General features: G+C 41.3%; 3 protein-coding genes across 5 annotated transcripts; 2 read left to right on the top strand and 1 right to left on the bottom strand.

Moving 5' to 3' along the window:
* Positions 1-14,158: 14,158 nt before the first annotated feature.
* On the top strand, positions 14,159-25,666 carry acp5b (acid phosphatase 5b, tartrate resistant). Of its 2 annotated transcripts, none has more exons than XM_060922107.1 (6): positions 14,159-14,332; positions 14,527-14,717; positions 21,044-21,207; positions 21,335-21,526; positions 24,001-24,148; positions 24,229-25,666. In XM_060922107.1, exons 1-6 carry the CDS (start codon positions 14,236-14,238, stop codon positions 24,466-24,468), a joined length of 1,032 nt encoding a protein of 343 aa, XP_060778090.1. In that variant the 5' UTR covers positions 14,159-14,235; the 3' UTR covers positions 24,469-25,666. The 2 variants fall into 2 exon arrangements, with proteins under 2 accessions (XP_060778090.1, XP_060778091.1); XM_060922108.1 differs by having other exon boundaries at positions 21,080-21,207; positions 24,229-25,664.
* A 1-nt stretch (position 25,667) lies between these two features.
* Positions 25,668-33,127, bottom strand: f3a (coagulation factor IIIa). The gene is made up of 6 exons (XM_060922109.1): positions 32,874-33,127; positions 32,593-32,701; positions 29,868-30,061; positions 27,962-28,146; positions 26,868-27,036; positions 25,668-26,381 (listed from the first exon to the last, which is right to left on the bottom strand). Exons 1-6 carry the CDS (start codon positions 32,956-32,958, stop codon positions 26,236-26,238), a joined length of 888 nt encoding a protein of 295 aa, XP_060778092.1. The 5' UTR covers positions 32,959-33,127; the 3' UTR covers positions 25,668-26,235.
* A 41,151-nt stretch (positions 33,128-74,278) lies between these two features.
* On the top strand, positions 74,279-115,588 carry alg14 (ALG14 UDP-N-acetylglucosaminyltransferase subunit). 2 transcript variants are annotated; one of them, XM_060922105.1, is made up of 4 exons: positions 74,279-74,845; positions 81,526-81,677; positions 92,733-92,855; positions 114,043-115,587. In XM_060922105.1, the coding sequence occupies exons 1-4, from the start codon at positions 74,695-74,697 to the stop codon at positions 114,271-114,273; spliced, it is 657 nt and encodes a 218-aa protein (XP_060778088.1). In that variant the 5' UTR covers positions 74,279-74,694; the 3' UTR covers positions 114,274-115,587. The 2 variants fall into 2 exon arrangements, with proteins under 2 accessions (XP_060778088.1, XP_060778089.1); XM_060922106.1 differs by lacking the exon at positions 92,733-92,855 and having other exon boundaries at positions 114,043-115,588.
* The last annotated feature ends 2,603 nt before the right edge of the window (positions 115,589-118,191 follow it).

The following is a 118,191-nucleotide window of genomic DNA, read 5'->3' as shown; positions in this document are numbered from 1 at the left end:
AGAGACACTACCCCCAAACATTCGCGATAGTTATTCGAAACTTCGCAATTACATGAGGGAAGAATATGCGCCATACACGGACGAAACCTCCGCGATATTGTGTGCATTACAAGTCAAACAAAAACGGTCTGAGGCGCCTCGTGAATATTACAGACGGCTACGTACTGCCTATTTCCAAGGTAGTAGTGCACCAGGGTTGGAAGAAGATAGAGGTTTCATATCTCTCTTCTTGCATAACCTCCACCCAAGCGTGCGGACCCATGTCACACTGACGTGTCGACAAGGTCGCTATTCGATGAGGGAAATTAGGCGACTAGCCCAAATGACCTGGGAGACCATTGTCAAAACCGCAAACGGAAATGATGATGAACCCAGAGTCCTTAGTCTCCTGGGTGAGGACAAGCCCCCGCTAACCTTAGGAGGTGAAGCACCGAAAGGGGGACCCACCTGGAAAAATTCCGGTCCAGCCCGATCCTTGCCGAGCCATCACAAGGGTGAGTGGAAAAATCGACAAGGTAAGGCCAGGAGGGACCGAGGGCGAGTCCACAGTGACGATGGCAATCGCCCATCACATGAAAAGGGTCGTAGGGAACAAAACGGTTGGCAGCAAAACCGTCATCCCCGCTCTGACCAGAAACGGCAGAAGCGTTCCGACCGTAGCTCTAAACGTAAGGGTAGAGACGACCAACACAGTGACTCAGACCAACCTGGTGAGTTCCACTCAGAGCTGGACTCTTTAAAAGCCCAGTTGGCTGAGATTAAAGAACTGTTACAGGAGACGTCAGACCCCTCAACAGATAAAACAAAGGAGCCCAAGAAAAATGACAAACCATTTGCTGGCATGACTAGGCCAGGAACCACGGGTATATCTCGTAAAAGGGGGAAGGAGATCTCTCTGAAACAGCAGGCGAGGGTCAGGATGTAGGGCCCCCCCTGGTGGCGAAGGCAAACACACAAGACGCACCTCTCATGTGCGCTAAAGTCTTCACCACCATTTCTCAGACACACGGCTCTCACAAGGCGACCCAATCCCAACCAAGCCCTGCGACATAAACTTAGTCAACTTCACACAAAACAAAACCCCACAGTCGTTGAATCCCACAAAATATGCACAAACCCGTTGCGACGAGATCAGTGCGAACACCGATCAACCGAGCGCCACGCGAGATCAAATTTCTGAAGAACTTCAGTTCATGTCTTTGCACACCGAGTCCGGTGTCGAAACACCCGACATCGCGATTCCCCCTAGTGGCAAAAATCTCCCTCTGTCCATCGACTCAGACACCCATTTCACCGCTGGTGTAATGGCTGCGCTGTGGAACATGTTAGGCGTCGAGGTGAAATTCCATATCGCGTACCACCCTCAATTCTCTGGTCAGGCTGAACGAGCCATTCAAACCATTGTGAGCATGCTGCAAAAGTACATCACAAACCATGGTAAAATTTGTGATGTGAAACTTCCCTTGGTGCTAAGGGCCATTCGGTCCACCCCTCATTGCGCCACTGAAGTCACACCCTATGGGATGATGACTGGGCGAGAGTCGGTTCTTCCCCCGCATCTCCTATACAAACCAGAGGCCATAAGCGTCGCGATTGCATACACCGCACATCAACATGTTGCCGACCTACAATGCCACCTGCCGTCAACCTTTACAGGTGCCCAAAAGAATCTTGATTCGAGAGTAGAAGGACACAAAGCCTACTACGCCCGAATCTCAGAGAAGTTCCTACCACCCTGGTCGAGACCTTTTGATCGTGGGAAAACCGTTCCCCGTCGCGTATCGCATTAGGACATCTAAGCCTAATTAAACGCTTTCATATCGATTTCCGTAATCGAATCAAACCTTTTGAACAGTTCTCACTCCAAAAGGGGGTGGACGACAGCTAGGCCCATCCTGTCCACCTAGTTTGTACGCATCGCTCAACCATAAGCGTACACTAACATTCCCGGTCAGACTTCACCAACCCAATGAAGTAATAACCCGTCAGTATAACATGGTAGATAAAATACTAAAATCCGCTATTACTAGTGTGTATTCATCGCAAATACACCTGGCATATAGTCTTGGCAGTGCTATCCTCACTTTTGTGAATCCACAAAACTTAGAGATGTGCACCTTCACTAAAGACATCCACTGGGTCTGCCCAGGCAACCCATACATAACACTACACACCTAGCTAGATAAGATGGTCTGTGTCCCCGACAGCTAGCCGCAGTAGCGCACGCTTTCTAGCCAGACCCCCCCACTGCTATCACCTTCCCAGAAGATTAGGTTTGCCAACCCAAACACTAATACTTCTTTCCTTCCTTCATTTCTTCTCTTTTCTTGTTTTTTTATGCCTAAGAAATTGAACACTACATGTTTCATGTTCCATGTTTAATTTTTTTGATGTGGTTTTGATCTAGTTAGTTAGATAGTGATTATATGCCCAAAATGCCCATAGTGATTATATTATGCCCAAAATGCCTCTGTCTCCAACTGTCTTACTGGAACTCACAAGTTTACAGTCTTCACAGGACACCATGGACTGCACAGGACAAGTCTACCTCAAGGACTATGGACACGGCGATGATACGATACGGTGCTCTCAGTGCTACGACTCCGTCATACCCCTGAGACCAAAAGGGGGACTGTAGGTATCATACCGCCATCTTGTGTCAGAACTACAATTCCCAGTCCACTTCCGTGTGACTTACGTCACGCGTGGGCGGGATCATCTACGTCATCATACAAGGAAACATAAAACAATGGGACAACGCTTCCATCTTTGCTCTCTCACGTCTGGCTTCCGATGGATCTGGATGTATAAAGAGGCGCGCTCTCCACCCCAAAAAGACGTCTTCTTTCTTGCAAGATCCATCACTCAGCGCGATTTTCCTTCTTACCCTTGGCAAAGGTAAACTCTAGAGTCGCGCGATCTTTAAACTCAACCTGAGTTACAACCGGTTTACTTGCATTAGAAGTGACGTCACGACTGCAGCCCAGGCAGTTAAAAGTTAAGAAGCGATTGAATCCTTTTTAACTCAAAGCGCTGTGCATCTTATTCTGATCAGAGACTTTTCCTCACGATCGCTGAAACTTTCGGACCAAGAACCCTCTGTTTTCCACGGGAACCACCCAAGTGCTCCGCTGGACCCGAAAGTTTTCTGCGCCTTCATCACGAGCAGCTCACGTGCTCCCACGGCGAGGCCTGAAGCTACACCGGCGAATAGTTCTTCATATCTTGCTAAAGGCAGGATTAAGTAAGATTTTGGCATTTGGGCATAATTAGGATAGTCTTAGGAATTTGCTTTTATTTGAAATAGTGTGAATTTAAACCCAGGTTTATTGTTACACTGTTGAACACGCAGCGTGTTGATTTATTTTGGTTCTATGTTCTCTCAATTGTTTAATAGATAGGCTGCGCATGCTTCTCTCTTTTATTCTTTACTACTAACATATAGTTCTCATTATTATACATCTTGATGTCATTAAGATTTCAGTGGATTCAGTATGGTTATGAGCTAGTGGGTTAGCTACAGCTTCGCTTTTGTCTGCTTAGCAACACAAAGCTAATCAAGGCCTACCATGTGCTCAGCAAGCCATCAGGCCTAACAAACACACTTTAGCTAGGCTATAGGGCCTTTCACAAACACATACTAGCAACACAAGGCTAATCTAGGCCTCCACCCCGTGTAGTTAGCTACACGAGGCTAAACACAGAGCTAATCCTTTGTTCTGTTTAGATAACATTCTTTTGTTTAGCTACCAACAAGCTAGGCCTCCACCACGTGTAGTTAGCTACACGAGGCTAAACACATGGTCAAGTCCTTCACACTCTCTCTCTCTCTCTCTCACACACACACACACACACACACACACACTTCACTGCTTGTATATATTGATTTATCTTTTTATCTTTGTATAATAAATTCATTTATTAAACAAACTGTGTTTATTTGTGTGAACAACATCTGAAGTCCCCAATTTTCTCAAAGAATTCAAAAAGGGTGCAAATGTTATATAATATGGTAAGTGATCTTAATAATTTGGAAATGTACCATAATTTAGCTGTTTGGTAATTTATTATTAAGCACCAGGATTAATGGTATGATTCACTAAATGATTCCCTAAATGATTCATTGAACAATTCCCTAAATGATTCACTAAATGATTCATTGAACGATTCACTGAACGATTCACTTCAAATGAGAGTGATTCTATGGTATGATTCAATTCAAACGAGTCAAATTAAATGATTCAATGGGATTGATTCATTTTAATTATTGACCTTCAAAATTTAATGAGACTGATTTAACGAGATTGATCACTTAATATCAATAATTAACTGATTGCACCCACAGTCCCTCCTCCCAATTTTCCCACAGCACATCTAGGATGCCACGCGGCTTACGCCCATATAATAACTCGAATGGGGAGAACCCCGTGGAGGCTTGTGGGACCTCTCGCACTGCGAAAAGCAGGGGCTCGAGGCATTTATCCCAGTTACATAGTCCACCAGAACTAAAATAAAGCAATACCCTCGTGTTGACCGATCTAATGGCCCGACGAGATCCATCCCAATTCTTTCGAACGGGGTCTCAATTAATGGTAGAGGGCGCAAAGGCGCTTTTGGGATGGCCGCTGGATTTACCAACTGGCATTCACGGCATGCCGTACACCACCTACGGGCATCGCCACGAATCCCTGGCCAATAGAACTGGGCCATTATTCGGGCTAGTGTCTTATCCTGCCCTAAGTGTTCAGCCATGGGATTAAAGTGAGCTGCCTGGAATACCAATTCCTGGCGGCTCTTTGGGATCAAAAGTTGGGTTATTTGTTCCTTAGTCTGAGTGTCCTGCGTCACTCGGTATAACCTATCCTTAATGATGGAAAAATAAAGGAAGGACGGGGTGGTGTTTGGCTGGAGCGTTTGACCATCGATTACTCTCACTTGGTCAAACGCATGCCGCAGAGACTCGTCTCGCAATTGCTCTAACGGGAAATCTGCGAGGGATTCCCCCAGAGAGGGAGGAGGAGCCTGCTGCTCCTCACTCTGACGTGGTGATGACATAGACGGCTCTGTGACAGCTGCTCCTGCCAATGCCACACCGGGACCTCCCCCCGCTGAACTACGGCAGGACCCACTCTTCACTAAGTGCGTCATTAAATCCCGAAATCCCGGCCAATCAGTCCCCAAAATTAGAGAGTGGGTAAGGCGAGGATTAACCGCTGCCTGTACTCTAAATTTCTCCCCTCGAAACAGAATATGGATCGACACTAAAGGGTAGTTGTGAACATCCCCGTGCACACACAACACCTTCACCAACTGTGCTCTTCCCAATGCCTCGTCTTGCACCAGGCTTTGGTGGATTGAGGTCTGATTACAGCCAGAGTCCACCAAAGCCTGATACGTATCCCCTTGCGATAAGCTCCGGCCCGATCGAGGGCGGTTCCTGGCGCGTCGGGGATCCGGACCACCGCGCCCACCTCCATCGCCGAGCACTGATGCTGGAGGTGCCCCGGCTCCCCGCAGCGCCAGCACACCAGCCCAGGCTCTCTCTCTGCACCGGTGTTCCGGATATCACTCCCCTGAGGGGGGGAGACACAGACACGGAAGTAGGAAACGGTAGGACACTGCGGGTGCGGCGGCCCGGCTGGGGTGGAGCCAGCCCCCGCCTCCACAGTGGGGGAATGGTGCGAGGGCAAGGAACAGAAGGGGGGAGAGAGAGAAAGAGAGAGAGAGGGGAGGAGAGGAGGGGAGACACGCTATCCTGCCGTTGGAACGGCTGCCATATGGTCCTCCGCCAGCTCAATGGCCTGATCCAGCGATGCCGGGTGATGGCACTAGACCCACTCCGCAGTTCCTTACGGAAGTCGAGCGACGAACTGCTCCAGTGCCACCAAATCGATGATTTACTCGGCGTCGCGGTTGTCGGCCCTCAGCCACCGGCAGCAGGTGTCCTGGAGTTGCTGGCCAAACGCAAACAGCCAGCCGACCTCCTGCAGGCGCAGTGCGCGGAAGCGCTGCCGCTGCTGCTCTGGAGTGCGACCCACGCGCTGGAGGACGGCCCTGCGGAGGTCCGCGTAGACCAGCCGGCTGTCGGCAGGGAGCTGTAGCGCGGCCAGCTGCGCCTCGCCCGTGAGCAGGGGGAGGAGGCGCGCCATGCGCTGTTCCACCGGCCAACCCCACGCCTCTGCTGCCTGCTCAAAGAGAGCGAGGAAGGTCTCGGGGTCGTCGTGTGGGCCCATCTTCATTAGGATGAGGTGGGGAGGGCCCGCGTCGGTGGACCCCACCCGCGTCGGTGGACCCCACCCGCGTCGGTGGACCCCACCCGCGTCGGTGGACCCCACCGACGCGAGTAGGTGCCGGAACGCCTGGCGATCTTCCTGCTGCGCCAGCACCAGGGCCTCGAACCTTTGCTCCTGTTCCTTCCGGAGGGCGACCAGCGCCTGGTGCTGGCTCTATTGGGCCGTGGCAAGGGCATGGATCAGGTCTTTGAAGGGGGAGGACTCCATGGGGCTGTTCTCTCCTGCGCTCCATCCCAGGTTTCGGCACCACTGTAACAAGTGTTCTAGGTGGGTGGGTGGAGCACAGAAGCACGGCAGGCCAGAACGGAGTTCTCAAAAAACTTTTATTACAGCTTTTCAGCTTTACACTATACACACACGCACGCACACACACAAGTCCAGATTGGGGAGAAGCTCCCTTCCTCCGCTCTCCCTCTCCTCTTATAGGGCGCGGTCACTGGGGAAGACACACAAACACAGGTTAATTCCCGTCAGGTGCAGTGATTCCGCTGCTTACCTTCCCTGACTCCGCCCTCCATTCACAGACCGACGCTTGACCGTGCCCCCACTGCCACAGTGATCTTTAGTAAACTGCAGATGAGCAGCAATGTTCTTTTTGGAGAGCAGTGGCTTTATCCTTGCAACCCTGCCATGCACACCATTGTTGTTCAGTGTTCTCCTGATGGTGGACTCATGAACATGAACATTAGCTAATGTGAGAGAGGCCTTCAGTTGCTTAGAAGTTACCCTGGGGTCCTTTGTGACCTCACCGACTATTACACACCTTGCTCTTGGAGCGATCTTTGTTGGTCCACCACTCATGGGGAGGGTAACAATGGTCTTGAATTTCCTCCATTTGTACACAATCTGTCTGACTGTGGATTGGTGGAGTCCAAACTCTTTAGAGATGGTTTTGTAACCTTTTCCAGCCTGGTGAGCATCAACAACGCTTTTTCTGAGGTCCTCAGAAATCTCCTTTGTTTGTGCCATGATACACGTCCAAACGTGTTGTGAAGATCAGACTTTGATAGATCCCTGTTCTTTAAATAAAACAGGATGTCCACTCACACCTGATTGTCATCCCATTGATTGAAAACACCTGACTCTAATTTCACCTTCAAATTAACCGCTAATCCTAGAAGTTCACATACTTTTGCCACTCACAGATATGTAATATTGGATCATTTTCCTCAATAAATAAATGACCAAGTATAATATTTTTGTCTCATTTGTTTAACTGGGTTCTCTTTATCTATTTTTAGGACTTGTGTGAAAATCTGATGATGTTTTAGGCCATATTTATGCAGAAATATAGAAAATTCTAAAGGGTTCACAAACTTTCAAGCACCACTGTATGTATTAGTGAATTTTTTTTTTATGTATTTTTTTTTTCTGGTGTGGCAGTAATATGCAGGGTTCCTGCTGGCACTCATTATTGACGAACATCATCCATCAGTGACGAACAGAAAATTACTAGCAGTCATCACAGTGACAAATATTTTTGTCATCATTGTCATAAGTCATATTTTCTAGAAATCCTTCCATTTGCTGAGTGTAAACAATGAGCACACGCTTGTGACTAATAAAAATCAACCACACACAATGAGCACCAAGCTTTTGACCAATCGCTATGAGCCTTAATCGGCCTGGTGTGGTGATGTAATTCTCTCTGTGTGAACCAAACAATGGTGCAGTTGAAGCGTGCAAAGTTTTTAGCTGGTCTTCTTCAAGCATTGAAGAACAGCCATGGGGGAGTCACACTCAGAGCCCCAACCATCCCTGAGCAGTGTCAGTAATACAGGGGTCGGTTAAAAAAAAAAAAGGCTCCAATTGAAAGTGCTGTCAGCCGGAAAACGACTGAAGGGCCTTGTTTCAGGTGGTATGGCGCGTCGAGTCCCTGTGGTGAACACTGTGGCGTCGTTAGACCCCATCACTCAGGGCTATAGCTCTGGGGTATTTTCACCCTCAAAAAAAGTCAGCGATTAATAGAAAACAACTGACTTGCATGTTATCTGGGATTTTGAATGTTATAATAATTTAGCTTCAAACTGGTGTCTTTGTGGTCCTAAAGGAGAGATACAGTACGTAAATGAGATGTTTATTAAACTGATGATAAATTTTACTAGTCTAGTGATATTTAATAGTCAATTGGCACATGCCTCAGTTTCCTGAGACATTATGGGTGTTGATCATAATAAGGAGACAGAAACTGAGAGCAGTGCAAAAATCACTAATAAAGATGTCAAAACTTTTGAATGTGTGTGGATAATATTATCTTGTACAGTTAAATATCGCCTCCCCAACCTATCGATGCCAATCTCCTTTAAAAAATGCAAGCCCCAGGAAAACCTGACTGAACCCCTGGTCTTTTCAGTAGCTAGAACAGAAATGGCTCTGGTCTAACTAACGGATGATGAAAATCGTGGTGTCATTCTGTGTTCAGTTCATAAATTGACGGGAAATTCAGATTCCTTCCCTGTTGATACGCAGAGTCCTAATATCTCTTTTGAATAATTCACAGTTAAAATATCCTTATATTTCAACCTAAAGAGGTTTATTTTAGCTTGATGGCGCACATGGTGCCCAAAACCAAGTCTTTCTTATTAGATGCTGGAATGGAGCCCAGATTTTATATGTAATGGAGAGGCCTAGCTGTATCTGTACACATATTTGAAGACTTTCATTGCAAAACGCGATAAGCGCCATATTCGAAATTTTGGAACCAATATACATAGGAGATTGTCAATAGTAAGTTCTATTCATATCTCAAATCATTTTTTGTCAAAACGCGGCACATAAGATAAGATATACTTTAGTGATCCTTTGCAGGAAATTAGATTGTTACAGCAGCAAAGTCCAACATGCACACACAGAGTCCACATTACATAAACACATATTACTGATAGAGTCTATATTGCATAAACAGACATTTTGCTGAAAAAGTGTGCTGGCAGTATATCTACGTCTAAAACAATGGCAAAATTTAATTAGATAGATAGATAGATAGATAGATAGATAGATAGATAGATAGATAGATAGATAGATAGATAGATAGATAGATAGATAGATAGATTAAAGCTAAGAGCATGTGGATAAAAGGACAGAAGCAGTTATTGCACATTAAACAGTCACAGTAGGCAGGAAAGACTTCCTGAACCTCTCAGTCCTACAGTTTGGAAGGACGAACCTGTGACTGAAAGAGCTGTGTTGGAAGGCCCCAAGGGCATAGAGAGGGTGAGTGTGATGATCAGGGATTGAGTTCAGTTTTGAGAAAACTCTCTCAAACACCCCATTGCTTTTACTGCATGAAGTTCCACTTTTGGCGGCACGGTGGTGTAGTGGTTAGCGCTGTCGCTTCACAGCAAGAAGGTTCTGGGTTCGAGCCCAGTGGCCAACAAGGGCCTTTCTGTGTGGAGTTTACATGTTCTCCCCGTGTCTGCATGGGTTTCCTCTGGGTGCTCCGGTTTCCCCCACAGTCCAAAGACATGCAGGTTAGATTAATTGGTGACACTAAATTGACCGGCGGTGTGAATGGTTGTCTGTGTCTATATGTCAGCCCTGCAATGACCTGGCGACTTGTCCAGGGTGTACCCCGCCTTTCGCCCGTAGTCAGCTGGGATAGGCTCCAGCTTGCCCACGACCCTGTAGAACAGGATAAGCAGCTACAGATAATGGATGGATGGATGAAGTTTCACTTTATCAAACCACAATATCTGCCATTCTAATTTTCTTCCAAATCGCACTATATCCGCTCAGCCAATCAGCGCTCTTGATTTGTCCAACATGGCGGCGCCTATGATTGTTTGAAGTGACGCTGAATCGAGAACTATTCTCTGCTAAAAATGAATGATTTAGACAGATTAGAGGATAAAATTCTGGTTTCACTGAAACCAAGAAAAAGAGGGAGGACTGTAGAATATCATGAGCGTGAAATAAAAAAGCAAATAAGGTATTCTACTGGTGGAAAGGTGCAACAAATTGGGTGTACTCACAATGCACGGGACAATCGTTCTCTCTGTCATGTGGACAAACTTTCCAATGATGATTTAGCTTTTAATGCTGGAGAGAAGCAGGTCAGGACATAAAATGGGACAAAAGATTAAAAGAACAAACTATTATTTTATATGAGGCATGCAGGGTTTTCTTGTAAACTGATTTGTGCACATCTGTATTTTAGTCCTTTTGCTAGCTTTAAAAAATTTTGAGCATAGGGGTGAAACCATCATAGTGCTTTTACCACAAAACTCTTCAGAGCATTGTGGGTGGTAGAAATGGGCAACTGGACTTGCTTGAAGATTCTTGAAAACGTTTCACCTCTCGTCCGAAAGGCTTCCTCAGTTCTGTCTGACTAATAGGGAGTATCAGATATTTATCCTCTCCTGAATCAGAATCAGAATTCTGATGACCAGCTCATCTAAGATGTCATTGAGGCATCATGTTGGTGTGGGCCACTGGAGGCTGGGTGTGAACGGCGAGTCATTAGCAACATCAACTTCACTCGGGAGGATGTCAGTGGGAATAATCTAGCCTTCTTGGATTGTGATGTACACATTAGACAAGACAGAAGCCTTAGTATCGAGGTCTACCGGAAACCCACACACACAGACCAGTACCTACTTTTCGACTCTCACCACCCACTGAAACATAAATTGGGGGTCATTAGGACCTTGCAACACAGGGCTCAGAACATTCCTACAACGTTAGAGGGAAAAGAGAAGGAGCAGAATCATATCAAGAAAGCACTTCAGAATTGCGGTTATCCCAACTGGGCTTTCCTAAAGAGCATAAAAAGGAACATAATTGACAAGGATGATAACAGGAACAAACGCAAGAACATTGTCATTCCCTACATTTCTGGTATATCTGAGAAACTCAGGAGGATCTTCTACAAACACAACATTCCGGTACATTTCAGACCCAGTAACACCCTGAAGCAGAAACTGGTCCACCCTAAGGACAGAATACCCAGACACAAACAGGACAACGTAGTGTATGCAATTCAGTGCAGTGAGGTTTGCACGTATATTGGGGAAACAAAACAACCGCTATAGAGATCTTGCAGTCACGTGACCGGAAAGTACACAGCCGCCATCTTGTCGGTAAAAAACACTGCTGAATACTGCTGCACTCGTGTACAAAATGGATAAATTTCAACCGACAGACTACACGGCTCATTTTTCTAATGAACAGATAACTAGATATATGTCTAAAATAAACGACCTACAGATTAGTGACCCTTATCAATTACCGGACGTAGTTTTCACGACCGTGTCAGTGGATATTGAACTGCCAGAGGTGGGATACCCAGATGTGTATAATTACCTCATTAACTTTCCCTCGCTGTTCAGTGGTGAAGCACTGCGTGCTTATAAATCTCTGGACAGTTATCTTTACAGAAATCCAGGATTTGTCAGCTGCCCTGAGATGTGGCATCTTGTAAACAAGAAAATAACAATCCTCATTGGATGGGTAAGTCACTTAAGTATTACTAGTACTGATACTAGATATATCAGTAGTATCTAGTATAACACTGACCAGCCGATTATAGAATAGAATAAGGTAATTCCAGCTGTAATTCCAAATCGTCCATCTTGTTTACCATGGATCTGGCATTGGAGAGATAGAGGCTTGGCAGTGGAGATTTGAGTGGCTGTTTTCTGAGCTTAGTCAACAGGCCAGCTCTGCCTGCAGCCTCGCTTTTGCTTCCTCTCCCGACGCTGCCTCCTTCGCCTGCCAGACCCAAAAACAATCCACGGAGATCCCGCTGGTCTCGCTATCTCGTCCGGAATGTTGTGCATGCGATGGAAATCGCTACAAACCGTCATTTTCTGCTGGAAACCAATGTCCAGTAAGTCCATACGGTTGTAGTGGATATTGAAGTCCGGTACAGACGAACAACACGCAAAAATACACACAAAAAACAAAAAACGTGCACAGGTAGGGAGAGCTTGTAGCCGCAGCCATTGTAGTAGAATTGTATATAGTAGGGTTTTCCAGAAGAAAAGGTAGAAGTAGAAGCAGAAGTAGAACCAGAAGTAGAAGTAGAAGGCGGAAATATGGCTTTTGACCCACAAGATGGCGTCTGTTACAATCTGGATCAGCTGTGACGTCACATGCAAGATCTCTATACAGGCGCTTGGCTCAACACAGGAGAGCCAGCTCCTCAGGCCAGGACTCGGCTGTCTACATTCATCTTAACAACAAAGGACACTCATTTCAGGATTGTAACGTACGCATTTTAGCCAGAGAGGATCATTGGTATGAGCGAGGAGTTAAAGAAGCCATTTTTGTCAACCTGGAACGGCCATCACTGAACAGAGGTGGGGGTCTAAGACTTCATTTATCAACCATCTACAATGCGGTCTTGGACACTCTTTCCAGACGGCTGGGTGTACGCCAGGACCCAGCTGTTTTCGGTGACTCACAGGAGGTACAGAGAGAGTCAGTTTGCCATTGATCACCCTAACGGGCAATCCTTTGATCACCCTAATGACTCGCTGTTCACACCCAGCCTCCAGTGACCCACACCAACATGATGCCTCAATGACACCTTAGATGAGCTGGTCATCAGAATTCTGATTCTGATCCAGGAGAGGTGAAACGTTTTCAAGAATCTTTAAGCAAGTCCAGTTGCCCATTTCTACCACCCACAGTTTACTATGACCTGGATGATTGAGAATCTTCACAGACATCTTCAGAGCATTCTTGTAACAAAGGGTAAATGCTATAATTAAGTGTAAAGTTACACATTTATTATGCTTGGGAGGGCTTTTTTTTATTTAAGAAACCATATTGTGACAGTTTACTGCGTGCAAAACTTACAGATTTTGATAATTATTAATTAACTTGGATGTATAGCATTTCGTGAAAAAAATGGTCGAATGGATTTATAGCATTTTGAGGGAAAAAAACAAAATCATATATATTTTTTTCATTTTGCATGAGTTAAGGATTTTATCAAAACGTCATATGATGCAGAGTAGTTTATAATAAAGTTTTCAAATAACATTATCAGTTTCATTTTTCAATAATGCACAATAAAAAATGGCTTTTTCTCAAACTAGCAAAACTGGATATATAGCATTTTGAGATGAAAGTCTTCATGCATTTTGAGATGAAAGTCTTCATTTGAATTGTGTCAGTTTGGTTGGTATAAACCTGTATTAAGTCCACTTTGATGAGTTGGTAACTAAGAAAAAATACAGACAAAGACAAAGTGAAGAATACTTATTTGACTTTATTTTTCAAGGAAAAAAGTGGAGAATATTTTTCAGAACCCAGGGGGAACCTTGAATACACTTCCGTAGTATGGCCCGATAGTTTGGTTTTTTTTCTACTTAGGGTCATATTTGGGTAATGATTTCTTTTTGAACCCTGTTGGTTTAGTGAAGTCTGCAGCACTTTATCAAGTCTCAGCCCCCACCCTGTTCTTACTAGGTTAAAGGCTGCTCTGTCAGGCTACAGTCAGTTTTATTGGTGCTGCTGTAATGGTGTAACTACAAGCTGCTGTTCCAGTTTCATTAATTGTTAATGAAGAAGCCAGTGAGGTGCCTCAACTCAGTCCTTCTGTAAGAAAATAACATACCATATAGTTTTATTACAATGGATTGGCATTATAATCATTTAATATCAACACCAGCATAAACAGTTTGAGAATGAATAAATCTTATTAGGTATTATGTTTGTTTCTGTCACTGCTGTTATAGCAGTAACATTCAATTGTCTAAACATACACTGGTTGGATTGTTGGTGATTTAGATTACTGCAATGTTGAATTTACTGCCTGAATATGGTGTGATGCACATGTGCACTGCATGACAGTTGTTCCCCTTTGAAGCTGACACAGGAAAGTTTTAAACCACTACCTACTTCCTCATTGTAGTAGAAGAGAAAGCAGATTTCATAACATGAGGCTTCAGTTCTGTTGTTCTGTTTTGCTGTTGTGTTGATAGCGTTATTTGGCATGGACCTCAACCTCAAACACGCCATGGCCTGCCTGACTGCATTACTCCTGTTCATTCTTCAGACCATCCACGGACCATGTCAAGCTCAGGAACAAAGTACACAGTTTATCTCTTTCTAAATACTAGCTCTGTATAGTTTTACATAATCCGACTTAACATAATTTCAAATGTTTGATTAAACAATTGTCTATGTAGCAGGTCTCCATATTTTTATCTATCTATCTATCTATCTATCTATCTATCTATCTATCTATCTATCTATCTATCTATCTATCCTGTTGTCTCCTAAGGTTCTCTGCGTTTTGTTGGTATTGGAGACTGGGGTGGCATTCCCTTCTTTCCCTTCTACACAGCTCATGAAAAGGAGATAGCTCAGGAACTGGGTCGAGTGGCTGAAAGTGTGGGCTTGGATTTTGTCTTGAGTTTGGGAGATCACTTTTATTACACTGGAGTCAAGGACATTGATGATATACGCTTCAAGGTCTGTCATCATTTATGACTGGAGATATCATGGAAACATGTTCCATTTTGTGATTTTGATTGTAAACATGGTCTGATAGATGCAGTTGTAGCTCAGTGATTTAAGGTTCTGACTGGAAGGTTATAAGGTCATATCCTCAGACTGCCTGGCAGAGATTGATGCTTGAGCAAGACCCTTGACCATCAGCTATATCCTTATATTTAAATTTATTCTGTTGGCAAAAGTTTTATCCAGAATGAATTACAGCTGAGCCAATGAGGGTTAAAGTGCTGATGACACGTTTTTGACATCTTTGGCGATGTTTTATAACATAAAAAGTAATTCCCGATGATCCATATATTAATTCACGAAGGCGCCTATTTTACAAGTTATGATAAAAAACGCGGCTATTTGGGCAAATTTGACGGGGCTGCAGCATCCAGGAGACGAAGGAGGAGGAGGAGCTATATGACGTCAGCGAAAGAACCTTCCTCCTAACTTACCAGTTTGTTGTTGATGCGACAGGTGTTCAGTTTATCATTATTAGTATTTTTATTATACATTATTATACATTTATATATATATATATATATATATATATATATATATATATATATATATATTATGCTTTCGCGTTGTGTTGCCGGCTTTTGCTCCAAAACCCACAAGGATGGGGTAAGTTTATTCAAGTTTCCCAGAGATCCCGAGCTGCATGCGAAGTGGGTGAAGCAAGTCAGGCGCACTTGTGACAAGTGGGAGCCCTCACCAACATCCGTCCTGTGCTCTGAACACTTCGATTTGGATTGTTTTGACACCCTTCCCAGCTTAAAGGAATCTCTTGGGTGTGCAGTTCAGCACAAACGTGTGTTACTACCATCAGCAGTGCCTACACAGTGTTGCCAGATTGGGAGGTTTCCCACCCAGTTGGGCGGTTTCAAGTGCATTTTGGTGGGTTTTGAACATATTTTGGGCTGGAAAACGTCAGCAGTATCTAGCAGATACTGCTGACGTTTTCCAGCCCAAAATATGTTCAAAACCCACCAAAATGCACTTGAAACTGCCCAACTGGGCGGGAAACCTCCCAATCTGGCAACACTGCCAGTATTCCGGAGGGGGTCTACTCGTAGCTATGCCGGATCCAAAGACAGTCCTCCTGTCAGAACATGCGTTGTGAACAGGGCTTTGAACCGGTTCAAGGAACGAAAACGAAAACCGGGAACTTTTTCTATTTCACATGGAACAGAAACAAAACCAGAAACTTTATTATTTTTTATGTTCCGGAACAGAAACGCTTATTAAAAATAATGGTAACCGGTTAATACCGGTTTTTATTTCGTTCCTCAAAGTTTCTGTAGCCTACAAATAAAAGTCATTCTTCTCCTGCGCAAGTTTCTATGACCCGCTGGGGTTCACTTCCTGTGTGACGTTCGCTGATTGAATGGAGAGAGCGGGAAGGTGGACTACTAGTGAGTAAGTGCATTACTGAGTGTCTGAGCAAAGAAGAGCCTGAACGTTGCAACCTCCCTATTGGCTGTTTGTAAAAATGTATCAGTTGTTGCCCTTCCCACGGGAATCATCGCGGGCTCGAGAGACAAGACCTGACGAGTTAGTTCGTTGGTAGCAGAACAAAATGTCTGGACACAAATCGGGTTTTCAGAAAAGGAAAGAAAATAAACGGAGGGTCGAAAATACAAAAAAGGAGGCAGAAAATGCAAAACGAGTTTTAAGGTAGGACAAATGGTTACTAACTTTTTAAGGCAGCCCGCCGTGGCTGCAGGCTTTCAGTTGTGTCATTGAATGGTTACTTTTCTGAGGCAGCCCGCCGTGGCTGCCTGCAGGCTTATTTATTATAGCCCATTTAGTTGAAATAGTTGATATAAAATGTTTATAGTTATGTGATGGTTGTCCTGATTTAGACTGGTGTTTTTTTGGGGGTTTTTTTTTTTTTGGGGGGGGGGGGGGGGGGGGGGCGCGCGATGTTGCACCCGGGTCCAGATTAGGGCAGAACCGGCCCTGGCTACATTTCAGGTGTAGTTTGTTTTATGTATGTATGTACTTGCATAGATGTGTACTTGGTCTTCCAATATGGCGCCTAACAAAATCTCGCGGCGCGGTGACGTCATGCGGTAGCCCTCTATAGGGCCTGACTAGCCTTTGGTAACACACTAAACGAATTATCTTTCATTTTTGGCACTTTTTCTGTTTGTGTAGATGGGAAGACATACTGAGAATCCAAATCGCCAACATTTGAAATAATAATTGTTTTGAATTATTTCTTGTCTTATTTAATGAAGGTTGTAATAGAATTAGCCTACATTTGGCTTAAGCTGGATGAGACAGAGACATAATTTTATAGCCATTTGTTAAACAGCTGACAGAGAACGTAATTAACCGTTCCGGGAACGAAATGTTTTTGTTCTAACCGGTTCGGGAACGTCTATTTAATGGTGGAACCCAAAACCAGAAACGTTAAAATTCCGTTTCTGTTCGGAACAAACCAATAGGAAAAAAATTCTGGTTCAAAGCCCTGGTTGTGAAACGACATAAGATAAAGGTACATAGAGCTATAGATTCTACATGATAATCATAAATGTAATCATAAAGTCGGCGTGATATCAGTCATGTATTTGCTTGTGAAAGCTTGCGGCTTTCATGTAACTGCCGCCTAGCAACGAGAGGCAAAGGGTAAAGAGGGTAGGCTATCATAGATTCTATTCGGAAGAGATCAACACAATTCTAGACTCCCAGAAGAGGAAGAGCTAGCACTAGAGAGTTCACCAGCGTTTTCATGCGCCATTTCCATTGAGTAGAACCAGAGTAGAACAGCCAGTGAACCGCAGCGTGTTCTTCCGCTGACGTCACAACATGGCCGCGAGCCACGGACCCAGTTTTCTTGCGCTGTGCAATTAAAAGTTGGATATTCACGTAACAACAGCTTCTTTTCACATAATTATAACAGAAATCTAACATGTTTGCCGTGTTGTATAGTTTATTTAAGAAATTGCATAGAGTCATGTTCGTGTCATCAGCCCTTTAAGGGCCTTCCTCAAGCTCCAACAGTGACAGCTTGGTGGTGCTGGGATTTGAAATGACAGTCTTTCCAGTCATGTATGATGTTAATAAGAGTTTGTAGAGGCGGGATAGCACTCAGATGGCAGTTAACACTATATGGCCTTTCGATTTCGTAAAATCGGTGAAATGTATTTCCCTCTGAAATTTGGTCATTGCGATATATTGTTATTTCTGTAATATCTAAAAAAAAATACCCAGACCATTCTGTGGCTGGGAAGTTATTTAATTTGAGGGGATTCCCGAGCAAATAATGTGCATGAAATCACTCGCTTCATGCAGTCAAGCAGACAGAAGAAGTCCCTCTGCGCATGCGAAGGTTTACCTTCTTCTTTTCTTTCTTCTGTTGGGTTTTCCATCATGCGGCATCCAGTGTTGCATTACTGCCATCTACAGGTTTACCTTGACCATGCACTGACAGTTACATCATTCTGTCGCTAAACGAACAGCTGATCACACCGAGATGTTCGCTGACTGCCGATATTTATTAGTTTGGTCCTGCGTTTCCTCTCCTTTGCAACATAATGTCTTTTCTTCTCGATTTCCATTACTGTAGTTCGTCTTTCACATTTCATTCACACACTCACGTCTTCCATTTTTCTCTCCTGTTTCAAATTTGTATCCCACAATGCCTTGCGCAAACTGGGAAAGCCCACCACGTGATGCATGACATAGTATCTTGAATTGGGTCATGTTGAAGCAGGAAAAAATTGCGGAGAATTTAGGGCCATGTGGCCCTAAATTCATTAATTGTTCTATTTAAAAAATCTAATAAAATTGGAAGTCTGTGATTCAATTTCAGTAGCTTTCGGTCCACTAAACAAAAATAATTGGGTGTCAGGGAAAATTCTTTTTATGACCTACACTTGAAAAATCTGAAAGGCAGTCTAGCTTTAAAAGTAGATGGCCTTTTGATTTCATAAAATCTGTGAAATTTAGTTCCCTCTGAAATTTGGTCATTGTAATATATTCTCATCTCATCTCATTATCTGTAGCCGCTTTATCCTGTTCTACAGGGTCGCAGGCAAACTGGAGCCTATCCCAGCTGACTACGGGCAAAACGCGGGGTACACCCTGGACAAGTCGCCAGGTCATCACAGGGCTGTAATATATTGTTATTTCTGTAATATCTAAAAAAAAAATACCCAGACCATTCTGTGGCTGGGAATTTATTTAATTTGAGGGGATTCCCGAGCAAATAATGTGCATGAAATCGCTCACTTTACGCAGTCCAGCAGACAGAGGAAGTCCCTGTGCGCATGCGCAGGTTTACTTGCCTCTTTGTTTTCTTTCTTCTGTTGGGTTTTCCATCATGTGGCATCCATGGTGTTGCATTACTGCCATCTACAGGTTTACCTTGACCGTGCACTGACAGTTACATCATTTTGTCGCTAAACAAACAGCTGATCACACCGAGGCGCTCGCTGACTGTCGACATTTATTAGTTTGGTCCTGCGTTTCCTTTCCTTCGCAACATAACATCTTTTCTTCTCGATTTCTGTTACTATAGTTGGTCTTTCACGTTTCATTCGCACACTCACGTCCTCCATTTTTCTCTCCTGTTTCAAATTTGTATCCCACAATGTCTTGCGCGAGCGGGGAAAGCCCACCACGTGATGCATGATGTAGTATCTTGGTTTGGGTTGAGGTGAAGCAAGAAAAAATAGCAGAGACTTTAGGGCCACGTGGCCCTAAATTAATTAATTGTTCTATTTTTTTTTTTTTAAAACCTAATAAAATTGGAAGTCTGTGATTCTAATTCAGCAGCTTTCGGTCCACTAAACAAAAATAATTGGGTGTCAGGGAGAATTCTTTTTATCACCTACGCTTGAAAAATCTTAAAGGCAGTCTACCTTTAAAGGGCTGATGACACGAACATGACTCTATGCAATTTCTTAAATAAACTATACAACATGGCAAACATGTTAGATTTCTGTTATAATTACGTGAAAAGAAGCTGTTGTTACGCGAATATCCAACTTTTAATTGCACAGCGCAAGAAAACTGGGTCCGTGGCTCGCGGCCATGCTGTGACGTCAGCGGAAGAACACGCTGCGGTTCACTGGCTGTTCTACTCTGGTTCTACTCAATGGAAATGGTGCATGAAAACGCCGGTGAACTCTCTAGTGCTAGCTCTTCCTCTTCTGGGAGTCTAGAATTGTGTTGATCTCTTCCGAATAGAATCTATGATAGCCTACCCTCTTTACCCTTTGCCTCTTGTTGCTAGGCGGCAGTTACATGAAAGCCGCAAGCTTTCACAAGCAAATACATGACTGATATCACGCTGACGTTATGATTACATTTATGATTATCATGTAGAATCTTTAGCTCTACGTACCTTTATCTTATGTCGTTTCACAACACATGTTCTGACAGGAGGACTGTCTTTGGATCCGGCATAGCTACTAGTAGACCCCCTCCGGAATACTGGCAGTGTTGCCAGATTGGGATTTTTCCCGCCCAGTTGGGCGGTTTCAAGTGCATTTTGGTGGGTTTTGAACATATTTTGGGCTGGAAAACGTCAGCAGTCCCTCCAAAATGCACTTGAAACCGCCCAACTGGGCGGGAAACCTCCCAATCTGGCAACACTGTGTAGGCACTGCTGATGGTAGTAACACACGTTTGTGCTGAACTGAACACCCAAGAGATTCCTTTAAGCTGGGAAGGGTGTCAAAACAATCCAAATCAAAGTGTTCAGAGCACAGGACGGATGTTGGTGAGGGCTCCCACTTGTCACGAGTGCGCCTGACTTGCTTCACCCACTTCGCATGCAGCTCGGGATCTCTGGGAAACTTGAATAAACTTACCCCATCCTTGTGGGTTTTGGAGCAAAAGCCGGCAACACAACGCGAAGGCATAATAACTATAATATAAAATGTCTAATAAAAATACTAATAACGATAAACTGAACACCTGTCGCATCAACAACAAACTGGTAAGTTAGGAGGAAGGTTCTTTCGCTGACGTCATATAGCTCCTCCTCCTCCTTCGTCTCCTGGGTGCTGCAGCCCCGTCAAATTTGCCCAAATAGCCGCGTTTTTAATCATAACTTGTAAAATAGGCGCCTTCGTGAATTAATATATGGATCATCGGGAATTACTTTTTATGTTATAAAACATCGCCAAAGATGTCAAAAACGTGTCATCAGCACTTTAATATTAAACACACTACTGCTGCTAACAAATGTATGATAAATGTGCCATCTGGTGGAATTAATATTACATGCAAGAATTTCACTATTTCAAAGTCACTATTTAGTTTTTCTCTATTTGTTCCAGAGTCTTGGATTTGAATTTCACTCGTTCTGTTTTCAGGCTACATTTGAGCATGTGTTCTCTCATCCAGCTCTTATTGGTGTTCCATGGTATTTAGTGGCAGGAAATCATGATCACTTGGGAAACGTATCTGCTGAGATCGCCTATTCAACCAGATCAGAGAGGTGGTAAGTGTGTGCCAACAATTATACTTTCTCAGCTGTGGTATCACAACATGTTGCGCTCTGTATGAATTTCTCATAAGAGTTGGCCAACAAAATGTATACTACAAAGTGACATTTCATCAATCCATAGGCATTTCCCTGAGCTCTATTATGAGTTGCAATTTAAGATTCCTCACACCAACATCTCCATGACGGTCCTGATGATAGACACAGTGGTTCTGTGTGGGAACACTTATGAAGGAGACCAGCCCCAAGGACCAGAGGACCTTAATCATGCAGAACAGCATTTTGAGTGGATCAAAAGGACACTGCAAAATACCAAGTAAGATTTGCCAGTTCAGAATGAAAGCAGACACATACATTTAACTGAACAAACACAAGTTGAAGCACAATTCACAAGACAAAATCAAGTCAGCTTAAGTAAAGTGGTGCTTGAAAGTTTGTGAACCCTTTAGAATTTTCTATATTTCTGCATAAATATGACCTAAAACATCATCAGATTTTCACACAAGTCCTAAAAGTAGATAAAGAGAACCCAGTTAAACAAATGAGACAAAAATATTATACTTGGTCATTTATTTATTGAGGGAAATGATCCAATATTACATATCTGTGAGTGGCAAAAGTATGTGAACCTTTGTTTTCAGTATCTGGTGTGACCCCCTTGTGCAGCGATAACTGCAGCTAAACGTTTCCAGTAACTGTTGATCAGTCCTGCACACCGGCTTGGAGGAATTTTAGCCCATTCCTCCATACAGAACAACTTCAACTCTGGGATGTTGGTGGGTTTCCTCACATGAACTGCTCGCTTCAGGTCCTTCCACAACATTTTGATTGGATTAAGGTCAGGACTTTGACTTGGCCATTCCAAAACATAACTTTATTCTTCTTTAACTATTCTTTGGTAGAACGACTTGTGTGCTTAGGATCATTGTCTTGCTGCATAACCCACCTTCTCTTGAGATTCACTTCATGAACAGATGTCCTGACATTTTCCTTTAGAATTCGCTGGTATAATTCAGAATTCATTGTTCCATTGACGATGGCAAACCGTCCTGGCCCAGATGCAGCAAAACAGGCCCAAGCCATGATACTACCACCACCATGTTTCACAGATGGGATAAGGTTCTTATGCTGGAATGCAGTGTTTTCCTTTCTCCAAACATAACGCTTCTCATTTAAACCAAAAAGTTCTATTTTGGTCTCATCCATCCACAAAACATTTTTCCAATAGCCTTCTGGCTTGTCCACATGATCTTTAGCAAACTGCAGATGAGCAGCAATGTTCTTTTTGGAGAGCAGTGGCTTTCTCCTTGCAACCCTGCCATGCACACCATTGTTGTTCAGTGTTCTCCTGACGGTGGACTCATGAACATGAACATTAGCCAATGTGAGAGAGGCCTTCAGTTGCTTAGAAGTTACCCTGGGGTCCTTTGTGACCTCGCCGATTATTACACACCTTGCTCTTGGAGCGATCTTTGTTGGTCCACCACTCATGGGGAGGGTAACAATGGTCTTGAATTTCCTCCATTTGTACACAATCTGTCTGACTGTGGATTGGTGGAGTCCAAACTCTTTAGAGATGGTTTTGTAACCTTTTCCAGCCTGGTGAGCATCAACAATGCTTTTTCTGAGGTCCTCAGAAATCTCCTTTGTTTGTGCCATGATACACTTCCACAAACGTGTCATGAAGATCAGACTTTGATAGATCCCTGTTCTTTAAATAAAACAGGGTGCCCACTCACACCTGATTGTCATCCCATTGATTGAAAACACCTGACTCTAATTTCACCTTCAAATTAACTGCTAATCCTAGAGGTTCACATACTTTTGCCACTCACAGATATGTAATATTGGATCAATTTCCTCAATTAATATATGACCAAGCATAATATTTTTGTCTCATTTGTTTAACTGGGTTCTCTTTATCTACTTTTAGGACTTGTGTGAAAATCTGCCGATGTTTATGCAGAAATATAGAAAATTCTAAAGGGTTCACAAACTTTCAAGCACCACTGTACCTGAGAGTAAACCACAGACTGGTAGGAAGTGTAATGACTAAGCTAAAAAAAAGGGTATTTTTCCTTCACAAAAGTTGTATGAATCCTTTAAAAGGAATGTTAGGATGTTGAAGCATGTTTTTAGAAGGCCTGACCTGCCACACTTCTCTGTGTACACATATCCATAAGCACATATCCCTAAAAATGGATAGTATTCAACATTACCATCACACCCAACAAATTCTTATTCATGCTTGAATAGATATGAGTAAATATTATGGAAGCAAAGAATCCAAATTAGACAGGCACACCCTGTCTTCATGTTAAAACTATTAATATTATAGTCATGTTGTCTGTTGTTGCCCAAATGAGGATGGGTTCCCTTTTGAGTCTGGTTCCTCTCGAGGTTTCTTCCTCATGTCGTCTGAGGGAGTTTTTCCTTGCCACAGGCGTGCTCATTGGGGATAGATTAGGGATAAAATTAGCTCATGTTTTAAGTCGTTCAAATTCTGTAAAGCTGCTTTGCGACAATGTTTATTGTTAAAAGCGCTATACAAATAAACTTGACTTGACACCCCACACCATAGTAAAGCATGATCTCTTGTGTAAAATGTCTTGCATAACTCAGTTTTACTTGGTATATCTTGAAGACTTCACCAGTTTGCCTTCAGATGTAAGAATAAACTTGACCTACTAGTGCAACATAATTAAAATACCTGGATGACAGAACTTTAAAAAATTGCAGAATTGTTTAAAAAAAAAAAAAACTTCGTTCTGACCTGTTATTCCCTCTTAGGTCTGAGTATGTGGTGGTGGCTGGCCACTACCCTGTGTGGTCCATCGGTCACCATGGTCCTACTCACTGTCTGGTAAAGGAACTGAGACCACTGCTGAAGAAGTACAACGTCACTTTATATCTGAGTGGTCATGACCATAATTTGCAGGTGAACACCTTTTTTAATCAAATTTAATTCACATTGACATGGAACACTATTTTAAAATACTTTCTTTCATCTTCCATTAGTTTATTAGAGAAGAGGATGGAAGTGCATTTGTTGTCAGTGGGAGCGGATTTGTCCTTTCCAACTCCACTCATCACAAGAAGAGCCTCCCGTCATCTTGGCAAGTGTTTTCTAGCGCTGTGAATCACACATTAGGTGGTTTTGCATACTTTGAGGTGACCGAGAACAAGATGTCAATTAATTACGTGCAGTTAGATGGGAAGTGTGTGTATCAGACCTCTTTGCCTAAACGCACCATATGACAGACTGAAGGAGGCTTATTAATGAAGTGGCTCTGAATGAACTGAGCAAAACTGAGTTTCATTTATTTTAACTAGCCTCATTGTACCTGATCTGATAATACAACCCCAGTTCCAAAATAATTGAGATGCTGTGTAAACTGTAAATAAAAACAGAATTAATGATTTACAAGTCATGGAAACCCTATATTTCATTGAAAATAGTACAAAGACAACATATCAAATATTGACACTAAGAATTATTTTTAAATATATGCTCGTTTTGAATTTGATGCCAGTAACACATTTAAAAAAAGTTGGGACAGGGGTATTTTGTTTTATCAGATCATAGAACACAATTCCAGTCAAAGTTGTAGTAGAGTTTCGCAAACTTCACTTACAGGTCTGCTTAACTGACAGGAAAAGCTTTTTTTTTTTTTTCTAGCATGCCTTCCAAACAATCTGTTAGCATTGAGGTGGTGTCTGATTGTGATTTTGGAGATTTGGAAACCCCAAGATTTTACTTTTTCTTGAAATTCACCAAGAGTGATTTTTCCCCCTCTTTTCCCATCCTCCTCACTGTACACGGGGGCAAAATAAACTTGGGACCTCTTCCAGGCAAGTTTGTAACAGTTCCAATTGGTGTCCACATTATTATTATTATTTTTTTTTGCCCTAATGGATATTTTCAGGCGAGTAGCTTTTTTTTTTTTAAATAACCATTCCTTGACTTATGAAGGTCAACACAGCTCTCCCTCATTTGGTTTTTACGTTCTCTTATCTGTCCCATGTTGATGGATGACTAAGGGAATTTGGTCTCTGTGTCGCCTCATATTTGAACCCCGGTTAATCAGGAAGCCATGGATTACAGCTTGAAAGTTCCTACACGCTCCATTCAACTCAGAAATGTACAATTTAAATGGGAAACATGCTTCAGTTACATTGTGTTCACTATAATTTCCAAGGGTGCCAATAATAGTGGCACGTGTTTTTGTTGAAAATAATTATTTCTTGATGAGTGATTTGTTTTTGTTTTTTCCTCTGAATAAATTTTTAAATTAAATTTTCTATTAAAATTTCTCATTTTTTCAGTGTGAGATGAAGCTACTTCACCAGAAGGTGGATTTTTTCTAACCATTTTTTACTAATCCTTACAAGGGGGGCCAATAATCATGGAGGGCACTGTATGTCTGAAACAGTATAAACAGCAATAAACACACAAATTTACATGAACTGAGAGAATTTATTTGAAGTTCAAAATGTAATGAAAAAGAAAGCCTTTTCCCATAGATTTCACGTTTCTATAAAGTCATGACTTTCGTGACCATGGATATTCTCTCTAGTTTTCCGACTAAAGATGTATGTATACATTTTAAAATTTATGTATGTTAAATTTTACATCTATTAAATTAGCAAACTCCAAAACAATAAATATGATTTTGCTATAAACTATCACTTTTTTAAAACTATAAAAATAAAACATCTAGTATAAAAGTAGTACTGTTGTTTCAGAAAGGTAGTGCTTATGAAATACTTAAAACAAAAAAAAATACAGTAGATAATCCCAGTGAATGAACATACTGATTTAACAAAAGAGCAAGAACATCTGCAGACATCTGTCGGAGAGTAAATCCTACTGTAATTTCTACCTTGTTTAGTTTCACAGAAACTAAATGAATTACAGAGTTTTACACTGTAATGTTGCCACAAGGATGATTCGAAAGACTGAGTCCTGTTTTGTACAGTACCGTGTATTCCCATGAGCATCACATTCTGTGTTCAGAGAGGTTCTCACACGCCCTTTAATGGTACTCCCTCTTTTTCTCTGTTCTTTGCTTCCTTTTGTCGTTTGGAGACAATAACTATGGCAGCAATCACTGCTGATATTATGATAATGACGACCAGGATACCTCCAGCAATCACTGCAAAGTTATAATCTAAAAGAAAGGAAATGAAGAGGATTGGTAACTTGTGTATTTAGAGGATACTGATGATAACATGCCAATACATGTATTTTTGTACAAAAAAAATGCTTAAAACTCGGATTGGTTTGGTTCTCTGTCTGACAGACCTATTCAACATGCTGATGAGATCAGTGTTACTGTCGATTGGGTTAAAATTACATGTTACCTGTAGTAATACCTCTGTAACATTTATTTTAATGTACCTGTGATATAAACCATTATTAATGATAAATGTAAATATCTTTTTCCACAAACAGAGCATCAAGCTTAAACCACAATGCCAACCTTTAAAAATGTGAGGCAAACTTTCTGAGAATTTCTCACTTTATTTCTCTGCTACAATAGAGTAGTGTAATGAATATGCCTTCAACTCTGGGAAAAGGTTTACACTGGAGAATGCATGTTAACTGCCACCAAATACATTGAGAGGTACACACTGGAGCTCTGTTAAAATCTTACCATCATAAAAAGGCCTGTCTTCCGCTGGAAAGCACTGAACCTGGCTCAACTCTCCAAGCTGTTTGTTAATTTTCCGGGTGGGAATGTAGACTTGCACATTGAAGCAGTAACTCTTTCCTCTATCCAGACCTGTCACCTCTATACGTCTGCTCACGCTTGTCTTCTCTTTCTGAGCGGGAAAACACATTGCAATTTTTATACAGTATATTTTATATCTTATTTTATCTTACAGCAAATGTAGCAGATGACACTTTCAGGCTCCTTTTCAAATTACACTGCATATCAAAATAGATAAAGGTCAAAATAGGTCCATATATAAACTTCCTACACGGCTGCAAGTTTGACATAGACCAGGCAAAAACAACCAGGCTCCTGATGTTTAACTCGGCTGTTTCCCCATGTTAAATATGCCACTAGCAAATACATCTCTCTATCTGTCTTTTCCAGTGTATATAAAAAAGCTCTCTTATTGATGCAGAACATGTATCCCCCCCCAACAATTCAAATATTAGGATCCTATCCAAGCTGACTACAGGCGAGAGGTGGGGTACACCCTGAACAAGTCGCCAGGTCGTCACAGGGCTGACACAGAGACAAACAACCATTCACACTCACATTCACACCTATGGTCAATTTAGAGTCACCAGTTAACCTAACCTGCATGTCTTTGGACTGTGGGGGAAACCGGAGCACCCGGAGGAAACCCACGCGGACACGGGGAGAACATGCAAACTCCGCACAGAAAGGCACTCGCCGGCCACGGGGCTTGCTGTGAGGCGACAGCGCTAACCACTACACCACTGTGCCACCCTATATATATATATATATATATATATATATATATATATATATATAGATATAGATATAAACAAACATCACTAGTCATAGAAAACTGGTCAGTTTTATCTTAGAATGAACAATAATATCCATAAGAATCTGCTGACAATTTAATACAATGTGGTATAGATTTATTATGTAATTTTGTAATAAGCTCATATGTGTGCCTGAAATGGTTCACTGCTCTTGCACAACACAGTTACATTATCAGATATCAGAAAGAATGTTGTAATGTTGTAAAGGTAATCATCCCTTACCTTTCCAGAGCTCCTGGCTTTACTGTAAATGACCTTGTATTGCAGATCATTTTTAAAGATATCCTGAATCGTTCGCTGCTTGTTCTGTGCGTCAAAGAGTGCTGTTGGGATATCTTCTATGTAGAGGTTCATCGTCCGTTCATCCTCACTCAGCGTAATGTTAAAATTAGGGCTGCCTATGACAGCTAGACAAAAATAGAGCACAAATGAGAATTTAAAAATGGGTCGTTCATTTTTGCTATTAAAGCCAAACAGAACTCAAAAAATAAATGCCATTTTCCGATAACCCAAGTGCCCTGCATTTTAATTAAAAATAAAACTTTATAGCAACAATTTATCTATTTTAAAAGTTGTGATATTGCTAAGAATAGGCTTCCCTGGACACAGTCATTTGCACTGAAACTTGATATTCACTTGTGACATAGCTTAGTCACTAGTACACCGTTTACCTTCGTAACACAGAGCCATCAAATAAAAACTTCTAATTTAAAAAAAAAATCCCCTGGCACGCCGCTGCTCACTGCTCTGGATATGTGTGTGCTCACTGCTCACTTGTGTGTGTGTGTGTGTGTGTGTGTGTGTGTGTGTGTGTGTGTGTGTGTGTGTGTGTGTGTGTTTTCACTGCATCAGATGGGTTAAATGCAGAGAAAGAACTTCACTGTGCTGTAATGTGTATGTGACAAAGGTTTCTAATTCTAAAAGTCTAATCAGAAATTTTCTGTATCCATGAGATTTTTACTGCCAACAAAATACGCGAATCAACAGACTTCACTTTTATCAAGTTTAAATCTCACTCGGCTAGATAACGCACACGCAGTACTAATACAGATACTAGTAAACAGTGGACATTGTCATAGGAATGTGATACTTGACATTTAAAAAGATCACTTTTCTCAGTGAAGAAAAACAAACAAAAGCACGTCACATAAAAATACAAGGAAAAATTAATTAAAAAAAAAAATGTGAGTAGTTGGCGATGGAGCGTTTATAAGCGGCAAAGCAGCTGCCCACTGCCCTGGGTATGTGTGTGCTCATTGCTCATTTGTGTGTGTGTGTGTGTGTGTGTGTGTGTGTGTGTGTGTGTGTGTGTGTGTGTGTGTGTTCCCTGCTTCAGATGGGTTAAAGCAGAGCCTAAATTCCCCTCGGGGATTAATAAAGTATACAAATTAAAAAAAAAAATTGCTGGCTGCCGGCGGTTATTGACAGCGCTGCTATGTCTGGGATTTAAATATCTTATGCATGTAAGCTTGGCCAAGTGCATTTGATAGATTGCATTATGGTTATGAACAAGTCTGAATTATCACTCATTACTGCTCCTGTCTCTGTAATCTTTTCCCACGTGACGCATTCCACTGTTAAGTGGTCCTTGCAAATCACCTTGTGCTTGCCGAAATGAAATGAATCCACAGTGTGACCAGTGCCAATAAAATGCAGCCATTTTGCTGCTTGCGCCTTCAAAGTAATATCTTTTATAGGATTGGGGAGAGCAAGCAACGATTTCCCTTTGCGACATTCGGGTTTATTTTTTACATCCAAACACTTGACACTCGGGCATCTTCAGAGTTGTTTACAACAATTTAGAAGCGATGTATCCACTAGATCTAAGCCTAGGTAAGTCATGTGGTGAGTAAGATACGTCACTATCCCAGATTCCCTTGTGTAATTTGCACTCACTGGGCAATATCTGAACCACAGATAGAGTAAAATGGCAGTGTCCAAGGAAACTTTACTTTAAAAGAAAAACAATTTGTGCACAGTATACAGGTACAAATATGAGCGAATGAATATCTGAACATGTCTTGTATGGATATTATCTGTCAGTATAAAGGAGTTTGTTTTTGGGTTTTGTTTGGCTTCAAACAACATAAACCATATGGAATTAAACACATATTTTACATAAACTTACTGTCAGTATAAGGGCAGAACTGAGCAGATTCTGTGCGGGGGAACTCGATGAGACTAGAGGACATGCCCTTCAGAGGTGTTGACAGAACATCTGCGCTGTACTTGATTTTCAGATCTGTGAGTTGGTTTGTGAGGTCACATTCGGTTTTGTTCATCTGAATGCAGTGAGTGGCTCTATGATTGTCCCCACCCAATCTGGAAGCATTATATTGAGCCAGGTTATAAACCCATCACACAAAAGCTTTCAAGTAACTGAAGCATGCTGGAACATGCAAAGGGTGTGGATTTTTGCAGTACACCAAGCACTAATGCTGAAAATGATCAAAATCCTAATATAACATGTATATTGCTTAATCTTCATCCTTAGCTTGTATGGTGTTAATTACCCCGTCTTATTATTTATTGATTCATCATAAATCATATTCAGTAACAACTATGCATTATGCAGTAACTACAGTGAAAAGAAGGAAAATTGATTAAAGGACTGTGGAATGTTATTGCTTACCACTGGCTCTTGGAAGTTTAAAGAGTTAATTTAACACGTAAAGTAACAGTACCAAAAAGTTATATTTAAAACATGTAAAGCTAGTCCTTCTTAAAAAGACTTTATCTAGCAGTAACAGGTTTGCTATATGAAGCCAGCCAGGTTTGTCCCCAGTAAGCACAAAGACTTTTCAAAGACGTGAAAATGGCACCTTTGGCATTGTTAACAGTATGACTCCATTTCAGCCAAAATAAAAGATTTTTACATTTCAATCTTAATTCATTCATATTGAGTAACCACTTTATCCAGGTCAGGGTTTCGGTGGATCAGGAACCATCCCAGGAGCACTGAGCATACATTTCGGACACACCCTGACTAAGAAGCCAGTCCATCACAGGACACCACACACACACAGACAGAGTCTAGGAGCAATTAAACACAGTCAGTCCACCTACTAGTATGTTTTTAGCAGGTGGAACAAAACCCCATAAACATGAGGAGAACATGTACAGCAAGCCCACACAGAGAGTTACATAAGCTCAGGATCAAACCACGGACGCTGGAGCTGTGAGACTACAACACTACCTGCTCTGCAACAAATACCACCACCCCCTCACACTTAATTTCATCGTTTTAATGGTAATTCTTAATACATACAAGCCATCAAACTTAAAAAGATCAAAGAAGATGTATATTTAAGGACCAAAATAAGGTGGACCAGGAACAACATACAACAAACTAATAATAAAATGAACTAATATCGGTGTTTTGAAATGGGTCCATTTAAGTCAAGAGAGAGACTGGTCCAGTAATGAACATCTATGTGCTTACTGGGTCCTTAAATGGCCTGCAATCATAAACTTGATGGGGGAATTATCTTGTTTTAGACGACTGGTTGTTGTGGTCTTGTGCAGTGGTCTCCCAGAACCCCAATCCCCCGCTTGAGTTTTAGTTTTGGCGGCACTTAAATAGTCCATGGTATATCAGGAAAATATATGAGACATATATCGCACATATTCAAAATGTCTTTACAAGCCTGCACTAGGAGAAAATGTGAATTTAATTGCATTTAATCTAAACCTTAAAGGAACCTTAAATTTAGTAGCGTATTTAAGTTCAGTTTAAGACCAGCTCTTAAATTTAGTAGTAAATTTACTGAATGTTTTAAATTCATTAAATACACTAGTGACCTGGCGGCATGGTGGTGTAGTGGTTAGCGCTGTCGCCTCACAGCAAAAAGGTCCGGGTTCGAGCCCCATGGCCGGCGAGGGCCTTTCTGTGCGGAGTTTGCATGTTCTCCCCGTGTCCGCGTGGGTTTCCTCCGGGTGCTCCGGTTTCTCCCACAGTCCAAAGACATGCAGGTTAGGTTAACTGGTGACTCTAAATTGACCGTAGGTGTGAATGTGAGTGTGAATGGTTGTCTGTGTCTATGTGTCAGCCCTGTGATGACCTGGCGACTTGTCCAGGGTGTACCCCGCCTTTCGCCCGTAGTCAGCTGGGATAGGCTCCAGCTTGCCCTGTAGAACAGGATAAAGCGGCTAGAGATAATGAGATGAGATGAGATATTCAAAATGTCTTTACAAGCCTGCACTAGGAGAAAATGTGAATTTAATTGCATTTAATCTAAACCTTAAAGGAACCTTAAATTTAGTAGCACATTTAAGTTCAGTTTAAGACCAGCCCTTAAATTTAGTAGTAAATTTACTGAACGTTTTAAATTCATTAAATACACTAGTAACCTTAAGACCCTTTATTGGCGTTCTTAAAAGCAACAGTGCATTTAAATGTTAAATTTAGTAACTTTAAGTGACAAACGTTCTTTTTAACAACATTCCGTTATCTTTACGGAAAGTCACTTAAAGTAATACTATAAGAATTCTTCAAGTTATAAGTAAATAATGTGTTAAAATGACCAAAAGTTCTGTTGTCCCAATCTGGACATAGAGATGTGTTAAAAAACAACGCAAGTTGTGTTATTTTCAACACATGTGTTTTAAGAGTGTGTGTTAATCCATGTTCACATCTGATCTGTTTAGAAAATAATGCCTACCACATGGAAGATGGCTATTTTATTAATAAAAATCAGTTTTTACTAAAAGTGTTCATTTCCCCTATGTATGGTCCACTCTGTGTTTTTGTCAGCCATCCAGACAGTCAGGATATATACAGGTTTTAAAAATAAATCAGTAGGTAGGCAACCCTTCAGACAATGTGTGTGTGTGTGTGTGTGTGTGTTTCTTACTTTGAGTATTCCACAGTGTAGGAATAGTTAATAGGGTGAAGTTTCCATGTTAATAACGTCTTGAAATTGAAAGAATCCCAAGTGACATTCTGAGCTGTTGGGAAACTTCCTGCACACACAAACGGAAAGGATACAAAACCACACCGGACATTACCATGATGACTGACCGAGTGAAGTGGTCAAACCAGACAGATCCGAAACACTGAGTAATTATACTAATAATGACAAATAAAAAGGGGGGAGAAGAAGAAGCAGAAGAGACGTATCTAATGAGGACTCACCTGAAACTGAAGTGTTCAGTAAGAGCAGCAAACCCACACCCGCACTCACAAAGCGCCAGTGTTTCTCTGCTCCACTCTTCTTCATTTTAGTCTCACAAGGTTATTAAAGTTATAAAAGCGCTACTGTGGATCAAGTCCCACTTTTGTAAGCAGGTTAAACTCCTGCCTGGACGGTTTACTGAGTTCAGTAGTAAATGCGGCTGTAGTCACCGGCGCGCAACATACATCTGGGACTGAAGCGCAAGCACTTATGGGCTGCAATAAAGAACGGACGGGTTGCCCATATAAGGGTGTTCCGTTTCGGGTACGTGCTTTGATGAGAGACTTTATTTGCGGAAATTTTCCAGATAATCAGCGACCTCACTACCTTTAATCCAGTGATTAATACTGCACATGATTATACACATCTATTTTTAAATTAATAACCTACCAGGTCATTATTTCACAAAAAGATGGCGGTGGAGTAAGCCATTCATAGACTGTTACCCCATTGAAATGTTATTAAAACTAATTTTCGAACATTTTTCCAGCTATAGGCTAAAATGATGACCTACAGTGCTCAGCGTAAATGAGTACACCCTCTTTGAAAAGTAACATTTTAAACAATATCTCAATGAACACAAACAAAATATGTTTTTGATTGATTGAAGTGTTTATTTTCGAATATGAAAAGCAAAATAATAAAAAGAAAAATAAAACAAACATTTAAACATAATCCATAGAAATACATATTCGAAAAGGAGTGAGAAGAAGTATAACTTATAAACTCCCACCCCTTCTCCTTAAATAATCAATAACAAGCTTCCTTGTTACCTGTCTAGATGCTCATGCCTGATACTTATAGATAAATAAAATGTATTTCTGACTTTGTATTTAGAAAACCCTAAATGTAATTTACATACATACATACATACATACATACATACATACATACATACATACATACATATACACTACCGTTCAAAAGTTTGGGGTCACTTTGAAATGTCCTTATTTTTGAAAGAAAAGCACTGTTCTTTTCAATGAAGATCACTTTAAACTAATCAGAAATCCACTCTATACATTGCTAATGTGGTAAATGACTATTCTAGCTGCAAATGTCTGGTTTTGGGTGCAATATCTCCATAGGTGTATAGAGGCCCATTTCCAGCAACTCTCACTCCAGTGTTCTAATGGTACAATGTGTTTGCTCATTGCCTCAGAAGGCTAATGGATGATTAGAAAACCCTTGTACAATCATGTTAGCACAGCTGAAAACAGTTGAGCTCTTTAGAGAAGCTATAAAACTGACCTTCGTTTGAGCAGATTGAGTTTCTGGAGCATCACATTTGTGGGGTCGATTAAATGCTCAAAATGGCCAGAAAAATGTCTTGACTATATTTTCTATTCATTTTACAACTTATGGTGGTAAATAAAAGTGTGACTTTTCATGGAAAACACAAAATTGTCTGGGTGACCCCAAACTTTTGAATGGTAGTATATCTATATACATATACACATATATACACACACCTCCCCATACATACATACATACATACATACATACATACATACATACACGTTGACAAGACAAAGTTTAATATAACATCTGTTTAACTTAGAATGTGAAAGTAAGGTTAATAATATAACTTAGATTACACATTTTTTCAGTTTTATAAATTAGGGTGGTGCAAAAATGAGTACACACCACAACAAAAACTACTACATCTAGTACTTTGTATGGCCTCCATGATTTTCAATGACAGCACCAAGTCTTCTAGGCATGGAATGAACAAGTTGGCGACAAGATGAGCATCCCTCTCCATCCAGCATCCAGTCACTAAAAGAGGTCATTGTTGAAGAATGGAAAAAGATTGATGTTACAAAATGTCGCCAACTTGTTCATTCCATGCCTAGAAGACTTGGTGCTGTCATTAAAAATCATGGAGGCCATACAAAGTACTAGATGTAGTAGTTTTTGTTGTGGGGTGTACTCATTTTTGCACCACCCTAATTTGAGTAAAACTGAAAAAATGTGTAATCTAAGTTATATTATTAACCTTACTTTCATGTTCTAAGTTAAACAGATGTTATATTAAACTTTGCCTTGTCAACATTTTGGAAATTGTTTGTGTTCATTGAGATATTGTTTAAAATGTTACTTTTCAAAGAGGTGTACTTATTTACACTGAGCACTGTATGTCTTGTGTTCAAAGTACCCAAAGTCAAAGTACAGATCCCACTGGTCACTCCGATACAAGTCAAAGTTCATCTCATCTCATTATCTCTAGCCGCTTTATCCTGTTCTACAGGGTCACAGGCAAGCTGGAGCCTATCCCAGCTGACTACGGGCGAAAGGCGGGGTACACCCTGGACAAGTCGCCAGGTCATCACAGGGCTGACACATAGACACAGACAACCATTCACACTCACATTCACACCTACGGTCAATTTAGAGCCACCAGTTAACCTAACCTGCATGTCTTTGGACTGTGGGGGAAACCGGAGCACCCGGAGGAAACCCACGCGGACACGGGGAGAACATGCAAACTCCACACAGAAAGGCCCTCGCCGGCCATGAGGCTCGAACCCGGACCTTCTTGCTGTGAGGCGACAGCGCTAACCACTACACCACCGTGCCGCCCACAAGTCAAAATTGTCCAGTCAAATTTTTACTTAAGTACTGAAGTACTTGCTTTTAAAAATACTTAAGTATTAAAAATACATTTTCTGTCAACGCATCGTTGTATTACCACAGCGCTTACAAAACCGAATGCCGTTATACCAAAGACAGAAATGTGAATTTAAAAAAAAATTGAATGCATGCTGTGCTATCATGGTGGTTTAACGTTAAGCTAGCTAGTCAGTGACGCGCTACCTGACTTGCTAGCAAACGCTTTTCAAACTCAAAATCATGTTGGGTAGCTAACACAACTAGAAAAGAAAGATTTCTACATTCTGTTTATTTGGCCAGATTATGCTAAAACATATTTCTTTTTTTTAACTTATTTTTTATTAATCAAAAGCAGTCGATATAGACAATCAGCAACCATACATACTTGAAAGACAGTAATATGATGAAAACATATAGACCATAAAAGCAAAACAAAAACCAAACAACAACAAACAACACGGGGGGGGGGGGGGGGGGGGGGGGGGGGGGGGGCTTTGCTCTCTGTTCTCAAAACATCATAAGCAATACAGGAGTCCATCTCTTCAGGAGTTTCTCTTTCTGGAACCTTAGGTTGTGAGTTATCTCCTCCATCCTATATAGTTCCCATACTCGATCTTTCCAAGACTGAAACGTTGGAACAGTGGGTTTCAACCAATTTACAGTGATCCCTTTAACAGCTACTCTAAAACATATTTCTGAAAGGACTTCAGATAAGTTAACGTTATTCATGTTAGCATACCTCCGTTTTTACTGTACATGCTAGCTAACAGTGTTCAAGTTAACTAGCTATGTGTTAACATTAGCCGTGGACAAGTCGATGGCAGCTTGGTGGGCAAATCCATAGAAAGTCATTTGACTAACCAGACTGCATAGCTATTCCAACGTTATCACTAGCTCTAAAAGCACAGACAACTTCGTTGCAAGCTTTCTCTTGGAATAAAACTTTTCATACCTCAATATGCTTCCGCAGGTTGGATGGCGAGTTTTTGTAGGCCGTGATGTGGTTTGTTTTCGGCAAACAAAGCAAACATTTAAAACGAAATGAATCGTTAATCTCATCTCATCTCATTATCTCTAGCCACTTTATCCTTCTACAGGGTCGCAGGCAAGCTGGAGCCTATCCCAGCTGACTACAGGTGAAAGGCGGGGTACACCCTGGACAAGTCGCCAGGTCATCACAGGGCTGACACATAGACACAGACAACCATTCACACTCACATTCACACCTACGGTCAATTTAGAGTCACCAGTTAACCTAACCTGCATGTCTTTGGACTGTGGGGGAAACCGGAGCACCCGGAGGAAACCTACGCGGGCACGGGGAGAACATGCAAACTCCGCACAGAAAGGCCTGAATCGTTAATCATTTCAGAAAACTGAAACATGGGTTCTAGATATGGCCATGAGTGCGTGCATTCCCCAGAACAACCGTCTCCTTCCATCCTGCCATCAACTGATTGCGTTCAAGTAATGCTGCTGAGAAGTAATCGATCTTGATTTGGACATGACGTGACTCTAGTGATTACTGATAGTCTGTCTCAGTGTCACCTGCGAAAAAACCATCACGTTTTAGAAAAGAAAATAAAAAACATCCTCTTTCAAAGCTGCTTCATAGTAATGAGGTCCTTGATAGAAATGCAGTGGAGTGAAAAGTACTATATTTGTATTTCAAATGTAGTGAAGTTAAAGTCATAAGTTGCCAAAAAAATTAATACTCAAGTAAAGTACAGTTACTCAAAAAGTGTATTTAAGTACAGTACTCAAGTAAATGTACTTCGTTACTGTCCACCTCTGCTTGTTTGTCAGTTGTTGCATCAAAATAATATCAAAATATCTGCTGATTATATGAAAAAGGTATCCTACATGATGCAGTAAAGCCTTAGTAGGCATAATAATAAAAAAGGATATTTTGCATTAATGTGCACAACAGTTAATTATTCTCTGTACTGTAAAGTTTTTAAATCCATAAAACAGTGAGAAACTGTGTTGCATCTTCATTACTAATTATACTAAGGTGTGACTTCTGTCTAATTATAATATACCAGAACAAAAGAATTTCGATGTTAATAAATAAATAGTTTGGTTTTTTAAGTCTATTTTGTTGTTGTTGTTGTGTTATTTTGGTAATAACATTCTCTACCAAGTCCATTCTTGGACTATTTTTCTGCTTTGTTTGAGCTCCACTTTCACAAAAAAACAGTGACTCTAGATTAATACACTGTAATAGGCGTGAAGACCAAACAAACATTTCCCAGCAGTTACCAAGTTAGACGATGGCAGACTGTAGTGTAGCTAGACTTGTAATAACCTGATAATCTCATAAAACTATCTTTACAGTGACACTTGTCTAGATTGCATTAAAAACAAAAACCCAAGGCATAAGTAAGTGCCATGAAGCAGTGCTTGCATCTGCATTGTAAACCATGGATTGAGGTGATTTATCAATAGATTGTCTAGACCAGCGTTTCTCAATCTTTTTTCAGTCACAGCACCCTTCAGAAGTATGCAAATTCTCAAGGCACCCCCATATAAAATATACGCAGTCACGCTGACCATACACTGACCCCGGCAGTGACGTTGTGACATGGGAAAGGGGGCCGTGAGACAAATTTTGATGATGCATGAGGCAGCGATGATCTGCATTAGTGTAACTATTGTTTTTTGGAATTTTAATTCATTTTATTTATTTCAGTGTTAGAATATATACTTTTTTGACGGCACCCCTAACAAAGCCAGACGGTGCCCCAGGGTGCCACGGCACCCTGGTTGAAAAAGGCTGGTCTAGACAGTGTTATTGAACCTTTCAAGTAAAAACGCCGTGGGGAGATAGATTCATGTTGGTGTGTTTGTCATGTACCTTTATTTGCTGGTAGTACAGGTTATGCCAGAGTCAGTTCCAGCATTTTGACACAATGCTGGATTATATTTGAAACAAAACTCCTTTGAACCTCCTCTTATCCTTTTCCCATCATATGGTCTCATTCATTAAACTGGGAATTAGAAGTTGAACCAGCAGGATAAGGACTACAGTTATCCTTTTAAAATTACAGTCAACCAAATATATTGATTAAAATGATATCTATTCTGACCAAGCAGCTCCATGTATTAATTCACTATGTTTTTATTTTGTTTACACAATGCTCATTTTTACGAATTCTTTCCTGTAAAGTCTTTTACAAGAGAATGTGGCTGACTCATTGGCACTGTGCACAGCTCTATGTGCCAATAAAAGTCTTTCCCTATTCAGAAGCTTATGCTAATTAGAGATGGGGTGCATCTTACTTGCTGTTTTGCATGCTCAAGTTGTTCCTGCACACAACAGCCCAATGAACAGAGAAGCTTTTTATATTTCTTAACTATTTCTGTGTATTTTTTAAACATTAGTACCTTAAATCTAATTGGAATACAAAAATATCTATTCATCATGCCAAAAGAGTTAAAAAGGAATGTTCTGAGTTAGAAAAAGAAGGATTTGATTGTGGCTTTACTGGCAGAGGGATATAGTGAACGTCAGGTTGCTTCCATCCTCAACATTTCAAAGACAGCAATTCATAAGATCACGGTTCAAGCAGCAGACCTTCTTCTTCTTCTTCTTTAGTGTTCTGCCTGATGGCAGGTCCAATTCTAGGGAAGAATTACAGTAGTGGTTTCCTGTTGCCAGGAAACATTGGGGACAACAAAAAGTTACAGACTGGTAGAGGATGAGAACAACTCCATTGACTGGGATGATCATCAACTCCTTCAAATGTTACTCAACAACTGTATGATGACATCAAGTGACTTACAAAAAGAATGGCAAATGGCAGCTGGGGTTAAGTGCACAGCAAGGACGGTTCAAAACAAGCTCTTCCAGGTGGGGTTGAAGCCATACAAAGCTTGAAAAAAGCCCTTCATCAGTGAGAAGCAAAGAAGAGCCAGGCTGAGGTTTGCTAAAGCCCATAAGGATTGGACTGTAGAGGACTGGAATAAGGTCATCTTCTCTTGTTCTTCTTTTGGCTGCTCCCGATTAGGGGTCGCCACAGCGGATCTTTCGTCTCCATTGCTCCCTGTCTTCCGCATCCTTCTCTACCATACCTGCCCCTTTCATGTCCTCTCTCGCCACATCCATGTACAACCCCGATTCCAAAAAAGTTGGGACAAAGTACAAATTGTAAATAAAAACGGAATGCAATAATTTACAAATCTCAAAAACTGATATTGTATTCACAATAGAACATAGACAGCATATCAAATGTCGAAAGTGAGACATTTTGAAATTTCATGCCAAATATTGTCTCATTTGAAATTTCATGACAGCAACACATCTCAAAAAAGTTGGGACAGGGGCAATAAGAGGCTGGAAAAGTTAAAGGTACAAAAAAGGAACAGCTGGAGGACCAAATTGCAACTCCTTAGGTCAATTGGCAATAGGTGATTAACATGACTGGGTATAAAAAGAGCATCTTGGAGTGGCAGCGGCTCTCAGAAGTAAAGATGGGAAGAGGATCACCAATCCCCCTAATTCTGCGCCGACAAATAGTGGAGCAATATCAGAAAGGAGTTCGACAGTGTAAAATTGCAAAGAGTTTGAACATATCATCATCTACAGTGCATAATATCATCAAAAGATTCAGAGAATCTGGAAGAATCTCTGTGCGTAAGGGTCAAGGCCGGAAAACCATACTGGGTGCCCGTGATCTTCGGGCCCTTAGACGGCACTGCATCACATACAGGTATACTTCTGTATTGGAAATCACAAAATGGGCTCAGGAATATTTCCAAAGAACATTATCTGTGAACACACTTCACTGTGCCATCCGCCATTGCCAGCTAAAACTCTATAGTTCAAAGAAGAAGCCGTATCTAAACATGATCCAGAAGCGCAGATGTCTTCTCTGGGCCAAGGCTCATTTAAAATGGACTGTGGCAAAGTGGAAAACTGTTCTGTGGTCAGACGAATCAAAATTTGAAGTTCTTTATGGAAATCAGGGACGCCGTGTCATTCGGACTAAAGAGGAGAAGGACGACCCAAGTAGTTATCAGCGCTCAGTTCAGAAGCCTGCATCTCTGATGGTATGGGGTTGGATTAGTGTGTGTGGCATGGGCAGCTTACACATCTGGAAAGACACCATCAATGCTGAAAGGTATATCCAGGTTCTAGAGCAACATATGCTCCCATCCAGACGATGTCTCTTTCAGGGAAGACCTTGCATTTTCCAACATGACAATGCCAAACCACATACTGCATCAATTACAGCATCATGGCTGCATAGAAGAAGGGTCCGGGTACTGAACTAGCCAGCCTGCAGTCCAGATCTTTCACCCATAGAAAACATTTGGCGCATCATAAAATGGAAGATACGACAAAAAAGACCTAAGACAGTTGAGCAACTAGAATCCTACATTAGACAAGAATGGGTTAACATTCCTATCCCTAAACTTGAGCAACTTGTCTCCTCAGTCCCCAGACATTTACAGACTGTTGTAAAGAGAAAAGGGGATGTCTCACAGTGGTAAACATGACCTTGTCCCAACTTTTTTGAGATGTGTTGTTGTCATGAAATTTAAAATCACCTAATTTTCTCTTTAAATGATACATTTTCTCAGTTTAAACATTTGATATGTCATCTATGCTCTATTCTGAATAAAATATGGAATTTTGAAACTTCCACATCATTGCATTCCGTTTTTATTTACAATTTGTACTTTGTCCCAACTTTTTTGGAATCAGGGTTGTATCTCCTCTTTGGCCTTACTCATTTTCGTGTGCCTGGCAGCTCCATCTCAAACATTCTCCTTCCAACATGCTTTGCACCTCTTCTCAGGATGTGCCTGTACCATCTCAGTCTCATCTCTCTTAGCTTAATTCCCAAGCTCTCTACATGTGCTGTCCCTCTGATGTGCTCGTTCCTTATCCTGTCCAACCTTGTCACTCCCATCGCAAACCTTAACATCCTCAACTCCGCCACCTCCAACTTTGCCTCCTGTCTCTTCGTTAAGGGTACGGTCTGCAATCCATACATCACAGCTGGTCTCACTACTGTCTTATACATCTTACCTTTCACTTTTGCTGGGACTTTCCTATCACAAATGACTCCCAAAATCCTTCTCCAACTGCTCCACCCTGCCTGCACTCTTTCTCACCTCACTATCACAGCCCCCATTTTCCTGCACAGTTGACCCCAGGTACTTGAATTCACCAACTTTCTTTATGTCTACTTCTTGCATCTTCACTCTCATCCCCATTCTCACTGATGCATATGTATTCTGTTTCGCTACTGCTCACCTTCATTCCTCTTCGTTCAATAAGGTCAGCTTCTCTGATGAGTCCAATTTTCAGCTTTTCCCATCATCCAATCATCTAATGGTTAGACAGAGACCTGGAGAGGCCTACAAGCCACAGTGTCTCGCACCCATTGTGAAATTTGGTGGAGGATCAGTGATGATCTGGGGGTGCTTCAGCAAGACTGGAATGGGGCAGATTTTTGTTTGTGAAGGACACATTAATCAAGCCATGTACAAGGTTAACCTGGAAGAAAACTTGCTTCTTTCTGCTCTGGCAATGTTCTCTAACTCTGAGGATTGGGTTTTCCAGAAGAACAATGCTCCATGCCACACAGCCAGGTCAATCAAACTGTGGATGGAGGACCACAAGCTCAAGACTCTGTCATGGCCAGCCCAATCTCCAGACCTGAACCCCACTGAAAACCTCTGGATTGTGATCAAGAAGAAGATGGATGGTCACAAGCCATCAAGCAAAGCTGAGCTGATTGATTTTTTGCTCTGGGAGTGGCATAAAGTCACCCAAGAGCAACGTGAAAGACTGGTGGAGAGTATGCCAAGACACACGAAAGCTGTGATTAAATGTCAGCGTTATTCCACCAAATATTGATTTCTGAACTCGTTCTAAGTTCAAACATTAGTATTGTGTTGTTTAAAATTGAATATGATCTTGATTTTCATGCATTGTTCAAGGTCTGAAAACACTTCATCTTTTTTGTTTTTTAACCAGTTGTCATTTTCTGCAATTAGATGCTCTAAGTGACAATATTTTTATGTGGAATTTGGGAGGAATGTTGTCAGTAGTTTATGGAATGAAACCTCTGAAATGTTCATGTTCCTCAAACACATACCTATAAATAGTAAAATCAAAGAAACTGATAATTTTGCAGTGGTCTCTTAATTTTTTCCAGAGCAGTATTTAGCTATGTAATGATGTTTGACTTCTCCCACCAATTATAATATCAAATCCTTGGGAGATCTGCACTAGCTACTCCCTAGATGAAACATGAAACGCATTGAACATGAAAAGCTGAACTGTTAGTCCTCCAGACTTGTCATGGATCAACAGAGGTATTTTATGTCCAACGCTGAATCTGAACTCTCTAACTCAGACAGTCTACACCATATTTCCCACATTACTAATCTTAAACTTTGCTTCACACTAAAATCGGGTCATATGTTTTCAATTAGTCCTGATGCTGTCTAAATATAGAGTACAGTGACTCAGCCCTCTCCTTAATGTATTAGCCATTCTCTGTTCCGTTACACAATCCCATGTGGTGTACTATACACATTTTAGCAGTCTAGCATGTGAGAATACTTGGTGTAATGCATTACTTAAAAATCAGTTTCATTCTTTATAATGTCTTTGCATGACATACGGATTGCCAGTCAATAGATATAATCCATATAACATAATACTATAGAATATAGCAATGGTCAATAAATAATATTTATACTGTAAATAATATTTATAGTACAAATGCTCTGTACTAAACTTAAGATGCCACATTAATGTTTGGTAGCAATCACCTGTTGTGTTAACTCTATCTAAGTGGTGCTACAGCCTATAGGTAACACTCAGGACAATGTGTCAGGGCATCTTCACTCGAGAGCTAACTACACTACGGTTCAAAAGTTTGGGGTCACTTTGAAATGTCCTTATTTTTGAAAGAAAAGCACTGTTCTTTTCAATGAAGATCACTTTAAACTAATCAGAAATCCACTCTATACATTGCTAATGTGGTAAATGACTATTCTAGCTGCAAATGTCTGGTTTTTGGTGCAATATCTCCATAGGTGTATAGAGGCCCATTTCCAGCAACTCTCACTCCAGTGTTCTAATGGTACAACGTGTTTGCTCATTGCCTCAGAAGGCTAATGGATGATTAGAAAACCCTTGTACAATCATGTTAGCACAGCTGAAAACAGTTTAGCTCTTTAGAGAAGCTATAAAACTGACCTTCCTTTGAGCAGATTGAGTTTCTGGAGCATCACATTTGTGGGGTCGATTAAATGCTCAAAATGGCCAGAAAAATGTCTTGACTATATTTTCTATTCATTTTACAACTTATGGTGGTAAATAAAAGTGTGACTTTTCATGGAAAACACAAAATTGTCTGGGTGACCCCAAACTTTTGAACGGTAGTGTATGTAGCTAGAAATAGATATGACATAACATAAGCTAACTAGCTAATAAACCTAGCAAACTACTAAATCCCACACAGCATTAAGCCAGCTAACATTGCCTTTCTTCTGCGTTTATACTGTTGATAATCAAGGTGGTGTTCACACCAGGATAGCTCGTTTGGTTTGTTAATTGTTCAAACATGCTTTTCTTGAATGTTTAACATTTTTTTTTATTCATTGTGTCAATCGGAGACATGTTAAAAAGTAAACTGTGAAGTAAATACTCAAGTGGTATTTATTCTTACTTGAGTTATTTTCATAATCACTGCTTTTACTTAAGTACAGTAAATGATTACGATATAATTAGTACTTTTACACTGGTCAGTGAATTTTTGTTAATTGGCTTGATGGTCTATAGAAAATTAGACAGATTTCAGTCTAGGAAAAATAATTATTTACAATTTATGATTTGTTCCAGTAACTAAATGATGATTTCCCTTGCCCTTATTACCTCATACATACATACACTCAATGGTCACTTTAATAGGAACTTGTTCTTGATTCTAAGACTCCTGTTCTTGGCTGGCAGGAGTGGAATCCCATGTGGTCTTCTGTTGTTAAGATGCCTTTCTGCTCAACATGGTTGTAAAGGGTGATTATATGAGTTACTATATCCTTCCTGGCAGCTCAAACCAATCTGACCATTTTCCTGTGACCTCTCTCATCAACAAGACGTTTCCACCCACAGAACTTTCGCTAACAGTGTTTTTTTGTTTTTCGCACCATTCTGTGTAAACTCTACAGACTGCTGTGTGTGAAAACCCCAGGGGATCAGCAGTTTCTGAAATACTCAAACCAGTCCATCTGGCATCAACGCCCATGCCACAGTACAAGTCACAGAAATCACTATTTTTCCCATTCTGATGTTTGAAGTGAACATTAACTGAAGCTCTTGATTTGTATCTGCATGATTTTATGCATTGTGCTGCTGTCAAGGGATTGGCTGATTAGATAACTGCATAAAACTGCAGGTGTATCTAATAAAGTGGCCAGTAAGTGTACATACATACATACATACATACATACATATTTTATTGCAATCATTAGAATGTTAAGTTTGCGTATCAGCTTGTTCGTGGTATACATAAAAGGGTATAAATTATATTGAATTTACTTTCTAATGCTATTTACATTTTAATTTGCAAAATTTCAGGATAAGCATTATTATTATTATTATTAACAGTATGACTGAAATGTGCCCACTCGTGTTCTGTAGTCTTGATGTGTGAACAAAAGAAAAGCATGCAGAGAAACATGTTAGAGAAATTTCCTCAACCTTTGTTTGCGCCATTGTTGTCTTCCACACAATTTCTTTTCCATATTGCTCCACTCTGAACCCTGTATGACTGAATTTTCCTAAACCTTTCTAAAGACATGATATGGCCTGGATGGGATGGGTGTGAACTGCAAAAACATCCTGTTATGCTGTGTAAGTATTCTAAGTATCTCCACTGAAAATACATTATCAAATCCATTTTTCCCAACTTTGCAGTACATGTCAAAATTTTTATTCTTTGTGTTTGCACTTTGGAAATAGGGTTTGTGGTTTGTTAATCTGTCATTTTGTGAGAACTGTAGAATAGGCAGGTTTTTTCCTGTCAGGATTACAGGTGAAAACTTGTTTACAGTTTTGCAATTCTGGCTCAAGTTCTGTGACTAATTTTGAAAGAGAACAGATGGGTGTATTACTCAGCAGTCATTCTAAGATGTCATCCTTCCTGGTATGCAATTGTTCACACAGTCCTTTTTCTCCAAACATTCACATGAATAGGCCTGGAAGCATATCCGTGCCACCTGCAAAGTGTAACAAGAAGACAGAGTCGTCTATATGCCTCTCCCTATATACTAACTATATGGCAAGTTTCAAGATATCATTTGTCACATTTTTCAAGTTGTGCTGCAGGAAACCAACCCTGCCTCTTTACACTGACCTCAGCAGCCCATGGCATAAACCCACCAGACCTTTGGTCCAGGTGAGATAAAAATTTAAATTTCTCATATTTCTTAGTATCAAAAGGCACATATACATTACTTAATCAACACATATACCAATTTTCAAGACCATACCACTCATAGTTTAAGTTCTGCTCCGGAAGCTAAACCTACTCCGAAGACTAACCTGAGAGACTAAGTCTGACATTGTTTCCATGGAAATGTGAAAAATTAAAATTTCTCAAATTTCTTAGTATGAAAAGGCACATCTACATCACCTTGTTAACATGTATACCAAGTTTCAAATCCGTATCATGGATAGTTTTGGATATATGCTCTGGAAATGAACATCGCTCTTAGAAACTAAGTCAAAATCTATTTTTTATGTAAAAATTAGAAAAATCCTTTTTTTTTTTCAAAAATCCAAAATAGCAAAAGACACCAGTTCACATGTTGCTTGATATGCATACAAAGTCTCATGAAGATCTCTTCAGTAGTTTTAAAGATATGGACCGGAAATGAAAACGTAACCGGACAGATGGCCGGACAGCCGGACAGAAGGAACCTGTTTCTATATCCCCCGCCAAATTTTGTTTGGGCAGGGGATAACCATGGCATTACTTTTCAGTTACCACACTTTCCTGTTAGAGAGCTGTGCTAGGCATTTACTTGGCCAACGCTTCCGAACACCTCTGAAGCTACAGTGTCACATAACATGCTGTGGACTTAAAGGTGCATTTATCATTGAGCTGAGAACAGATGCCTGATAAGCAGAGTAAATTCCTCCCGTTCAAGTGAAAGCATTCGTTATCTCTAACTTCTAAGTGCAGTACTGTTTTCAGGCTTGTGGCAGTAAGCTAGCCTGTGACTTAAGCTTCATGTATAACAACAACATGCTGCTTTTCAAAAAGAATTATTGTTTCTGATCAGTTTCCTGTATCTCTGTATAGTAGCTAATAATGTTTGAATTTCAAACGAATAAAAATGATGTCTCGGTTAAGCCTTGAACAAGATGTGCTGCATTCACCACAGTGAAGCCTAATAAATAGAATAAACAGTGAGACTGTGGTAGAACAGCCCAGATGTACAGCAAGAAAACAGTGTAGATGTGTTACATGCTCCCATTGCCCTTAAGATTTAAGCATTTAAGATTTCCCCTTTCATGGATTGGTGGTAGAACAAAACCCATCACGCAGCCGAATACATTGTTATTATTTTCAAAAGTTATTTGGCAACTCTGTAGGGAAGAAATATCTATACCCAGCTGTGTCCATTCACATGTGGTTCCAGTTTGGAATTTGTGCATTCAGGAGACGTCATCTTATCACACCATTTGTACCAACACCAACAAGTTCATATAAGGTATTAAGGAATGGCTATTTGAGGAGGGAAAAAAACTTTCCCATACCCAAGTTATCTCATTTAAAGACATCACAAGAAATGAAAATAAAATAGAATGCAATCCGAACACTGAAAGAGTAAAACTAAAAGGCTTATTTGAGTGTTTACTTTTTATACTTCCTTCGCTCCTCTGGTGTACATCCTGAAATGAAGTAAAGCTCAGGAATTCAGCCTTCTCTCACTAGGATGGTTAACTAAATGTTTGTCCAAATATAAACTCAACTGCTTGCTCAAGCACTATTTTGTGCAGGAGTATTGTCTAGTCACTGATGCCCTAAAGGAGTAAACCGCTCTGGGATGACAATTCATCCATTATTCAATGTCCCACCTTCAACAACTTCTCCCTAAACCTGTTAAACTAAGGCATATAATGTAAGTGTCACAAAATTACATTAACACATTGAACAGTGCCACAGGTGAACATACAGATATAGAGATAGTTTAAACTTTACAAAGTGCATAGAAAATACATGTGCATAGTATGACTGAAAATCTCGCTAGGTACATTCCTTTGAGGTAGATCATGCATTTGTGTGTTCAGTGCAGGATATCATTATTACATTTTTTTTTTGTAGTCCAGCTATATTGATATTGATGTACCTGTTAATGACCAATACATGATAAACTGCACAGCTTGTATGAGTCAAGATCTGAGAAAAAACCCCTGTAGGTCTTGATTGCTATGACTGATAGCACACAGGAAGAAGTGTTTATGGTCACAAGTTTTATTGGTCAATATTGTAGTTTCTGCCTGATGGTAACATCAGTAACAGTTAGTTTCCAAGATGTGTGAAGTCATTAGCAATAGTCTGATCCTGTGTCCTTGCTCTGGCAGTGAACAGTTCACTGATGAGTGTCAGCAGGCATCCGCTAATCTTCTCAACAGTATGGGTTAGTTACTGTAATAAATTGCAATAAATAATAAATAATTTTTTTTGGGGAGGGGGCTGAGAAGAGGGTGAGGGCATTCACATGGTAATGAAGGGAAAGTGCACCATTGCTATTTGAGATATATTGAGTTTCCTCACGGGCGGCACGGTGGTGTAGTGGTTAGCGCTGTTTCCTCACAGCAAGAAGGTCCTGGGTTCGAGCCCCGGGGCCGGCGAGGGCCTTTCTGTGTGGAGTTTGCATGTTCTCCCCGTGTCCGCGTGGGTTTCCTCCGGGTGCTCCGGTTTCCCCCACAGTCCAAAGACATGCAGGTTAGGTTAACTGGTGACTCTAAATTGAGCGTAGGTGTGAATGTGAGTGTGAATGGTTGTCTGTGTCTATGTGTCAGCCCTGTGATGACCTGGCGACTTGTCCAGGGTGTACCCCGCCTTTCGCCCGTAGTCAGCTGGGATAGGCTCCAGCTTGTCTGCGACCCTGTAGAAGGATAAAGCGGCTAGAGATAATGAGATGAGATGAGTTTCCTCACCTGTCTCAAAATAATACCTTTTGGTGTGCCTTGACCACACCAGAAGATGTGATGTTCTCATCCCACAGAGGCTGTCCTTAATAGAATCCAGGGGGCTCATTTATCAACAGTGCGTAGAAAACATCCTAAATTCTGTCGTACGAGTGGAATTTAGAATGTTCGTAAGTACAAAAATATCGGCATTTATCAAACGTTCCTAGGCTGGTTTTACGCACACCCGTAAGTAATCTGCAATCCCACACCTGCCAAATCACCTTGCGCGGGCACGATGACTGTAATTTGCATTATGAAACGCCCCCAATTAACCATATATGGCATTAACATCCCCTTTAAAAGCCATGCAAATGAGTAATTGAGTCCTTGGTGGAATAATGGAGAAGCGCGCAAAAAAGAGGAATTTCTCTGAGACGGAGATCGACGTTTTAGTCGCGGAGGTTGAGGCCAATCAGAAGATATTGTTTTGTGGTTTAGAAGCCGGCGTTACTAGTAAAAAAAGAATACTGTGTGGGAGAAGGGGTCACACTCTGTAAATGCCGTCGGATCTGAGCCACGGACTGTGGCAGAAATTAAAAAAAAAAAAAAAAAGTGGTTTGATATTAAATTAAATGCAAAAAAGCGCGTGGCCGCTTACAGGCGCGCTACAATGGTGACAGGGGGAGGGCAAAACCTTAAATTGTCTGCCTTGGATGAACGGGTTGCTGGCATGATTGGGGACGCTGCGTGTTCCGGAGTGGTGTGACTGACGGTGACCTCGTGGTGGAACCCCCAGAAACAGAAACAAACGTCCAAGATGAAGGTAAGTGGTCACACATTTAATGCAGAATTTAAATCTAAACATTTTTTACTGAATCGATAAAAATTTTTGGTTTAAACAGAAGTAGCTTATTAATGCATCTGCTCTTTCAATTATACAGACACGTCCGCTCCTGCCGCGATGGTGCAGGAGGAGGCAAGGTCGTCCTCTGTGCGTGAGTTTCGGGCACCAAGGGTATTAACTGATGAGGTCCTGCAGAACCAAGAGCACATTGCCCAGGCAGTTAGTGACATCAAGGGGCAGCTAAGCAACCTCACTGATGTGCTCACTGAAATCAGTGAGTCACTGCTTGTGCAACTCAAATCGCAAATAAAAACTATTGAATCGTAAAAGTCTGCGTTCTGTCATTATGCAACACACACACACAGTGAGTAAATAATATGCATAATATGGGTAAACTTGCCTAAAATCTCTGTATGATCCCCGCTCTGATCCGCATCGCAAAAGCATTAGCAGGTGCAAGGCCCTCTTCGCAACGCTCTTCGTCATGCATGGGGTCATCAGGTCTAGGGGGATCCTGCAGGGGGACTCCTCTTCTGATGGCCAAATTGTGGAGCACACAACAAGCCATAACCATGCTGCACACCTTTTCAGGTCGGTACTGCAGCGTTCCCCCCGCCCTTGACAAACACAGCCATCGGCCCTTCAGCAAACCAATTGCGCGCTCTGTTGTAACTCTGGTGCACGCGTGGGCCCGGTTGTAGGCTTGTTCCTGCTGTGTCTGGGAGTTGGTTAGTAGTGTTGTGCATGAACGCGTTCATTGAACACGCTCGTTTTTCCATGAACTTTGAACTGAACGCAACAACTTTGTAATGAAAGAACTTGAACGTGAATTCGTTCAAATTATGCGACATGAACGAAACACGAAACCTGATGAATCGAGTGGCACGTCTACTTGCAAGATATTTTACGTTCTACTACTTCACTGTCAGTCTGATGTTGTTGTCACTCACTGCCCTGAGGTGCCGCGTGTGTGCAATGCATCATGGATAACGTAGTGTGAAGCCGGAGATAGTGGATGGCTCTATGATTTGGCTCCATACTACGTTACCCATGATGCAGCAGAGCAGAGTAGGCGTAACCCAGCGTTCCCTAGCTACAGGCAGCAGACTGGCGTTTTCCAGCCCAAAACATGTTCAAATCCGCTAAAATGCACTTAAAACCCCCAATCTGGCAACACTACAGACAGCGCGCACACCACAGCCGGCGCACACTCACAGCAACACGGCCAGTAAAAGTTCAAGTAGCGGCACGGAGAACACAGATGAGACGGATTCTCCTCATGGTTATTTACAGCAATTTTACACAATTTCACACAAAGACTCAGACGGTAAAAACCTTACCTTTCTGTGTAAGCTGTGTCCACCTTTCCTGAAAAAAACAAGTAAGAACATCGACAACGTCGTTCTCAAATTTGAAACGACACATTGAGTTGAAGCATCTGTCCAGTTTCAAAGCATATATGCAAGTCCTCGAGGATCAGAAGGGAAAGGGCAAGAAGATCCCCTGCCAAAATCCCAAAATCCAAGTCACACTGCCTGCAGCCTTCAAGAGTACCACTGTCTCCCAGCAGCAGGTAGATAAACTGATTATTGACTACATTGACAGGGGCGTGTTTAGCCTATTTTGGGGGGTGCTCAAGCACCCCCAAAAATGAGCTCAGCACCCCCTAGCTCAGCACCCTCAAAGACACTGCTTTTGGACGTAATTTTCAGAAATAAGTGCCCTTGCGCACTGCGCAATGAATGTGTGTGTGTTCTTGAATTCACCTGTTACGTGATAGTTCTATGAGCAGTAAAATCCCTCTCCTCCTTGCGTCCCCTCTGATTGGGTTGCCTGTCCGCGTGGGTGCTTGCTACGACATGGTGTTTTTTTAACTGGATTCCACGCCGATGAGGAACTCGAAGTAGCACCTGAGTATTACTGACATAGCGAGATGTGAAGGTACGGACTGGAGTTACAATTGTTAAACACAACACAATAATATGCATAATGCAATATTGATGTTCCCTGGTCTATGAACAGAATGATAAAAACAACATTTATCATCCATATCGAGATACTTTTGTGCAGAGCTGTACAAGTGCTAAGGTGCTAGACCACCGTGTGCTAGTCAATTTTATTTAATGTAACATAGCGTTTACTAATGTAAACTAATGTAAAATCATAATAATACACACTATTATTACACAATGCACAATAATACATTAATTAATAATTACCACTGTTCAAAATGAATAGCTCCAACATTACAAATGCAGTAGTAGGTCTTGTTTAGTTAAAAATATAATGTAAATATTTGTGTCAGTGGTTGTAAATGTGTAGATATCATAGTTTATTGGGTCAGCTTCTGTTAAAACATTGCATAAGTCTAGTCTTGTCTTCTTGTCTAGTTAAGTCTAGTCTAAATGCGGAATAAACGTGGAAACACTGTCGTTCAAGCCAGGTGCCTCTGTCAGCTCTGGGGGCTAAGCACCCCCAAAGATCAGATGCTAGAATCGCCCCTGTTGTGGAAGATTTACAACCACTAAGCAAAGTTGAGAAATCCTCGTTCATCAGACTAGTTTATTAGAAGTTACTGTTAGTTGAAACTGAAAGCATTTGTTTGAAGTCACGTGTAACGTTTCGGTGCAGTGGTTGAGTCAGTGAAGAAATCAAAATATTTTGTCCTTTTTCCATATATAGTATGTACAATAACTTCCATTTTGTGTGATAGAATATAATATCTATAATATGTGAGTAGTTTTGAGCTAGAATGTAGCATATGATTTTAGTCTTTATTTTCATATCCCACCTAAAAATAAAATGAACTGAACTTTGAACTAGTTCAGAATTAAAACTGTGAACTATGAACGTGACCAGTTCACTTTTAACATGTTTGAACTGAACTTGAACTAGTTCAAAAAAAGTGTGAACTTGCACAACGCTGTAGGTTAGTGGGGTCATGAGCCACGGTTTGAGTGGATATCCTTGATCACCTACAGTATGCGAACAAGTTGCATACATGACATTGCCATATTGCAGTTTACCATTGCGGAACACTGCTCAATGGACATACCCATGTTATACTATGACAAGTTGCGCGATACTCGCCAATAAGCCATCCGTCTTCAACAGCTCTTTCTTGCACTCTTAAAACACGTGTTGAAAATAACACAACTTGCGTTGTTTTTTAACACATCTCTATGTCCAGATTGGGACAACAGAACTTTTGTTCATTTTAACACATTATGTGTATTACCATATTCAACACAACTTTTGTGGTGTTAAACATTTCTGAAATATAACACAACTCTTGTTGAAATTAAACTTGCACAAACGATGTGTTGATTTCCAACACATTCGTTTTAAGAGTGTGTAAACGAATGCCCACTGAGCTGTTCTGCACAATAAACGAGTCGTGCGTTCCCCCAGGCCATCGAGCAACAACGTTTAAAAGCATCAAATCGGCATCACATATGAGCTGCACATTGATGGAGTGAAACCCCTTCCTATTCACGAAATTGTATTCGTGCTGTGATGGTGCTTTTAGCGCTATGTGTGTGCAATCTATTGCCCCAATAACATTGGGGAACCCCGCGATTGCATGAAATCCTCGCTTAACTTCAGCTTTATGTGGAAGTAAATAAGGGAACCGAATATAATTTGGCACCAAAGAAACTATTGCAGGGTGGCACGGTGGTGTAGTGGTTAGCGCTGTCGCCTCACAGCAAGAAGGTCCTGGGTTCGAGCCCCAGGGCCGGCGAGGGCCTTTCTGTGCGGAGTTTGCATGTTCTCCCCGTGTCCGCGTGGGTTTCCTCCGGGTGCTCCGGTTTCCCCCACAGTCCAAAGACATGCAGGTTAGGTTAACTGGTGACTCTAAATTGACCGTAGGTGTGAATGTGAGTGTGAATGGTTGTCTGTGTCTATGTGTCAGCCCTGTGATGACCTGGCGACTTGTCCAGGGTGTACCCCGCCTTTCGCCCGTAGTCAGCTGGGATAGGCTCCAGCTTGCCTGCGACCCTGTAGAAGGATAAAGCGGCTAGAGATAATGAGATGAGATGAGAAACTATTGCATCCAAAACTGTTGGCAAAATTCTGCTCAGTGACGGCTGAGAAATACCCACTCTATCCCCAAGTTCACGTTGAAACGTGCCTGTAGCCAAAAATCCTAGGGTAGACAGAACTTGGATATGGACAGGTAGTATGGCTTTCGTGCGCTTTGTTTCGTGCTCTAGCATAGGACCCAATTCATGACATAAATCAAGTAATATATGCTTTGGAAAACGATACCTGCTCAAAAGCCACTCTGAACTTTCCGCAAATAAATCGGCTCTCTCTCTGAATACGCGCTCCCTGCGGAACGCACGGTGCCAACTCTTCTAGCAATGCAAGATGGGCCATGTTGCGTTCTGATAGGCATATCATGTGTGTGCTTTTTATACGTATATCAATTCAAATAATTATTTACACATGAGTAAATTAGTCAATAGTCAATTATTAGTTACACCGTGAGTAATCTGAAATCGGCCCACAAGATCACGTTGTTGGTGTGTTTGAATTTGATTCAGCACGTTCGAAACCAAAATACTTCGAATACACTCAAACAAACAAACAAACACACAAAAATAGTTGTATTGTAACCTGCGCATCGGGCACAGTTCGACTCTAGAATCAACACTACTTGTTGTTTCGTTATTCTACCACTAGGTATTGTACGTAAACATGGTCCGAGGTGTGCGTATATTTAGGCACAATTCTACGTTCAAGTACACATTCATGAATTCCACACTTTGCGCAAAAATGTTCGTACGAACCTTTTACGCACAGAACTGTGCGTAAGAACGGTTGATAAATGAGCCCCCAGAAATCCAGAAGAATCATAAAAGCACCAAACATCGTGTGAAAAGTGAAATGTGATACAATCAGGTCCATAAATATTTGGATAACGACAAAGTTACTGCTATTTTAGCTTCTACCCAAGTATACCGGAGTTGAAATTAAATAATTAATTAAATAATGAGCGAGTTCATAGAATTTAATTTGAGGGTATTTACATCCAACTTGGGTGAATGGTGTAGTGATAATAACAGGTTTTTGTTGTTGTTGTTTTATGTGCCCCCCCTTATTAGGAACCAAGTAATTGAAAAATTGCTTGCTCAGCTGTTCCATAGTTAGGTGTGTTTTATTCCTTTATTATTTCATGTACAATAATCAGATAAAAAGTTTAGGTCAAGTGTAACATTTGCATGAAGTCCTTAACTTAATAGCAGCCAAAATAACAATAACTTTGTCAAAATATTTATGGATCTGACTGTATAATATGAAGTAAATACAGTTTATGCCCAGTTTCTAAATGATTTTTTTTTTGTACACTAGTACTTAGGAACTGCTCCTGTAATCAAAACACTACGTTCATACTGTACATTCTTTCAAAACAGTTAGTGTGGTTTAACATCATATTATACAATTATACTACAGTAAAGATTTATAATCCCATGATCTGGTGTAATCCAGAAATAAATCATTTCCTTTTTGCCCTGGTTCTTCTTAAGATTTCTTAATATTGTCACATCAGGGAGTTTTCCCTCACTGTTGCCTTTGACTTACTCACTAAGGATATAGTGTAAGCCTACATCCAGATTCCTGGAAAGCCACTTTGTGTGAGTGTGTATTGTTAAAAGCATGTTACAAATAAAATTGTTTACAACATGCAAGATATGTCTATACAAAAAAAAAAGGAAATGTTTGCATGTAGGAATGGTTTATAAAAGTTACATTGTGTTACAATACATACTGTCAGGAAATCACAACAAAGGTCATAATCATAGACCTGGACCTATACTATATTGTACGAAAAATAGTGTATGAAGTGAACATGAATTGGCAAGGGATACATGTAGTGGAATTGTGGAATTTATTGTTTATTGGAAATTCTGTATAATTACACGGTAGGAAATGTTGAAACAAAATTGCTGCAGTCCCTTCTGACTTCACATTTCAACTTGTAAAGGCATGCAGCTCACAGATAATCTCACCCTTGCTGAATTTTGTTATGGAGGCTTGAGGTGAATCAGACTGCTTTGAATGCAAAAGCCATATCTGATAAAGCTGTCTAAAAGTACAGACAAGATCCTTATACTACACAAAACAAAATTCTAAACACACTGTATCACACCTGGGTGTGCTTTTACGGGCAACGGCAGCACTCATGGATTCAAGCCAACACGGATGTCCTTGTCTGTGGCTAACCTTTTGTGTGTTAAAGTGTCTACACTGCAAGAGAAATGAATAGATCAAGTCAGGACAAATACACACACAGTTTTAATCTGCCTTCTGGCTCTTGTTGCTCAGATGTGATGCAACTTGTATTTGGGCTGTTTCACAATCATGGTTGTCTTTTTGAATAACACAAACCAACTCCTGCAACTAGATCCTACATATACAGTATATGAAGTCTCCTAAATGCAGACATTCAGAATTGGAACCAGACACTACAATATGTACCAATAAAACTTGTGCCCTGGTGCATTCCCGTGTGCTATCAGTCTTGGTAACTTCCTGTGTGCTATCAGTCTTGGTAATCAAGACTTATGGTGGGGTTTTTTTTTTCAGATCTTGACTGATACAAGCTGTGCGGTTTATCATGTATTCCTGTGTGCTATCAGTCTTGGTAATCAAGACTTATGGTGGGTTTTTTTTTTCAGATCTTGACTGATACAAGCTGTGCGGTTTATCATGTATTAGTTATTAATAGACACATCATTATCAATATAACTGGATTACAAAAAAAATAATGTAATAATGATATCCTGCACTGAACACACAAATGCATGATCTACGAATGGATCTAGTGAGATTTTCAGTCGTACTATGCACATGTATTTTCTATGCACTTTGTAAAGTTTAAACTATCTCTATATCTGTATGTTCACCTGTGGCACTGTTCAATGTGTTAATGTAATTTTGTGACACTTACATTATATGCCTTAGTTTAACAGGTTTAGGGAGAAGTTGTTGAAGGTGGGACATTGAATAATGGATGAATTGTCATCCCAGAGCGGTTTACTCCTTTAGGGCATCAATGACTAGACAATACTCCTGCACAAAATAGTGCTTGAGCAAGCAGTTGAGTTTATATTTGGACAAACATTTAGTTAACCATCCTAGTGAGAGAAGGCTGAATTCCTGAGCTTTACTTCATTTCAGGATGTACACCAGAGGAGCAAAGGAAGTATAAAAAGTAAACACTCAAACCTTTTAGTTTTACTCTTTCAGTGTTCAGATTGCATTCTATTTTATTTTCATTTCTTGTGATGTCTTTAAATGAGAGAACTTGGGTATGGGAAAGTTTTTTTCCCTCCTCAAATAGCCATTCCTTAATACCTTACATGAACTTGTTGGTGTTGGTACAAATGGTGTGATAAGATGACGTCTCCTGAATGCACAAATTCCAAATTGGAACCACATGTAAATGGACACAGCTGGGTATAAACATTTCTTCCCTACAGAGTTGCCAAATAACTTTTGAAAATAATAATAATGTATTCGGCATATATATATATATATAATGTGTATGTATGTATATTACACTTACATTTTACTGGTTAAATTCAGAATTGCATTTTTAGCCCAAACTAGGTTTTACTTTGGGATGTATACTTTCATTCACAATAAAAAGATATTTAAGTGGAAGTTAATTTTTTTGTAGATTAAGTGCCTCCAACAGGATCGTTTGTCCATCAAAAAGGTCCTCTCCAGAAGGCACTCACCATTAAAATGAAGTTGTAAATGATTTTTTAGGAAAACATTTGTCTCTTTTGAAGCCAAATACTCTTTTGTTGCACAGTAAAAAACAGGACTTGAAACAGATTCAAGACGCATTTGCAGCAGAGCTTCACATGTGGTTGAAATGTGAGCCCATCAAAAATGTGTCCTCTACGGAAAACCACAAGGATCGTCACCACGTCAGTTGTTATTACAGTTACCACCGTGTACAAACATTGCTGTATAGTACCTGAACACTGGTACTTAAAATCAGAAACATTTCAACAGTTTTTCACTTTGTGTCCCTTACTCTTGTGGACTATGAGAAAGTGGGTCAATTTTAGAAACACACTATATGTTGTCTTCTCACCACAAGTAACATACACAGTACATGACCGGTAGCTCTGTAATTCTGTGCAGTTAATTTCCATCTCAAAAGGTCATTTTTAGCAGCAGAGAAACACAAAAACCTAAAGTTTGATTTTTGGATCATTGTTGACCTGTAACCACACTGTAAAAAATGTAACTTGCAAAATTGTTGAGTGAAAAAAGGATTCTAAGTTGAATGAACAAATTTCCCTTCTAATTGTTCAAGTAACTAAAAAAACATAGTTGAGGCGCCTTTCCTTCGCCACAAGTTCATAGGAATTGGAAAATTAAGTTAAGTGAACTTATATATTCAAGTGCTGATTGACGCTGATTGTAAGAGATTGACGCTGATTGCAGCGTGCAGCGTGAACCTTCTATGGCCCAGCTGCCTTAACCAATGCCACTGCGCTTGCGCACTTCACAAGTTCAAAAGTTTCAACGGTCGGGTGGAGTGAGAAGTCCATGGAAACTTGACATGAGACGTTGTATAGGAGTACAGACTAAGCTTTCCTCAACAGAGGCCAGGGAATTCCCTCCTTGTATGTCGGTATTTGTTTCTGTTTGTGTAATAATAGGCAAAGTGAAGTAGAACTTAAGTGTTGAGAGGTTTGTGTTAACTAAAAAATGTAATGCACACTAAATCATTGTAAAAAAAAAAATAGTCAAGCCAACTTAAAAATGTAACGCAACCTGCTGCCAAAGGATTTTGAGTAAACTCAACTTAGAACCATGATGTGCCAACTTGCTCTTCTAAGTTAATTGGCATTATTATTTCAATTTATTTCAACTAAGCAATTTATTGGACTGAACTTCTAAAGTCAAGTCAACATAAAATACTCTTCTATGTGAACTTAAAAGAATAATATAGGGCATCGTGGCTTGGGTGGATAAGGCGCCATACCATAAATCCGGGGACCTGGGTTTGATTACGACCCGAGGTCGTTTCCCCATCTCTCTCTCCTGCTCATTTCCTGTCTCTACACTGTCCTATCCAATAAAGGTGGAAAAAGCCCAAAAAAATCTTTAAAAAAAGAATAATTTAGGATAACTTAATGTTTTTTGTGCCAACTTGCTTTTCCAAGTTAATTGGAATGATTATTTCAATTTATTTCAACATCGCAATTTGAATGCACTGAACTTGCTAAATAAAGTAAGGTCAACATAAAATACTCATCTGTATCGACTTAAAAGAGCAAGTAGGCACAACTATTTGGCCTGGAGTTGAGTTTACTCAAAATCCTTTGGCAGCAGGTTGCGTTACATTTTTAAGTTGGCTTGACTAATTTTTTTTACAGTGCATACCCTGCTTGTGAAACAGCTCATATAACTGTTTTAGATTGCTCCTGTGAAGTCTGCAGTCAGTCTGCCTTGTAAGGAACATATCTATAAATCTCATCCACCCTTTACTCTTATACGGACGTGACATTGACACATAACAGGTTTATGGGCTGAACTGAGAGAAAGCATGTTTTATGAGTAAATGAAGCCAACTGCTTACCACTCATCTCACCCAACAAAACTCCTAGAACCTATGAGTAGTTCCAGACTTATACTATGTACTTTCCTATTAGTTTCACTGTAGTTACAAAAAAAATTAAAATACTGCAAGGTAAAAAACAAACAAAACAACAAGAACAAAAAAAAACCCTAATCATCATTATCTGGGAGGTTAATGTATTAATGGACAAAAGAAGGCCACATTTTCCTCTAGTACTGGCATAATACCCTAAACATATTTATCAATTGCATTGTGTTTTATTTTGGTTATGTGTTTAATTTAACCTGTGTGGTTGGATGTCATGATTATTTTATTCATCTGGTTTAGAGATTTCTTATTGTAACATCAAGTCAGAAAAAAATTAACTTGGTTTTAATCTGCCTACTGGTTATTTTTGTTTTCTCTAGAAATTGAGGCACTTCCTTGACCTCCCTTTGCTGTTATGTGAATGTGGCATTTGCTAAGCAACAGTATACAGGCCAGTGGAAAAAGCTCTTGTAATTTTTTTTTAGGCTTTCTCTGGAATTAGATGCAGTGTTTTATTAGATGTTTTTGGAATTAGTGACCAAAGAGACTTACTCTGTAGTCTGTTCCATGGTATTAAAAAGTGAAAATCTTTTTAGGAAGTCTGTGCCTGTGACGCACGGGCGATTGCTGTAAGGCTACGTTTACATTAGACCGTATCTGTCTCGTTTTCTTCGCGGATGCACTGTCCGTTTACATTAAACCGCCTGGAAACGCCGGGAAACGGGAATCCGCCAGCGTCCACGTATTCAATCCAGATCGTGTCAGCTCCGGTGCTGTGTAAACATTGAGATACGCGGATACGCTGTGCTGAGCTCTAGCTGGCGTCTCATTGGACAACGTCACTGTGACATCCACCTTCCTGATTCGCTGGCGTTGGTCATGTGACGCGACTACTGAAAAACGGCGCGGACTTCCGCCTTGTATCACCTTTCATTAAAGAGTATAAAAGTATGAAAATACTGCAAATACTGCCCATTGTGTAGTTATGATTGTCTTTAGGCTTGCCATCCTTCCACTTGCAAGTGGTAAGTGATGTGCGCTGGGATCACACACACAGCGGCTCAGTCCCGAATCACAGCTTGTTCACTTCACTCGCGTGCTCTGTGAGCTGCGCAAGGCCGGAGTGCGCACCCTCCAGAGGGCACTCGCTGTTCAGGGCGGAGTGATTTGGAGCGCAGGATGCCTGCGGAGCCGAACGTATCCGTGTATTGGTATTGCTGTGTGCACGCAAATCGTGTATTGGTGTTGCTGTGTGCACACTAATCGTTTTAAAAACGTTAATCTGATGATCCGCTGATACGGTCTAATGTAAACATGGGCTAAGACAACGAGGGAGGCTCAGCCTCCTCTAAAAATGACGAACATCGTGTAGGATGAATTGTGCTAGGCTTATGTTATAGCCGACCTTATAACATTGCTATTTCAGATCCAGAATCATAGAAATATATGTGCTCAACCCAACTACAGTGCGAAATCATTCCGTTATAACTTTCCCCAGTTCGCCTAATGTGTGCATGAGTTTTTCCCCCTCGTGACAGCGCGATGCAGCCCAGCCTCAGTGGATTGGGAGCTATGTGCTTGTCAATCTCAAAATGCAAGACGATTATTGGACAAATACTGCGAAAATGCCCGCCCACGGAGTCTCACGGACTCCCAGCCTCAATGGACTTCAACGGCATTTGGGAGCTATGCGCTTTTCAATCTCAAAATGCAAGACGGTTATTGGACAAATACTGCGAAAACACCCGCCCACGGACTCCGAGCCTCACATGGGAGGGACATGGCAGTTTCCGCGAGGAGACTGGTGATTGGTGAAAGCGGCCGGATATTTTCTTTGATTGACAGCTCGTTTCAACTATAGACAGGCAGCAGTACAGTGTTGCCAGATTGGGCAGTTTCCTGCCGAATTAAGTGCATTTTGGCGGGTTTTGAACATATTTTGGGCTGGATAACGTCAGCAGTATCTGGCAACATCAGTTCAGTCCCATGCGGATTCGCAAGTGCTGTGGTGTATTGTAAGAGATCGGCTTACATTTCGATTTCATTCATTACATACGGTTTCTACCAGCTTTTTTAGTTTGTATATATTTTCATTGTAAATAAACTGTAAATATAGTGTTGTCAAGTTTGCTATCTTAGTTCCAGAAATTTTGTTTATTTGTTTATTACTGAACTTGAACTTGAGGGGGCTAGTCAGCTAGCAAGAAAGCTGCTCACGGATGCCAAGCATTGCTGATTTAATTTTGGCGAAGCCATTTGCCAGTCTTCCTTTCGAGGAAAAAATTAAAATGAAAGAGCAGGGTAGACCAACGCCTCAAAATGACTTGGTGAAAAAGGTAGGGAATAATACTCGTTCCTTTCAGCTCTCCTGGTACGAGAAAGTGAACTGGCTAACAGCAAGTGACCCACATCAACAACAGTAAATAGGCTACTTTAGTAATATGTCATGGATGGACCAAAAATATAGAATCTATTTAAAATGTTTATGCTGAGTATATTATATTGGAATATATGTTTTTCTGGATATTAATTAAACACGGGCGGCACGGTGGTGTAGTGGTTAGCGCTGTCGCCTCACAGCAAGAAGGTCCGGGTTCAAGCCCCGTGGCCGGCGAGGGCCTTTCTGTGCAGAGTTTGCATGTTCTCCCCGTGTCCGCGTGGGTTTCCTCCGGGTGCTCCGGTTTCCCCCACAGTCCAAAGACATGCAGGTTAGGTTAACTGGTGACTCTAAATTGAGCGTAGGTGTGAATGTGAGTGTGAATGGTTGTCTGTGTCTATGTGTCAGCCCTGTGATGACCTGGCGACTTATCCAGGGTGTACCCCGCCTTTCGCCCGTAGTCAGCTGGGATAGGCTCCAGCTTGCCTGCGACCCTGTAGAAGGATAAAGCGGCTAGAGATAATGAGATGAGATGAGAAAATGTTAAAATATACCCCCCCAACACCACCATCATGTATATTGGACAGTAGGCTAATGGGCCAAAAGAACCTGTTATTTCACAGTTTATGACCCTGCTAACAATCAGCCAGATCAGAGGCAAGAGTATGGGCAAAATTTATGTGTTTTTTCTTTTTAAAATCTGGAAATATCATAACCGACCAGCCTCCCCTGTTTGAAAGACTACCAGCCGCCACTGCTGTGATGTATGTCTGGATTGTGATATCTGATGCTAAAATTGCGAGTATTGGATATTTCAGCAGTAAGCAGACTTGCAGAAGCTCTGATATAACTGTGGTTTTATAAAGGTTGCTTTAATTGTCCAGTGTTGAGCAAATTCAGAATGCTGTTCTATTTTTAAAGTAAATTTAAACTTTAAGGATCTACTTCCTTTTGTCCAAGATTCACCAGGGTGGGTTCCTTATGAACCAGTGAAGCTTTCCTGTTTGCTTGATTGCTTGCAGATAGGACAGTGAACACAGTTTGATTGATTATATCCCCTACGTGTCCTCTTTCCCATTCCTGTTTTTTCAAAGCAATTCAGAGGCGCTGATTATCGTGCTCTAATCATTTGATTTTTGCTAATTATGTTTAAATTTGCAATATCAGATGAACTATTTTGATAAATAAGACAGTGGCGTACTGTTTAAAGGGGCCAGTTCACCCTTCCCAGAAGCCTCTGTGCTAAGTACTGAAATGCCATTTTCCATGCCATCGATATTCCTCAACAATGCAGCAACATCTTAGGCTATAGATCATAAATTGTAACATGAAATTGAATATATTTTGCCAAAGTAGTTACATTTTAAATTCTCTTGACAGATCCATTCCATTTTCATTTGGTTATTCAGTTGTAATGGACCAGAACTGGCCTCAGCCGTCTCATGGGTGGACAAGAAGGAAAGAAAATATCAGGGATATTGTGTTCAAAACTTCAACGTATGCCACGTGGATGAAGAAAAAGTTCAAGATGGGTTTTGAATGGATAGCTAACAGTGAATTTGCAGAGGTTTTGCTGCAGCATGCACACAGTGGACTGTATGTAAACAAAACGCGGTGGATTCTGTGAAGAGTGAGCTGGCCCCTTTAAGTTGTCATGTTGCTGTATGGGTGCTGCAGATACAAAATATCTAATCCTAAAATATTAGAAAGTTTATACATTTATAGGTTGTATGAATTGTTGAAGCTTTAGCAACTTTCCCAACCTCTTGTGTTTTTTATTCTCTGTAGGGTCCAGTAGTACCTTGGCCTTGAGTGCTTCTTATCATCTATCAGAAGTAGTATTAATATTTATGTAATCCTAAGTCTCAGTAGGGGCGGCACGGTGGTATAGTGGTTAGCATTGTCGCTTCACAGCAAGAAGGTTCTGGGTTTGAGCCCATTGGTCAACAGGGCCCTTTCTGTGTGGAGTTTGCATGTTCTCTCCATGTCTTCATGGGTTTCCTCCGGGTGCTCTGGTTTCCCCCACAGTTCAGACAATGCAGGTTAGGCTAATTGGTGGCTCCAAATTGACCATAGGTGTGAATTTGTCTCTATGCCCCTTTTCCACCAAAGCAGTTCCAGGGCTGGTTTGGGGCCAGTGCTTAGTTTGGAACCAGGTTTTCTGTTTCCACTGACGAAGAACTGGCTCTGGGGCCAGAAAAACCGGTTCCAGGCTAGCACCAACTCTCTGCTGGGCCAGAGGAAAGAACCGCTTACGTCAGCGGGGGGGCAGAGTTGTTAAGACCGACAACAATAACAAGACTGCGAAAGATCGTCATTTTTAAGCGACGAGAAGCAGCAGCTGTACAAACGCGAAGTCATCCATTATTATTATTATTGTTGTTGTTGCTGCTGCTTCTTCCGCGTTGTTTTTGCTTTGATATTCGTGCCAAGGTTTATGCAAACGTAGCGACGTAACTGACGTATACAGCGACGTAATGACGTATACAACAACGTAACTGACGTATACAGCGACGTAATGACGTGTCTTCTCTTAGCACCGCGAGTGATGGAAAAGCAAGCTGGTTCTCAGCTGGCTCGCAAGTTGAACGAGTTGTGAACCAGCACCAGCACTGGCCCCGAGCCAGCCTTGGAACTGATTTGGTGGAAAAGGGGTATATGTGTCAGCCCTGCGATGATTTGGTGACTTGTCCAGGGTGTACCCTGCCTCTCACCCATAGTCAGCTGGGATAGGCTCCAGCTTGCTCGTGACCCTGCACAGGATAAGTGGTTATGGATAAAGGACGGATGGATAAGTCTCAGTAAAAATATACTCTTTGCACTATTTATTAGTGTTATCTGTTGTTGTCTGGTGAGGGCTACCATCAGGACATGTTAAAACCCTTATAACAACTTTGATACACAACCTTCACTAGTTCGGAAGGAAACTTCCCTGGCAGTGCAGAATGAACGGACATAGAATTGAAGGATACATCTGTAACTAGGGTTCTATGACTGAGTGGAGGACCAGCAGGCCACCTGGCTCTCCTGGGTTGATGAGAATGGCCACAGGTTAAGCTTGATCAAGTTTTTATCTTTAGCAGAGAGTGGAAAATTAGATAAGAGGTTGCGTGTTTCTTTGCGCAACCATGTTGTTTTTTGTGCAAGACTGACGTGTCAGTCTGCGGGTCAATAAAATGAGAACTTCATAGTATCAGTTACAGTTCCTTCTGGTAAAGCCACATCAGTATGAGTTTGTGTGGAAATTAGAGAAATGCACAGTTGTAAATGTGTTTTACAAGAAACTGATTTAATGTTCAAACTAATGATTTAGTCATACAGATTATTACTTTAATAGTTTTAAATACCATCAAAGAAAAACTGGGAATCGTCTGTACAAAAACTGTAGAAAAAAGTGAATTCCATGATTAGAATGAAAAAACAAGAAAGAGAAAACAACCGCCTTATAAAGTTAGTCTATTTTTTTATAGAACAGATGCTGAGGAGGAGTGTGTCCTCTGATCTCCATCATCTGGGAAAACAGAACTGCTCAGCAAAATGCTAACTCCTGCTTACAGTGGAATTAAGAGCTCCCCTGGGGCCAATGTTTCCAAGTCCAAAGGTCAACCATTCATACCATTCCAGTTTGGGTGCATAACAGCCTTTTAATAATTTAATAATGGAATCTAATACTGTTAAATGAGAATGCTAAAGCAATAGTATCAGTACTGCTTTATTATTGGAAGCCCGACATGACATTTGTTCATTTCAGTGTTGTTCATATGAGCAGCATGTGACTGGATACTCGATGCAGACGGTGACAGGATGGTTGACTTACTCTTGTGGAATACCCTCAAAGCCTGTATGTATTGAGAAGTTATGTTAGTGCTTCAAAAGATGGACTTATTCTATCATACGAACTATATATTTTGTCCTGATCTCAAGATATCTGACCTAACTCTCCAGAGAGGTGTTTGTTTTTCTAATTGGTTCAACCCAGAAATCATCTCAGCTGGAAACATTCTGGTGACAAGCAGGCATGTATTTAAGACCATTATTAGTTAAATTACTCTGCCTGCAGACTAAACGAACTCCATATTACACAATATTTACTGGAAATGTTTCTGAATGTGGTTTCAGCTGGTAGAAGCCATTTTTTACTTCATGCTTGAAAAGTGATTAGACACAAAGTGTTTGTTATCAACTGACCACTAGTGATCTAACATTCCACAGATGCTATATGCCACAACAGGGACCAAACATAGCCATGTAGAGACTGTGCCTTACAGTTAAATCATTCTCAAAGTTTAAGTCTGTTTATTTTCTCATGCCACATGAAACATGGCCTAATAGTTAGAGAAGCAGCTTTGGGAACAAAAGGATGCTGGTTTGATTCCCTGGACTACCAGGAATGGCTGAAGTGCCCTTGAGCAAGGCATCAAACCTCCAGTAGCTCCCCAGGTCGTTCTGAATAAGAGTGTTTATTCAATCCCATTAATGTAACGACACTTGAGCTTGTTCCTCAAGTATATGGTCATGCAGAACATTCATCCTTTAGTAATCCCAGAACTAGCAAGTTGACTCAGGAGAAAGATATGTTCTTTAAATACTCTTTAACACAGTCACAATATCACAGCTGACAACACACCAAGTGTAACCATGACAGAGGTGCCTTTATGAGCTGTTGTGATTAGAGACTGGAATGTCCAGAGCATTCCACTGGCCATGTAGACAGAACTGATGAAAGGAAAGTCCACTGTCAAGAGGCACAGAGTCAAACTCCATAAACCTTATTTACCAAAGCCTTACTTACCCAAAGATACTGTCAGCATGCTTGTTTAAAAGAACTACAACACTCATTATGTATGAAAGTTCATATGGCTTCAGTTTTTCGTTTAATGTTTGCTTTTTTTAAGTCATCCTGTTTGAGTGAAAGCATTTTGATATTTCATGTCTTTATTAATGGTGTCTCTATTAAACAAGAAAGTGAAATTACTTTCGCCAGATGGTCTGGCCCAGGGTGTCACCCTCAAACTTTTACACGTCACCAAAACAAATCAAATCGGTTTGGTTTTAAAATACACAACATCATTTCCTCAGGAATAGTTTCTTATCTGTCCTAATATTTTTCTCTCCAGAACATGTTGAATTTCATTGCCCAATTAAATTTGGAATTAAGAGCATAGCGGGCGGGGCGGCACGGTGGTGTAGTGGTTAGCGCTGTCGCCTCACAGCAAGAAGGTCCTGGGTTCGAGCCCCGGGGCCGGCGAGGGCCTTTCTGTGCAGAGTTTGCATGTTCTCCCCGTGTCCGCGTGGGTTTCCTCCGGGTGCTCCGGTTTCCCCCACAGTCCAAAGACATGCAGGTTAGGTTAACTGGTGACTCTAAATTGAGCGTAGGTGTGAATGTGAGTGTGAATGGTTGTCTGTGTCTATGTGTCAGCCCTGTGATGACCTGGCGACTTGTCCAGGGTGTACCCCGCCTTTCACCTGTAGTCAGCTGGGATAGGCTTCAGCTTGCCTGCGACCCTGTAGAACAGGATAAAGCGGCTACAGATAATGAGATGAGATGAGATGAGCATAGCGGGCGGCACGGTGGTGTAGTGGTTAGCGCTGTCGCCTCACAGCAAGAAGGTCCTGGGTTCGAGCCCCGGGGCCGGCGAGGGCCTTTCTGTGTGGAGTTTGCATGTTCTCCCCGTGTCCGCGTGGGTTTCCTCCGGGTGCTCCGGTTTCCCCCACAGTCCAAAGACATGCAGGTTAGGTTAACTGGTGACTCTAAATTGACCGTAGGTGTGAATGTGAGTGTGAATGGTTGTCTGTGTCTATGTGTCAGCCCTGTGATGACCTGGCGACTTGTCCAGGGTGTACCCCGCCTTTCGCCCGTAGTCAGCTGGGATAGGCTCCAGCTTGCCTGCGACCCTGTAGAAGGATAAAGCGGCTACAGATGATGAGATGAGATATGATGTGTCAATATCCTTGTTATCACACAGATTTCTCATCATGGAAACATTCTTCATTAACAAGAAGAGCTGCATTTGATGTGAGACATCAATTTACACACACTGTACCATGTTCTGGAAGGGCACACCTGCCTCTTGCATGTATTTTATGATCACATTTTATATAAGCTTGCAATGTTTGTGTTTCAGCTTAAGCAAAGACCCAGAATCCCAGGTGAATAGTGGCAGCAAATGTTTGCCAAGTTTAAATAACAATAAAGACTTTGTATCCACAGAGCAGAAGGAACAAGGACACATGAGTCTCTATGCAAAAAGTACCAGTCAAATGTTTGTACACCCCTACTCATTCTTAGGCTTTTCGGTATTTTAACTATTTTCTACATTGTAGAACAATACTGAAGACATCAAAACTATGAAATAACACATATATGGAACATATATGGAATAATGTGGTAAACAAAAACATTTTACAAGACAAAACAAAACATCTTTCATAATTTACATTCTTTGAAGTAGTAACCGTTTATCTTGATGACGCTTTACACACTATTGGAGTTATCTTAACCGGCTTCATGAGATAGTCACCTGGAATGCTTTTCAATTAACAGTTGTGCCTCGTCAAAAGTTAATGAGTGTCATTTCTTGCCTTTTTAATGTGTTTGAGATTAAACTGTAAATAGTAGATAATAAATACAGTAAATAGCCCTATTCCACAACTGTAGTGATCATATTATGTCAAGAATCGCTCGACTAAGTAAAGAGAAACGGCGTCCATCATTACTTTAAGACACAAAGTGTCTTTTAATTAATAAAAATAAAGGAAAAGCATTGAATTAGAAGGTGCATCCAAACTTTTGACTGGTGCTGTATATTGTCACCAAACTGGCTCTGCACTATAACTGTAAGTTCATTGTTTATGCAAATTTTGCCTCATCTATCTATTTGCACAATGACTGTGTGCTGAACAATATGTAGTGTCTGCAAGTGAAACACAATTAATGATGAATATACAAATTATTTGATTTAAAAATCCTCTTCTATGCAAAATGAAGCATTGGCACACAAAGGAAATAAAGATATGATGATGAAAAGCAGCTGAAATGAACTTGATAAACAGAAATATGTAAGCCTGTATCATTTCTAAACAAACTGTATGGCTCGCAAGGAATTTCAGCACAGAATAAAGTTCATATGGAGATTCCCACATGACTGATGTCCAGAATAAACATCAACATCATTAACTGGAATATATTTTTCTGTCTCTTGTTGCCATTCCTCACTAATACAGGAAATCATGCATTAGCAGTGTAAATATCGCCACTAATGCGTTTGCAGACACAGTGAGACACAGACATGATGTTTTTCAGAGCTTGTGAATGCAGTTTCCTTCTGAAGTAGAGGACGCTGCGTATCAATCTATTGACTCTCCTTTTATGTAAAATTCAGAATATTAAGGTTCGGTTGAGGGGCATGGCTGCATTCAGAAATTATTTTTAATGACTTTATTCATATGGAATGAAATTCAACTCAACCACACAGTCCTTCAATTGTTTGAATTTGTTAGGATGATCAAGTTAAAAATTATTTAAAATCAGATTTGAAGCACGTTTCATCTCATTCATCTCATTATCTCTAGCCGCTTTATCCTTCTACAGGGTCGCAGGCAAGCTGGAGCCTATCCCAGCTGACTACAGGCGAAAGGCGGGGTACACCCTGGACAAGTCGCCAGGTCATCACAGGGCTGACACACAGACACAGACAACCATTCACACTCACATTCACACCTACAGTCAATTTAGAGTCACCAGTTAACCTAACCTGCATGTCTTTGGACTGTGGGGGAAACCGGAGCACCCGGAGGAAACCCACACGGACACGGGGAGAACATGCAAACTCCACACAGAAAGGCCCTCGCCGGCCACGGGGCTCGAACCCGGACCTTCTTGCTGTGAGGCGACAGCGCTAACCACTACACCACCGTGCCGCCCTGAAGCACGTTTATATGTGCATATTTAATATGTGGATATGCAACTGTAATGAAAATATTCAAATCAGAATTCATGTGGTTTTGTTTTGCAAAAACCATCACAGTAACAAAACTGATTTTTCATTAGAAAGATGATTTTCTCTGGAGATGGGTGAAAAAAGCTCAGATGTCAGATGATCAGCTTCTGTCATGCGCACATGGCACAAATGTGCGCATGACAGAACTGATCATCTGACATCTGAGCTTTTTTCACCCATCTCCAGAGAAAATCATCTTTCTAATGAAAAATCAGTTTTGTTACTGTGATGGTTTTTGCAAATATGACATTTTCAGGAACTTGACTGGGCAGCACGGTGGTGTAGTGGTTAGCACTGTCGCCTCACAGCAAGAAGGTTCTGGGTTCGAGCCCAGCGGCTGGCGAGGGCCTTTCTGTGTGGAGTTTGCATGTTCTCCCCGTGTCTGTGTGGGTTTGCTCCGGTTTCCCCCACAGTCCAAAGACATGCAGGTTAGGGTTAATTGGTGGCTCTAAATTGAGTGAGTGTGAATGGTTGTTTGTCTCTATGTGATGACCTGGCGACTTGTCCAGGGTGTCGCCCATAGTCAGTTGGGATAGCCTCCAGCTTGCTCATGACCCTGCACAGGATAAGTGGTTATGGATAATGGATGGATGGAGGAACTTGACTGCTTTTAAATGTGTGGAGGTCTGTTCACATTTTATATGGACTCCATACAGACACAAATATGAACGATCAAAGGCAGAAAGGGTTACATCTAATCAAAACAAACAAAAAAAAAAAAAAAATATATATATATATATATATATATATATATATATATATATATATATATCAAACCTAAGCAATAATGCATGTATAGTGGTCAGCGTAAATGAGCGCACCCCCTTTGAAAAGTAACATTTTAAACAGTATCTCAATGAACACAAACAATTTCCAAAATGTTGACAAGACAAAGTTTAATATAACATCTGTTTAACTTATAACGTGAAAGTAAGGTTAATAATATAACTTAGATTACACATTTTTCAGTTTTACTCAAATTAGGGTGGTGCAAAAATGAGTACACCCCACAACAAAAACTACTACATCTAGTACTTTGTATGGCCTCCATGATTTTTAATGACCGCACCAAGTCTTCTAGGCATGGAATGAACAAGTTGGCGACATTTTGCAACATCAATCTTTTTCCATTCTTCAACAATGACCTCTTTTGGAAATTGTTTGTGTTCATTGAGATATTGTTTAAAATGTTACTTTTCAAAGGGGGTGTACTCATTTACGCTGAGCACTGTAATTTGAATGCAAACTGTTTATGGCGCATTTAGGAAAGGAATATCTATAAAAATAATACTATGCTCTATGGAAATACTGACAATTTGGACTTCTTGGGCTCAAGATAACCTCTCTCTCTGACCTTTGTTCTTCCTCCTCCACAAGCAGTCTGCCTCCTTCTGGTAATCCTGTGAATAGTCTTCTGTCTAGAAAACATGAGGAGAAGTCTCATGCCCTGCACATGACCCTACAAAGTTTGTGGGACAACAGTGCCAGGAATCTGTCTCTGATACCCTGATATTCATTGAATAAATTATTAACCAAACTTCACTGGTGCTGTCCAACTTAATAATATCATAAATCAGAATACAAAAATCCAGTTTATAGTATGATTTCCAAGTTCACTTAACTTACTATGCCCTTTGGAATTAGTGTTATGGGAAATGAGACATATGCTAAGATGTCCAGAATTCATAAAGTATATAAAGATGGGTGACAAATGAAAGGGAAAAAAAACAAACAAAAAAAACCCCAAAGGATATATCTGTGGAAGAAAATCTGCTGTCATGTTTGGGATCCACTTATCCCCTGAGCCAGAAGGGTCACTGTTAATCAGTACAAATCATTCAGATTGATCACCGTTATCCGATGAGGAAACATTTCTATCATGATCCAACAGGGAACGAGAGCTCACTGAATGGTTAAATGAGTATTAACCCTTTGGTGACTGACCCCTTGAAAATGGTTCCTCCAGGAACCATGACGTTTCAGTTGTCAAGACAATGGAAAAACTAAAATACAAATACAAGAGCATTTTGTTTTGTGCACAAGAGCATTGTGATGTATCTTTCTGTTTTTGTATTTTAGTTTTTCCGTTGTCTTGACAACTGAAACGTCATCGTTCCTGGAGGAACCATTTTCAAGGGGTCAGTCACCAAAGGGTTAAATTAATCTACGGCCTTTGCAGTCACTAGATCACAACCAAGTTGCACATCTGTGGGAGATTTCGGAATGAAGCATTAGACAGCGCTCTCCAACACTACCATCAAAACACAAATTGAGGGGGCATCCTTTAGAAAAATAATGTTCATGCCTACAGTACCACTCCACAAACGGTCTATGCCAAGCATTCTGAAACTGTTTTGGCACTTTATGTAAGGTTTCCTTTAATTTGTCACTCTTCTGCATGATACACACAGCCATTAGAAACAAATAAAAGACTTACATATATCAGAATATTTACAGACCAGGTGGATTTAAATAGAACTGCCAAATGTCACCGTGTGGAAGTAGTTATCATGTTAATGGCAGTGAGAATCATATACAGCTACTCTGACTGGGATATGGGGAATGTCTGTAAACTATTAAAAGCAGATGTGGCAATAAATAGTTCAACAATAATTGAATGTGATGCCATTAGCAAAACATGTGGAGACAAACCACATGAAACAAATGATGGTCTTTAAAACCATACTACACAGGATGTCTGAAGCAAGCAAAGAAACATCCCATGGCGCACCAGTAAGGTACATAAACAAATTTCAACACTGGACCAGTACATGCTGAGCTCTATTGTTTATTCCTCAGTATACACACAGGAAGTTCCCCACAGCTTGCTGACTGAAATGTCCCAGAGCATCTCAGTGCTAAACTGAAGGCATACAAGGAAAGTGGGGAAAAAAATATTTATAATAATATCAGCACAAGGTACTGGTAGAATAAACATGATCTATTTGGATTAGGGCAACTAGTCTGTCTTTAATGTAAACTCTCCATTATATTTATAGATCCAAATCGAAAAGCCATTCATTGTAGCATATTTTAAAAATAACCTTTGGACAAAAGTATTTGTTGGGCTTCAGTAAACAATATTCAGCAGGAATATGTTCATATGTTTAGAAATATACTAGTGCGTCTCAAAAAATTAGAATATTGTGAAAAAGTTCAATATTTTCCATCAGTTATTTAAGAAAGTGAAAATGTTATATATTATAGACTCATTACACATAAACTAAAATGTTTCAAGCATTTTTCTATTTTAATTTTAATCAGTATGGCATACAGTACAAAAACATAAAAAAAAACATCTCAAAATATTAGAATATTTCATTTCGAGTTTGAGTAAAACAGTATGAACACAGTGTATCTCTCGGTCTAGTTCAGTACACACAACCACAATCATGGGGAAGACTGCTGACTTGACTGTTGTCCAGAAGATGATCACTGATGCCCTCCACAAGGAGGGTAAGCCACAAAAGGTCATTGCTGAAAAGGGTGGCTGGAAAAGGTGCACAAGCAACAGGGATGGCCGCAGTCTTGAGAGGATTGTCAAGAAAAGTTGATTCAAGAACTTGGGAGAGCTTCACAAGGAGTGGACTGAGGCTGGTGTCAGTGTATCAAGACCCATCACGAACAGACATCTTCAAGAAAGGGGATACAGCTTTCGCATTCCTAATATCAAGCTACTCCTGAGCCAGAGACAATGTCAGAAGTGTCTTATCTGGGCTAAGGAGAGAAAGAAATGGACTGTTGCTCAGTGGTCCAAAGTCCTCTTTTCAGATGAAAGTACATGTTGCATTTAATTTGGAAATCACGGTTCTAGAGTCTGGAGGAAGAGTGGAGAGGCACAGAATCCAAGGTTTTTGAAGCCCAGTGTGAAGTTTCCACAGTCTGTGATGATTTGGGGTGCCATGTCATCTGCTGGTGTTGGTCCACTGTATTTTATCAAGTCCAAAGTCAACACAGCCATCTACCAGGAGATTTTAGAGCACTTCATGCTTCCATCTGCTGACGAGCTTTTTGGAAATGCTGATTTCCTTTTCCAGCAGGACTTAGCACCTACCCACAGTGCCAAAACTACTACCAAATGGTTTGCTGACCATGATATTACTGTGTTTGATTGGCCAGCCAACTTGCCTGACCTGAACCCCATAGAGAATCTCTGAGGTATTGTCAAGAGGAAGATGAGAAACACCCGACCCAAAAATACAGATACGCTGAAGGCCACTATCAAAGCAACCTGGGCTTCAATAACACCTCAGCAGTGCCACAGACTGATCACCTCCATGCCACACCGCATTGGTACAGTAATTCATGGTAAAGGAGCCCCAACGAAGTATTGAGTGTATAAATGAATATACTTTTCAGAAGTTGGACATGTCTGTATTGTAAATCCTTTTTTTTTGATTGATCTTAGGGAATATTCTAATAATTTGAGATACTGGATTTCTGATTTTCATGAGCTATAAGCCATAATCATCAAAATTAAAACAAAAAAGGCTTTAAATATTTCACTTTACATGTAATGAATACAGAATATATGAAAGTTTACCTTTTTGAATTAAATTATGGAAAAAAAGGAACTTTTTCATGGTATTCTAATTTTTTGAGATGCACTAGTATACACACACACACACACACACACACACCAGTAGGGGGCTCTATTTCTCAAAACGCTTTTGTTTTCTGAAATGAAACTGGACCTGCCTGCAGTCCGTAGATGTAACTATGACGTACTGACATGGCGGAGTAGCTAGCTGGGCTGGGCTAGGAGGCAGCTATCTGATCTGTCAAACTTTATTTCTTAATATTTCATGACATTATCCTGACGTTTGTGTTAGAGTAACGGCGTATCTTTTCAACTTGTCTTAAAAAAAAATCGAAGTTTCGATATACTGTTGAGAGTTTTGTTGATTTGTAAGCGCCGCATCGCGGCTCGATCACAAACGTGTCCTTACTTCCTACTCTATAGGCGCTATGATAATGGATCCGGCACACTATGTAGTGCACTACAGCACCTAGTGGAGGCTGTTTGGAGTTCGGCCTTAGCCTGAGTTTCCTCAGCTGTTACCAAAGTTGAACGCTTTTCCCCATTACCTGAATTTCTAGATGACTAAACTATCCGGCAGCAGTTAGATAGCGAGCGTCATGTTTGTTTCGGCATTCTGTGGAGTTTTATGCGGTGTGTTTCTGGCTGCAATACTTTTCATTTTGCGTTTAATCACTGTGTTGCGAGCTGGTGCAGAATGTAAACCTGCTCAGAAAGGCTCGGTGTGTGTTCTTATTGTGGCCGGATCAGGTAAGATGAAATAAAAATAGACTATTAGGAATTTTTATGATATGGATTTATTTGGTAAAATTCATACATGTAAAAAAAAAAAAGTATAACACACAAACGTATAAATACACTTATTTCCAGTGCTGTCCTCTTGTTGACAGCGGGGGGGAGAGAGAGAATTATTGATATGTATAAATTTAACAATAACACTGATAAGAGAATAGAAATAACCAAATGACTAATGACTGCACTACCACAGGAAAAAGTGACCAGAGCGGCGGCTACAATTATCGACACCTTAATGATCTTTAGGCCATTGCAAAAGCAGAAAAGACTTTCAGTACATAAATTATGCATGAATAATTACTCAAACTTCCAGTGGGGGGGAGGGGGAGAATTGATTCCCGATTACTTAGCGTATCAGATCACGTGATACCATTCGACAGTTATCAACGCCTTTGTCCACAGTCATCGACGCCACAGGTATCGGCGCCGCTGCCCACAGTCATCGACGCCACAGGTATCGGCGCCTCTGCCCACAGGTATCGGCGCCTCTGCCCACAGTTATCGACGCCACAGGTATCGGCGCCTCTGCCCACAGGTATCGGCGCCGCTGCCCACAGTCATCGACGCCACAGGTATCGGCGCCTCTGCCCACAGGTATCGGCGCCTCTGCCCACAGTTATCGACGCCACAGTTATCGGCGCCTCTGCCCACAGGTATCGACGGTTATCGACGCCTTTGTCCACAGTTATCGACGCCACAGTTATCGGCGCCTCTGCCCACAGTTATCGACAGTTATCGGCGCCTCTGCCCACAGTTATCGACAGTTATCGACGCCTTTGTCCACAGTTATCGACAGTTATCGGCGCCTCTGCCCACAGTTATCGACAGTTATCGGCGCCTCTGCCCACAGTTATCGACAGGTATCGGCGCCTCTGCCCACAGGTATCGACGGTTATCGACGCCTTTGTCCACAGTTATCGACGCCACAGTTATCGGCGCCTCTGCCCACAGTTATCGACAGTTATCGGCGCCTCTGCCCACAGTTATCGACAGTTATCGGCGCCTCTGCCCACAGGTATCGACAGGTATCGGCGCCTCTGCCCACAGGTATTGACAGTTATCGACGCCTTTGTCCACAGTTATCGACGCCACAGTTATCGACGCCTCTGCCCACAGGTATCGACAGGTATCGGCACCTCTGCCCACAGGTATCGACAGTTATCGACGCCTTTGTCCACAGTTATCGGCGCCTCTGCCCACAGGTATCGACAGGTATCGACGCCTTTGTCCACAGTTATCGACGCCACAGTTATCGGCGCCTCTGCCCACAGGTATCGACAGGTATCGGTGCCTCTGCCCACAGGTATCGACAGTTATCGACGCCTTTGTCCACAGTTATCGACGCCACAGTTATCGGCGCCTCTGCCCACAGGTATCGACGCCTCTGCCCACAGGTATCGACAGGTATCGACGCCTTTGTCCACAGTTATCGACGCCACAGTTATCGGCGCCTCTGCCCACAGGTATCGACAGGTATCGGTGCCTCTGCCCACAGGTATCGACAGTTATCGACGCCACAGTTATCGGCGCCTCTGCCCACAGGTATCGACAGGTATCGGCGCCTCTGCCCACAGGTATCGACAGTTATCGACGCCTTTGTCCACAGTTATCGGCGCCTCTGCCCACAGGTATCGACAGGTATCGACGCCTTTGTCCACAGTTATCGACGCCACAGTTATCGGCGCCTCTGCCCACAGGTATCGGTGCCTCTGCCCACAGGTATCGACAGTTATCGACGCCTTTGTCCACAGTTATCAACTCCACAGTTATCGACGCCTTTGTCCACAGTTATCAACTCCACAGTTATCGACGCCTCTGCCCACAGTTATCGACAGGTATCGACGCCTCTGCCCACAGTTATCGACAGGTATCGGCGCCTCTGCCCACAGTTATCGACAGGTATCGGCGCCTCTGCCCACAGGTATCGACAGTTATTGACGCCTTTGTCCACAGTTATCGACGCCACAGTTATCGGCGCCTCTGCCCACAGGTATCGACAGTAAAGTAAAAACATGCTCATGATCTTTCCACCATGCTTACCTGCGATGGTAACGTCCAAGTTTTCCTCAAATTGCTGATTGTGCTAAAAAAGAAAATTCCATCTCGGGTTTACAACGAGCCGTGTCATCAGACAACAAGATCAGAGGGCGAGGAGGGTCTTCTGGTTGATTAATTCACCAGTAATAACTGTTGTAACCGAAACTCGCCTTTTATAAAATTGTTTTTTATTGATAAATCTGAAAAGGTGTTGATAATTAATTATGGACTTTCAATAATTGTAGCCGCCGCTCTAGATTATAATAGTATCACTTGTATGAACATTAAAAATCATAAGATTGGGTTTGGAATTTACACCATATAAACTGTGTTACAAGTTTCTTAAAAGTATCTTTTGTTTGACGAGACTGCACTGATCGAGGTAGACGATTCCATAAACAAATTCCTGTAGACATGAAAGAACTCTTTCCAAAACCATTTACTCTAGGTACTACACATGAGGAATCGCTTTCTCTTGTACTATAACCATGCTGGTTTTGAACCATATGGACATTTACACTTAAGATACTCTAAAGCACAACCATTTACAATATTATACATGTGACCTAGCTTCAGTTGTTCAACTCTATATTCAACATGTAATAGGCTCACCATACTAGATTGTTTATATCCAGTGTGTTGTGGGAGGAGCATTTAACAAGTATCTAATAATATTGTTCTGCGTGACCTGCATCCTCCCCTTGTACCTTTCAGAGAGGCCTCTATACCAAGCTGAACAAGCATAATCGAAATGACACTGTATCAAGGCAGACACTAATATTTTCTTGGTTCAGAGGTCAAATTTCCTGGCATTTCTGTCGAAGCATTTTAGTTTATTTGAGCTTTTGGAAAGTACTTTTGATGCAGTAGCATCCCCTGGTAATGACTGATCTAAAGTTACGCCTAAATATGATACCTCACTCTTTGATACAATGTCATTTCCACCACACCTCACATTTAAAGAGTTAACAATGCTTAACTGCGTTTTCAAGCCAAACAATATAGATTCTGTTTTACCGAGATGTAATGAAAGTCTGTTCTGAGTCAACCACTCATAAACAGAGTTGAGTTCCATACTCGAGGCATCCTCCATTTCCGATATATCCTCTCCTGAGACCATCAAGGCTGAGTCAGCTGCGTACAGTAAAAGTTTGCACTTCACTGCCACCTTCATATCATTCACATAGCCTATATCAGAAATGGAAGCAGCCCGAGTATGGAACCCTGCGGTACTCCACACAGTATACTCTTAGCACTAGATAATGTGCCATTTATATCTACAACCTGTGAATGACCTGTTAGATACGACTCAAACCATTTTAAGGACACAGCAGTTAGACCTATATATTTTAACTTGGATAACAGTTGACCGTATCAAATGCCTACTGGAATGGCCATGTTGGACCTCCAGAATAGTGACCTTTATCACATTATGATTTTATATGATCCATTAAGTGTATTAAACATGTATCTGTAGAATAAGAAGATCTAAAACCTGACTGAAATTTGTATAAAAGATTATGGTAGATTAAACTCTTCAGCTGATCGTGTACAATCCTTTCAAAAACCTTAGAAATGATACTCAGTACGGATACAGGCCTATAATTACCAGTGTCAGTTTTACTCTTTTTCTTATGCAGGAGAACAACCCTTGCCATTTTAAAATCATTAGATATAACACTAAGTAAAAAAAAAAAAACGATAAAATAGAACAAGAAATTAAACAGGAATTAGAAAAATATAAAGCAGGGCAAATTACAAAGCACGGATCAGAATAACAAAAAATGTTTGTCTTGTCTAAGTTGCTTTTTCTCGCCACAGTCTCTCCTCCCAAAGATAAACACATCATAACACTCATCAGTAAACTTTGTGTAAAATTCATTTGGGACACAAACCAAGAGATTACAGAAAGAGAACCGTTATGCAAAAGTCGGCAAAATGGGAGATTAACCCTGGTGCACACGGGCGACTTCTCATTGCTAGTGTATTGTGATTTTTGGACGCAAGTTTCCCCTCTCAGGTAGCTGCATGTGTGCGTTATCTGCGACCGGTGGGCGATTTGGGGAGGGGGATGCAAGTCACGTGGAAATTACGTGACTACTTTGCAGGCAGGGATTGGCTTAGCCTTTGGAGTGGATCACTTCGTTATCGCAAAGACACGTGGTGATATCTCTACAAGAAGTCAGTGACTAGCGATTTTTTTTTTGGCCGCAGAATATCAAGCATGTTTGATACCTGCGATCTGTCGCAAGCAACAAAAAAAATCACCGTCGCAAATATCCGCACATTAAGCAATTTTTTGCTTGCGTCAAAAAGTTGCACGGCCAAACGACGGAAAATTGCCCATGTGCGCCAGGCTTAAAGTGCATATCCTGGACCAAATTCACTCTTTTTTTAAATATGAAAGTATGTCCTTTTACACACTCATCCAGAAGGGTAATTTTGCACAAGGCCATCTGTCTACAGCAGAAAAAAATAAAACGCGTCTGGAAAAATCCCAAGGGAGTCTGGAGCCAGATTCGTGACGTCACCTGTGGAAGCGCCAGCAGGCTGCGAGAGCTTGCACGGTTTCAGTGCACAGCCTGTGTAGACCAAGTTTAGCAGCTAGCGATTTTGCATTGAAAAATGGAATTGTCACCTGAGCGCAATGTGGGAAACGATGAGTACTAATCCCATCAAGATTGGTGTTGCTACACCCTCCTACGATACATCTGTTAACCATTTTAATAATTACGTGATAACGTTGAAGAAATTTGCAGAAAACCACCAGGTCATTTTCTCATAAACAAACCAGCGCTGACGTAGGATTCAGAGGGAGGCGTCCCACATGCGACGTCATGAAAATCAATGTTTCGCGGGAAATCCAAATGCCAAGTTTTTTCAGAGGCGGACCAATTCGCTTCAAATAGCTTGATTTCAACTGAATTTTTCTGGTATTGCGCAAGGTAAAAAAAAATTGCACAAAATGCAAAATGTGACAGATATTTGACCAAAGTTTAATATAAAATAGGAGAATTACATTGATCTTGCTCCTGAATTTACCCGTGATATGCACTTTAAGGAGCAGTAGACATGGGAATCAAAATGAAGATAGCCTTTTGCAAAAATGTTGCACAAGCATTGGCGAGAAAAGCAGTTTAGACACCTAAAGAAACTTGAAAGGAAAAAAAATTAAGGGCAAGATAAAATATTCCATATTATAAACTGATATAGTGACTTTATAGCCAAATCCAAAGAGCTAGGGACAGACTGCATTAACACATGTAACAAAGACATACTGTATACAGTGTAATAATAAATTATCATTATGGCAGAACTCCACAGTACAAACAGCTAACCAGGGAAGAAAATGTGTTAAATGTATCCTCTGAAAATTTGTCAGGAAACATCTGAGACACAGTTTGGGTGATACCGTTAGGAAGACTTCCTGTGAGATGTAGGTAAATGTAACAAAGAATGTCCCATGGATAATTGTCATCAAGAGGAAACAATTGAACACCTGCTAATACAATACCAAAGATCTGCTGAAATATGGACAAAAGTACAGTTAATAGGATTAAACATGGACATCACAGCGAGGACAGTTATGTGTGGGATATTCGACATTCACGTTCATCGGATATGAGCAACTGTGCGCTCTGATTGGCTACTCTACTACTAGGATATCAGCTCATATACCGTGAGTAGAGAAAAACAAAATGGCAGAACGTGTTGCTTAACCAACCGAGGATGAAATAAAAACTACTCGAAAACAAAACCCCAAAAATGCAACAAAAAAAAAAGGCAACAAAATATGGAATAAAAGTATTTGATAGTAAGAACATATATTTTTTTCAAGAATTCTTATTATAACATTTTTCACAAATTGCTACTGTCATTTCGCCGGTTTGTTTCCATTCTAAGCGGAAATTATTTTGTCGGATGTTTTGTATTCATTGAAATTGCAAAAAATAAAAATGCTCCGTTTCTCAAAATCCAGTGAATGTGGATATAATGAAACAGTTCTCAATCTCGTCGTACATGGCTTATAGCCAACTCGGTGCTATGCACCTCATCGGCTACCAGCTCATGTACGACTTGATTTCATGGAATAACTGTTAAATGTACCACAACATTTATATGAACTTTACTGGTTAGTTGTCTGTACAGTCAACAATAAAACCTGGAAAACTAGATGATAAATCATTATAATATATCAGCTGACAATGTTTTCACACAAATTGTAACTCGACTGAAAAGACTAAAAAGACAAGATGAGAAGAAAAGGAAACCTTCCATGGACATGTTTTAAAATATGAATGTGAATTTTTCTTTGCGCCCCCCCCCCCTTTCTCTCTTTCCTTGACCTTTCTTTTCTCCCCCTTTTCTGCGCATCTGTAAACATGTTTAAAAATTCTTTGATCTGAAGCCGTTGAATGTTAAATAGAATATTTCCTGTGAATGTACTGTAATGAAAATGAACATATCGTTGACAAATTGTACGATGCTTTGGAAAAAAATGTAATAAAGTTTATTTTCAAAAGTAAAATGGATAACCTAATGGTGACGTGAATTATACAACATGAGCGCTGTATATCATTTATGTCTATCATTCACAGGTGGACACACGACAGAGATCATTCGTCTGATGGGAAGCTTGTCCCAATCTTACGCCCCACGCCATTATGTGATGGCAGACACTGACAAGATGAGTGAAGACAAGATTCGCACGTTTGAAGCATCAAAAGAGAAAAGCAACACTGAAGCCCAGGTAACATGGATAATCATAATGGGTATTAAAGAGCTTCCCTATTCTTATTGGCTTCCTCCTTTTCTTTCCATACTTCCTGTCCTTGCTTCTTAACTCCTCCGTCAAAGTCCACAGGGTGGAGCTAGACCTGCTCCAACTCCTCCTATAACTCTAAAGGTGCTTTATAACACTGTACAAAACATTTACAGAGGAACCCTTTAGAAGTTTCTGTATTTTCCGCATAAATATGACCTACAGCACCAGATTTTCACAAGTCCTAAAAGTAGATAAAAAAGAACCCAATTAACCAAATGAGATTTTAAAAAAAAGCTGTGCTTGGTCATTTATTTACTGAGGAAAATTGTTACAGTTAATCAGTTAATTACATATCTGTGAGTGACAAAATGATTGTAAGTGAACCTCAGTGATTAGCAGCGAATTTGAGGGTGAAATTAGAGTTTGGTGTTTTCAGTCAACAAGGTGACAATCAGGTGTGAGTGGGCGCCTTGTTTTATTTAAAGAACAGGGATCTATCAAAGTCTGATCTTTACAACACGTTTGTGGAAGTGTATCATTGCACAAGCAAAGGAGCTTTCTGAGGACCTCAGAAAAAGAGTTGTTGATGCTCATCAGGCTGGAAAAAAGACGCTACCAATCCACAGTCTGACAGATGGAAGAAATTCAAGATCATTGTTACCCTCCTCAAGAGTGATGGACCAAAAATACTCGCTCCAAGAACAAGGCATGTAATAGTCTGCGAGGTCACAAAGGGACCCAGGGTAAGCAACTGAAGGCCTCTCTCACACTGGCTCATGTTAAGGTTCATGAGTCCACCATCAGGAGAACACTGAACAATACTGGTGTGTATAGCAAGGTTGCAAGGAGAAAGCTACTCATCGGGACATCATATGGACAAGCCAGAAGGCTATTTGAAAAAAATATGTAGATGGATGAGACCAAAATAGAACGTTTTGGTTCAAATGAGAAGCATTATGTTTGGAGAAAGGAAAACGCTGCACTGCAAGATTAAGTGGGTCATGCAGCATGACAGCAACCCTAAGCGCGCAAATCGTTTTACCAAAGAATGATTAAAGAAGAATAAAGTTAATGTTCTGGAATGACTGAGTCAGTCTCCTGTCCTTAGTCCAACAGAAGTGTTGTGTGAACAGTTCATGTGAGGAAGCCCCCCAACATCCCAGAGTTGAAGCTGGGGTTTTTTTCCAGAGGAATGGGCTAAAATTCCTCCAAGCCAATGTGCAGGACTATTGAACAGTGACTGCACAAGGGGGTCACACCAGATACTGAAAGCAGAGGTTCACATACTTTTGCCCCTCACTGATCTGTAATATTGGATCATTTCACTTCATAAATAAATGACCAAGTGTAATAGTTTTGTTTGATTTGTTTAAAGGGGTACCAAATATAATATATACAGTTGCTGATGTGACAAAGTAACGTATTCTTAAGTATTCTGTCAAATTTATATACTAGAAAACAACGAAATATCTTGGTAATTGTAAATATAATAGTCAGTACGCTAAACGGCACAAGAGTCGCCATTTTTAAAAGACCGTGACGTCAGCCCTACCCACTGCACTAGGAGAGAAGCGTGTAATCATGGCGTCGGGCGCATCAAGTGAAAGCGACAGCTCTGTCGAATCATACGAAGAGATCCCGCAAGACACACTGCAAGCAGGCTATGGCTTAGGCCCAATCCCAATTCTAATTTCTACCCCTCCCCCTTCCCCTTGGCCCTTCCCCTTGAAACTGAGCTACAAGGGATAGGGCTTGAAATTCAACCCCTACGTATTGGGATAGCCCTTCAACGATTGCATACGTCATCGCGTACCTCCGTCAGCGTTTACGTTAGCAAAACGCGACCAAATGCGTCATTGGCTGCGACCAGCCGCTACAGTCAGAGCCAGAGGCAGAACCAGAAATCTCTGCTGGCAGGGTGTGATTTGTTAACTAACACCACTGAATGGGATATCTTTGGCGCTTTGTGCACCACATCCGACAGAATGAGGTGTCAGAACACTCATGTAAACAATAAAAGCGAGAATAACAGAACAAAACGTACGCAGTCAAGCAACCGAAAACAATACTCACTCCCAAAGCTTTTTAGCAGCAGCTTGGATTTCAGAAATCGCTGCTCATTCTCAGCTCGAAAGCGAATCAAGCGGCGTGTTTCCTCTGGATAACAACTTAAAACACGTAAATAATGGAGAAAATACATTTATGACAATCTTTCGCCGCGGGAACCGCCATCTTTCTGAAATCCGCATGAAATCTCGCTGAAATCCGCATGGCATTGTGGGAAATCACTCAAACCCCTTCGTTTGGAGTCAGCTCCAGGAAAATCTCCATTTGGAGGGGTACAGAAGCCCTACCCCTTCCCCTACCCCTCCGCGTTAACTGGGATTGGGATACCCCTACCCCTTCACGTGAACGCGCAAAATGGAGGGGAAGGGCCAAGGGGTTGGTCCAAGGGGTGAAATGGGATTCGGCCTTAGAAGGGTACCAGTTTGAACCAGTTTGTGTAGCCGATCACTTACAATTCATCCTACTTTCCGATTCACACGTGCTATTCCCAACCTCAATGAGCCAACACAACTGGGCACATACATACGTCATGAGTGTTATGCAGAGAAAATGAACGTGCATTCTGATTGGATAAAATTAATATCATGGCTTCTCAGTATTTAAAACGGGACATCATAATTAACATTTATCCAAGGATTTTATTTGCACCCATTGTTTATCCAGGTGAGATAACCGATCAGGTAAAACAGCCATTGATTGTAGTTTGTGTTTTGGGAGAAGTGGAGCTTTTATGCCATAGGCTAGTGCCATTGTTTTAAAAAACAAAAAACCTTCCACACAGGAGACACTTGTGTATCCTCACTAGGGGGTGACTGATTATTTATTTATTTATTTATTTATTTATTTATGGACCAATACTGATTACTAATAATCAAGGGCACCACTAACCAATATTTGGGGTCCATATTTATTTACCATAAATTTAATGTCTCTAGTTTAAACGTTTACAAGAATTAAATTCCTGCTCACAACTTGTATTAAATGAACATGATTTTTAATATTAAACACTTCTAAAAGAAATAAAGCACTTGGAACAAAAATTGTGTGAAAAATATACTAACAACAGTCATCATCTCGAGGAGTGTGTGCGCGTGCACGCACGAGAGGAAGGAAGTGAAATTATATGATTGAGTGCATTGTGCTTTTGAGTCATTCCATGTCAATTCATCAAATGCCTCCCAGCTGACCATCTCAGATTTGCCTAAAACATTCCAGGGGGAAGTTATATTTCCTAATAGGAAAAGTACACAATTTGAGGTCTCGGTCATTAGTTTTCTGGGGGGAAAAAATTAAGCGACAGAGGTGGGGGCTTTTTTTATTTTTTTAAAAAACATTGTATATTGAGGGGGCATTTACAACTGCAGCATTTAGAAAACTACAAATTTTAAGGTAAATATCTGGTGTATAGGGCGACATGGTGGTGCAGTGGTTAGCACTGTTGCCTCACAGCATGAAGGTTCTGGGTTCGAACATCATGGCTAACTGGGGCCTTTCTGTGTGGAGTTTGCATGTTCTCATGCCTGTATGGGATTCCTCTGGGTGCTCCAGTTTCCTCCCACAATCCAAAGATTAGGTCAACTGGCTGCTCTAAATTGCCTTAAAATGAGAGTGTGAATGGTTGTTTGTCTCTGTGTTAGACTTGTGACAGATTGCCAATCTGCCCAGGGTGTACTCCACCTCTCACCTGAAGTCAGCTGGTAGTTTCTGACCCTGACAGATCGTCGTTGGCTGTCCATCGCTAGCGATGATGACTGCTTCATTAGGATACTCAGGAACACAGATGGGCTGCAAGGCCTGCACCAGACTTAGCCCATGTTTACATTAGACCGTATCAGCGGATCATCAGATTAACGTTTTTAAAACGATTAGTGTGCACACAGCAACACCAATACACGATTTGCGTGCACACAGCAATACCAATACACGGATACGCTCGGCTCCGCAGGCATCCTGCGCTCTAAATCACTCCGCCCTGAACAGCGAGTGCCCTCTGGAGGGTGGGCACTCCGGCCTTGCGCAGCTCACAGAGCGCGCGAGTGAAGTGAACAAGCTGTGATTCGGGACTGAGCCGCTGTGTGTGTGATCCCAGTGCATATCACTTACCACTTGCAAGTGGAAGGATGGCAAGCCTAAAGACAATCATAACTACACAATGGGCAGTATTTGCATCAGTATTTGCAGTATTTTCATACTTTTATACTCTTTAATGAAAGGTGATACAAGGCGGAAGTCCGCGCCATTTTTCAGCAGTCGCGTCACATAACCAACGCCAGCGAATCAGGAAGTTGGATGTCACCGTGACGTTGTCCAATGAGACGCCAGCTAGAGCTCAGCACAGCATATCCGCGTATTCTCAATGTTTACACAGCACCGGAGCTGACACGATCTGGATTGAATACATGGACGCTGGTGGATTCCCGTTTCCCGGCGTTTCCAGGCGGTTTAATGTAAACGGACAGTGCATCCACGAAGAAAACGAGACAGATACGGTCTAATGTAAACGTAGCCTTATTCTCCTTTCCTAATGAAGCGCCTTGCACAGTAAGATAAGACAAACGATGTTGTGTACCCATAGTGTTGTCTCTCTGGACCTCCAGACCTGATGCCAGATGGTGCACAAAAGTGCCACAGAACTGACTGATATGGAAGTTTCCCCACAGTGACAGCTGACTTGCCGAATGATGCCATCCCTTGGCCATTTGAGTGGCTCTTCTGCATGCCATCAGGTGGTGTGCCATTAACCCTGTTGGGTTCATCTGCCACATTGCACCGAAAAGCACCCTGTTGCCAGCGCCTTATTGGTGACGTACTATTTAACCCATAGCTGGAACCCAGGCAGGTGCTACCACTCCAGATCAGAGTGGACCTGGGAGCAATGGTGATTTAAGGGGTAACTCCACTTTCCTCATTACTCAAGTCCTCCCGGACCTGAGACTCACTACAGGTTGCAGTTTAAAGTCATACCCAGGACTAACCCTGACAGATAAGCAGTAGAGGTAATGGATGGATGGATGGATTTGGTACTATGACTCTATGAATGTGGACTTTCAGGAGTGTAACTCGGGTTTAATATAGAATGTTGTGTGGTTGAATTTCCTTTAAAAAAAAAAAAACTGTGTGACCTCTGGTAGTCGATTTGAAGACCTGTAGAAACCTCAATTTTAAGGTTAAGGGACTGATATTTTATATACAGCTTCACATAAATAAGATGCAGTAGATTGTCTGTCTGAAATAGACTGAATGAGATGAATGGTTTCAGAGATATTAAAGCTCAAAAATGGGGGGGGGGATTTTTTTCATCCAAATTCAGTGTGATGTTCTCCAGGTATGACACCATGTACCCGATCCAAATGGACTTTTCTGGGAAGAGCAAGTTTGTTAATATTATGTACAAAATCTGTGATAGTGTTCTCTTTCATTTTCCCAAAATGAAATTTTGAAATACTCCTGTATTTGTGTACGGCGGCCTCTGCGTGCTTATTCTAACACCAAGAAAGACCAATGTTTTGAAGAGAGAGGGCTTAAATTTCACACAGCACTGCTTATATACTACATGAAATAAAATGTGAAAGATGGTTCCTTACACATGATTAGTTACAGAGATACTGAAGCTCCAAATGGACAAAATCCATTGTAATGTAATTTCAGTGCTGTATTTTCAAGGTGTGACAACTGACAGAAATTATATTTATTAACTTATACTGGACATGTCATGTATTGTTGAGGTTGTGTGGCTTTAGTGGATAATCCTGGTGATGCAGGAATAAGGAATTTCATACTCTGTGCAAGTTTGAACAAGATCAGTAGGTGGACTTATATATATAATTTTATCTGAATGCTGTATTACAATGAATCATTTACTGAATATCAGTATACAAGTATTTTCAAACATCAGATGTTTTAAGTGCAGTCATGGTGTAATATCTTTGAAATGGAGTAACAGATTTGTGTTAAAAGGCATTTTGGAGCTTCAATATCTCTGTAACTAATCATGTGATTGGAGCCATCTTTCACATTTTATTTTACCTTGAATATGAGCAGTGCTGTGTGAACCATTCGTCTCATTTGGACTATTTCAGACAAAATATTGTCTTGTACTGTACAACCCCGATTCCAAAAAAGTTGGGACAAAGTACAAATTGTAAATAAAAACGGAATGCAATGATGTGGAAGTTTCAAAATTCCATATTTTATTCAGAATAGAACATAGATGACATATTAAATGTTTAAACTGAGAAAATGTATCATTTAAAGAGAAAAATTAGGTGATTTTAAATTTCATGACAACACCACATCTCAAAAAAGTTGGGACAAGGCCATGTTTCCCACTGTGAGACATCCCCTTTTCTCTTTACAACAGTCTGTAAACGTCTGGGGACTGAGGAGACAAGTTGCTCAAGTTTAGGGATAGGAATGTTAACCCATTCTTGTCTAATGTAGGATTCTAGTTGCTCAACTGTCTTAGGTCTTTTTTGTCGTATCTTCCGTTTTATGATGCGCCAAATGTTTTCTATGGGTGAAAGATCTGGACTGCAGGCTGGCCAGTTCAGTACCCGGACCCTTCTTCTACGCAGCCATGATGCTGTAATTGATGCAGTATGTGGTTTGGCATTGTCATGTTGGAAAATGCAAGGTCTTCCCTGAAAGAGACGTCGTCTGGATGGGAGCATATGTTGCTCTAGAACCTGGATATACCTTTCAGCATTGATGGTGTCTTTCCAGATGTGTAAGCTGCCCACGCCACACGCACTAATGCAACCCCATACCATCAGAGATGCAGGCTTCTGAACTGAGCGCTGATAACAACTTGGGTCGTCCTTCTCCTCTTTAGTCCGAATGACACGGTGTCCCTGATTTCCATAAAGAACTTCAAATTTTGATTCATCTGACCACAGAACAGTTTTCCACTTTGCCACAGTCCATTTTAAATGAGCCTTGGCCCAGAGAAGACGTCTGCGCTTCTGGATCATGTTTAGATACGGCTTCTTCTTTGAACTAGAGATTTAGCTGGCAACGGCGGATGGCACGGTGAATTGTGTTCACAGATAATGTTCTCTGGAAATATTCCTGAGCCCATTTTGTGATTTCCAATACAGAAGCATGCCTGTATGTGATGCAGTGCCGTCTAAGGGCCCGAAGACCATGGGCACCCAGTATGGTTTTCCGGCCTTGACCCTGACGCACAGAGATTCTTCCAGATTCTTTGAATCTTTTGATGATGATATGCACTGTAGATGATGATATGTTCAAACTCTTTGCAATTTTACACTGTCGAACTCCTTTCTGATATTGCTCCACTATTTGTCGGCGCAGAATTAGGGGGATTGGTGATCCTCTTCCCATCTTTACTTCTGAGAGCCGCTGCCACTCCAAGATGCTCTTTTTATACCCAGTCATGTTAATGACCTATTGCCAATTGACCTAATGAGTTGCAATTTGGTCCTCCAGCTGTTCCTTTTTTGTACCTTTAACTTTTCCAGCCTCTTACTGCCCCTGTCCCAACTTTTTTGAGATGTGTTGCTGTCATGAAATTTCAAATGAGCCAATATTTGGCACGAAATTTCAAAATGTCTCACTTTCGACATTTGATATGTTGTCTATGTTCTATTGTGAATACAATATCAGTTTTTGAGATTTGTAAATTATTGCATTCCGTTTTTATTTACAATTTGCACTTTGTCCCAATTTTTTTGGAATCGGGGTTGTATATGAAATCAGTCCCCTACCTTTTAAAATTGTGATTTCTACAGGTCTTCAAATCTGCTGTCGGTGGTCATATGGTCGAATGTGGGTGGGGAATTTTTTATTTAACACCCAGTATTCTATATTAAACCTGAGCTACACTCCTGAAACTTCACATTCATAAAGTCATAGTACCAAATATTTATCCTACAATTTTTTTCAAAGTTCCTAGCTCAAGTAGTTTTCTAGATAGTACAGTTTAAAAATGGCCCCCAATTCTTGGGTTTCAGTCACGTGACTTTTTTCTTAGCAATTTCACTTCCGTGAAAACAGCTGGTGGTCTAGCAAACAGCTGCCATAGTGCAAACAACTAGCGATAACTTATCAGAGTACGCGCGTAATCTAGAAGCCACGGCTCGCTTTAGATATATTCAGAAGATTGCTATGTGCAATGAAATCAACGCCTACAGTCTGGGAAAGAAGGATTTGTCATACGATCTCAAACTACCCTTCAGTCGAGTTCCCCGACATCTCAAACTATCTGGTGTTGCAGACATCCTTCTACACCGCAAAATAGATGAAAGCCTGGAAGAGTATGGAGGCTTGCAACTTTTTTGTATGTGACTGGGTAAAGGACCTCAGTATCAAGCTGCTGCCAAATGAATCCTGTATTGTTTTTGCCTGTGTAAGGTTTTTTTTTTTTAAGCTTTGTGTTCGCGTCTTTACAACGAAGCACTGCAAGTTGAAGTGTAAACAAACTGTTTGATTCTCACTTGTGTTGGCTCTTATCTCTCGGGTAAATCATTCACAAAGATCATCAGAAACCCCTTTAAAGACCTGGATCTTAGTTAAACAAGATGGAGAAGTGATCACGGCACATTGTAACTGTATGGCTGTGTAAGAATTTTGTCGCGACCTTCATGCATATGGACTTTGTGAGGAGTAAACAAAGAAACAGCTGGGGACTTTAGCACTTCCTGACTTAAAAAAAAGTACCGTAAAATGACACACAGCAAGAAAAGTACTTGGAAAACACTAAGGACATTGCTGAGAGGGAGATGGGCAATTCCATGTAAATGTCAACCTCACCATGCAAGAATAAAGCAACATGTAATACATCAAAACCACTCCCAGAGATATCACCTAGGCCTGTATTTTACAGATGTGAATAAGTTGAACCAATTTGTCACAAGAATTGTTCCCTTCGCCTTAATATGTTAGTCTTTCTTTCTTATAATGTAAAACCCAAGCTAAAATCAACTTTGATCATGTACAATTCTATATTATTGCCACAAGCCACAGAAATGTATGCTAAAATCCACAAAACAGCAAAACAATAGCCATCCTAAATATTATTTAAGAACTTTGATAGTTTTAGCTGATATTTAGAGTTTTTCAAAGGGTTATAGTGGTTAAATTGCTGATTTTCTAAACGTATGCCATGTCTATTTCAGACGCATCACATCCATAACGGAATTTCGTCACATCCATAACGCTGACTTTTCCTTCCGAAACTTTGCATGAAATACAAAATATTTTAAACAAAGATTTTTTAATATTCACCTTGGACCCCTCTATCAAACGGATATCTCCATTTCGACATTAGGTTTACAATTTCACAGAGTTTGATAAAAATGTACAGTCACCCAAGAAAAGTGATACTTTTTCTGTCACATCCATAACGCATCTTTTATTGGCATTTTCTGGCATGCCCTAGATGTACTATGGGAATTGTTCTTGTTCTATCACTTCTCCAGTATGGTACAGCCTTAAAATATGCAACACCTGTTTAAATACTGGGGGACAATAAAACATGCACTGGGTCATTTGTTGCCATTTTGAGTTCAAGTGTCACGTCCATAACGCTGGAATTGCTCACATACAAACCTTTCAGGACATGATCACTACAAACTCGAGCATGCTTCGACTCGGCTCCCTTCGATTTCAGTGAGAGGTTCAAAAGCCACCTTTCTCAACGTCTTTTTGTGAAACCCTGTGTTCGTTCACCCTTTTTTATTAGTTCACAGGGAACCCTGAAGAAACTTTTTTCAGTTTCATGGTTTGATCGATTCGAACAACCTAAAACAACGCAAGCGTGAGGCATTTTTCATGCGAGCAATGCACCTTCTCCATACAAACGCTTTGTCAACTGAGCTTTGGTAGATCACGTGCGAAACTTCTGAATGACTAATGAGGCGGATGTGACGTCACGTGAAACTCAAGAATACATGATGCTAGAAAAAGGCCCCCACACCCCTTACTTTTTTTTTTGAAAAAGCTACTGACAGTAGAGACACGAAATGTTGTTCGTTTCCTCTTAAGAATTATATCTTCCCCCTGGAAAGTTTTAGGCAAACCTGAGGTGGTCAGGTGGGAAGTTTTTCTTCAGTTTGATGACTTTTGATGGAATGACGCTTTTTGCCAACTGCATTGTTCACCCTCGACATGGTCTTCTCACTGTGGAAGCGAATGCAGGTGCTGCTTCATTCCTGGGTTTCTCACAAACAACATTAAAGCATGTTTGTTTGGGTTTACCCGACACGTGGTCCACGTTTATACCAGTCCAATAGTGCTGGGGTGGGACATAGAGACGGACTTCGCCAGTGTTGATTGGTTGTACTTGATATGCCATCTGCATTTGGAGCAATCCAGTAATGCTGTGGGTGGGACACTGGGCCAGACTATGGAAGGTTTTTTTGTTTGTTTGTTTTTCTCTCAATCAAATATGTGCATACATAACAAAAATACTTTTATTGGCAAGGAAACAAGTTTGTGTCTATTCCGAGAATCAAAAAAAGATGAATATTGGCCCAGATTATCAGTCAGCCTGATAATCCCTCTGATAATCAGTCGACCCCTAATCCTCATTTCAGAAGCCTCCTCCATCTTTAATGGATTCCTCTGGCTGTATTTTAAGAATAGGGAATATACTTAAAGATGGCAGACTGTGACTGATTTCTGGGTCATGAGGTGAAGCAGGTAGGGTTGAGGTGTCAGTTCGAGTTTTGGGAAGCACCCTTATAGCCTGCAGATTCCCTTATGACCAGCAGATGGAATCATTCTTCTTTTCTGTAATGCTCTAGTTTGCATTATAACAAAAAAAAAATCTATGTAAGATTTTCTTTGTGGAAGTCATTTGCACTTTCCAGCTCCGAGAGATATTTTCAATACGTGCCTTTTTGCTAACATTTCCTCCTTTGTATCATAATTAATAGACCTGTCCATAATAATAGTTGCACCAGTTATGTTGTACAGTGCATCATGTGGCTTCTCTTTTTTGTTCCATCTCAGTTCACCATTCACCGGATCCCACGCAGTCGAGAAGTTCGTCAGTCGTGGAGCTCCTCTGTGCTCAGTACTCTGTACGCTCTGCTCTACTCACTTCCTCTGGTCTTCAGACTAAGACCTGATATGGTACGTTTTCCCTGCAGTACCAAGAGATCCCACAGCCTCAGTAACTTTCCACTGAATTCCTTTCTTCAGCTTGGCTAATTGCTGTTTGAGGCTTTGATAGAAAATTCTTCACATATTTATACAGTGTCTTGAAAAAGTATTCATACCCCTTGAACTTTTTCACATTTTTCCACCTTACAACCACGAACTTAAAAGTTTTTATTGAGATTTTATGTGACAGACCAACACAGAGTAGCACATAATTGTGACGTGAAAAGAAAATGATAAATGGTCTTCAAAATTTTAAACAAATAAAAATCTGAAAAATGTGATGTAATGTGATGTATTCAGCCCCCCTGCGTCAAGACTTTGTAAAGCCACATTTTGCTGCAATTACAGCTGCAAGTCTTTTGTGGTATGTCTCTGCCAGCTTTGCACATCTAGACACTGAAATTTTTGCCCATTCTTCTTTGCAAAATAGCTCAAGCTCAGCCAGATTGGATGGAGAGCGTCTGTGAACAGCAGTTTTCAAGTCTTGCCACAGATGCTCAATGGGATTTGGGTCTGGCCTTCGACTGGGCCATTCTAACACATGAGTATTCTTTGATCTAAACCATTCCATTGTAGCTCTGGCTGTATGTTTAGGGTCACTGTCTTGCTGGAAGGTGAATCTCCTTCCCAGTCTCAAGTCTTTTGCAGCCTCCAACAGGTTTTCTTCCAGGATTGCCCTGTATTTAGCTCCATCCATCTTCCCATCAACTCTGACCAGCTTCCCTGTCCCTGCTGAAGAAAAGCATCCCCATAGCATGATGCTGCCACCACCATGTTTCACAGTGGGGATGGTGTGTGCAGGGTGATGAGCAGTGTTAGTTTTCCGCCACACATAGCGCTTTGCATTTAGGCCAAAAAGTTCAACTTTGGTCTCATCTGACCAAAGCACCTTCTTCCACATGTTTGCTGCGTCCCCTACATGGCTTCTGGCAAACTGCAAACGGGGCTTCTTATGCCTGTCTTTCAACAATGGCTTTCTTCTTGCCACTCTTCCAAAAAGGCCAGATTTGTGGAGTGTACGACTTATAGTTGTCCTGTACACAGATTCTCCCACCTGAGCTGTGGATTTCTGCAGCTCCTCCAGAGTGATCATGGGCCTCTTGGCTGCTTCTCTGGCCAGTGCTCTCCTTGCTCAATCTGTCAGTTTGGGTGGACGGCCATGTCTTGGTAGGTTTGCAGTTGTGCCATACTTTTTCCATTTTTGAATGATGGATTGAACAATGCTTCTTGAGATGTTCAGAGCTTGGGATATTTTTCTATAACCTAACCCTGCTTTAAACTTCTCCAGAACTTTATCCCTGACCTGTCTGGTGAGTTCTTTGGTCTTCATGATGCTGTTTGTTCTTCAGTGTTCTCTAACAAACCACTGAGGCCTTCACAGAACAAGTGTATTTATGCTGAGAGTAAATTACACACAGTAGGACTCTATTAACTAATTAGATGACTTCTGAAGGCAATTTATTGCACTGGATTGTATTTAGAGGTATCAGAGTACAGGGGGCTGAATACTAATGCACACCACATTTTTCAGATTTTTATTTGTTTAAAATTTTGAAGACCATTTATCATTTTTGTTTCACTTCACAATTATGTGCTACTCTGTGTTGGTCTATCACATAAAATCTCAATAAAAAACTTAAGTTTGTGGTTGTAAGGTGGAAAAATGTGAAAAAGTTCAAGGGGTATGAATACTTTTTCAAGACACTGTACTTATTTTCTTTGAATGGCTTCAGCCCTGTTTTGTGGGTGAAAGAGGTTGGGAGTTTTTTCCTTAGCTTTCAATATTTTGCTGATGAGAAGGAGCTCAATATTACACTGTGTGCACAATTATTAGGCAAGTTGTATTCCTGATGATTAATTTTATCGTTGAACAAATACAGTGCTCTCAGTCAATCCAAATTGTTAATAAACCTAAAACCAGAATGATTAACAAAGGAAAGGGGAGTTTAGGCCTTCTCAGGGGAATATACAAGTGTGCAGAATTATTAGGCAACATTTAGTGTGCAGAATTATTATGCAACTAAATGAAAAGCTTAAAGTTTCCCATCTCACTTGTTTATTTTAATTTTCAGTGTAACAAATAAACACTTCTAGCATTTCAAAAATATTCAGTGACCAATATAGCCACCCTTCTTTTCAATAACTGCCATGAGCCTTCCATCCAGTCTGTTAGTTTTTTGATTTGTTGACGATCAACTTTTTGTGCAGGAGCAACCATGGCCTCCCAAATGCTATTCAGAGTGGTGTATTGTCTTCCCTCGCTGTAAATCTCATGCTTAAGAAGGGGCCACAAGTACTCAATAGGGTGGTGAGGAAGGGGGCCATGTCATTACTTTGTCATCTTTAAGGCCTTTGTGGGCTCGCCAAGCAGTGGAGTACTTGGGTGCATGTGATGGTGCATTGTTCTGCATAACAATCATGGCCTTCTTGAATGATGCAGACTTCTTCCCATACCACTGCTTGAAGAATGTATCTTTTAGAAACTGGCAGTAGGTTTGGGAGTTGATGTTAAGTCCATCTTCAACCTGAAATGGTCAAACTAGCTCATCCTTAATAATAGCAGCCCATGCCATTACCCCTCCACCACCTTGCTGGTGTCTGAGTCAAAGTGCCCTGTGTCCATTAGTTATCCAGCTATGGGCCCATCCATCTGGTCTATCCAGAGTCACTCTCATTTCATCCATCCATAAAACCTTTGGAAAATCTGTCTTCAGATATTTCTTGGCCCAATCTTGACATTTCAACTTGTGAGTCTTGTTTAGTGGTGGTCGTGTTTCAGCCTTCCTTACCTTGGCCATGTCTCTGAGCACCGAACACCTTGTCCTTCTGGACACTCCAGGTCGGTTGCAGTTCTAGAATATTGTGGCACTGGAGGATAATGGGTTCCTGGTAGCTTCATGTTTAATCCTTCTCAAGTCTTTTGCGGTTAATTTGTGTCTTTTCTTCTCCACACATTTTTTGCGACCCTGTTGACTATTTGCAACAAAACGTTTGATTGTTCTGTGCTCACATTTCTATAGCTTAGCTATTTCAAGAGTGCTGCATCCCTCTGATAGGCATTTTACAATTTTTGTCTTTTCAGTGTCTGTTAAATCTCTTTTTTGGCCCATTTTGCCTGAGATAAAGAAGCTGCCTAATAATTATGCACACCTTAATATAGGGTATTAATGACTTTAGGTCACACCCTCCCTCATTACACAAATACCACCTGAGAATGCTTAAATCCAATTAGCATTCAAGTGTATCTAGCTTGCGGTTGAAAAACATGCATAGAAATAATGGTAGGGTCAGAGTACTCACTTGCCTAATAATTGTGCACACAGTGTAAGTCATTATGCCTCCTTACCAATCTGCTGATTTCATGGCTTCATGGTTGTGTTACTAAACATATATATAAGTTATTCCATGAAATTGAGTCGTACATGAGCTGATAGCCGACGAGGTGCATAGCGGCAAGTTGGCTATAAGCCATGTACGATGAGATTGAGTGGAATGTTTTATTATATCCACATTCACTGGATTTTGAGAAACAGAGCATTTTTATTTTTACTTTTTGCAATTTCGATGAATAAAAGCTTTATACGAAACGTCTGACAAAATAATTTCCACTTAGAATGGAAACAAACCGGCAAAATGACAGTAGCAATTTGTGAAAAATGTTATCTCATTATCTCTAGCCGCTTTATCCTGTTCTACAGGGTCACAGGCAAGCTGGAGCCTATCCCAGCTGACTACAGGCGAAAGGCGGGGTACACCCTGGACAAGTTGCCAGGTCATCACAGGGCTGACACATAGACACAGACAACCATTCACACTCACATTCACACCTACGGTCAATTTAGAGTCACCAGTTAACCTAACCTGCATGTCTTTGGACTGTGGGGGGAAACCGGAGCACCCGGAGGAAACCCACGCGGACACGGGGAGAACATGCAAACTCCACACAGAAAGGCCCTCGCCGGCCACGGGGCTCGAACCCGGACCTTCTTGCTGTGAGGCGACAGCACTAACCACTACACCACCGTGCCGCCTGAAAAATATTATAATAATAATAATTCTTGAAAAAAAAAAAGATATGTTCTTAACATCAGATGCATTCATTCCATATTTTGTTGCACTTTTTTTGTATTTTGGGGGGGATTTGTTTTCAAGTAGAGTTTTTATTTCGTCCTCAGTTGGTTCAGCAACATGCTCTGTCATTTTGTTTTTCTCTACTTATGGTATATGAGCTGATAGCTTAGTAGTAGCGTAGCCAATCGGAGCGTGCGATTGCTCATATCCAGTGAATGTGGATAGAATAAATATATATTGTCTTAACTTTAGTCCTGGCTAGCCCCAGGGCAGGTGTATAAATCTATAATACCCTAGGCAAGAATTTAAAAAGGTCCTACAACATACATGCTACTACAGACTTGTGATATCCCTGACACTGCAGGGGAGTGCACTCGTGATGACACAGATAGCCGTGCTCTAGCAATTGACAATCGATTACAGCAGCATGAACGACTGAAAGTCACTGTTTATAGCCAAGTATGTGGCTCATAGGGCGGTGCCGATCTCTGTTTACGTAGCTCTCGGCCTCTCGCCTATTACATAGCTAGGGTTACAGTGGGGGGCTAGTCCTCTGGTAACCGTGAGAGTTTGACTCCCTACTCACATCTGTATTGCAGCGTGCCTTGCCAGACGGCAGTAGGTACCATTTTTACAATGGTCTTTGGTATGACCCGACTGTGAGTAGAACTCACGAGCTCCCGATCAAGAGGCAGACACGCTAACCACTAGGCCAACTCGCAGTTATAGCCAAGTATACCATACAGGAAACCCAAAAACCTTTATACAGTCACGTTCATTTAAACTGTTTATCAACTACCTGCAGCTAGTGGAAGATACCGTCTTAGTTCGAGTGCGCTTGGACACCATGAACTAGTTTCCCCCATTCTTCACGGTCATCCATGATGGTTTTCAATTCCTCAGTGGACAATCCAGAGTCTTTCCGTAGCTGGTCCACATATTTAAGTGCTGGTCTTCCCGTCTAGGGCAGTGGCTAGACTTTGCTTGGAGCTGGTCTAGAATGGAGAAATAAGGTGACTCCTTCCCTCCACTAGTCTGGGTGCTCACCTTGGGCAAGTGTCAGTACGCCCTAAGCCTCCCAGAACCAGGGATACGGTTATAAACACGGCGTTGGCAGCAGGACGTCGTCTGTTACACTGGCGTACACCAACAGATCAGTTGTATGGTAGTGGCACACGATGGCTATATGGCAGGGGTGTCCAAACTGATCCATAAAGGGCCATGTGGCTGCAGGTTTTCATTCCAGCCATGCAGCAGCACACCTAATTTGGCTTATTCAATCAACTGACACACCCACCCTTTAATTAAGGGCGGGTGTGGCTGCAAGTATTTGACTGTGTGAAGACAGTTCAGTTGATTGAATGAGCCAAGTCAGGTGTGCTGCTGCATGGCTGGAATGAAAACCTGCAGCCACATGGCCCTTTATGGATCAGTTTGGACACCCCTGCTATATGGCATCAGATACTTTACAATCGATGAACACTGCGGTTGCTAGTAGGAGTTGCGACCACCAGTACTGAAACCATATTAGCAATAGTATGGGAACAACTGAAAGATCTCATGACTAATTACTTACATATATCATACCACATCGCTCATTGCATGGGTCAACAAGGAGCGCGTCCCCCAGTGGGATGCCAGGCTGGGGTCAAGAGGACGATACCTACAGTGGTGAAAGTATACAAATTCAGGAGGAAATATGAAATTTAATTTAAGAAATCGAGTGATCCAAATGCTTCAGTAATAGTCATCATGTTTTATCTTCTGTTTAAGGGGACATAGACCTAATCTATGATTCTGCATACACTTACTCCACAAGCTAAACTGCTCCCAAAGCCCTTTTTCTTTTTTACCCTGCCCTGAAGGGTTAATGCTTTTGAAAACGGATTTAACCAACCAATGTCACCAAGTAATAGCCACCATGTTATGCATAGTCAGGTGATTGCCAGCAGGTTTAAGTAGAAAAATATGGTACGTCATACACTCTATGGCCAAATGTTTGTGGACACCTGACCATCTCACCCATATGTGCGTGTTTAAATTACATTCCAGATTTAGTTCCACTTTGCTGTTATAATAATCTCCACTCTTCTGGAAAGGCTGTCCACTCGATTTTGGAGTGTGGCTGTGGGGATTTGTGTTCGTTCAGTCACTAGAGCATTAGTGAGGTCAGGCATTGATGTTGGGTAAGGAGTCCTGGGGTGTAATCAAAATCCAGTTCATCCCAAAAGTTTTGAGTGGGGTTGAGGTCAGGGCTCTGTGTAGGCCACTTCGAGTTCAACTCCAACCTTGATGAAGCATGTCTTCATGGAGTTCGCTTTGTGCACAGGGTCCTTGTCATGATGAGGAAGGTTTGGGCCCCTTAGTTTGAGTAAAGGGGAATTCTTAATGTTAAAGCATACAAAGACTGACTATACCAGGGTCACCAAACTACGGCCCGCAGGCCGACTCCAGCCCGCCACCCCCCTTTGACCAGCCCACCAGCCCCTCTGCCCCCCACCACTTGAACCGGCCCTATGAGGCAATCCCCAAAAGTGGTCATGGCCTATTTTTTTAAATTGCTTTTTGGCAAATAATAACATGTCTGCATCTTGTATTTTGTTGATTTTATCAATTAAAATTGATATTTAGTTATAAAATGAACTATTCATATTTTCCGAATTTTCGTCATATGCTCGCGATCAAGCAGTGACATGTAGCGCACGCGCAGAGAACTGGCAGTGTTCAGGACAGCAAAATGGCTAGCGGTAAGCAAAAAGCTGACAGAGTGTGCAGAGTTTTTAAAGAACAGTGGACCACCGATTATTTTTTCGTTCAGTGTAAGGACCATGCAGTTTGTCTTGTATGTAAAGAAAGTGTATCGGTTTTCAAAGAATATAATCTGCGTCGTCACTATGAAACCCACCACAAAGAGTATGCTAGTTTGCGAGGGCAAAAAAGAGAAGACAGGATTCGGAGGATGAAATGCAGACTGGCTGCACAACAGAATGTATTCCTTCGCCAAACCCAGATCAACCAGGCTGCTGTCTGAGCTAGCTATAAGGTAGCTCACCAACTAGCTAGCCATGGAAAGCCGTTTACTGGTGGGGACTCTGTTAAAGTATGCATGCTTGCTGTGGCCGAGGAGGTGTGTCCCGACAAGAAGGATGCGCTTAACGCGGTGAGTCTCTCCGCACCTACTATGACCAGGCGAACTGAAGATTTGGGGGACACCGTGTATGACCAGCTGAATGAGAAAGCATCAGAATTCGAGTTTTTGCTTTGGCCATGGATGAGAGCAATGACGTGCAGGACACAGCACAACTGCTGTGATCTATTGATCTATTGCTCATATTATTATAATTTCACTGTTTTTTTTAATGTATTTATTTTATAGGCCTATTTATTTGACCTTTATTAAGTGCTGCACACAATTATTATTAATATTAATAATATCAACAGGCCTGCCTACAATTTATAATTTTCCACTCACCTTTGCCAGTGTCAATCACCTCAACCAGGGCCGTCGACAGGGGCGGACAACCGGGTATTTTGTCCCGGGCCCAGGCATGAGGGGGGGCCCAGAACTGGTCCCTCATGAAGATGCCATTAATCATTCTGTTTCATTTCAAAATGTATTGATTTGGGGGAGGAAAATGTGCTATATTTGCATTCAATGAATGATTTCTGGTTCTTTTGCCTTTATTGTCTTTGAAAATAGATTCAAGAACCCACGTACCACCCCTAATGCAGAAATGGTTTGGTCTTTGATTAAGGCGCCAAATAACACGGCACTATAGAGATCTTGCAGTCACGTGACCGGAAAGTACACAACCGCCATCGTGTCGGTCAAAAACACCGCTGAATACTGCTGCACTCGTGTACAGAATGGATCAATTTCAACCGACGGACTACACGGCTCATTTTTCTAATGAACAGACAACTAGATACATGTCTAAAATAAACGATCTACAGATTTGTGACCCTTATGGCTTTCCGGACGGAGTTTTCACGACCGGATTTTGAACTGCCAGCGGAATACCCGGACGTGTATGATTACCTCATTAACTTTCCCTCGCTGTTCAGTGGTGAAGCACTGCGTGCTTATAAACCTCTGCACAGTTATCTTTACAGAAATTCAGGATTTGTCAGCGACTCAGATGTGTCATCTTGTAAACAAAATAATCCTCACTGGATGGGTAAGTCACTTAAGTATTGAGTATAGCACTGACCAGCCGATTATAGAATAGAATAAGGTAATTCCAAATCGTCCGTGTTGTTTACATGGATCTGGCGTTGGAGAGGTAGAGGCTTGGCAGTGGAGATTTGAGTGGCTGTTTGTATGTGTATATGTATGTGGCAATCATATCCAAATGTTTTAGGCACGCTTGCTGAGCTGCGCTGAGCTGGACTCCGGTTAGCTGAAAGCCCGTGGAACGCTGCCTCTTGTTAATTAAACCTTATTTTGTTGGAAATCATCCCGTGTAGATACGACGGCATGTGAAACTGCCAGCTAGATAGAGTTTAATGTAACGAATGGGCTATAAATGGGGTGTTTTGAGGTTAGTCTGTTGCAAAACATTAAACTTTCACTTAGACTGGATACTCTTCAAACAATTCCCTTGCTCAAGTGAAAAATGATAGGCCTGTATGAAAAGCGCAATTAATGAAAGTAGCCTAATAAGCCCTAAATGAATAAAACAACCTCTGTTTTATTGTTGTTGCTTACACGTTAAGATTTTGAAATCTTCTCGGTCCAGTTCTATATCCAGGGAACGTTGTAATCCTTTTGGTTTATCCGTAATAAACGTGTCAGCCCCCAGGTCAGATAGGCTAATGTTACGTGGTTGGGAGGGTGTCATTTTTTTTTTTATAACATTCTAAATCGAGTACGGAAAGGACGTTTATGAAAAACATGACAAAAAAATACACTGAAAAACTCACTGTACACATCACTAGTGGTGATGCTTCTATGTTCAGATTTTGGGAAAGCCATAACTCCGTTCTCATTGAGGCCCAGTTCCATCCCGTAAACAATCATTTTGGTTTATCAACTACCTGCGCTTAAACATGTCACAGGAGAGGCTCAATGGGCTGGCTATGTTCTCTATAGAGCGCGAACTTGCAAAGAAGCTGGACTTCAATGACCTTATTGACGACTTTGCCACAGCAAAAGTCCGGCGCATTGCATTTCGCACCTGAATAGTTGCAGACTAAGGAAATGTTCAAACTGTAAATATGTTGAAATGTTGAAATAAAATGGTTGACTGTTATAATGGGCTTGGAATACCTGTTATTTAAGGGTTGGAGTGAATGGAGACTGTGAAAAGAGGGGTTGGGTGTGGGTGGTTGCTGTATGGCGATGTGCGTGCGCGCGTGTATGTGTGTGGGGGGGCACTCAGATTATTTGGGGGGGCCCCACTCAGATTATTTTGTCCCGGGCCCAGCCAAAGCTGTCAACGGCCCTGACCTCAACTAGGCAGATGTTTCTTACCTTGACAGCTTTGATGTTATTTTTATTAGAAAATAAATAAATGGAATATCTGTGGTATTTCAAATTAAAACAAAGTGTGAAGACTCGATTACTACTTTTACAAACCACTAGTAAAGATAAACAAATATGTGCCAGGAATCTAGTGTGGATATAGTAGTGTGGATATAGTAGTGTTGATATATTGTAGTAGTGTTGATATAGTAGTGTTGATATAGTAGTGTTGGTATATTGTAGTAGTGTGGATATAGTAGTGGGGGATATAGTAGTGTTGGTATACTGTAGTAGTGGGGATGGCTGTGCCAGGCTAGTAATCTCTACTACACAATGAGGCCTGCTGGTGGTTATATTTGTCTGGGTCATACAATTCTGTGTTATATAGCTGACCCGACCCCGGCCCCCCATCACAGTCAGGAGCGACAATGTGGCCCCCAGAGAAAAAAGTTTGGTGACCCCTGATCTATACAGTTGTGTTCATCCAACTTTGTAGCAACAGTTTGGGGAAGAACCACGTATCAGTGTGATGGTCAGGAGGTCACATACATCTGGGCATGTAGCATATTTTTGGTATATCATATATTAATATATTTTTACAATATCGTTTACCTCAGTAGTATGCATCTTTTACTGAATATGTGCATTAAGTTGGTAAAAAAAAGAAATGTGGAAAATTGATACTGCAATTGATCTTGTAGTGTTTGGGTTCTAAGCAACTGCTTATATGGCTGATGACTAGCTCTGTGAGACAGAGTGGGATGGGGTAGTGCCATTTTACAGGAGTTCTCAGTGTGAACACAACTTGAGAGACATCTCCTGTGTGCTATCACCACTAGATGTCATAATCCTCTTCTGCTTTGCTTTTCATACATCTGCGATACAGGCCGTAGCCTTGACATGTGCCAAATCAAAATAAGGCAGTTAATGAATTTACATATGGAAAGCAAACAGTATGACTTAATGAGAAGCTGCAGTTGTGATACTGTACCACTTCAAGTCTTAATTACAAAATGAAAGTAAGCATTACATTAATTACATTACATTAATGGCATTTAGCAGACGCGCTTCTCCAGAACGACATACAACATGCCCAGAGCAGCCTGGGGAGCAGTTGGGGGTTAGGTGCCTTGCTCAAGGGCACTTCAGCCATTCCTGCTGGTCCAGGGAATCAAACCAGCAACCTTTTGTTCCCAAAGCTGCTTCTCTAACCATTAGGCCATGGCTTCCCCTCAGTTGATGTAGAGCAAAGTTTTGTGACCTGAGAAACATTGGGGAAATGGTCAAACATATATTTTAAACAAAAAGGCATCTGTAACTGCCAATCCTCTTGGCTTTCATTTTATAGGACTCCAAAAGGCCATATAGCCTTTAGTTCAAGAAAATGAAAGACATCTCAAATCCTGCACACTTTACAGCATGTCTGCTGTTTTCGTCTTGCGGAGCATAATATTTAGAAAGGGGCAATTACACAGAGAAATTGTCCGGTTTTTCTTCAGTCATAGCGGACTTTGTAGCCTCGCAAAAAGGGCTAGTTAAAATTTTCCAATGGTTTCGGGACCTACTTGTTAATGTCACATGGCATTCTTTGTTCAGTAATGGCTACACAATGCTATTTTGAGGTTGGGCATTCCATTTGCGAACTCTGTAAACGTGAAATCAGTCAATTGTGCGTTTTTTTTTTTTTTTTCCATTTTGATACTGTGCCATATCAAGCCATATCTGTGGTACTAAGAATCAAAATATCTGCCAATCCTCAGCCTGTCCCCAACTAAGTGAAAGGCATAAAGAAAAGTATACAGAAACAGGAAGATAAACAGATGGAGGAGAATGAAGGAGGGGGAGTAGAAGTGAGACAATGCCTCGTTCTCCCCTCTTCCTACAGTTGGGAGCGGGAGTTTCGCTGTCAGACTGTGGCAGGGCCTGACTGGCTCCTCAGCTCCAGCTGTGAAACATAAAGAGAGAAAAGGGAGGAAGCGCTTCATAGCATCGGGTTTCTGTACTGGCCTGGACAGGGTGGGGTGTGATTAAGCAGGATAGAGGGTGGGAGTGAACGAGAGAGCGCGAGACCTCAGCATGGGAAAGTAGCTGCCTGGCATATCAAAGGAAGCAGCCCTACTGTTTCTCTAATTTCTAATTAGAGGCATTTGTTTATTCCTAATCGTCTTTTTCCACTTTTGCTTTCTGTGACGCGTGTTCAAAATGGGTGGAAGAGCAATCAGGACGGCCAGGCCTTTTTGAAAATAATAAAATGGACTTGCTGTCTGCAATTTTACTTTTGTCACATCAGATTTACATTAATGCTATTTAGATATTTATAGTTACTGTCTGAATACTTACCTGTTTAATCTCAGGAATGTTATAACATTTAACTCATGTCCAATTAATCGTGCTGCTCCTGATTTAGAAGTGCCGTATTTTGGGATTTTATCCCCTTTTACCACTCTTGAATCATTGGCTGAAGTGTTGTAATTTATGTCTGGTGACGTCTGACGCACCGGTCTATATTGTGTGCCTGCATTCCTTAGCATGACTTAAATCTCCCCCTCTGTTTGTTTTTACCAAACTTGAGCATGTGTGTGAACGGAGAGCGGCTGTGGGGGCTGCATTCTCAGGAGGCATCAGAAGGATCTAGGGGGTCAGTTCAGGTAGGCGGGGAGTAATAAGGGGGTGGTCTTAAAGCTCAGTTTGCCATAAAAGGACATGTATGAATCACAGCACCCCCTTAGCACAGCCCACCACCTCCAGATGTGTCAGCACAATCCAAGAGCCTGACAGTGTCTGAACAGGCAAAATGTAATGCAGTCTGTCTGAGCCAGTGGAGGATGGTTCATTCATTTATAGCCATTGAGAAAATGGCTTATTGACCAGTTGTTCTGAAAGCCAGTAACCTTAGGTCATGGGAATCTATACTGTAAATTGCTAGGTTTGTTTTAAGGCAGCATGCTCGGTTTCCTGGATCTTCATGAGTTATATCATGGATAAGAGCAGGGGTGTCAAACTCAAATTCTGCCTGCGTCACATGAGCATTTTTGTGACGGCCATGAGCTAACGCGTTCTAATCCGTTGGTGATTTTTTTCTTTATTTTTATTAATTAAAAGACACTTCATGTCTTAAAGTAATGATGGACTGTCGTTTCTCTTTACTTAGTTGAGCGGTTATTTCCATAATATGGATTACTACTATAATAGTGTGCAAAGCATCAAGGTAAACGGTGGCTACTTTGAAGAAACTAAAATATCAGTGTGGGAAATGAGACCGCACCAGCGGACATTTACCGGTAATTTTCGCATTTGTCCATCTATATTTCAAAAGCATCGGATCGGATGGCCGATAAAAAATCATTCGAATGTGTCCGTCTGTATTTCAAAAGCATCAAACCTGATGGTCCATGAAAAATTGTAAAGATATGGGTCTAATCTACTTCTAATTTTCTTCCAAATGTTACACTGGGTGAATACATTGTCGTAACATGGCCTGTGAAATGGGGGCCCGAATAGAAAAATTCATGACTCGGCCACCGATGATCCTAGCCCTGCCAAAATTTACAGGCACCTCCCTCTCCCTGAGACCTTTCAAACCAGCACAGGCACTGCTCACTGAAAACTTTAATTTGATCCAGCTCTTAAAAATTCATAACTCGACCACCGATGGTCCAAGCCCCGCCAAACTTCACAGGCACATCCGTCTCCCCGAGACCTTTCGATCAAGCTCAGATTCAGCCCGATCCGACGTCAGGAGTGAGCACGGATAGTGGAAAGCTTTAGCACGAGCCCTTGCTCCAACCGCTCATGCGTACGGGGATTTAAAAATTCATAACTCAGCCACCAAAGGTCCTAGCCCTGCCACAATGTACAAACACCTCCCTCTCCCCAAGTGGCACACTAAAAAAGATAATACACTCAGTATTCACTGTTGTTTTTATTGCACAATGCAGTTGAACTAGTGTTTTCGGGTTGACAGCATCTGATTGATCCAGTCAGGTGATTAAGAGTTCAGTTTACATGAAACTTTACAGTACAGTATTATGTTAAGTGCCAAACTAACAATCAGTGGTTATGTTGTTATTACATGCATTTTTTTTATTCATAATAAGAATGACAGTCAGTCATATGCTTTGTAGGATGGAGATTTATATTTTAAGAGTTTTTATTTTCTTCTATTTTCTAAGTTCTAGTCCAGCAGGTTTTAGTCTGAATGCCAAATGATATTACCGTGTCTAGTTTTGAGTCATTTTTAAAAATCTTTTTGTTACAAAGTTACTTGGAATCTCGTACTCAACATTTTAACTCTATGTAAGAATAGTTGTTAATTACTAAATTTCTTAGACTTATTATAAACATAGTATAAAAAGTAGTCATTGTTGACTTGTTTCATGAGTGCTATTATAGTACCTATATCTGAGTCCCAGTAAGTTGTAACCAACTGGAACATCTTTGGCCCCCCCATACTTTTTCTAGACATGGAACTGACCTGTGTGTGCTATTGTTTTCTTGGGTCCCACTTTAAGCATGTTTTTCTTGAATCTTCTGATATTTTCTTGTAAATTATATTGACTTTGTAGTGTAATTAGCAACTAATGTCTTGTGTAATTTGGCCTTTGAAGCTCACAAAAATGTGCCTGGAAATAGCTGCGAAGCCATCTAAAGCCCTTCAGCTTAATTGTATTTTTTTTTAATATAAACAAAGTTAGGATTTGATGCCTGCAACACACTCAAAAATAAATAAAGTTGTGACAGTGGCATTATTACCATTGTTGCATCACCTTTCCTTTTAATAACACTCTTTAATCGTATGGAATCTGAGGATATGAATTGTTGCAGTTTTGCAATTGGAATTTTTGTCCATTCTTGCTTGATACAAGACTTCAGCTGCTCAACAGTCTGTGGCCGCTGTTGTCTGATTCTCGTCTTCATGATTCACCATACATTCTCAATAGGAGTTCTGGACTGGCAGCAGGCCAGTCAAGCACACGTACTCTGTGTCTATGAAGCCATGCTGTTGTAGCCTGTGCAGAATGAGGCCTGGCATTGTCCTGCTGAAAAAAATCATGGCCTTCCCGTGAAGAGACGTTGCCTTGATGGCCACATATGTCCCTCTAAAATCCCAGTATATACTGCCATGTCAGTGGTATCTTCATACACATGCAACTCACCCATGCCATTGTCTTTGTATGCTGTAGCATTAAAATTTTGCTTAACTGGAACTAAGGGGCCAAACGTGTTCCATAATAATGCCCCTGTGAACAAAGCAAGGTGTTCATAAAGACATGGTTTACCAAGGTTGATGTGAAAGAACTCAACTGGCCCAAGCACTGACTTCAAATGAACAGCTTTTTGATGAATTGGAACACCAGCTGCACCCCAGGTCTCCTCACTTGACACAACTCCCCATTTGCTGTTATAATAACCTCTGTTGTTTTGGGAATGCTTTCTGCCTTTGGAGTGGCAGTCCGATTTTGGAGTGTGGCTGTGGGGATTTGCCCATTCAGCCACAAGAACATTAGTGAGGTTAGGCTCTGATGTCTGTACAAGGCAACTGTGCCTAGTGTGAGTATGCCCTTAGTTCCAGTGAAGGAAAATTGCATACAAAGTCATCCTATGTAATTGTCCGACCTTGTGGCAACAGTTTGGGGAAGACCCATATATGGGTGTGATGTCCTAAATTTTGTGTGTCCACAAATTTTTTTTTTTTTTTAAAGGTCTCCACACTGGTCTCGTCATTTTGGTATTTGGAGTCAATTATTGAATCATAGTAAAGGCCAGAACCTGCCATATTTCAGTTTGTTTGTTTGTTTGTTTGTTTGTTTGTTTGTTTAGACACAGATGCCAATTTTAACCAGTGTTTCAGGACTTTGAGGCGTGAGCCCATGTACACAGTACAGTGGTGGTTTGAACATTAAGTCGAGTGTGGATACTAGTGCAAAAATCTCATCTCATTATCTCTAGCCGCTTTATCCTGTTCTACAGGGTCGCAGGCAAGCTGGAGCCTATCCCAGCTGACTACGGGCGAAAGGCGGGGTACACCCTGGACAAGTCGCCAGGTCATCACAGGGCTGACACATAGACACAGACAACCATTCACACTCACATTCACACCTACGGTCAATTTAGAGTCACCAGTTAACCTAACCTGCATGTCTTTGGACTGTGGGGGAAACCGGAGCACCCGGAGGAAACCCACGCAGACACGGGGAGAACATGCAAACTCCGCACAGAAAGGCCCTCGCCGGCCACGGGGCTCGAACCCGGACCTTCTTGCTGTGAGGTGACAGTGCTAACCACTACACCACCGTGCCGCCCTAGTGCAAAAATATTGAATAATAAGTAATATGGACCATTTCAGTATTATTATTATTATTTTTTTTACAAGTTCAATGAACCACATTTGGTACACAGGCCTCGAGTTTGACTACGATAGATTACAGATATTCCAAAATGAGGGCTGCGAAATTGAACAAACCTGTTCAATTTATCACCATCTTAAGAGCCGATTCTGACATATCTTGTGCCAAGATGCTTCAAGGTGCCGTTTTAATGAAAATTAGTGTGATTTATCATTGAGTGTAAGATTAAATCAAAAGTAAGCTACAGGAGACTCGGTGCATGTTTTCATTGGTATCTGAATGAAGTCCCACACATGCAGAAAGTAGGAAAGATTTTTTTTTTCTACATTCCATCTGTTCTATGTGAGAGACAATTTTCCTTGTGTGGAAAATCGGGCTCAAGAAGAGGAGGGGGTTATCCAGTTCATATGTTTTCCAAAAACAAATGACAGTGGCTTGAGCGCTGCATGGTGAGCGGTCCAGCTTTGTGGCGTTCCAGTGTGGCTCCTTTCTGCTGAGCTCCTCTTTTCAGGGGTCTATTTTTTTTTTTAGCATCCACTCTGTGTCTCAGCCCCATATGTTTTATTTTAGCCTTATTAGGAAATTGTTGGAGAATGGAATAGAGTTGCCTGTTGAGTGTTTTAAGGAAGATTCCAACATGGTATTTGATATTTTGTTCCATTCCTTCCTTGTGATGCCTGGAATGACTGAAGGATTTCCTCTTCAGATTTTTAAGGATGGTAGTTAGATATTAAGATCTGCATCTAAAAATATAAAAATCTTTGAACATAACATGCGCTTTTTTACACTGGCAATTTTTTTAATGCAAATTCTCCTTTAACGTGACCCAGAATGTATCAAGTTACTTGAAACAACACACATCACAAAAAGAACAGATGTCTGTGTAAAATAGATGTGCAATTACAGAATGTTTTAGAGAACAGCAGGAGATGATGTAGCAGTGTGTTTGGGCCTTGGAGAGAAGAGCGCTCCTGGAGATGCAGCTTCGGTTTAATGAAATGAGATTTGTTTTGATTATAATTAGTTTCACGTTTATTCACCTGCTCACTCAACTGTGGCTTTGAAACGGAGAAGTCTGTTAGTATCATCTCAATAGGAATACTTAATGTACAGCCCAGCAGTGTTGTAGTCGAGTCACTACACCTCGAGTCCGAGTCCAGCCTCGCGTCCCCGCGTTCAAGTCCAAGTCATAAAAAATTTTGAGTCAAGTCCACTGTTGATCCGAGTCGAGTCCCAGAACAAGACTCCATCCGCATCATTTGACGGTGGTCATTTTAGTGCCATTAACATTAGTGTGTTCCTGAAACATGGCACATGAACAGGTGAATGTGCTTCTCTTTATCAGGGAGTGCAAAGTATTCTCTCTAAGATGGTTGGGAGATGGATGTAAGTACAGAAGATGTGAAGACATAAACAATCCAGAACGGCAGGCAAAATCGTAAAACAGTGAAACAGGCAGCAGGTCGAGTGAGGCACAAACAGGCTATCGTAGACTCGGCAGAATCAAAGACGAGAAACAGGGATCAGGAAACCAAACAAGGAAATAAGGCTCGGTAATGTGTCAGCAACGCAACTCAGTACTTCACAAAGTAATTGCATTTTCACAGTTTTTATATGGGCGTGCTGATTGCGCCTTAATCCTGTGCATGTGTGAGTTGTTTACAGCGCGCGTGCTGTCCAGAGTGCGCCCGACAGTCTATCTGATGCATGCGCCAAGGTGCGCAGGTGTGACACTCTTGTGCGAAATTAGTACAAAAATTAATGTGGATATAAATGTCTTATGCCAAATTATTATGGCATGTTACAAAAAAAAAATCTGAGTCCTCGTCTCCAATTTACGAGTCCAAATGCAGTTAATGCACGAGTCCGAGTCATCAGTGCGCAAGTCCAAGTCGAGTCACAAGTCCTTAAAATTAGGGCACGAGTCAGACCCGAGTCCGAGTCCTAGACTTGAGTACTACAAGTCTGCAGCCCAGTAGTACAGAAAGGTCTTCCCTCAGTTGATGTTTCGATGATTGTCGTGAAGAGTGCGGTTGCTGAAAGCCAGCTAAATGCTCCCTATGGAGCACTTGCATGTGACGTCACAGCCGATCCAGATTGTGACAGACGCCATCTTGTCGGTCAAACGCCATATTTCCGCCTTCTACTTCTACTTCTGGTTCTACTTCTGCTTCTACCTTTTCTTCTGGAAAACCCTACTATATACAATTCTACTACAACGGCTGCGGCTACAAGCTCTCCCTACCTGTGCACGTTTTTTATGTTTTTTGTGTGTATTTTTGCATGTTGTTCGTCTGTACCGGACTTCAATATCCACTACAACCGTATGGACTTACTGGACATTGGTTTCCAGCAGAAAATGACGGTTTGTAGCGATTTCCATCGCATGCACAACATTCCGGACGAGAAAAAAAAAAAAAAACATTCCAGATGAGATAGCGAGACCAGCAGGGTCTCCGTGGATTGTTATTGGAAGCAAAGCTAAGGAGGCGGTGCCGGGAGTGGAAGCAAAAGCGAGGCTGCAGAGCGGCCTGTTGACTAAGCTCAGAAAACAGCTACTCAAATCTCCACTGCTAAGCCTCTACCTCTCCAACGCCAGGTAAACAACATGGACGATTTGGAATTACAGCTGGAATTACCTTATTCTATTCTATAATCGGCTGGTCAGTGCTATACTCAATACTTAAGTGACTTACCCATCCAGTGAGGATCATTTTCTTGTTTACAAGATGCCACATCTGAGTCGCTGACAAATCCTGAATTTCTGTAAAGATAACTGTCCAGAGATTTATAAGCACGCAGTGCTTCACTACTGAACAGCGAGGGAAAGTTGATGAGGTAATTATACACGTCTGGGTATTCCGCTGGCAGTTCAACATCCACTGACACGGTCGTGAAAACTCCGTCCGGAAAGCCATAAGGGTCACTAATCTGTAGATCATTTATTTTAGACATGTATCTAGTTATCTGTTCATTAGAAAAATGAGCCGTGTAGTCCGTCGGTTGAAATTGATCCATTCTGTACACGAGTGCAGCAGTATTCAGCTGTGCTGTTGACCGACAAGATGGCGGCTGTGTACTTTCCGGTCACGTGACTGCAAGATCTCTATAGCTTACCAGCAGTTCCTTTATTTGTGACCCATTTGTATGTCGGGTCTATTACCACTTGATTATTAATACAAGCTTTTCAGTTTCTGTCTGACTTTCATGAAATATCAGTCTAGTTGCTGTCTGGGCATTCCTATTCCTAATCTCAGATCCTGATGGTACTTGACATTTTTTTATGGTCCTCGCAGTGGCTGTGTAATTGGGTGTGTGCTGACTCGTATCTCACTCAGACTGAGAGAGAAGGTGAGAAAATGAGACACACTAACTGACTCATACTTTCACCTGGTGTCACTCTCTGTTCAGTGTCATGTCTCTCACTTGTCGTAGGGCGTGATTACCTCATCAGGTTGTTGTCAGACTCGTCATGAGCCTCGTTATCTGTGTGAGAACTCGTAGTTGGGTTTCCTGAGCTATAGCTCTGACTGAGGTCATTATATATTGATGTCAAAGTCAGATTCCAGTGAAGTGTATATGTGAGCAGAGGCACTTGTGCTAGCATGTTTCAGCATTAATGAGTAGGAAACAATTTTTCCTCTTAAATTGGCTCACCACAAGGGTTCAGGTTATATGCAGTTTCTCAAAAACTTGGCGGATGAAAATGCACAAGGACCCACTTGCTCTGAATACTTGTGTGAGAGTGAGAAAGTCTGGTTTGTGTGAGGTTTACTCTTTTTCATAGAAAGTTGGCTGTGTGAGAAGCCAGATTCATTCGGAATGTTTGTATGTCTGTCTGTCTCTCTGTCTATTGGGTGAGACATGGTGTAGAAAGGTCCAGATGTGTGAACATTCTGAGGAATTTTCCTCACTGGTTTATGAAGATGATGTGCTGCAGGAAGTGTTTACCATCTCTGCCTGTCCTCCCCGGTGCTGGAGACATGCACCAGCCTGATCCACTTTAGTAGTACTCGAACACAGCAAGTGGCACATATTTTCCAGAACGATGTCATGTGAAACAGGAGTTATAACGGAGGTGTTAGCGTGTTGTACTTCTGACCCTTTAGTCTTTATTTTTGTACGTCTGTAAGTGCCAAGGAATTTTTTTGGCAGCACCTTATCAGAAAACTGCAGGAGAATGCTGTCTGGGGGTGGGGGGGGACTTTTCTTTCATAAAAAGGAAATATTTACTTTCGAACTACTTTTTCTTTCACATCCATGGACGATGATTGATTTTGTGTTGAAGGCTTACGTTATGTCTATGTTTGCATCTTGCTGGCAGCAGATTTATTACAGCCTGGCTGATACCCACAGCAAATGGTCTCGGCTCTCGGCACACAAGCCAAAGCATCTTTAGAGCTGGGAGTCGACTTCTCACTGTTAGGTGACTATTGCAAAAGGTAAACCTGCAAGAACATCTCATCTCATTATCTCTAGCCGCTTTATCCTGTTCTACAGGGTCGCAGGCAAGCTGGAACCTATCCCAGCTGACTACGGGCGAAAGGCGGGGTACACCCTGGACAAGTCGCCAGGTCATCACAGGGCTGACACATAGACACAGACAACCATTCACACTCACATTCACACCTACGCTCAATTTAGAGTCACCAGTTAACCTAACCTGCATGTCTTTGGACTGTGGGGGGAAACCGGAGCACCCGGATGAAACCCACGCGGACACGGGCAGAACATGCAAACTCCGCACAGAAAAGTCCTTGCCGGCCACGGGGCTCGAACCCGGACCTTCTTGCTGTGAGGCGACAGCATTAACCACTACACCACCGTGCCGCCCCTGCAAGAACATGTGAAGTGCAAATCCCCCCCCCCCCCAAGCGTGATGAAGTATATGACAGGTCCAGCAATTCTGATTACAGAATCATTTCATGTACTCACTCACTGGTCACTTTAATTTTTCTGTTTCATAACTGATATATTTGCTTCCTGACAGTCATTGCCAGTTGCATTCAGGGTGAATTATTCCTTGCTTAATGTGTACCCAGCTCCTAGCTTGCTGTTCAGTGTGGTGATGGATTCTCCAGATCCCATGGCTGCTTTCCACTGCAGTCTGATTGCTTTCCTGTGCTACTCCTTTTCTCCAGTCTAAACTCTTTCATATTTCAACTTTCAGTTTTGACCTACATACTCATGAACTGATCAGAGTTCCTGATTTCACTGCAGATGCTTGCAAATGGAACCTAAGGTGGTCCTGTTTGTTTGTGTGTGTGTTTTTCAGGTGCTGTGTAATGGGCCTGGGACGTGCATACCTCTGTGTGCAGCTGGATTGCTCTTGGGAATCCTGGGGCTCAAGAGGGTTTTGCTGGTGTATGTGGAGAGTATTTGCCGTGTGGAAAGCCTCTCCCTGTCTGGAAAGATCCTTTACCACTTTGCTGACTACTTCTTTGTGCAGTGGAAGCCTCTGCAAGTCAAATATCCCAAATCAGTGTACATTGGGAGGATAGTATGAAATTAAAACTTGACTTGACAGAACATTATTATTTTTGTACTCCGTATGGTACAGTGACGTATATTAGGCCAGATATATGTACTTTTCAATGTTGCATTTTATATCGACTGTGTGGATAATTACAGATGCTGTTACTGGAATTTACGGTTTTAAATTACAGTGAGGAACATTGCTATGATTTATGCAGTGTATGTCCTCATGCCCTTGTGGTTGCTTAGGTGTAGCTGACAATCGTGTTGCATGGGAGGATCTGTGTTCAATGTTTTCCTTTTTTCCTAAACGAAACAGACGGCAGATTTGATGTACAGAAGACTGGCTGCTGAAAAGTGCTGTCATGAAAAATACAATCACTGCAGCCAAACCAAACACCACACCATGTCAGAGTCTCCATGTGAAACCAGCCACATATTTGTGGTGTTCAGTTAAAGGTTCCACCTGAATGAGAGAGGACTGTTTCAGGCATCCAAGTCCTCAACCATTTGTAGTCTTTTTTTTTTTTTTTAAATAGCTAAATTCCTTGTGAGTGTTGTAGTGTTTTCCTCTGCCTTTGTGCTCAGTGCTCACTCTAAGAAGCTTGGAGTTGCATTGACACTGCGGTGGGCCAAAGAAAGTGGCATGAATAATTTGTATTTTTTGCAGTTATTTTGCTAAAAATGTTTGTTTTAGCCCTAATCTCAGAACACTAGAATTATTCATCCATCCGTCCATTATCTGTAGCCGCTTATCCTGTACAGGGTTGCAGGCAAGCTGGAGCCTATCCCAGCTGACTGTGGGTGAGAGGCGGGGTACACCCTGGACAAGTTGCCAGGTCATTGCAGGGCTAACACATAGAGACAAACAACCATTCACACTTACGGTCAATTTAGAGCCACCAATTAGCCTAACCTGCATGTCTTTGGACTGTGGGGGAAACCAGAGCACCCGGAGGAAACCCACACAGACATGGGGAGAACATGCAAACTCCACACAGAAAGGCCCTCATTGGCCGCTGGGCTCGAACCCAGGACCTTCTTGCTGTGAGGCAACAGTGCTAACCACTACACCGCCGTGCCGCCCCGAATTATAAACATGTGTTCATGATATTTTTGGAAGCACCAACAAAACTATTGAATGATAAGTACAGTTATAAGCTTCATGCTTGGATAATTATCTGATTGCCTTAAGGTTTTCCCTCGCTCACATAGCTTGCTCTGGACATGATAGGGACACCCCTTAACAGCAGGAGTTAAAAAGTCACAGCTGAGTTACAGTGGTGGGCAAAAGTTTACATACCCCAGCAGAATGTTTTGTTTCTTGGCTATTTCTAAGAGAAATTGAATGATAATACACAAAAACCTTTATTTCACTTGTGGGTTAATGGTTGGCTGAAGCCATTTATTGTCAAGAAAATGTTAACTCTTTTTAAACCATTATGACAACAAAAAAACTACACAAATGACCCTGATCAAAAGTTTACATACCCCAATTCTTAATACTGTGTATTTCACCCTTTAACATCAATAACAGCTTGAAGTCTTTTGTGATAGTTGTCAATGAGTCTCTTTATCTTTTCAGATGGTAAAGCTGCCCATTCTTCTTGGCAAAAAGCCTCCAGTTCCTGTAAAGTCTGGGGCTGTCTTGCATGGACTGCACGTTTGAGGTCTCCCCAGAGTGGCTCAATAATGTTGAGGTCAGGAGACTGAGATGGCCACTCTAAGACCTTCACTTTATGCTGTTGTAGCCACTGACAAGTTGATTTGGCCTTGTGTTTTGGATCATTGTCGTGCTGGAATGTCCAAGTTCGTCCTATGCGTAGCTTCCGGGCTGAGGCGTGTAGATTTTCCTCCAGTATTTTTTGATAAGTGACTGCATTCATCCTGCCATCAACTCTTACCAAATTTCCAGTGCCTTTGTAGTTCACACATCCCCAAAACATCAGAGATCCACCACCATGTTTCACTGTGGGAATGGTGTACTTTTCATCACAGGCCTTGTTGATTCCTCGCCAGATGTAGCGTTTAGTGTTGTGCCCAAAAAGTTCAATTTTGGTCTCATCACTCCACACAACTTTTTGCCAGAAGGTTTGGGGTGTGTCTCTGTGCAGTCTGGCATATCGTAGACGGGCTTCTTTGTGGCATTTGCGTAGAAGGTGCTTTCTTCTGGTAACTCTCCCATGCAGCCCATTTCTTCTCAAGAGTCTCCTAATTGTACTCTTTGAAACATCCACATCAACTTGTTTCAGAGAATCTCGAAGTTCACCAGATGTTATTTGGGGCTGCTTCTTTACATCACGCACAATTCTTCTAGCAGTGGTGGGTGAAATTTTTCTTGGTCTACCTGAACGGGCTTTGGTGTCTACAGAGCCCCTGACTTTCCACTTCTTGATTATTGTTTGAACAGTGCTGACTGACATTTTTAATCGCTTTGATATTTTCTTATATCCCTTCCCTGATTTATAAAGTTCAACTACCTTTTCACGCACGTCCTTTGACAATTCCTTTGATTTTCCCATGGCTCAATCTCAAAGATGACGCGCAGCACTGGATGAGGGATAAAAGGTTCTCTCAAAAGTCCAGCAATTTATTGACTTTTTTATTTTCACCCACTAATTAGAAGAAAACAGATCACAGGTGAAGGTAGTTGCCTTTAATTGCCTTTCAGTCCTGTTTGTCAAATTGTGTACAGGTTTTCAGGCCAATTCACAGGGGTATGTAAACTTTTGATCAGGGTCATTTAGGTAGTTTTTGTTGTTTTCATGGTTTTCAAAGAGTAAACGCAGTAATGAATGCAATAAATAGCTTCAGCCAACCATTAACCACAAGTGAAATAAAGGTTTTTGTGTATTATCATTCAATTTCTCTTAGAAATAGGCAAGAAACGAAACATTCTGTTGGGGTATGTAAACTTTTGCCCACCACTGTAAGTAGCATTTCAGAGGTCAGCCATATGAACCTTATTACGGGTTCTATAATCCAGCACAGGTTTCAACCATGTTGTCAGATCATCTAAAAGCAGATATGAAAAGTTCTGCACAAATTTGAGATGGGATTAGAAGGTAAGGACACTCTTGCGAAATGCAGAGAAGTGATGTGTATTGAGTGCTGCTGTCTGACTTACTGGTCCGACAGCAGGGCGACTGTCATTATTGGCAGCTGGCTACAGTGACTGAATTAATCACAGCAGCATGAGCAGGCGGATACTCGTGGACAAGCTCCAGCGCCCACAACAGTGATCTAACTCAGACTTGTCTAGATTCTAGATGAGACAGAGTAAGCACTGATAATGTCTATGTATTATTTTGCAACTATTATCCCCGGAGAGATACTTTTACATACTTTGTCAGTGTACTGGTAGAAACAAATGGCTTGGGGCACCTGGGTTAATTGTTGAACACAGCCATTTATTTATTATAGCTCAGAAAATTAGGATCTTAGTTCTATGCTAAAACTGTTCACTAAAGTTTATTTAAAAAAAAAAAATTTTACTAGACTTTTTTTTGCCACTTTTATATCCTTCACTCCAATCACTGTGCTGTTTGAGATGTGCCATGTTGCAAACTCCACTGACGCAATGACGACAACACAAATTAAATTTTCCAGCAGTCATTTCAACTCTGTCAGTGTTTAATAGAAAGTGGTAAATCCAGATCTTTTAAAAGTAAAGGAAATTAAAATAGCACACTAGACTCAAAAAGTAAGGTTATCGAAAAACACAAAAATATAACATGCAATGAGAGATACCTAAAAGTGACTGACTTCCATCAACTATTTATCTGCTGATTTGAATGTACAGTATTCAAGGTCTTAGGCACCTCTTTAATATTATATAAATTTTTAAATAGTTATTAGTGGATTAGTGTGTCTGGATTGTTTTCCAAAAGACTAATGTTAGAGAACGTTTTGCATGTCATTCATGAAAAGTGATGGGTCATCGGTGTAG

This window comes from Neoarius graeffei, chromosome 5, assembly GCF_027579695.1.
Source record: "Neoarius graeffei isolate fNeoGra1 chromosome 5, fNeoGra1.pri, whole genome shotgun sequence".
Lineage (NCBI taxonomy): Eukaryota > Metazoa > Chordata > Actinopteri > Siluriformes > Ariidae > Neoarius > Neoarius graeffei.
This window is presented reverse-complemented; position numbering and strand designations above follow the sequence as displayed.

Coding starts and splice junctions, on each gene's coding strand:
- acp5b (XM_060922107.1), top strand. CDS start 14,236: ATGGACCTCAACCTCAAACACGCCATGGCCTGCCTGACTGCATTACTC. Junction 21,527..24,000: donor AGGACACTGCAAAATACCAA/GTAAGATTTGCC, acceptor ATTCCCTCTTAG/GTCTGAGTATGTGGTGGTGG. Junction 24,149..24,228: donor GTCATGACCATAATTTGCAG/GTGAACACCTTT, acceptor ATCTTCCATTAG/TTTATTAGAGAAGAGGATGG.
- f3a (XM_060922109.1), bottom strand. CDS start 32,958: ATGAAGAAGAGTGGAGCAGAGAAACACTGGCGCTTTGTGAGTGCGGGT. Junction 32,702..32,873: donor ACTGAACACTTCAGTTTCAG/GTGAGTCCTCAT, acceptor TTGTGTGTGCAG/GAAGTTTCCCAACAGCTCAG. Junction 26,382..26,867: donor AGACAGGCCTTTTTATGATG/GTAAGATTTTAA, acceptor CCTTTCTTTTAG/ATTATAACTTTGCAGTGATT.
- alg14 (XM_060922105.1), top strand. CDS start 74,695: ATGTTTGTTTCGGCATTCTGTGGAGTTTTATGCGGTGTGTTTCTGGCT. Junction 81,678..92,732: donor AAAGCAACACTGAAGCCCAG/GTAACATGGATA, acceptor GTTCCATCTCAG/TTCACCATTCACCGGATCCC. Junction 92,856..114,042: donor TCAGACTAAGACCTGATATG/GTACGTTTTCCC, acceptor TGTGTTTTTCAG/GTGCTGTGTAATGGGCCTGG.